This window comes from Rhopalosiphum padi, chromosome 3, assembly GCF_020882245.1.
Source record: "Rhopalosiphum padi isolate XX-2018 chromosome 3, ASM2088224v1, whole genome shotgun sequence".
Taxonomy (NCBI): Eukaryota; Metazoa; Arthropoda; class Insecta; order Hemiptera; family Aphididae; genus Rhopalosiphum; species Rhopalosiphum padi.
In genome coordinates, this window is record NC_083599.1 from 52,476,499 (window position 1) to 52,620,677 (window position 144,179).

The 144,179-nt window shown below is 27.3% G+C and overlaps 8 protein-coding genes and 1 pseudogene across 13 annotated transcripts in view; 2 read left to right on the plus strand and 7 right to left on the minus strand.

Moving 5' to 3' along the window:
* LOC132924596 (probable protein phosphatase CG10417) overlaps positions 1-3,205 on the minus strand; it is a 4,303-nt gene extending 1,098 nt beyond the window's left edge. Inside the window, exons 1-4 of the mRNA XM_060988999.1 lie at positions 2,740-3,205; positions 830-1,088; positions 456-538; positions 1-44 (exon numbers count right to left, since the gene is read on the minus strand). The exon at positions 1-44 is cut by the window's left edge and continues 197 nt beyond it. Of these exons, the coding sequence (XP_060844982.1) occupies positions 1-44; positions 456-538; positions 830-1,088; positions 2,740-3,117 (764 nt within the window). The 5' untranslated portion in view covers positions 3,118-3,205. The remainder of the gene's footprint in view (positions 45-455; positions 539-829; positions 1,089-2,739) is intronic.
* A 10,344-nt stretch (positions 3,206-13,549) lies between these two features.
* Positions 13,550-17,469, minus strand: LOC132925180 (uncharacterized). Its single transcript, XM_060989595.1, has 5 exons — positions 17,321-17,469; positions 16,253-16,422; positions 15,302-15,545; positions 13,674-13,918; positions 13,550-13,611 (listed from the first exon to the last, which is right to left on the minus strand). Exons 1-5 carry the CDS (start codon positions 17,467-17,469, stop codon positions 13,550-13,552), a joined length of 870 nt encoding a protein of 289 aa, XP_060845578.1.
* Positions 17,470-21,834: 4,365 nt separating this feature from the next.
* LOC132927213 (uncharacterized) lies at positions 21,835-28,440 on the minus strand. 2 transcript variants are annotated; one of them, XM_060991700.1, is made up of 4 exons: positions 27,725-28,440; positions 25,141-25,230; positions 24,778-24,951; positions 21,835-23,229 (listed from the first exon to the last, which is right to left on the minus strand). In XM_060991700.1, exons 2-4 carry the CDS (start codon positions 25,190-25,192, stop codon positions 22,985-22,987), a joined length of 471 nt encoding a protein of 156 aa, XP_060847683.1. In that variant the 5' UTR covers positions 25,193-25,230; positions 27,725-28,440; the 3' UTR covers positions 21,835-22,984. The 2 variants fall into 2 exon arrangements, with proteins under 2 accessions (XP_060847683.1, XP_060847684.1); XM_060991701.1 differs by lacking the exon at positions 27,725-28,440 and adding an exon at positions 27,316-27,712.
* Positions 28,441-32,414: 3,974 nt separating this feature from the next.
* LOC132926784 (protein Hook homolog 3) lies at positions 32,415-41,546 on the plus strand. 2 transcript variants are annotated; one of them, XM_060991186.1, is made up of 17 exons: positions 32,415-32,646; positions 32,746-32,823; positions 33,128-33,213; positions 33,843-33,915; positions 34,199-34,301; positions 35,012-35,092; positions 35,156-35,382; positions 35,523-35,676; positions 36,590-36,867; positions 37,109-37,273; positions 37,330-37,469; positions 37,542-37,682; positions 37,830-37,996; positions 38,136-38,341; positions 38,506-38,577; positions 39,100-39,204; positions 40,330-41,546. In XM_060991186.1, the coding sequence occupies exons 2-17, from the start codon at positions 32,764-32,766 to the stop codon at positions 40,363-40,365; spliced, it is 2,094 nt and encodes a 697-aa protein (XP_060847169.1). In that variant the 5' UTR covers positions 32,415-32,646; positions 32,746-32,763; the 3' UTR covers positions 40,366-41,546. The 2 variants fall into 2 exon arrangements, with proteins under 2 accessions (XP_060847169.1, XP_060847168.1); XM_060991185.1 differs by having other exon boundaries at positions 32,416-32,576.
* An 18,161-nt stretch (positions 41,547-59,707) lies between these two features.
* On the minus strand, positions 59,708-63,399 carry LOC132923884 (ferritin heavy chain). Of its 2 annotated transcripts, XM_060987870.1 has the most exons (6): positions 63,238-63,399; positions 62,640-62,769; positions 62,407-62,525; positions 62,106-62,264; positions 61,887-62,033; positions 59,708-60,214 (listed from the first exon to the last, which is right to left on the minus strand). In XM_060987870.1, the coding sequence occupies exons 2-6, from the start codon at positions 62,713-62,715 to the stop codon at positions 60,056-60,058; spliced, it is 660 nt and encodes a 219-aa protein (XP_060843853.1). In that variant the 5' UTR covers positions 62,716-62,769; positions 63,238-63,399; the 3' UTR covers positions 59,708-60,055. The 2 variants fall into 2 exon arrangements, with proteins under 2 accessions (XP_060843853.1, XP_060843852.1); XM_060987869.1 differs by having other exon boundaries at positions 61,887-62,264.
* Positions 63,400-63,767: 368 nt separating this feature from the next.
* Positions 63,768-71,060, plus strand: LOC132923885 (uncharacterized). Its single transcript, XM_060987871.1, has 6 exons — positions 63,768-64,182; positions 68,368-68,480; positions 68,554-68,672; positions 69,371-69,535; positions 70,267-70,392; positions 70,476-71,060. The coding sequence occupies exons 2-6, from the start codon at positions 68,375-68,377 to the stop codon at positions 70,632-70,634; spliced, it is 675 nt and encodes a 224-aa protein (XP_060843854.1). The 5' UTR covers positions 63,768-64,182; positions 68,368-68,374; the 3' UTR covers positions 70,635-71,060.
* Positions 71,061-92,759: 21,699 nt separating this feature from the next.
* Positions 92,760-118,118, minus strand: LOC132927482 (uncharacterized; annotated as a pseudogene).
* Positions 100,336-105,508, minus strand: LOC132924628 (sentrin-specific protease 1-like). 3 transcript variants are annotated; one of them, XM_060989044.1, is made up of 3 exons: positions 104,781-105,508; positions 102,666-102,826; positions 100,337-101,149 (listed from the first exon to the last, which is right to left on the minus strand). In XM_060989044.1, exons 2-3 carry the CDS (start codon positions 102,801-102,803, stop codon positions 100,496-100,498), a joined length of 792 nt encoding a protein of 263 aa, XP_060845027.1. In that variant the 5' UTR covers positions 102,804-102,826; positions 104,781-105,508; the 3' UTR covers positions 100,337-100,495. The 3 variants fall into 3 exon arrangements, with proteins under 3 accessions (XP_060845028.1, XP_060845027.1, XP_060845026.1); XM_060989043.1 differs by having other exon boundaries at positions 102,666-102,932; XM_060989045.1 differs by lacking the exon at positions 102,666-102,826 and having other exon boundaries at positions 100,336-101,149.
* A 22,964-nt stretch (positions 118,119-141,082) lies between the features above and the next one.
* The window catches only part of LOC132926772 (uncharacterized), a 5,260-nt gene continuing 2,163 nt past the window's right edge, over positions 141,083-144,179 (minus strand). The window contains exons 5-6 of the mRNA XM_060991166.1: positions 143,518-143,633; positions 141,083-141,865 (exon numbers count right to left, since the gene is read on the minus strand). Coding sequence (XP_060847149.1) covers positions 141,386-141,865; positions 143,518-143,633 — 596 coding nt within the window. The 3' untranslated portion in view covers positions 141,083-141,385. The remainder of the gene's footprint in view (positions 141,866-143,517; positions 143,634-144,179) is intronic.

A 144,179-nucleotide genomic window follows, 5' to 3' on the forward strand; every position in this document is an offset into this window, starting at 1 on the left:
ACTAATAAAGCCACGACCGCGGTGCTACCACTGTAAAAACCGTACTGTAAAAACAAAAAAATCAATACTGTAAATCAAAAAATACAATTTTAAAGCAAATATTGTAACAAATACATACTTTAATTAAACCTATTGCTATACTATACTAAAATAAAAATTGTTTATTTAATAATTTATCTACAATAGTTAAGCATGTAATTAATTGTATGCAAATATATATTGTATAGTTGAAATAATAATCCCATTAAAGACTAAATTTAGTCTATATAAATAAATGTTTTTCAAAAATAAATAATAGACCATAATTGGTTTGGTTTCAAACAGGTAAATAAACTAAATGAAAATAATTCCTAAACTATAATGTAATATCCTATAATACGTACTACATATAGATATAATCTGATTATACAAAATAAATTGTTAGTAAAATTCACAATTTTATACTAGTCACCTACCATTTTGTTAATGTCTTCTTCATCGACATTATCATCGTCATCATCATCGTCGTCGTCGTCGGTACTGTCATCGTCATTACCGCCTATAATCAAGAAAAAATATTTATAAATGTAAAGATTATTTAATAATCAATATGTATGAATCTATTTGTTAAATAATATGGTTAGGGTTAGGGTTAGAAGACTGAAGAGTAGTTCTAAATGTATATTATGAGTTTTCTGATTTTAATTATTTAAAAAAAGAATAATATGATTGATGTTTGCTGGTTTATTTTTTTTGCCATACTACAAGCAAAACGGAGATAATCGTTGTTTAAATATATTAAATCAATAATCAGCTATATACATTAATTGCATATATTTTGTAAACATACCATTTGCATTCGTTGTATCATATTGCTGTGCTAGAAGTTTCATTCTATTCAAAGCAGTCTTGGAACGCAAATATGCGTCGAAATCCAAATATGCGGTTTTTAGAGCATTTTCGTAATCGCCAACGTTAAAATATTGGTTTTTTATCATGTCGGGCAACTGTTCAACTGCCAACTTGGCTACTTCAGCACCACCGTGTCCGTCAAACACTCCAAAAAGCGACATGTTTTCATCGAAGCCAAGTATACTAAAATGTGCATCCTTAAACGAGAATAATATAATAATAAAGAAAATATTATATTGTCGACATATACAGGTACTCGTAATAATATAATAGGTATTTAATTGTGATGCATTGTTCTTAACAATCGTAATGATTCGCGAAACCATAAATAATAGAGTATATATTTCACTTAAAAATATTTAATAATATTATATAATATATTTACATAATTACTTAAGGAATACACTATCTATATGATATACATTCATTTTATTTTAAATAACGTGTGATAGGTATTTGAGTGTTCTTAATAATAAAATTAAAAATGAATGTGTCAAAGATAGTTATAGAAAATTGTAAATAGTACAAAATGGTTTTAATATAATATCAGTATATCACAATTTTTTGGTTAAATAAAAATACTATACGTAATTACGTAAGACATGTTAAATATTAACAAAAATATGTTAATAAAAGTAATGAATTCGGGAGTCTTAAAATTTTTCAGAAACCCAGTGTTTTTATTTATATTGTTGTATACTAATCAATCATCAAACTAATGTGTGTGGTTTATAAGAAGTAAAGATTAATTATAAAGATAGTACAGTTAAAGTGATCATATTTTCAAATGAAACAAAATATCGAGTGTTGCAAAAACATAAAACAGATGTTAGTACAACAATAATAATTATATATACAGTGAAATTTTTTAATAGCAGAAAACACAAAAAATTAAATTAAGGCCTCTGTTAAATGGTGTCCGCTATTAGGAGGAGCACTTCCCAACGGATATTTACGCTTGCAGGGAATGTGTCTGCTTTTAAAGCGCGCTACTAATTCCGAGAGGTGTCCGCAATGAAATGTTTCACTGTATTCTAAAGACTAGAGTGATGGTGCTTAGAACTCGCAGTGACTATGATATATCTGAACAAGTTGTATTTCGGACTTCCTAATATATTATAGTGTCTCCCTCCATACTCCTTTTCCTATATCGAATTCATTACTATTTGTTACTTTTATTATTTGAAATATTAGGTAGTTTCTGAAATTAATTATTTGCAATTGATAATTATTATAATAATAAACTTTTAGTATAAATCTTTGATTCATTCGTTTTTAAATTAAATTTCTGATTCTGATTGTAATTACTATTTACTAAGTATCCCCGAATAGGCGAATAAACATGCTTAAGTCTTAAATAGTACGTTTTGATGAAATTTTTGCAGATGCATTATGCATAATGCATATCCGCAGGTTAGAAAATACACTCAAAGATAAAAATTGTTAGTACAAATTTTGGTTTTGATTTTGAGTACTCATATCAAAATATATATATTTTCCAACCTGCGAATTTTAACATAATGCACCTATATTTTGCGAGTCCGTATAACATTATATTAAAACTCGGTCAGATGATCCAAGTAACCGGTGTTATAAAATGAGTTAAAAAAAGTCTAGTTTTTCCAATATTTATTATATGTTACTAGTATCATAATATTATAGTAAAATTTCAACGTAATGATGACTAATGAGAAAAATTGGGAAACCGATCCTCCTCATTTCCCCACCAAAAATCACTAATTTTTACTAACATTTAAATAATATATATAATAATAATTAATTAGTAATTAATATATATATATATATATATATATGAACTGTACTAGGTATAATATCATATAATATTACTTCTTGTCGGACACGCCAACCCTGCATGGAACTGACACCACACACCAACGTGTCGTCTTCCATGTCTTCTGAGACTTTTTCGGTAACCGGATTGTCCAAGTAAGTACCCATGACCGTAAAATATGTGGATACAAACAATGTTGTTAAATTGTACAATAATAATAATAACGATAATAACAGTATGTGGGTGTGAGGCGTACGATCCGTACGAACGTTAGTCACCCTGTATCGAATGACAACAACTGAAATCATGACGACGATCGCGATGCGGCCAGCTGAATTTTTATCCGGTAATGAGATGGGCAAGACTGCCAGAGGGGATATTATGGTACAGTCGGTCCAGGTAAGTGCAACGGTCAACATTAGAGGTGTAGGCATATACTATATAGATAATATTTTGAAAACATCGATAATTCACGTATTCGTTGTATCGATATAAAATTACAGGAATATCGAAAATTACGTTTATAAAGGACAAACGATTTTATATTGCTTGTTATAATATCACATACTACGAAACGTTGTGAGAAGTCTTAATCGATTTTTTAAAAACACTAATCTGTTAAATTATCATAATAATATAATATATATATATATTTTATACATTTATACCTACGCCTATTTCGTTGGGTTACGCAATAGGGCCGAGTCGTATATCATTGTTTTTTTTTGCTGGTTTTCGAGAGAATACGGTATTTACATTATGGCCATACCCGTACTGTTCATTATTTATTCTAAGTCCGTTGCCTATAATATATAAACACGGAACACCGACGTCAAAATAGTTTAAAGACATGGAAAAAAACCGGTTCCATTCAAAACTGTGGGAATTCGGGATCGCCAATTGCAGCTGCAGGAGATTAGAACTGGTTATGGTGCGTGTGTATAATATTGTTATTAATTATTATTATGTAATATTGTGTTTTATTATAATCGTGGATAATAAAATATCCGTGTCACATATATGATGCTTATATCTATAAGTATATATGTACACAGACATTCAAACGGATGCTTTCGATGCATCTGAGAATTTATTTTGGATTTGTAGTACTAATAGTATTTAAAAATTTAATAATTTAATACTACTGAATAATATTGAATTTAAAATTAAATACAAATATACATTTAATCAATGTCGATGGTTGGGAATTTATTGATTCTACCGAAATTACCTTATTTGGAAAATAAGGCTTGTGCAGATGCCTCCGGCCACTGTTCATAATATCTACGGCTGTCTAATCTGATAAACGAGTACAAGAATTGTGTTCGTACTGTAGATTAGATTTTTATAAATATATACATTGATTATACTCGTATCCTGTACTCCTGCAGCCCTGCTGTTCTATTTCAATATAAAACCTTTATTTTATTTCATTATTTAACTTAACTTTACGATATTGTATCAATTTTAGTTTATATGATGTTGCCAACAATCCTAAGTTAGTATACAACGAGAAAGGAAATAATGTTTCTATGTTGGGACGCAATTTGTATAGTGCTGATTAATATCGTCTAGATGCAATTCGTGTGATTCCGTTTTGACAGTGGTGAATGTAATATATTTTTTAACCGGACAAATTATAAAATTAGCGCTTTCTTATAACTCAGCCCTATAATTCAGACTTTCGGGGCAATTTCCCCAGTCTCCCCCCCCCTAGATCTGACCCTGCTGCTAGGTGCTGTTCATAATAAGTACCTATATTGGTTTCATTGAGTGTTAATTTTTTTTAAATTAAAAAAATTAATTTTTATTAGAAAATTTAATCCTCCGGATACTAGTCATAAACTCATAATATCCATCCACGGATTTCGCTTAAATTTAAATTATTAAAAAATGTATAGTTTTAATTTAATATAAATTTGGTTAGATAGAAATTATAAAAAAACTCATTGTAACAATTTTAATTAAGAAATTAATACATATTATGTAACACGTAATACAAATTCAGCACTCTGTAAACTAGATATTCTGACCTCATTAGATCATATTGACTAGATAAGAAGTAATATGAAGAAAAGTCCACATTTAAACGAGTGGAACAGTTATCAGAACAAATATACACATACGTTATTATTTTGTTTCACGCGCTAAATATTAATATACAGTGTCATTTTTTTTTATCTTGAATGATGGACCACTCATTATTTCAAAAACCATCAACTTTTTCAGTTACACCTAACTTTATGTAATATAAAGAAATAAAAAAATCAATTTATTTTTTACTCTCTTAAATAGAAATAATTTTTTAAGTTTATTTTTTTATCTTTTTTTTTGTTTATTTAATAAAATTAAGACTCAGTGGAATCGATAGGTACCTACTTTATATGAACAGCATCGGAAAGAATCAATATTCAACGAAATCGATGTATGTGTATTATAAACTGTAGCTGGTAGGATCAATAACCGGCGGAATCAACACATGACCTTGACTGTTAATCAAATAAAAAATGATAAAACTACGAGTATTTAGTATATAATATATTTATGTGAATTCTAAGAAAGTCTGGATTTTTACTGATGGACGTATCTGCACGTGTTTGACGCACACACGTAGATACAAACATGTACTACTCTATTTACTCTGCAGGTGCCCGCCACCTATATTTATAAATAAAATAACATGAAAAGGAAAATGAAGTTCCACAAGTATGTTACATAGTATGTCCGCTAATAAAAATCTACCTCGATTTGGGACATTAAGATTTGATAGATTATTATAGATTAGATAAATTGTTGAGGGATTATTTATGGTATTGTGAGAGACTACGTCACCTTTACCTTGCAATTAAACTACACAATATTTACAGCATATTCCCAAAAACGAGTACGCCACTGATATACGTACCTATGTTTATACACTAAACGACGTTTCACTCTATCATAAAATCTCACGATATTCTATTGTATCATACGAGTATACATTATTTTTACCTCGCAGGCCTTTTACTATGTAGATTTACCTACACCATCATAATGAGGGAAATACTTAAAGTCGGCTATTATATTATTGTTCTTTTAGGTCGGTGAAAAACTCAAAAATGTGTACTGTACCAGAAGCAAAATACTGCACACGCTTATATAATATATTAATAGTGATGTACTATAAGCTATCGATAGATTAGAAACGACTCCAATAACGAAAATTCTGCGGTGCGCATCACTTTCGTTCGCGGCAAAGAGACGGTGTGAGACGGTATAAAGAGCGAGCGAGTAAGTGCACCGCAGCATCGTCTTTACGCACTTATCTCCTTCTCTTCTCGACTGACGTAGTGACGTACGATGAAAGCATACGATACACCTATGCATAATATTATATTATAATTTAACACGACGCTCGTATGATGTTTCAGGTCTACCTTATGTTATTTCTATATTGTGCTTCATTAAAATATGTTCAATCGACTCGGAATTCGGAATGTGACCCTCGTCAGTCGTTCTCGTTAGCATAATAATATTTTACATTTCGTTATCGGTTATATTATCTACGATGATAGTAATAATAATAATATTATGCGTTCGGAGAACACCGAAAAACCGCTCTAGACGTAATTAAAATTCCATGTTGCATCACACAGCCCATTACGATAAATTATAATATAATATATTATATTATTACGTAAACGTCGAACGCTTTCCGTGTAAGCTCCGTTGGTGTGGAATATATTAAGTAGAATATTATTAGGTAAATTATTATACACGTGGCGTAAACAACCGATCCAGTTGGATACGCGTGTGTCACTGCAGCAGCGGCGGGTTCGTTCACCCCGAATTATTAACGAATTATAATAATATTAGGCTTATAGCTTATAGGCGTAGATATTGTAGACTGTAGTAAAAGCATGCATAATATAAGTGTGTATAATTCATACATTATCATAAATTTCAATGCTATTACGTACATGGAGAGGGGCTATGTAAGCTATATATTGATGATTATTTGTTAGACCATCAGTCGGTAAGCGATTCTTTTATAAAAGCTATAATATTATTAAACATTAGTATAATGTCGTAAGAACTAGTATAAAATATCGATTTCGAAATTTCGAAATTACATTAAAAAACCGTTTTTCACACAGATGTCACTTAACATTTCTCTATTTTTTTTTTTTTTTTATTAAAAAGAGGTTTTAAAAAAATATTTAAAATGTGAAACGATTTTTCAAAATAAATTATCAATTTGACTTCTAACCATCAATATTGTATATTATTTGTATAGTCGAGCACTATTGCTACTAAGTAGCCGATACATATCAATAACTCTGAGTCATCGTTGGCCATCCCGCCGGCCGGCGGCCACTACGCCAGTACCACTAAATAATAATATTCATTCATGTACGCGCAACTGCGTAAATTAACTATGTAATGTATTTAGGTACTTACTTAAAAAATATATTTTATCTGTATACATTTGTTTGAATATTTAATTTTATTTCTAAAATTAGTAGCTGTTTCATTGTTTGATAAGTATGCGCTTAGTTATGGGATCTCGAGACATGTATATTTTTATGTGTTTAGGACAAATATAACATTCAGATCGATTTTACGTAAGATCACGCCCCCTGTTATTAATTTTTAATTTTCATAAGGATACCTCTATACCTCTAACCTAGCAGGGATGGGCAACTGAAAGTTATTAGAGGGCCAATTTTTAGAAAATTAAAATTTAGCTGGCCAGAGTAGAGAGAGCAAAAAAAAAGGTCATTCAAAATATGCATTTTAATTCAGCATAGACGTAGCATAGAGTATAGACGAATGACTTTGAAATTGTATTATGTAATTTGAAAATGTAGCGCGGGCCAGATAAAATAGGTTCGCGGGCCGACAGTCGCCCACCCATGCTCTATAGCAACAGATGATTGATATAATTGTGTTAACATGTGTAGGTAGTAATCTTATTGAAAGGTTTTTTTTTAAGCGTAATATACATATTTTACATATTTAAAATTATGCAGATTATGATATATTACTAAGTGTCACTAACAAACACAATGCATGATTTTAAATGGCTAATATGAGATACAAATTTTGATTGGTTATAAAATAATTATAACTTTGACCAACTATTTTGAGCAAATTGTTTTGAACTACTCAGTGATCTATATTTTATTGTTCACTATTAAATAATAGTAATGATTTAGGTAAATTATCCGCATATATGGCGTTTTTCAGGGGGATCAATAACTGGAACTAAATCTACGCGAGCTGTATATGAATCACAATGATCTTGCAGTGTAGTCCGTAGCTAGTACTTTTAAGGAACGTTCACAGTTTTACCTGTATTTCACGAATAGAAAATAACAATACTAATGTTTGTAAATTTTTATAATTCTTTTGCTACCAGACAATATAAATGATAAATGTGTGCGATGTGCTTAATTATATCTGTATTTTATTTACATCACGTCAAGCAGTGAAATTATGGCGAGGAAGGGTCACCATTTTTATCACCCTTAAATTTTGCGGGGTGAGCAAGATATTATTGTGTCCGACCCAGATATGCTAACAAAAGAAATGTTTAAGTTTTCTAAAATAAAGAAAGAATTCAATACTACATATATTTATAAAATAAAAATATATTTTTCCAAAATTCTCGCATTTTCGTATTCACATTCAATTCGCGTTTCTTTTGTTGTATAATATGTTGGTATATTTTCTAACGTAACCGTATTATCTAGGTTACAAAAATCACCTAATAATATTATTTCATGAATTATAATGACATTATTTTTTTTATCAAGTTATAGCACTTTTTTTTAGTGAATTCTCTTACTTAAGTACTTATAATGTTATTTTATTTAAAGATATGTTTACTTATGATTTGTTTCTAAGCCATAAAATGAGTTTTAAGAAGACTAATTTCAAACAAAGAAATTGATTATGGTATCAATTTTGGTAAAAGTATTTGCATATGACTTGTACACAAAAATACAATTGCATGTACTTATAAGGAACGAACAGGTAACTGACGAGTCCATAATATAAAATGTATATTAGGTACTAATATTTAGAAGTGTAGACCATTGCTTTTTGTTCAATAAAAAATGTTGAATGAAAAGTTTCATTTTGTGAATCGGTGTTTCATTATTTTGGGCCTATGTGACCCCCCGGGTTGAGAAACACTGCTAAATAATATTTTTTGAAGCAATTCATCATGAAACTTACTTAAAAATGACATTTATATACATGTTTGAATTATTTTTTTTTTTTAGTTAAATGTTATTAACATTTTAAAATTCAAAATACGTATTCAAAATTTAAAAAAATCAAATTCTGTAATATTTAAATATTTGATTTGAAAAATGGATCAGGTTTTGTTTTATTAAACTTGCAACTGTAGTCTATAAAATATGAAACTATGAAGTATGAAGAATTTAAATAGTTTTAGAAGTTTTATCCTCCAATAACTATTAAAATATTATGAGAGTGGGTACATTTTGCAATACATACCTATAGATATATTTTGGTAGAAACATAGCAGGAATAAAATATTAATAAATAATACATTTTGATATTTATGTATGTTATAATTTTATATTTTTATGTAAGATACAAAAAAAAACCAATTGAAGTCTTCCATTTTTTTAAATACATTTTTCAGACGATTTGTTTCTGGTGGGCTAGGTATTGATTCCGAGCGGACTGTTATATTGTTTTGTCGCGTTTAAAATTTACCGTTGGCGATAGCTGTTGGCTATGGTAATATGTGTACTGCCCAGCCCGGCCTGGGTTTGCGCTTCGTAACCGTATTTATAGGCGCCGTCTCGCCTATCGCGTCGGTAACGCGGTGGCGCCCGACAGCGTTTGAAAAAACCCAACATTACACGGAGACAACTGCCATCAATCTCGGTGCCGACGGGTTAAGCAAGCACCGGCGGCTATCGCTGTCGTGTTCAGAGAATCCCAAGGTCATGCAGGGACGCATTATGATTTATACGGTGTTTGGAAAGAACATCGTTCATATATAATGAACGATATGTGAACATCATTGGTTTTTTTCAAATAGAATGTGAATATTTTTAATGAATTTGATTTGAATTTGATTTTTAAGACGTTCAATTTATTTATCATTTAATAAATATATATATAAAAAATATTAAAATAATAATGTTTTCCCATTATAATTTCTATGATATTTATTTAATTGTAACTCAAATAACATGTCAGCCGTCAGGTATTAAAAATGTAATTCAGATACTTTATAATTTGTATATGCTCTAAAGTTTAAATTGTATTTTTATTTTTAAGTTGAGTCGTATATGTTTATGGGTTTTTTGGTTTTTATATTTACTGTAGGTTAACGATTCATAAAAAAAAAATTTTTAAAATTAAATGAACGACCCAATGAACGCGCGTTCATTTTTTGAAAGAACGTAAACGTAAACGCGTTCGTTTGAAAAAAAACAGGAACGTGAACGTGAACGAATTCGTTTTTTAACGTTATTTTACAACCACATAATATAAAACGAAAAAATTCGAGGAAGGGGTTTGAACCTCCAAAACTCTCCCCCTAGGTACGGCCTTGCTCCGTATAATACTTAAGAGGACGTAGAACCTGCATGTGTTGTCTCCGTCTTACACACGTGCGACATAGCAAATTTCCGTTCACCATTTTCAATATTGCGCTGTTAGTTTTGATATTATAGTACAATTATAATTACAATTTAAAGTTAAGATAATTATCCAGGGCCACACGTAGCCTTTTATTTATATTATTATTTTTAAGCTAGTTATGATCTTTTTGAAACTATACATTTTTAAATGACCATAACTTACTTAAAAATAATAATATCAATAAAAGGCTACGTGGGGCCCTGGATAATTATCTTACTTTTAAATTCTATAATAGGTTAAAAATAAATATTTCATTCAACTTTAAAGCCCTAGATTTTAATTTTGTATTCAAAGCAGAAATGTTGAAAATATCTACAAATAATTAAGTAAATATCAGAATAATAAATAATATACAACTATCTAACTATTTAAATGTGAAATGAAAATCTTTGTACAAGGTAAACCCTGGAGCTCCTTATCAGATCTTCTTGATTTTTTTTTTTTAACGAAAGAGTATATTACGGAGAAGGCTTCTATTGCAATAGAATTTGTCTAAGTTAAAAAAAACCTCTTAATTAAAATAAACGTGTAAATTTTATAAATATACTTATACATATACATATACATATGTAACATATTCTATACTTATATAGATTATTTTTAACGAATGATACGTAATCGGTTAATCGATTAAAAAAATGCAATTCCAGGTGGGACAGTTATGTAAAATTTATAGGTCAGAGATATCATATTATCATCATATCTATACACCAAATCAGAAAACCAAAAATAGTTTTATCCTTACGCCAAATGTTAGCATTGTTAGCATTTATAGGCCCAACCAAACTTAATACGGGTGGATTTTGTACGGGTGACGAAGTGCACGGGGACAGCTAGTATTGTATAAAAACATCAAAGATTTATGTTGAGTTATTTAGTGTTGTGTTTACTGATTTAACATTATAGTAATGTGATATAACTGAATTTATTAAAAGTATTTTATTATTGTCCTTAGTCTCGGTGACGATAATAGTAAACATCAGACAACAGTGGCGGCTCGTGGTAGTTCAGCACAGGAGTACGATGAAAAAATTTAAGAACTATATACTACATCACACAAAAAATTAAAATGATAAAATATTAATACAAAATTAAACACGTCGCGCGTCGTTGCCGTCCGATTTGAGCGACAAAATACACCGCACATCATAAGCTTCTATAGCCGCCGCGCCATCGTGATAATATTATTATCACTCGTGTATTAATATTGTACCTATAGTTTATACGGGAAACCGGTATTTTTATGTGCGATTCAAAGTGTCGCACAAGCTGCAACGTTGCATAGGCCTATCTATATACCCGTATAATAACATCGCGAGTTCATAACGATATTCTAATAAATTATGAAAATAATTTTAATAATAATTAAAAATATTTTTAATTGTTAATTTGTTAATGTATAATATACTATGTACTAAAATGTGTACCTATTTATTTTGTAAATATATTTGTACTATAAATTGTTAATTTCTGTAGGGAGTACGGTCGACACCATCGCACATATGCACGAGCCGCCACTGGTAAACAAATACTGAAGTAGTAACAATTATCAAATATAAATTATTTATTTTAACACATTATCATTTCCATAACGTTGAACTTCAAGCCTATGGCACAAATTTACAGAGAATAATATTATATATTTATATTTAAGCAAAAAAAAGTAAATAGGGAAAAAGAGAAAGGTCGTTTCAGATCGAAAATAGTACTGCACATATTAATAATCATTTGAAGTATCTATTACTGTATTTTACCTATTTCTAAATGTACCACTATCATCAGACATCAATCATCACTAAACTACCGAACACTATTGCATTTTACATATTAGTATATTACATACATGTGTTACAAAATTACAATATATCGTATAGGTTAAATGTATCGTTTATTTATTTATTACACGATTTTGTGAGTTTTCAATTAAGTTTTCTTTCTTACTTATTAAAGGTAAAATTGTTATTACCTACTTTTTTCGAAAGACACCGTTAACATTCCTATCAAATAGTACCGAATGTTCGAATATGTTGTTATTAAATTTGTATTATTTTGAATGAAATGCAATAATCACACGGCGTCTTGGATAGACTATTTAGCTACACCATTATCACGGACGTAGTATTTGGTCAATAATCGTCTAAGCTAAGTGGTTACAAATGTTACAATATATTATTGTGTAAATAATAATAATAATGATAATTGGTTGCATTATCGTATCAATACATAGTTTTAAATTTTTAGAATGTGCAATAGTATAGTATCTATTGCAACGTCACAGCCGAAGATTTTTCAAGTGAAGTACATTTTTAAAACTTGAATCGACACATATATGGTTATTGTTTATCAGTTAGCTAATAAAACAGTACTTAAAGTTAAATTATTCATTTTGAATTAATTTAGTTAGGTATATGTATTTTTAACAAATATTGAAATACCGGCCTAAGTCTTGGAAAAGAGCAAAAGGTTTTCATGGAAAAGTAATTGTAAATAATTATGAATCACCAAGTGGTTCTGTAGAATTAATTTTTGGCCTATAATTATTTTTTTTGTGTCATTTATTTAGTAAAATTATGCATATTTTTATGGATATAATAATTATTTTGGTACCTATATACAATACATAATTATTGATTTATCACGTACAAGAGAAAAATTTAAATAATAATAATTTATTTTAGTATTAGTCACAATCTAGAAGAATTCTATTGAAGGTATATTGTTCAATGAATTTTAATGGATTACCAAATTACTACCAATTCTAAGAACTAATAGGAAATATATTGATGCATGGTATCTACTAATCCTTAGACTTGTTATTGCAAGTCATAATGCATCAAATTTGTAAGAGTATCTAAGTTAATATGAAAGTTGAAATAGGAAATTGATTAAGGTAGACGATTTTTTTTTTTATTTTTCCAAGAAAATATAAAATCTACAAAAATAAAAGTAAATACTAATGCAACATTTCATATGTATGTTTTGTAATATGCACACACTATACAGATGTATTTTTATAAAAGTGCGTATGTCTGTTAAATATGATCATCACTCGCCGTTTCTGACTTTCTGAGTTCATTTTTTCAATATAACTGCGAATTTCGTAATAATAATATAAAAACATATTGATTAACAAAATAAAATTTTTACTTTTGGCTTCATGAATCGAATATCGTCAAAAAAAACATTTTCATTATTTCATTCATCCTTATTATACAGATCATAAAGTCTGCGTTTACGACACAACGACTGTTTTAAGCCTATGTCATAAAAATTTTAATTATTTAATGTATATTCCTTGTATAATTTTTTTAAGAAATACTATTTATCAGCCGATCAGAAACTGAAGACGGGTTGTTCGGTGTCCGTAAAAAGTATCTATCCAGGATCGCACAAAATTGTTCGTCTTGGTCGGCAGTGTTTTCGTCTATCAGGTCAGTGCTATTATTTTGTAAATATAAAGGGTCAATATCTTTTAATGTGTTCGGAATTTTATTATTTAGTTTTTGAATCTGGTCAGTATTGAATGCCATTTGTATCACAGTATACTTGAAATCATCCCAAAACCTAAAATGTATTTTATCAATTATTGATCTATGTAAGTTACACTGATGCAGCCCACCATAGGCACAAATTTGAAGTATTGAGAAGCTTAGCTCCCACCCAAAGAATTCCAACACATACCATTTAAAGAAAATGTAAATAGGAGCATATATTATGTCTAGGTATAATTTGATAAGGAAACTATTATTATTGTTTTAACAATTTACATAAATACTATGGATAAGTATATTATTATTATTATTATTATTATTATGATTGTGAATTTATAGAAAAATGCATTATTTTTAACTTTCTAAAACATAGGTTTTTTTAACATAAAGTATTAGGATTAAGAGATATTATTCATTTTGATTTTTGATTTTTTCATGTAATTTTAGATTCTATACAGTGCAATGAATATTTTTTTTTTTTACAAAGATGCGTATTAAATTTTTTGCCTGTCATCACTTTTGAAAGCAATAAAAATTGAGAATACTAAGATTTTCAACTTCAAAATATTTGTAACAGATTGTAAATTAATTGATTTAGAAGTAAAAAATAAAAAAATCTAAGTACTTTTATTCTTAATAATTAAACCACCTTTTTGAGAAACAACAAATGTCAATAAAAGGTTATCCGAAAATACAATAAAAAACTGTTTTACTCTATTAGTTATATCCGATAAACACAATTCGATAAAAAAAAACTACATTTTAGCCTGGGGGAGGTGCATGTAGAGTTTCTGGACATACGTTTTTTCTCAAATAGGAAGAACAAAAAAAAATTAATTAAAAAGTGGAATTTTTACCAAATGTACATATTAGTATTTTACGTATTTTAAGTATATATTTTGTCTTTTTTTTAACTACATACCTATAGAAAGAAATTTGAACTGTAAATATCAATAAAAAAATTTTCATATTCTTGTTAAACTTTTATATTTTTTAAATTAAGATTTTTTTATTATATTTATAATGCATTTCATGTTAAATGTATCATGATCATTATTATCTATTAGATTTTTAGTGCGTTTTCACTGCTTATAGCCGAGTTTCTGTAAATATAAATACATAATTGCAATAATAATAATATAATGTATTCCGTATCAAACCATCAATTGGGACGGAAATAACATATTATAAATATATTATTAGTATTGTTATAGTTAATATTATTTCATTTGTTTTAAGGGTTAATAAAATACATGTTAGAAATATGTTTGGTTTTTTTAGAACATGCAATTTAAACAAGGAGAGATGTAGGGTTTGATTAAAAAAAATAGCAGTCTCCTTAAATTAAACATTCAATTTTCGACCTTCGAATAATCGACGATCGACCCACCCTTAAATGCACGCACACACACACATGTACAATATATATGTACACGCTATAGCTGTTTATACGAACATATCATGTAATGTGTTCGCAATACAAGCAGCCATTTGTAAAGCAGCCATAGGCTTATTTGAATCGGATGCCGTATCCTTCATGACTTTTGACGTGTATTTCACTTTGTTCTTGGTCGACGTCACGTAAGTCGTAGGTTCTGTACTATTCGGAAGTGGTATCATAAAATCTCCCGCATTTTCTAGCGCAACAATAATGTCCTTGCGCAATTTTTCGAACAACATTACTTTACCCAATTTTTCGACTAGATTTAAAAGCAATTGTTATTAATAATACAAGTATATTATCTATTTTGTTAGGTTTATATCGTTCATTATTAAGTACACTAAAATCCAAAAATAATTTTATCATTCAAAACTGGAAAATCGAGCACCTAGTTTTACTACATCTAGGTACATTGAGGAAAAACGATCTGCAATAATTTTTTTTTTTTTAATTTAATTTAAAAATAATAATAATTTGACTAAAACTTATTATTATAAAGTTATCAACTATATAGAGTGTGGCTGCTTCATTTAAATATAGATGAAGAATGAAAAACACTATTATACTATACCTACTATACCGTGACAACTGTCATTACCTCAATTGGATATAATTACTGATCTGTGATGCAATTTATAGTTTTAAGACAAATTATTTACCACATAACGAACTATAAAAGAGAAGTAATCAACAGGCAACGATTAAATTAATTATGTACAAAATACAAATTGAATGTATAATAATAATAATAATAATAATAATATGTCACGTAATAAGTTTAATTAACATATCTGTATTGCTTAATATTTTAAGTAAAAACTTTATAGATGGGCCTTCATACTTACGCCCTCCGCCAAGAACTATTTACTTATGGCCGTAAAACATAGCTAATACGATAGGTGCCGATATATTATTATATTTTATAATAGTCTATAATATATTAATATTATTTAATATTCATCATACCGATCACTAAAGATATAAAATGGATAATCCAACGCACAATAATGACTCCTTGCTGAACACTAAAACGTGAAAGTTGTATGTTTCTAACGACGCTGGAAAGCGTGTTGGCCAGCCAAAAATGTGTGAAATTCTCTTCAATATCATCAAGTTTTAATGTAGACGAAACTGACCTTTTACGTGATTTTAAACATTATTCAGAGTTGTATACAGAGTGATTCTTTTATCATTATTATTTTGTCAAGTGTTGACTCTTTTTCATTTTTTAGATTCTGAACGATGATGAATGTATTGATTTTACAATGATGTGTGTTTTTTTTTATTATTATTTTTTTTGCGTGTGCTATCACGTTTAAGAGTAGTAATAGTGCTTTGATTTTTGATTTCAGTCCCTTTTTGAAAAGAAAAGTGAATCTAGTTGGTAATTTTTTTTTTTTTTGAGGGGGGGGGGTCAAACGTAAAAATTTCCAGTAGTTTTCAAAATCGTCAGGAAAAATCGTGAAAAAGTAACGGAAAAACGGGAATTTTTACGCATAACCACTTCAAAAAAATCGATTTTTTGATTTTGCTGTTACTCAAAAACGAATCATTGTAAATACTTGAAATTTTCACAACATTTTTATATTAGCGTTATCTATTTACGATTAAATTTTCAAAATACTTAAATTTTTTTAAAGTTTTAATTCATAAAAAAAATAGCCCTATTATTTTATGGCATTTTAAATATAAGTTACCATTTGAAAATCAAAAGTTGATAGTGGTTTCATTATTAAATAAAAGGATGAAACAAATGAAAGTTCTTTATAGTTTGAGAAAAACATAATACAAAATATATTGAAAAAAAATTTAAAAAATCAATACTTGACGAAATGAATGTATAATGACTATAATGTTAAAAGAATCACCCTGTATAGGGATTAGGGATATGTTATTACTTATTATTGTTCTATTTTGTTATGTTATTATATCGTTAAGCATTAAGTTAACCTGCTGTTCACAATACATGTACTACAGTGGTGCCTTATATATATATTATATCAAATGTATAATAATTGCAAGGCAAGTACTCACGTAACGCACTCCTGTGGTTTCATATTTAGTACGTGAAGTTTAAACAAGTTTTCAATTTGTTTAGAAGTGAAAGTTATTTGTTCGTTGAACTTAATAAATGTCTTGCAAAGTACGGAACTTCGATCGATATTAATAATGGATTCAGACATTCTTAATACGATTTAATCATAACGTTTATTCAGACAAATATTACAGATAATATTATTTATTTATTTATTTTGTCACCGTGGTTAATAATTATAGGTACATTTCCGATTTCGTAAAACGAATCTTCTATTACGAGTATATTATAATAATGTGTATTATGTATAAAAGTTAATTATTTTAAATTTTCAACACTCATTTCTTCTCAAAAAATATTAATAGTTTTGGATATATTTTTTTTTTATTGATTTATACCTATACCTACATAAAGTTTACATATAATCTGAGATCACAAAAAAATAAAGCAATTTTTTACTATATTCTATTATTAAAATATTTTTTTAGGTACTTCTTACTTATTTAAATGACAGTTTATAGAATTATATTTTTTAAATCATATACCAAATAAAAATATTTTTCTGAGATTTTCAATGCGTATAAATTAAATTTGAAATGGTTAGTCAACTTATCAGTTTCAAGTTATTATTTAATAAGTGATATACACATAATTATTTTAAATTTATTTATTAATTATATTTCAAGCTTTAATAAAAAAAATTACAATATTTAATTTCAACATTTTCAAGTATGAAAATACAAAAATTATTTTAATTTTATATTTATTGTATTCTGTAGATACTGCTTAGTGCTCTGTATATCTAATATTTAAAGGAGTTCAAGTTTTAATGAAATGTATTCTTAAACGAAAATAAAAATAATATTTAATTCAAAAAATATTAATCCTACAGGGCATATAAATATTTCGACTTTTATCATAACGTTTATTATTATTTATTACACAAAATAACATTTAAAAACATTTAAACTTATTTTCCGTGGTTTTTTCTTTTTAATATTGCTAATTTTAATATAATTTCATAAATTTAAAGAGTACAAATAATTGTACTTAGATAATAAAAATTTTAAAACTATTTTATCTCGGTATATTTTTTTTACCTAATACCTATTATAAATCATTTTTAACAATTTAAAAATATACATATTAAGGCTTAAACTACATAGATTTTAACCGATTATTTTAACAATTTATTTGGTTACAAAATCCGAACCCTACCTAATTGATATACTATACACGTTTTTAATTTGATTTGTATGTATTGAAACTCTCAGAAAAATATTTTGTTTTAAAATATAATATTAAAAATGTATGCTGCTATTAATTAAAATTATGAAATAAAAAATAATTTAAAAAAATAATTTAATACTATTCGGTGAAATTAGTAAGTAGTTACATTTAATTGGGTCATTTTGTAAGTACGTTTACGTGAAATATAATATGAAATTTATTTACTCGATCAATATGGCGTGATCTCGATAATTGTGATCAATTTAAACAATATATGAGTACCTATACCTGATACAATATTATTTATAATGATTACAATCTTTAAAATATCAAATAAAAAAACACACGCGATATAATATTGTGTCACTGTCACATATGATGATTAGTAATCATTGATTACTAAAATATACTAATGTCAACTTTTATACTTAACCTCAATTATTTCCAATTTATAAACCTTAATGAGTCTTATTGTTTGTTGATAATAATTATATTTATTTATAACTTCAATACTAAGTCGTATTGGCATAGTCCATATAAGTTATCAATTGATCATCATTTTATTAATTATTATTATACAGATCTAGTTGTTTTAGGTTCTGAGCGCTCCAATGAATGTATTAATTTTAAAATGATGCAAATCTTTTAAATACAAAGGCATATTTAAAAAAAAAAAATATGCGGTTGAAGTTCAAATTTGGATGAAATTACATATTTTAACAATGAATAACAATGTTAATTATTTTGTTATATCTAATTTAAAAACATAACCTATTTATACCATGGACATATATTAATGATATTTTATGGTATTTACAGTACGATGTTATGAACTTTAAAGTTACAAAGATAGCAGTTTCTCTGCTTAGAATAGTTTTAAAAAAAAAAAAAAAATGATATGTCATTGAATTAAAATTAAGTACACCCATTACTGTGATCCATTCGACACCCGCTATCAGAGCGGTACCCACACGCTCACTTTTTTATATTACATTTTAAACTTTTACTTATTATTTTGGAATTTATTTCAAACTATCGATTTAAATATACAGTAAGTGTAGTGATATTTATAGTTATTAAATTCGAAAATCAAAAAGGTCTACTAGTTTACTACTTAACACTTAGCATCAACTAACCATATTTGTGTGTGTATTAAATAATCTACGGCAAATTTTAAGTAAAACAAATCAAAAAAGTACACTTTTGTACTTTCACAGGAAATGTACAGTGTTAAATTTATATTATCTGTATGGACCTGGGTTAGTTCTCTGATTTATCCATGTGATTTTTTATATAACTGATCATATCATTAAAAATCGAGTTTCTTACAGGTATTTATGTATTTTTAAAACTATTGAAACTTAAATATTAAATAATATTATATTAGGCGTGCCATTTAAAAATTTAAAATATTTTGAATAATAAGCTTCTACACCAGAATAAAAGGTAAAAATTTTATACGTTAATTCCTACAAATGACATGCGTTGGTCCTTAAACAAAAACGATTATATTTATGTAATATGTTATAATTCTTAACTGTCAGGAAAATAATTGTCTACTAAATAATTACAAAATTATATTATTGGTAAATATATTTTATAAGTGTAATTACTTTTTTACATTTTTAAGAACAAATATTAATTTTTAATTTTTTAAGAAAATTGTTATTATACGACTTTGTTTTTTTACAATATAATATACTAATATATATATATGTATAGTTACATTTACACATAAACTTACATAATATATATATATTAAATAATTTTTCCATCGTATATGAACTATAAGATATGTAACTTTTTTACCGTAAATAAACTTACATATATAATTTTTTCCACGACGATGACAGGAACTAACATAAAATTTATTTTTTTTTACCATCTATATACTATAGGTATCGTGTAGGAACACGATATTTATCCAAAAATATATGTATCAGCAATATAAACATTGCGATTATCGATGGTATATCCGTATAGGTATATCAGAAACAAAAACCATATTTATTCAAAACGCATATTATGGTTCATTCGTTCTAGGTACCTGAGGTTTTTTAAAAATCTTAACAAAAATTTAAAATTAATTATCGGTCACGTCACGTATAGCACAATGCCTGACAATCAGGAATTTAATTACGGCAAATACTTTCGTATATGTATGTACCTATTCCATACTTACATATTGCATAATATTTAATAATATATAGGTATATATTGTGTATGAATATGTACGGCGATTCGAGTTATTTTTCGGTATCGTCTATGGCCAGAAATATATCGTGTAGTAGAGATGAGGCTATGCTGTGAGAATCTAAACTATGCGCTGGGCATGCGGCCGCCGCAAATAATAAATAGAAAGGACGTTTCAATTTTCGACAAAGGTGAATTTTATTTTTAGTATCGTTTTCAATAACAAGTTGAAAATGTTGCCCTTTAGTATTTGTTTAACAAATAACTTTTCGTTAAAATGTTTTGAATCTTTGCTGTCCACTGTCCGCAAAAGATATGTCGTATTTAACACCTTGTAATTAATAATGCAATACATGGATAATAAAAAAGGATAGGTAAGGTAGGTACTACAATTCACAATTTTGTTGAATCGTAATTTTCCGCTATAAAAATAACTTTAGTAAAACTTTTGTTTTTAATAAAAAAAACCTATCCAAAACCATTTTTAAATAAAGTTAGTTTTCGTAATTGACGTAGTAATAATAATGATCCGATTTTAAACGTATAGGTATTTTATACACAATACACATGAGACATAACTAATTATTTAATTGTCGCAAAAAAAATAACACAATTAATAAGTTATAATTAATTACCGTGTTCCACAGATTTTTATATGATTATAAATTATGATATGGTTATGATCTACTGTTGATTTTTTGATTATCTACATTTAATATATTTATAGGAAGGGTGGATAGATAAAATTAGCATAGGTACTGCTTTAGTACTTAAAATGTTTTCATACATAGCCACTCGTTAATAAATAATTGTTTAAGCTAAAAATATAGAACATTTATGCTAAAACAAAATTAAAAGTTATACGTAATTGTAATTATTCGTGCTAAAAAAATTCCCTATATAATAAAAATGATTTAAATTACTTTGTGTTAGTACTTAGTTTGTTAGCGAATTCGGTGGTGATTATCTATCAACATAATATATTGCAATTGGTAAAATATTATTTTAAATAAGTAGAAAATAAAACCAATAGATTAAAATTTATTATAGAGAGCTTATTTGGTTGTCAGATATAAGTAAAACTCAAAAGTACACAATTTTAAACAATAACCGCAACTTGGTCATTTTTATTTATTATTTGATCATACATCTCTAAGTAGGTATGTTAATTTGTTCCTACATATAATTATCAAGTTTAGTCATACATACGATATCATACAATATACAGCCATAAATAAGATAGGTAGATACCAATAATTTTTACACATATAAATAGGATTACACTATTAAGTTAGAATAATTTTTTTTCTATATTTTTATCAATATTTAGTTTTTAAACGAATAAAAAATAGCAAAATACAGTAAACAAATAAAATAACTTTAATTTATAAACAACTGTAATATAACATTTCCAAAGAATTCATAGGATAAACTATGAAAGTAAATCAATTAAATAGCAATTAAATACTACGTACATTAATATAATATACACCTACTTTTAATTATGGACACAATATCGTCTACAATACTAATCAACAAATGTAAACTATAATAATTTAAAATCATAATTTTGCTCGATTCAATAACAATTTATCCTTCTAATAACCAGGTAATCAAATGTTTACAATTTAGATCAAAATAATCACAGCGTTGATTTACTTAAACGTCTAACTTATATTAGCATAACCATAGTATTATAATAATCGTATAATGAATTTAGCAAAATAAGGATTGGAATTAAAAATAATAATAATAATAATAATAGAATTATATAGAAGCTTGTATATAATATTATTATTAACCCAAAATAAGTATACCTAACCAGGCCAGCCACCTGTAGGTATCAAATGTTACACAATAGTAAACATAAAAACAAATAATGGCACTTGACACATCATTCGTTTTAGGTCTAAGAAAATACAAGATTAATACTCGATATTTTCAATAATAATAATATTAACTATGGTAGATAAATATAGATGATAGATAATAACGGGAATCGGGAAGAACGGTATTAAGAACACATAGTTGTATTGTAATTTATAATAATTATTTAAAAAAATAAGGTTACGTGATATTATCGTCCCTATTTCGGTTTTAACTTGTATGTATAATATGTAATATAATGTAATAATAATAATAATAATAATATCATAACAATAAAGAATGGATGAATTACTTAACAATTATAAAATATACATTGAAAAGCTAGATATTTGAGTTTTTGTCAAATAGTTATTCTAAGTAATTTGAAAACATTCAATAGTTTTGTTGATATAGTATGATGTTAGTAATAATAGCAACGCAGAAAGCGTAATTTGTAACATAGTATTAGGCTTATTATTTTGTCCTGAATTACACCCGTCGAAATCACAGGTGAGAATACAACCGTTCATGGTATGGTCTTGGTATTTGAATTCACCGCACTGAGAGTCCATAGTTTTCATGGCACATTGTCTGATGACCATAATTTCATGGGTTAACACTGCAATATAATTATGAGTTATTATTTAAAATAACCTAACCAACTGTAACACGACGGCTATAAAAACCGACTGCTGGGACGCATAGACGCCAGAAATTCGATAAATTTTCACATTTCTAAATTAATTTTTATCAATATTAAAATAAAGATAATAAAAATATTGAACATTCATTCAAAGTCATTATTATTAAGAAAAATAACTAACCGAATTACATAAAAAAAAAATTAAGATAATGATACTTCAATCTATATATATATATATAGATGCTTTTATCTATCGCAATGTAAACGTTTAAAGGAAATTAAAAAATAAATAACAACAGTTTGCATAAGAACTGAATAGGAACTAATTATCCATTTATAAAAATAATGATGTATTTAGGTACTTTATTATTCAATGGATGATGTATTATTGATAACTTTCTCTGGGAAAAATTAATAAATCCTGCTTTTATTTAGCGGAAAATAACACTTAATCCACACTTTGGATTTTTATTTAAATAGTAATTACTTATTTTCATAAATAATATATATATATAGAATACAAGTACTTTTATTATAGTTTATTGTAGTAGTAGTAGTATAATATACATATCTCTTTGTTACTTGGAAAGTCGGAAATAATATTGTTTTATATATTTTATTTATAATTACAACAATAATTTAATAATCTTAAAGATGTTCATGTATAGGTAATAATATTAAATGTACAATAATTTTTTAGATTATAATAAAGACTAAAAGACCTAATATGATATTCAAACCTAACTTGTAGTTATAAATTTACAATTGACTATCATAACTTTTTATCATACTTCAAATTGAAAATAAGGCGTTATGCTATTTATAAATAGAAATTGAATATTGAGTGTGTTTACTGTAAAATAATTTCATATTTCTAAACTATGAAAAGTTTTAACCTAACGAATATATAATCAAACAAACAATAGCTAATTTTTAATAAAGCAATTAATTAATTGATTTATATATTCATTTATAAAATTAAAAATAGCTTAACAAATATTTTGGTATAAATTACTGTTTACTTTTTAATTTAAATGATACTATATATATTACTACTTATTTATTTATGTATATACGAAAATATATTAATATATATTTATATAATATATAAATCATAAATGATTGATTTATATTAAAACAAGATAAGTATTAAGTAAGTATATAGAATGGTTCTATGTAACAATTGAAATATAATATATGTTTTGATTTTCATGAAATTATTTTATATTTGATTAAAATATACATATTGTATATATATACAACCAAGTAATCAAAATTTTTGTATATATAAGAAATATAAATGATTTATTACCTATAGAAATACATAAAATTGTTATAATATTTTCAATATTTAATAAATTAATAAGAAATATATTAATATATAGAAAAAACTGCAGTATATATATTTATATTTTATACATAATTTGATCCAATGTAACCTTAAAGACGATATTTGGTTTTGATGTATTAGTTTAAGACTAATACAACAAATATCACCTAATAATAGATTTGTGTTTCACTTACCATTTCTTCCAATGATTTTAGTACAAAAATTTGCTGGAAACATTCCTACATGGCCTCTTTTTGGAACCATGCACTTTTCTATGTACGTGGACATTGCTGGGTTAAACGGGTCTTCACAATTTGCATTACTTCCATTCAAAGACGAACATTTAAAGCAATTTATACACGATGTGCCTAAAACAATAAGAATATATTTATTTATTAAAACTCAATGGACATAATGAGTAACAAATAATAATAATTATACCATTGAAAGTAGTTATTCTATCACAGAAATGTATAAATTAATTTAATGAGAAATCACAATATAATACAATTATTGTACGATACAGTAAATAATATAGACAATATAGTCATATTTACCTTGTAAAATACTCATTAAAACTATTGAGATATCTAACAAGTATATGATCATTCCTTAAAGAATTTGCCTTTGAAGGACAATACCACAATCTGAAAAAAAAAATATTTTATATTAAATACTTATATATTTTTGTTTTTGGTGTATACTGTATATATATATAACACATATATATATTTACTTATTTAAATATAAAACAATTTAACAACTTTAAAAACTTTTATTTAAAATATTTAATGCTATTTACAAAATCAAGTTCCACGTATTAAAATATCTGGAATCATTAAAGTATTGAATAAAAATGTAAATGTTTATTTTACCTATATTGTTTAATGGTTCCGATATGTATAACCATGTTAAATTTTAAAAAGATTAAAACTAAAATTATATTTTACAATAGAATTTACTGTTTGTAAAAAAAAAAATATATTAAATATTTAGTTATCAATTTGATCAATTTTTCATCTATCAAACTATATTTCTAATTTGTATAGAAATGTATTGATAATTAATATTCTCTTTTACCGAACTTAACGAATGTTAATATTTTATTTCATGATAATACAATTATAATAACTAATAAGGTAATTAATAATTAAATACTGTCATCGATACGCTAATAATGATTTATTTGCTACTTGTTAGAAATTGTTTGTTGTTTAACTTCCTTGTACTTAAATGATATTGTAAGTGAAATAGGAAGATAAAAAAAAAAAATAAAAACAAACAAACTATAGGTCATTATTAAATTTTACAATGTTTATTTTAATTTTAATGTATATGGGCGTAAATTATAAAAACTCTAAAAGGATTAATAATTAATGCAAGGGTTATAAATTATAGTATAGTTTGACGTCACCGTGACCATCTCCGATCAATTTAATATCCACGTTTCACTAAACAAATATAATCATAAATTTAAATGAAACAAAGAATATACCTATATGGCTCAGAACTTTTGATTAACTTGGTTGTTTTAAAAAAAAAAAAACAAAATTCAATCTTTTGGGAATAGCATTCCAATATTTTAACTGTAATAAATATTAAACGTTACATTAATATTCTATAGTCTGCTTAACTGTTTTCGAGCGTACTAATTAATTTTTAATGTAGCTATACAATTGGTAGAAATTATACTAAAGTAGTATTTTAAAATACCGAAAACTCAATCAACCATATATACAGATACTAAAATTGTTATATTAATATAAAGCAGCGTATTTAATTTTTTAGATACGTATTATATACACCTGAGAAAATACGTAAATTTTTAATAATAAATACTCAACTCTCGAGTGTTTTATTTGATAATATATTCATAGTTAATAAACAAATTTTATCGAATAACATTATACGAGAAGCTGTCAAAAAAATAAAAATAAATAGGTTTTATTAATTTGTTTTTAAATATTTCGTAATACATATCAAAAATACTACTTATATGTATATCGCATTACCATACTGTATTAAATTAACATAATGTATATCTACATCCTACCTGCAACCTACACACAAACAAAATAGTATTCATATCACATTGATAAAATATATCAACGCCGGAATCTGACAAAAAAATAATAATAATAAATGGATAAATCAATATCGTAATATGTAGAGATGTGAAAAGAATTTGAATAATTTATTTCTATTTAAAATGTAGGTATAGATACCTAATGTCAAAGCAAATAGTTAGTAAGTCCAGTAGGTTTTAATCTAATTGTCAATAACTAATGTTTTATTAAATTTTCAAATTAATGTGAATTTAAAATAAAAATACGATTTTAATTGTTTTACTACAGAAAAAATGAAATTTTTCCATTTATTGGCTCTGTGTATTTTATTTATAGTATTGTTTTGTTTCTCATTACAAGAATAATAAGTCTAAAAACTTAAATACTTTTATAAATAATAAACTAGCTAAAATTCATGATACCGATATAGTATATATTATAATACAATAGATGCTATATCCATATTCATTTCGCACATTTAAGACTTATAGTTATATTTGTTAATGTATACGAGAAAGATATATACACGATTAATATATAGATAAGATAAATAAAACTCGCTATGTGAAAGATTTTTTATTTATTATCAGAATATCTGAATAAGTAAAGACAAAAATTTACTTTACTTTGATCTCTAGTATAATATATATATACATATAATATTACTTGTACTGAAGTAAATTTCGTTGAAGACTGTTAAAGAAATGTTAATCGTTTTCTTTTCGCTATAGCTATTTAAAATTTGTCACGACGTTAATTCACCGGCGATATTATATAAATGAAATAAATCAACTCTCAATGAAAATATACGAGTATAATATTTCCAATCAAAGCATAGTTTCTTAAAATGTTGTACGTAAACGAACGCAATGTGCGGCACATTTGAGTATATTTTAAATTTCTTTACGCGAAATGAAAAACGTGCAATGATACGGCATAATATTATATTATATGTATCGCGAATCCGAATACCCACTGTACACTGATCAAAAATCGCGTGACACGTAACGCGGAGCAAACAGACGTACATTTAAGTCCAACATGATATCATATATAGTGCAGCGCGTATACTCACAGTCGTTTATCGAATCACATAGATAACTGCAGTATATATTCCACACTGCTGCGGCGTACGATTTCGCGTTGTGTAGACGTCCCGCTGCCTGGAAGTCGTGACGATGTTAACCGCGACGTCGGCTTATTCGCGATAGTACACTACGCGATAACATTTTCTCTTCACCAAAACAATTGCCGTGAAACATCGGTGTATGTAAATGATTTGAGTATACATTCTTTAAAATAATAATAAAAATTACTACGCTAACGTAATACTATCTACACACCCAAGAGGGTAGTCGGGTGCCGAACGTAATAATCGAAGGGATGATGACGTAGGCGGCGCCCTAGCAACCGTTGCCAGGGATGGGATACTGGAGCAGTCGTCTCTGTTTACAGTATAAAAAGAAAGAAAAAAATATCCCATTAAACTGTTTACCGAGAACCGCTATATACGCGTACACACGTATATATATATATACATATACATATATGATACGTCATGTCATGTATACGTAACGGTCAGAGCTTTTATTATTTTTAATTATTTATTTACGCGAGCGCACCAGTGTGTGTGTGTGTGCGAATAAAAGAAGAAAAAAAATGCTTTTATTACGACGTGAACGCGTATATAATATGATTCTGTGTATTGGAGAGATTATAGTCTGTGAACCCACATATATATATATATATATCGTATATACGTATTCGGTAGGGCGACGTGCGATCCAACGTGTGTGGCGGCAAACTGAATTATTCAATTATATATATAATATATGTATATAGGAGGGGCCGCAGTGTGAGCTTTCGGATTGATGTTCACAGCTGGTGTTGTGCACAATTTGATTTCTTTAAATAAAAAACTATTTTCGGCACCTACGCATTAAACATATTTTAATCGCGCCCTTCATCTGCAGTGTACGAGTGCGCTGCGTTTCTGCAAATAATATTTTTTAAATTATTCTGTGAATAGAGAATTCTAATAAAATGTTTAGTGAACATGTCAAGTGTTCACTGTCATTCCGTTATGGAATCGATTTGGTCGAAAACGGATGTCACGTGAATATTTCTGTTTTCATGTTTTTTTTTTTTTTTTGTTAGTATTTTTCTGAATTATTAATAAAGTACTGGGAATTTTCAACTTTTGACTAAAGTACCAATTATATTAAAGTAAACCACCCTCGATGCCGAAGATTGAAGCATTTTTATTACTCATATCAATGTCTGGAGACCAAAAGAAAAAATTATAACATCATTATAAAACCGCTCAGAACCTAAAATCTTAATCAAAATGATAGCCATTATTGTAGTTCCAAAAATATACATCGTGAATCATACATAATGTCATAATCATACATCATACATGTATTGTACAACGTACAAGTAAGTTGTGTGTGATAGAAATATACAATATATCTATTACCTATCTATTAGTATTTTACTATTTTGTGATAACATATACACAATGGTTGTAAAAGTAAATTTATTAATTAGATATATTATAATGGTGTGTTTTATTTTTACTCTTGTTTGTCCGGAATATGGTTTAGTAGCAATAAAAATACATCATTTAACTTTGAGGGTGGTTTCTGGTGGAAAATTTGATCGTATTAAACTTTATTAATTAAAAAGTGATCAAAAGTAAAAACTTCCTGGTTGTTTTCAAACTATTGTGAAAAACAACAAAACGATTACGAAAAACGAGTAAAATCAGTATTTGACAAAATCGAAATTTATTTTTGTTATAAATCAAAAAATGAATGGCACTAGAGAATTTACATTTTTTACTCCTAATCGTTGTTTATATGCTATGAATTATTAACATTGAAATCAAATTTAACACATTGCAATTACAATGACCTACTCAATGGTGTACATTCATGTATTATACTCGAATCCTATTACAACACAGTGACTTCTCTACGTTTTAAACGTACATTCAATCAATGAATTATATTAATTCACTTTTCACACAATGTATCTTATTATTTTTCCAGTTAAAGTTAATTTTTATAATAAATTGTTAATTGTTAATCTGATTTATTGGAATTTGAATACAGTGACTTAATTTTTTTCGGACAAAAAAATACCGATTAACCAGCCAATCCAATTTCGTGAATATAGGAATAACGGAATAAAATAGAATAAATTACATTTACGTAAGTATATTAAGTTTCAACTTTCTAATTTTCCTCGTCATTGAGCAGGTCACTGCAGTAATGATGGATGTATTACACAAAATCATTGTATATGAAAAAGATTTTGAGAAGAGACTGTTTTTTAGCATCTTTTTTTAAAGATATTTTATAATTTATTAATTATTGTATTATTAATATTTCTATTTATTCTATTGATAAATACAATATGATATTATATTAAAGCGACTTTAATAATAATTATAGTGAGTTTAATAATTTCACTATATTTTTTCCAAAAACATCCAAAATACTCATAGTATTGTTATTAGGTTACATATTATAGGTTTAATATATACAATAATAGTATTGTATAATTAGATGCTGCTTAATTTTTATCGAATTGTACCTATCAATTTCTATATAAAAAAATGTCTTAAAAACATAAAAAAAATGCACTAATTATGTCAAAAAATGCAAAATAAATTCTTTGATGTATGAATTAATTAACTTTGTGCTTGGAAAACACTTTTTTCAATTTTTTCAGAAAAAAATTCAATTTGCATTTAAATCCGTTCTTTACATAGTTACATATATCTTTTTTGAAGAATTGTGAAAGCAATCTATCAGCATATATTTCTAAGAATATTTTATTATAAATTTTGTTAGTAATAAATAAATACAGTAATACAATAGGTTTAAAAAAGGTTCCTTTGTTAAAAACGAATCATTAGTAACTATTAAAATATTATATCATGCAATATTACAAGCTGTTATTAACTTCTACCTATAATAAGTCAATACAAATGTGTTCGTGATATAAATAGATAAAATTATTATAAATATTTTTAAAAATTCATTGTGTATTGTAAATAATAATTTAAGAAGTAACGAAAAGTATAAAGTTTCAACGAATAATATTTTTTGGATTACAATAAAATAATTAAAACTGTTAAATTTTGTTTAGTATCAAATTTCGTCAAAATTCAACGCACTTGTACAAGAACTATTACATGCGATTTTGTATTATATGTTATAATTTATATGTATATGTTATAATTTTAAAAACTATTAAAAAAATATAAAAATCGCTTGAAAATGTATAATACAAATATAAGAAAAATCATTCAATATAAAAGATGTCAAATGATATTAATGAAATGTTTCATGTTCAGTGTTATTTTAATGGTAAGAAAATAACAAAAATCGTTTAAGATTAAGTCGTCAAAATTAAAACTCATATATACAATAAGCTCATATACAATTTATGGTAACTATTTTTTAATATAATTTATTTAAATTATGAGGAATGTTGTACTTATAACATCTATAAGTTATAAAAGACAATAAATGACGAAGTAATTTTGAACATAAAATATAAAAATGTAAACTACTTCAGACGACGATGTAGTATAGGTAATATAGTATAGTCTATATACTATGTAGTATAAATAGATAGTCTAACTTATATGATATAATAAAAATAAATTTAAGACATTATTATTCAAGAATTATCAAAACAGCACGTTTAGGTGATAAAAAAAGATAAAAAAAGTTTACTTAATTTCAATCAAGATGCTACAAAACTAATTTATATATAAGAATATTATCTTTTTATTCCACCAAAAAAACATTTGTTACAAAATTTGAGGCTTATATAAATCATTAGTCGTTATCCAATCTACAAGAACAATATAAGAGTGCGCTGTCCAGAACTACAATTCTTCGATCATAAGTAGGAATAATATTTAGTTAATATTTTAATAAACATAGATTCCGAGATAATAAATTAATAAAAGGTTTCTCGTAAGTATTTTTTTACTGAAATTTAAATAAGTTTAGTATATATTATATTTAATATTTAATGAACAATCGTTCAAATATTGACTACATAATATAATAACATAATAACGATTTTTCGTCAGTTTTTGTTATTTTTTTTTTTTTATTATTTAACTCTAATTCCCATAAACTTATTCATACTGTTTCTCGGTACGTCGGAATTTAACTTAGAAAAAATGAGTTCAACCAATTGTATTAATAAACGAAAAAAAATATTGTTGGCAATATTAAATGTACCTAATATAAAATATCCTTTGAAACAACACGTTTAAAATTCAAGCAGTTACGCAGTCACGCAAATGTTTTATATATTATTGGTATTCTTTGTCTACAATTACTACTGAAAATCTTAAACATTTCACGCAATGTATTCATTTTTTTAAAAAAAAATTGTTTATTAGCCAAACATTCGTATAAGTTGAACTAATTGTTGGTTAACTAGTAGTACCTAACTTATTACACAAATTAAATAAAAATATTAATTTGATGCTAACTATTAATTAAATTGAGTCTAATATAGTAATATCTACTTATTATGTGTGTAAAAACTACAAATGCGTAATGTATGTTATAATATACAAAATTTTAATATTTTTTGATTTTAATATTAACATCGTAAATAATAAATATCACTGAAGATAATAATTTAACATTATTAAATTTTTTATCACTTGTTGTGATATACACTGATAAGAAATGATTTTGATTTTTGATATAAAATGATTGTGACATTGTGTACCTAATCATGTTTATTATTTTATGGATAAAACATTTGAATAAACCAAAATACAGTAATACTAAATAGTAATTAATTAAGTTATAGAACTCTTTTAACCCTTTTTTGTTATTAATTAGTTTTATGATATTTTGTATCATTAAAAACAATATTTGATGGTATGTGTTACCTACTTTAATTAGATTATTTTTGTTTAATTAAATTTAAATTCTTAGATTTTTTAAAACAGTAAGCATTAATGTAATATATCAAATGTAAACTATTTGTACTTGTTTTTTTATTCAAGATTATAAACTTATTACATTTAAATTGTTCATTTTATATTAGTTATAAATCAATACAACAATGGAATTCCAAACAACAAGAATCGAGAATAAAGATCTTTGCAATGTTCTTCTGAAATGGGTTTGTTTTATTTTACATTATTAATATTATTTTGTCTCTATAGATTACTTACCTAATTAAGTATGTATTCAATTACAAAAAAAGTATATATATTTTAGATAACATAGTTTGAATGCATGAATTCAAAAGCATGAGTTTGATAAGCTACTATTACAACAATATATTATTTTTAAATATTTAAAATTTCTAAACTATTAAAACACAAAATAAATAATACACTATTCGTTACAGATATTTAATTTTTGATAATTATTACTCAGTTTAATGATTTAACATGTGTGTGTTTATATTTTATACATTTTAGTTGCAAACATTACATCTCAAAACTCCACATCGAACTTTATATGATATTACTGATGGTGTAGCACTTGCTGAAGCATTGAATCAAATGTAAGTATTAGCTAAATTAAACCAAAATATTTATAATTAGTAAAATTTAATATATATTTATTAATTAGTAACTATCTACTAATTTATTATAATTGAACTGTAAAAAAATAAAAATGTTTGATACTTACCTATACTTTCAGTGTTGGGTAGTAACGTAACGTGCGTTACTCGTTGCTGTAACGTAGTTACAATTTTAATTAACGTTATGGTAACTTCGTTACTATTATTTTTGGGTAACGGCAAGAGTAACGACGTTAATTATTTAGAAGTAACTTACCAGAAGAACGCGTTACATTATCAATTTAATTATATTTTTGTATTTTAATTTTTTGAGGGGGATATGAGTGCTAAGAACACGTTATGTGAACAATATTTGAAGATACATTATTGTATAAAATAAATATAAAACATGATTGATTTAAAATAGACTTTTTTATGAAACTTTAGTTAGAGTAAACTCTAGTTTGAGTAAAAAAAAAGTAATGTAACGCATTACTTTTGTTCTTAAATAACTAACAAGTAATCTAGTTACCTTTTTTATTTTGTAACTTGTAACGTAACTTAGTTACTTTTAAAAAGTAACTTATCCAACACTGTAAGTTAATGAAGCTGACATATTTTATTTCTAGTGCTCCAGAATGTTTTGACGACAATTGGTTTTCAAAAATAAAAAAAGATGTTGGAAACAATTGGAGACTAAAGGTAATTATTTGTGCTATGAATCTTTAGTAAAAGTAATAGTTTATAGATATTAATACTGGCAATACTGCAACCAAGAGTATTGTTTATATATTCACAAACCTTTTCGGTATTTTAAGAGTTATACTTTCTTATGTTTGCCATATATCTATAAAGTGGTGTAAAGTTATCATTTAACACAATTAAAATTATTTTAAAATATAAAACTACTTTTGTTAAAGTATTAAACTTAAACCTTAATGATTAAAAAAAGAACATCATAAATTATATAATATTTTTATTTCAGGTTAGTAATCTAAAAAAGATTGTTGAAAAAATTCAAGATTTTTATCAAGATTGTGACACACAACATATGGGAAACTTTGTAAAACCTGATGTTATAAAAATAGGTAATTTTCTAAGTTATTATATTTAACTCATAGAGAGTATGAACATTTTTCTAATTAACAACATATATTTATTCTATGAACAATATTAAGGGTTATGTGAAAACATGAAAAAAAAATGAAATGTCTTAATTTAGAGATTGATTAGGTTTATTAGGTCTTTATTAGCCTTTTACGAGTATTTCAATGTTCATTACTTTTTTTAAAATATTAATTTACGTCAAATAAATTTTTTATACACATTTTATGAATTAAATTTATTTATTAAATCTTATTAATATATATATATATATATATAAATATCCTATCATACTAAATTATTTATATCTTTAATTTAAAATATAAAATTAATATAATATCAAGTATTTACCAATATTCATTTTTGAATAATAACAAATTGAGATGATCGACTGTCAAAATTGGTTTTGCTAAAAATTACAGTTTTTAATTATTTTTTTCGATTTCCTCAATAATCAAGAAAAGTACAGGGAATTTTTATGTTTAACCTCCCAGGTGATTCACTTTCCTACCTGTTTCCTACTTACTGATCCAAAATTAGATTATGAAAGAAAGAAATACATCATTGTAAAATCAATACATTCATTGCTGTACTCAGAATTTAAAAGAAAGCTATATATAAAATAAATTTTTTGAAATAAGATGATTTTATTTACCTAAATCTTTATGTTTTTAAATAAAATATTTTTTACTAGGAGACCAAGATGATACAATGGAATTAGCTCGATTATTACAACTTATATTGGGATGTGCTGTTAACTGTCGAAATGCTCAAGGTAAAAAGAAAATAACATAATTTTTTTTAGAAATAATTAATTTAAATGTGTTCATTATAATAGATTACATTACAAATATCAGATCAATGGATGAAAACTCCCAAACTGTAATAATGCAGTCTATACAAGATCTAGAAAGGATACAAGGACATCCTCAAAGTATTATTACTAGCCTTGGAGTTGATACTGATGATCACCAAGAACAAATTCAACAACTTATTGATGAACTTCAATCTGTAACGAAAGCTAGAGATCAAATGACTCAACGCTGTCTTGAACTCGATTCTCAAGTAATAAGAATACATTTTTTTTATGCATAATTAAATATATATTATTTATACATTTTTAAACTTTATTAATACTATAAGTTATAACAATAATAAAATTATGTTAAAAATTTAACTTAATAAAATTATTTAATTCTTTTCAGATAAGTTTGTTACAAGAAGAAAAAACATACATTTTAGATGAAAAAAGACATTTAGAAGAACGACTTTTAGAAAGTGTTGAAGATCCCTTGAAGGGTAGTGGTCAGAGAAGACAGATTGAAGAACTAAAAGAAGAATTGTACAAAGCTGAAACATGTAAGTTTTATTTATTAATTAGTTATAACACATAATGTATAAATATTACAAAACATTTAAATTAAGTATTATTATTTATTATAAAAAAAAAGTCTCAGACTTACAATTTGCAGGCCGGTTCTGATACGTCAAACTTTTCGAACCGACCTGCCAAGCTAATTCATACTTTCATTTTTACACGTCTATTTTGATAACCACTTGTTTAAATATTATTTGAATCGTCTGATGCTATTTTATACTTTCAATTGACATATAACTAAATAAAGTTTTGAAAATATAATACATGCAATATCATCAGTATTCATAAAATTAGCATTGCACTCATATAATATTATCAATAATAATATTATATAATAAACTTTATTTATTTATAGAGTTATTACGTATATAAATAATAATGAAATGCAGAAAAAATTAATTTTTAAAGAAAATACTATTAGAAATTTGTTTTATGAAATAAATTCTTATAATAATGCAGTTTTTAATTATTAGTGTTTGAAATATTTATGATATAAAACAATTAAATAAACTATTTTTATAAATTGAAAAAATTATAAGTAATTTAGTGTTGGTTTTGATGTTCTATTTTTATTATATAATAAATAATCAGATAATTGTGACATTCACTCAATACCTTGAAATATTACTCGGCAATACCAACAACTGGTTAAGCTCAAAAATCCTAGTTATAAATACATCAAACTCATCAGTCGTTGTACTAAAATTAGTAAAATTATTTTTTAATATATAATTATGGGTGAAATAATATAATAAAAAGATTCTTATTCTTCTCTTTTTTCAATCTCATTACATCTTTATCTCTCCCCAACAATGTCAAAATAAATTCAGTTTGCTGTAAAACAACTTTGGAGACCATTGTTATAGAATACTAATAATAGATTATATATTTTAGCTAGAGATGATTATCGAATAAAACTTAAGACACAAGAAAGAGAAATGGCCGATTTAAAAGTTAAATTTGATTTATTACAAGAAACTGCTGGAGAGGCGAGACTTCTTAAAGATGAATTAGATATTCTTCGAGATACAGCTGATAGAGTTGAAAAGTATGAATCAACTATACAGTCCTATAAAAAAAAATTAGAAGAATTAGGTGACTTGAAAAGACAAGTGAAAATATTGGAAACAAAAAATATAGCTTATATTCAACAAAATATGGAATTAGAACAGGTAAAGATTTTTTTACATATTTATGTATATATAATAGACTCAAGTATCTCAAGTAGCTATAGTTTTACTTCTTGGCTGTTGTTTGCTCAAAATTCATGATAGTTCAATTGGTTTTCAATTTCTTATAACTTTAATTTAGGTAACAAGTTAATATTTTATTCACTTTTAAAGTATTATAATAGTTTAATATTTATACTTAAATTAATTTATAAAATAAGTGTGTTAATATTTATGTATTTAGGAAATTAAGAAATCTTCTGTGTGGAAATCACAATTAGAAATATATAAAAAACAAGTTACTGAACTACACCATACATTAAATGATGAGACAAACAAAATTGATAAATTGGAATTTGAATCAAAAAAGTTACTGGAAAACCTGAACACCTTACAGAAAGAAAAAGATGTAATCTATAATAACAATTTTTCTGTTTTAATTTTTATTAATTTTAAATTTTTTAGAGGTTAGTTATTGAGAGGGATTCGTTAAAAGAAGCAAATGAAGAATTAAAATGTTGTCAAACACAAATGAAAAAGACCAGTACGCTTGAACATTCTCAAACAACTGCTAGCGATGATATGGAATCGGCAATGGACCTCAAGTTTGTTAACATGATAAAATAAACATTCTATCAACATTCTATTTTATTTTATTTATTTTCATAAATATACAGACAAAAATTAGTAAGGCTTCAACACGAGAACACAATGCTAAAAATGAATCAAAAAGAACCAGAAGAAGATAAAATATCGGTACTCCAAAGTATTTTGGATAATACAAGACAACAGTATAATGAACTGCGTTTGGATAATAGGTACAATTTTATATTTATTATACAAAAAAAAATTAAAAAATTTGTTTTTCAAGTTTATTAAATCTAAATTAAGTCATTTAATTTAATTACATTTATTTATATTTTCAATAACTTGCTATGTTAATACTAAAAATCATTGAATTTTAGAAAAGCTAATCAAAAGATATTGGAATTAGAATCTGAATTAAAAGAACAAACAGAAAATAACAATGAATGGAATTCAAAAATTAAAGAACTACAAAGTCAACTACAATGTGAAAAAGATACAAGATCATTGGATATTGAAGAAAAAAATACAACAATATCAGATAAAGGTGGGTGAATGAAAGCTGAGTTATTGAATACAGATTACTCATTAGTAAAGTCGACATTATTGTATACAAATTAATGTTTACTTCATTTATCTAAATTCACATATATATATAATATATATAAAAATACATTTTTTTTCAGATCAATTCATAAATATTTTGCAAGTTTCTCTTCATCAGAAAGATATAGAAATACAAGAATGGGAAGAGAAACATAAAAAATTCATAGAAAAAGCTAAATCAGTTGTTAAATCTATGGACTCCAAAAATGTATCATTAACTGATGTTGACATAAGTGTATTAGAAAATAGGTTAATGAAAGCCAATAAAGAAATAAGCGACTTAAAGGTACTGTAACTATTCAATTACTGTAGATGTATGTATATGAAATTCCTGTTTTTAAATTATTTGTTTATTGAATTGTTTTGTTCAATATATTGTATATTGAACAATGTATATTGTTTATATACATTAAACCATTAAACATGTATCATTTCGTATTGATATTTCAGAAAGAACAAGAAAATGACAAAGCATCACAAGAGATTGAAGAAAAATTAATATCCACTGCATTTTACAAATTAGTAAGTTGTATAATATATTATTATGTAACTAGTACACAATGGTGCAATTGTGCTCTGTATTTAATATGTATTTTTTTTCATCTACCATCTTTTAATAAAAACAAAACTTTAGAATTTCAAAAAGTAATAGTAATATCAAGAAAAGCATTTAAATTTTTTTTCCATTTTTTACTATAAAATTTTTTAATATATTCATTTATACAGTGAATTGGTTAATTTAATTACTTATAGAACAATACCTCACGGCTAACCACATAATTTATGTCATATTGTCATGTATCACATCACAGTAAAAATATAGGTTTTTTGTAGATTTTAATATATATTAATTTATTATTTTTTGTGCAAGAATGGGATAGGTACTTATATTTTATTGAATGTCATTATAGTCATGTTAATCTTTCATGAGCTGCCACTAACATAAAAATATTAAACATGTTTTAATATTTCAAAATGATGACTGCTATTTTTTAATTATTAAAATTTACTATTAATTTTGTATGTATTATTTATAATATTTAGGCACAAACTAAGATGCAAGAATCTGTTGACCAGAGAGTAATGAATCAAGGACTGTTACAATCTCAAACATTCCTATCAAAACACAGACAGCAAACAAATAAAACAGTTGAGTTACTTATTGTTTCAGTTATAATTTTGTAAAAACCATAATCCTCAAAAATCAAAAACCATCTCCTTGTATGAACTATTTGATTAAAATATTTTCTATAAATAATAAAATTATACTTTTAATAACAAATAAATACAAAGTACGCCTAGTATAATATCAAGAAATAACCTTGAAACCAAAAAGATTACGTATTATCCGTTAGACTGTTTGAGCCTATGCTCACTCTGTCATTTCGGGCTGTAATAATTTATATAATATTAATGTATAGTAAATTTATTTGCAATGTATAATTCATAAAGCATTTGCTTATATATTTTGTTTGACATAAAATCTAGCTGAATGCTATGAAAATGTATGCCATGCTACTATAATTTAATATATATATATTATTTTTACTTTGTTAATAAATAGGAAGTTTTTGATAGTAGTGAATTACAACTTTTGGGTTTACATATTATAATTTTAGCTTATTTCAATATTTTTAAATACTTATTTTGATGATTTTTTGTACTTAAAGTACCAAACTCTGTTCAAAATAATAATGTCAATGGTAATAATAATAATTACACCTGTAAAAATTAACATATTGTTTTGTTAAATAAATTAATTGGGTGTATACTGTATAGACATGGTTATTGGTTATATACAGTGTGATCCCTTTTAAAGGTAACACTAAATTATTCTGTCCAGTGACATCGGATTAATATGCGGTTTTCGTGATGAGATAGGGAATTTCTAAATACACATTTTTTGATAGTTTTAAAATTTTTAACTTTTTTATTGTGTGCATGCGCAACAGAACTTGCATTTTTTTAAATAACAACACTTACTTTTAACAACAGATTTGGATAGACAGACATTTTTTATGTCAATTTGGTCATTTTTACCATAGCTCTAAAATCAAAAGTAACTTAATGACAACGAGTTAAAGTTTCGATTAAAATTATTGAATTTTTCTACAATCATCCTAGAATTTTATGAATTGTCATGCAATTTAAAATTAAAATTTTATGTTCCTACCCATTCTACTGTCCTTAGAATTAAGTTTTAATTAATAATTATCTAATAGTTAATCTAAAATAATATGTATTTAATGAATTTTTTTTTTACCCATGTTTTAGGTGGTACAAAATCACAGAAAGTTTAAATCTCCATAAAATAGTATTAAGAGAGTTCATTCATCAAATACTCTAAGTATTCAAGAAAAAACAATAAACAATTAACAAACAAACAAGCAAACTGTAAGTAAGTAGTATACATACCAGTTTAAATACCAAATTATCATTTTCATATAAATTGAATGGCTTAAAAAACTATTTCTAATATTTAAATAACTGTGGCAGTGACACATCAGATGCTTGTATGAATTTTTTGTTTATTAACTAGTGGTGAAAATTATTAGAAAACCCACTTAAAATGCACAACATTAAGTAAATTCTACTTTAAATTTAACCCTAATCCCGAGCTTTTGACAATAACATTGATAACTTAAAATAATTTTGATAACTCATTTGTCTCCACTAAACCATTTTAATTTAAAATAGATAATTAATTATTTTTAGACATAAGGAAACCGTTAATACTTCCAAGTAGATCTTGGATACAATACTTCCATTACTCTAGTATCCTATTAAATTTAAAAAGTGCTAGGCCGAAGTATTTTATTCTTAAAACCATTGTTCCTACTCCAACTAATAAGTAACTATGAGAAGGTATAGAAAGTTCAGTCTTCAGAATATATTATATATATACTTTTGTATATTATCTAAATAATTTGTTCAAAAATTTGGTGCTTTTATAAAATTTACAAATTAGTATAATATATATATTAGACAATAATAAATTAGGTAATAATATCTTGTAAATATAAAAATTAAAACTATAGGCTTTGACTAAAAATTTCAAACTATCGACTTAACTTATTATATACCTATGATATTTACTTTTTATATATTTCAACCTTATTGAATTATTTAAGTTTATCATATCTATATAGTAGGATAAATTTCAAAAGCTCAATGTAACACTTTATAGTATTTTAGTATATTAATGTGTACTATAATGTTAAAACCTAAAGGTAAATAATATCAGTTTGAATAGAGATTTTTCAAACAAAAATTAATTTGTATATTCATAATTTCTAAAATATTTTAATCAAATACTAAATATTCATACCTATTGCCCTGTCTCACATTAATGTTCTTTGTAATAGCCTCTGAAAAAGTTATTTCTTGATGTTTAGTAGTAAACATTGTATAAATCAATCTTACGGACTTGCCACTTCAGTAATTGTTTTTTGCCACCTAGTCTTAAGATCTCTCAAGTTACTTTTAATCAATTGTATAAAAAAAAGTGTATATTATCATAAGATATGCAGGTGGTAAAATATTATAATTGTAAGTTTATTTAAACAGTTAAAGAGCTATTTTGAAAAATAGATATAATTTAATACCATTTTTTATATACATTTAATATTTTAATATAATATAAAGTCTTAGGTATTAATGTCTAATAGTTATTAGATATTATAATTAAGTATTTGCCTACCTAATATGCACTTATGTGCAACTTTTATTGTGTACAATAGCGCGTTTAATTTAAACAAGAACTTCAATTACTTTTGTTTAGCACTCATTGTGTTCTCTAAAAAAATTAATATTTTTATAAAAAAATGTATACGACAAAGTTAACATAATTAACTTGATTATTAATAAACCATCGTGTGAAAATCGTATCTCGTGTTTAATTATGATAACGCTGTTTATAATTCAATATTATTGCTCAGAAAAAAAATGTACTTAACAGTAAAATGTAATCATCGTTTAAAAAAATTGTTAACCTTCTTTGAAAGAACTTCTTTTGTTATATATATTTAATAATAGATAAACAATACTTATAGTTAAAATTTATTTTAACAAAGTTATTTATTATTGAGTTTATTAATTGTCCACCACTCATCAGTTATTAATAATTAATATATATATATATTTATAATAATTATGTATTTGTGTGTGTGACATGTGTACACCGTCCATATATCTTAGCTAAAATCAATTGTTATGTTAATCACTGTGTGTCCGTGTCCTTTGTGAAAATGCGAACCATTAAACTTAAGTATTACTTGTAGACAATATTATCATATTATAGAATTAGTTTACCTAAATATTGTTAAAAATAATTATTTTGATGTTTGATACCGACATACCGCAATTATGTATTGAGTCAGGGTAATTTTATTTTTTTAGTTTACCATTTGATCTTTATAGAACGCAATTACACGTTTTATTGTAATTAGAATATTAGATACATACATTTTATTTATAATGTCAATACTAAAATTTATTTTTTTAGTGTAATACATTTTTATATTTGCCATTATTGCCATTTATGTCGAAATAGCTGAAATTGTTAATTCAGTAATATCATATTATATCATTGTAATACATCATAATAATAATTGTACGAAATATAATAATAATAATAATAATATAATGGTATTTAAAAAATTTTGTTTTTGGTGTTTTCGTACACAGTGCGATTTCCTGATCGTTATGAACTACCTACCAATTACGTATTTACCATCTTACTAGCTATAGTTGTAGCTATTGACGTTATTAAAAAACAATTTATTAATTGACTGATTAATAATAAAAAAAATAATGGATGAGCCGATAACTCGTTGTACGCCTTACGCCTGTCACTTTGGTTGGTACGCCGTACACGTTTGTTTGGTCGATCAACATATTTTTATTATTTTGTTTGCTGCGTAGTTATATTATTGTTTAATTGAAAGTATTTTTCCGAGCCGTAGTCTTTGTGTGTAGTATAGTGTATACACTACTATACAGTGTGTATTTGTAAATAATAATGATATGTTCATATTATACCTAATAAATTGATGATTTGTGTTTTATTTATTTTAATTTATCACTATTTATAGTTCTTATTTAGACATGACTACGTGGGAAAATTAAACATCGTGATATTAATTAAACACGATTATACATATTTTTAATATATTTTGTTTGTGAACAAAACATGTTTAATATTTCAATGTAAATATATAATGTATATCAAATATATAGGTGCTATAGTGCATATGAGCATAGTGTTTTATTGGATAGAAATGTGAATGAAATCTTTTCATCAAATTTAAACGCAATTAAACATCTGGCTATTATTCAATATCGTTTGATTTTTAAGCTCAATTCGTTTTCATTTCCTCGTTTAATATGTATATTATAGAAAATTTACTAATAAATATGACAGTTAAATAATTTAAATTAGTTTGTGTCACCATTAGTTGACATAAAGATTGTTTCATAAAATAATAATTTACGAACAGCAGATCATTTTTTTTCTATTTTTTATAGTCTCGATTTATTCGCGATTATCATTGCAGCCAGGATGTTTTTGTTTTATATTATACTAAACAGTAAACGTGAGTGGAAGGCCACAAAAATCAAAATATTGATAGAAATCGTAACATTCAAATCATAGTACAGAATGTTGAGAACTTGAGAATAGCATGATGCAAATATGCAATGACCAATTTATTTATATTTTTTATATAGGTGAACATTTCGTGTATTGTTTTACCTATTTCATGTTTCAGATAGATATCCAAATATAAAATAATATAATCTTTTGGTATAAGTTTGTACCTTAAAAATACGACTTAACATAATTTTATTAATTACCTACTTATATGCTCGCTTTTAATATTAATTATTGGTTAAGTAATACCTAGGTTTAAAATGTACATAGTTAATATTTAAATGTATTACATGGATACCTATTGGCTATTACTATACTTCATATTATCCTTCAATCATATATTTTACGATTTTACAATTTTGAAAGCATTAAACCTATTCATGGTTTGAGATTAAAAAATAAAAATATAGTACTTAATTTGAATCGCATAAAAGAAAATCAAATTCCTATTTTTTATTAGATATTGTTTCTAATTAGAAATTCAACTATAGTTGTAATTAAAATAATGTATTTTTTATTACATAAAAACTGCCTATATTTTTCTATTGAAAACTCTAGATACCTACTAGATATTTTGTTGGTGTGTCTGTGTAAAAATGATTGACGTCTTATATCCGTATATAATACACATATAGGTGATATTTTATACTCTAGAACTTGCCTGTGGTACTATTAAGATAAAAAAAAAAGCTACTACGTTATATAACATTATACGTTATTCATTACATTATTGTTTATAATACCTTCTTATAATCTTATGTATAATGATAACATAAATGGCATACGAGATATTGACAACTTCCTGCAGATTGCCATTTCATATGCAATAAGATATCGATGATAGTGTTACTATACGAATTGTAATGGACTAATGACCAATATACACTATGATAATCAAAATAAATGATAAAATACTTAATATTCTATAACAATCGATAATTTGCATTGAATAAATAGAAAAGTATATATATTTTTTGTGGTTATTTTTGTAGTTGATTTGTAGTTGCATTTTATAATTAAAATATAATAATTATTGTACTACGTATATAATATATAATTTAATAATAATCAGGAAAATTGTATGGTTATGAATTATGATTTATAAATTATCCAAAATTCAAACCAAATGACATTCATTTACTTAGTGTATGGCCTACTGGACCAATCGTTATACACTGTAATTTTATAAGATAAAAATATAATAATTTTATATTCGTAATTTTGTGACCTACCAACCGAAAACCGAGTTAAGTATGTGATCTACGTGTGCTTGGCCTTGCTTGGCCCAACAACTAAACATCAGTTTACAAACAAACGACAGAATATTCATGGTGAGTATTAAAAACCAAAAATACTATGAAAATGCATTAAACATCAGCTGATATTTTACCACATTTGAAGCATGTGATATCGATTTATTTACAGGGAAGATCAATTTTTTTAAATTTATTAAGTGATATACAAAAAATGTATTGCTAATTACAAATTTTTTTTTTAATGAATAATAACTGACTAATTATTTACACTTACAGTAATTTTGTACAAAAATAATTGATTTTTTTTAATAAATAATGTTTTATGTTATATTTGTTTTTACGATTAAATATGATCAATAATTTCTTAAAAAAAATTCTTGGTACCTAATTTATAATAGCGTTATTACGCGGTCCGGTAGATTACATACTAAACGAATAAAGGTACTAATTATTTTAATTATTCCAAGTGAAAGTTTGTCAAGTTTACATGAAAGATATATTGGCACAACTCATTTATCTAAGAATCATTCAGAACATTTTGTAAAGCATGTAAAAGAGGCTAATACACAAACATGTGAACAATCAAAAATTCAAGATTTTAATACCAATGCATGGAATCCATGAAAATTGATTACCATATACCATTTAGCTGAATGTTATAACCACAGACACCACTCAATAAAAATAAAAAAAAAACCAAACTAGACAATCACATATATGAATATTCATAACTTTTTTGGAAGATGAATAAAGTTAATAATGTCTATATTATACATATAGATTGCATATATAATATTGCATAATAAAAATTAAATGCTGTTCGTTGGTAAGCGCATCTGCACTGTAGAACGGCTGTACTGATATGTTTCATTTTTATTTTATGTTCGTATAATAATCCAAAAAAGGTAAGAAAAGTTGAAAATTCATCCAGAAATTGGACAATTCGGAAAAATTGAAAGTTTATTTTTCTATGGAATTTGTATATAAACTCGCGATCATATGCGTGGTTTTGTTGAAATCTGGAATACACGTAGTTTTAATGACAACACTAAAAATACTATATTATGTTTTAATATTTAATCATAAATATTTTTTACACTTGAACACTCTGTATGCAATAATATAATTTCAACCATTCTGTATATTAGTTAACGTATTTTGGCAAAGAATGTTTTAAAGAATCCAAAGAGTCCATTTCGAAATTCGAGACTACCTGACTATATATATTGGATATGAATATTTTTAATAAGCTAATTTAATCTTCTAGAAGAATCGCGTGTTATTAAACATGTAAAATTTACTTCGATGAACTTAGCTCACTCATTTTATCTAATAAACAAATATATAATAAGCAAATTCTGAAAGTTGATAAAAATTAGATAGCCAAGTTCACAGACGTTACAGCTTTCTATCGGCTGACTTCTGAATGTACTCCTTCTAACACTGAATATCTATCGACACTATCGTTAATAGGATACAATGATCACTCCGAAGTAGATATGCACTATGTTTTTTTACTTACTTTTACATTGTGTACACATTTGACATTTCCAATAATTTTTCATAAATTCACAAAACAATCACAAACAAATGTATTGAAATTTGGATAGGACAACGACTATGTTGGGTCAGCTAGTTTAATAATAATGTATAAAATATTTTATTTTTTACATTTGAATAATATTGTTTTAATTATGTGTAAATAATGAATTTTAATTATTTCTCTGTAGGCTATAGGTCACACGTTAAACGAATGCCAATTAAATAATTTATCAGTGCTTTTAGATATATAAAGACATAATCTGTACTAATAGTGACTTTCTAACTCTGATGTTATACTGTATTATAATCATATTTTGTTTTAGGTACTATTTAGTACAAAATTACAAAACAATGATCAGTGATATTTATTTATTATAGATAATAATATGTATAGGTTAGTATCTTAAAATAATTTAATAAGACGATTAAAGGTTTTTTATATATATATATATAATTTGCAAAACTTCTTATCGTGCAGTTGCAGCTTATAATAGGTGCCTACTGCCTACCTATTATAATAGGTATGCAATTATCATCATGTAACAACTTTATTGTCCTTATTCATATCATTCTTAATTTGCACACCATCATTTAATTACCATAATTAATTAGGCATACGACAAAATCATATATTAGCGATATTATTATGGACTGTCCATTTAAAATAACAATATTATTTTAAAAGTACATACTAAAAAAAAACAATATAGTTACCGACGTACCGTAGAACTATGAACAATGTTATCATATACAATTATCAAAATGTATGCATAAAGTCTATGTTTATACATTTATATTTATTCTATATTTATGAGGTTAAAAATCCAAATTATTTTATTTGTTTTACTTTAATAGAATGCGATAGTTCTACCCAAATAGATATTATAAATACATATATAATAAGGTGTAGTTCGAACATTAAACATAGTATTATATTGAATTGTCTATACAATGTAAACTAACGACTTATGTTATAAATTATTATAATTTATCAAAACTACATGAAATAGAACATAGTATAGTTTAAGTTATTGTAATATATTTTTCAATAACTTAAATTACTTGCAAATTAAACGTTAAGCAAAACTTACAGTGTGTCCGGTGTAATTAGTGGTGGGGGGGGGGTGTAGGGCTAACTTCACACACGAATCAATTAATTTAATGCAACTATCGGTTACTAACAAATCTGTTATACGTCGAAAGTTCTAATAGTTCTACTATGGAAACCGAAAATAAGTAATGCTGTATAGTCGACTATATAAGCTTATGTATAAACATTTTTGTTTTAACATTTTTCTTTAAAACAAACGTAATTTTTAATGTTTTATTTAATGGTAGCAAGTACCTAGGAATGCTATTCAATGGGATTCTTTTGGATCGGTTATATATTAAATACTCGGTCGATTATTTTGATCTATTATTAAAGCTAAGCTAACAACATAATATCGGCTCTACTGAACGCTGTTGTAATGTTGTATAGGTAGTAAGACGGAGAGTCAGAGACAACACCTGTTGGTGTAGCAATAGCACCCTCTTGAATCTTGATGATACGTTATTATAATCTACCTATTTGCTGTAACATGATCTGAGTATAGTCAAAACCGCATATCCCCCTTTCAACAAAGCCGAATACACCGCTGCTTTTTATTTTCAGATGTTATTACTCTTAAAAATACGCAGTCATAGGTAAAATATAATTTCTTAAGCGTTTTATGACGGTTTTTTTCGTAGAATGTAGAAGTGTATAGGCATTGATTTTGTTTTTAAATTTTAGTTTTCTAGACATGTTTAAGATATATTTAAACATTTTAACTGTCAATCAAACGTGCGCCCGACGCGAGTTTTAGGCCGCTGACGCCCACTCATTAATATAAAATTAGTATACACTATACGTATACATAATATCTTAATCAGCCACAGCGTATATGGCAGACATTGATTTTACAACATAAAACACAATGTGCAGTATATGTACGGCTATCGGGCCATATATGATGTTATTGAGAAAATAATACATCTGTATTTATAAATGCAAACAGTTAACGTTGCATTACGTTGTTGACATTTGACAGCAGCAGCTGCTCGTGTCTACGTGGAAAATAAATAGTACAATAACAATAGTATGGCATTGTGTTCTGTGCAGTCATGCACTCGTGCCAAAGATTGAGATTTCGCTATTTCAGAGCTGCGCAATGATAGCTATACTTGCTACTTCAGAACTTTATAGATACTTGCATGTTGTTATTATTATGTATAAACACTATAAACAATAATATTATAACTGCGTATATTATACCGACTGAAATCTTAGATTTGCGGTGGAAATAAGTATTTATACATAGGTAGTACTAAAATGTAATAACTACTATAACCAGTAACCAGGGTATTATAGACGTCTAGATTATATTATTACCTACTATACTAAATACTAACACTAATATAATTATATTATTTAAGTAGTATACAGATAAACTGTTTACTGTATAATATTATGATTTATGACGTGTCAATCAATGTTCAGCATTAAAATTGAAATATTGTTATTACTTATTAACAAAATATAATACGTACGTATATGAAACTATATTAACTGTTTATCCACATAATAATAATATATATAATATTATAATACATAAGTAGGTATACGCAATACGCCCTAATCATTGTATTACAGTTAGACCTATGTAATCATCAATCGTACGAGTGAAAATAACGCTTACGTAGTGTACGTTAAACCTATACTATTATATTATTAAAATATTATTTCAAGTTGTAATATCAATATATAATTGTGTAGCGTCGGTGCGTAAATAGTCTCAGTGGCGTAATATAATATTGGGAAAACATTGACAGCCTCAATAATCCATCGCAGAGACGCAGAATATCAAAACATATGATCGCATAATTATATATATATACCTATTATAATTTAGGTGTACTAGAAACACAGTCAATGATGTGAATGTCAATGATAGTAATTATATATCTACTGATTACTTCTACTTATGGATATTACGGTGTACTATGAACAAATTACTGTATAATAAATAGATAATTAAATAAAAATGAACATTTAAAATACAATTAACATGAGATAAGTCTTGTTGTGTTATAAACAGACAAACCAATAGCTATAATTTTATAATTTTTATAATATATTAATATATACTCGTATACATAAAAAAATTGGTATGTATAAATTAATTAATATAACCTTGTTTAGGCGTATAGTTGATGCTCAAAAAAAAAAAAAAATTAATTAGGTAATTAAAAATTAATCAAACTTTTGTATACAACCAAAACGGTAATGTTAAAAATATTTCTTGTTTCAAAATTTATAGAATTGGACAAACGTCTAATCTATCTAAATGATGTCATTTAATAGCTAAGTACCTATAGGTATATAGTCTACAAGCTCATTTATACAAGGTAAGTCACTGGCATATAAAACTTTCTTTTTTGGGGGGAGGGAGACAGACACTTCTATCCTTACTACTCCTTTATGATCAAATCGGTAATTATATAATTATTTATTTTTTTACTTATTTCAACTGAAATTATTATTTAATTATATATACGAGTTAATAAATATTTTTAAATTATCTACAGTCCAATTCATTGTATAGCCAGTAAATAAATATCAAAATTATTTTTGGTTTCTTATTTTAATACTCCATAAAAAATATAAAATAATAAAAATGTAAACTTTATCACGTTTGAATTCACAAATTTACTCTTAATCAACCGACATCAAAAATGTAAAAACAGAATTCGCTACTACGCCACTGCAGGGGTAGGTAAATTTTCCACTAGGTGTTATACCTATTATCTATCCACTGTCGACCATATATTCCTAAAATATATTCACTCGCTTTCTGTCGAAACGTTATGACTATTTGATAGTACCTATATTTGAAGTATCTACTTGATTATTATTATAGAAAAATTAATTAATAAAATATTATAAAATTATGTTCAACATGAATATGCAATATATTACTAAATAATTATAACATTTATAACTAGGTATATAAATTATATTTTTTCTGATTTTATAGATAAACCAAAAAAATAATTTAAATGTTACTATGTTACTAAAAATAATTATTAAATGGATTTCCGGAATGTATTTCAAAAAACATTATCAAGAATCTAATCAATGACCTATCACACATTCACATACACAGAATGTTGTACACATCAGGGGCATAATTTCAGATATTCAATTATTAAAGACGATTAAGAGAAAGGCAATCATTTAAATCAGACCAATTTTCCCTCCACCAAGCCACTTTGAAAGCTTTCAATCCGTGATATAGAAATTTTAAAACTGTACATCTTACTTATAATTTTACAGAATAAAAAAATGTTAAACTCGCTTAACATTTATATTCATATTTCTACTATTTTAATTTTACTTATAGTATTCGACTCAAAATTGTGTAACAAACTAGTTATGTTCAACTATAATACAACTTTTCATTTTCAATCTACATTATAACACAATAACACAATAACAGAATAGATACATTATGGTAGTTGGCAGTTTAATCACAATACAAGAGTACATGTCATACTCAGTATGATCTATACTATAGTATCACACGTCTATTTATTGCTGTGCTGTGTGTTCGGGACACAGAATAATCCGTCTCTGACTATTTATTATATACATAAATATAATATGTTGTCAATTATTGTAGCTATTTAATTTTTTTTTATTGATGTGCATCACGCAGCGACGTCGATAAAGTAAAGTTGGTCAGTGGTAGTTGGCGCAATATTACAATAATAACATTTTATGCGGGCCGATAACACACTTATAAAGATATAGAGCTGCAACTAGCTAGAGTACAGCCGGAATCCATCAAATCGTGTGCTCGGAGGCACGCACTGTGCTCGGTGTATTGCGCGCTTAACGCTCGTCGATGCCTACTCTATCGATACGCGCAGGTCGTGAAATCAAAAATCACATTTCCAAAAATTCCATCGTCCCGATTATTACGAAACGTTATATTATTGTGTTTATGTTTTATAATGCACCTACGCGGTTAGGTCAACATACTGCAGTGTTTGAACTCGTACTTATTATAATGGGTAGTATATTATGCTGTATGTTAATTTCTATATTCATAGTTTCCTAGAAAAGCATTTTACCGGCCGTCGTTTACATAATTGAAATAGGTATATATATGAAATGAATCAAAACCAGTCCAAAATGTTTTCCGAGAACATATCAAATTATTTCACACGCACAAAAAAGAAGCCCAGTCGCAGCATTCTTGAGAAATTATTTATTTATTTTTTTGTATTTGTTTATTAACTATATTATAACTATATTATTATATTTTAATCATCAAACTGTGCTGCAGATACAGGATTTTACTTTAAATACCGATGACAGTAACCTTATATATTACCTATATGCAATATTGTCGTGTTGTATATAGCACATATTATATAATATAATTCGGTCGCGAGTCGTATACAAATAGGAGACGAAATTCAACGTCAAATCGACGACTAGGTAATAACTTTGAACGTCTGTTCGTCGAAAATCAAATTGAATTTACTTAAATTTCACGATAAGGTATACCTACGCACTCAAAGGTAGAGAAATGTACACTAATAATAACAGTATTGAATATAACACGCCAAATCCATAAACATTTCCACCCACACCCCACCAAAAAAATGCAATAAAAACAAAAAAAAGTTGTCTATATGCATTATGCACTCTTTATAATGTCTAATATATGTAAAATTAAATTTCGTGATTATAATGGTAGGTACCTAATACGTCTTGAACTGTTGAATCAAATTTGTATTTCACTATTATACGTATATAGTTATTTGCATTCGGAACACTAGCGCGTTGACATAATTAATGATCATTAGAAAAATCTAAATCATGTACAAAAACAATCATTTTATTAAAATAAAAAATTATTATAGTATGAAAAAAATAATTTTAAGTGAGACTCGACTACTCGAATCCTCTAAATTGCAAGGTACGTCTGTATTATGGGTATCATGCAGTTATATATATACTTCATACAATAAACATATAGGTACTATCATGTTATTTTCTGTCACCATTGCAACTAGCGCACATTCAACTATCGTCGTATGGACCTGGCAACGAATTAGTGAATATCGACAGTTAGGTCTATTATTGTACATTGATCTTCTGACCTTATGACTTATGTATAATGTACTATAGCAGAGTATTAGAGTATATAATCATAATTACATAGAGTACATATAGTAATATAGTATTAAATATATGTGGTTATTACTGGCTAGTAGCTATATATTTTTTTATTTCATTATTATTATAATAATTATGTATTTATTTACGCTAAAACAATTTATACCTACAAACATATAATATGAAATAAAGTAACACTTTTAGTTATTAGTAATAACTAGACTAATACATCATACAGGATATAATTTAGAATAGTAAGTCAAGATTATAATAATTAATAATCATATACATATTTAGATTTAAGTGGCGAAGAATCCTGTGCTTAGGATTATTATAAGACCATATAGTCGAATTAAATTGGACAACAATGATAGAACGGTTTCGTGAGGCATATAAGGGAGCAAGGAGCCCCAACATTAATAACAGAGATCAACGGTATGTATGTTGTGTACCTACCTATGTATTACGATTAAATAAATACAACAATTTATGAATTAAAACAATATATTTTTTAGCTATTTATAAAAATTAAAAAAAGTCCTTGTATTATTGTTTATTCACAATATTATATTAATATGCTCCTGGTTCAGAATGAAATTATTCTACATAGTGTAAAATCAATAAAATCACAGTAATATATTATGGCTGCTGACTACAATGATGTATGTTTTTTATTCGTAAAATATCACAACAAGTAAACATCACTCGAAAAAATGTATCCGAATACATTTTTTGGGGAAAACTTATTTTTGAATATATCTATATATTCACTATAACGAGTCAGAATTCTTTCGAAATCTACAGTTCTCGGTATGCCACACCTAGCTGTGCGTTATAATAATTAATAATAAACAATATATATATATATAATATAGGTACATCCATATTATTTACTATAGGTATAGGTATTATAGGTGTAAATATATATATATATAGGTAGCTATATACGTGGAGTTGCATCTGCAGGCGGTGCATACGAAAACCAGTATTTTTTTGGATATATTTTATAGGCACGAGAGTATGCATAAAATTAAAAAAAAAAATAAAAATAAAAATAATAATACTTAGAAACTTTCGAAATACCGGCTTGGAAGACGCTACACGATGCGTCGATAAGAGTGCCATTGCCGTCCATAGTCTTCGAGGTCTTTCGAGGTCTTTGTCTTTCGTTTTTACATATTACTAGATACCTCAAGTTTATCCTATTATGTATAAAAGGAAAAACTGGTTTCTGTTTAAAAGTAATACTACACTTCCGAGAAACGCACACCACAGCCTAATCCGTGTGCCTAGTCATATACAACTATAATAGGTAGGTCTATCTATTATATATTATACATATTATAATACATGGTTGGGATTAGATGTTATATTAAAATTCCCTGTCAACGAAACGAATGGCTAGTTATAAAAATGATATATATATATATATATATTATATTATAAGTATTCTATTTTTTTTTTTTTTTTTTAAATCTGTTTTGGAAATACTTGTTTTGTAAACGAATTAATGCATTCACATGTTCACATTCTTTCGCAGACAAAAACAGAAAAACCTGCCTACCTAATATTCTATAATAATTTTTTTAAATATTTGCTTCTCAACAAATTATTATATAATATTCAATAAAATGTTTACAAGAATCATTCGACAAATAAATATTAATTATCAAAATCGTAGAGATACTACACATTTTGAAAAAAAACTAGTCGGTCTGTAAGTACATTGTGTGTAATAATTTGTCTGTAATATGTTTCAACTATAAAAATAATAATTAAATAAGAGTATTGAGTTAAATACTTCTAGAGATATAATTTAGTGACGTATACGGCATACTTATATTTTAATATTTTTTCAATTTCAAAATCCAATAAATTTTATATTTATTTAGGATGAATTATGAATAACTAAATTGATAACTAATAACTATAAAATAGTAAGTAAATAATTATTGGTTCTCTTCTGTTGAGTTAAAGTTTGAACTAATTATCAAAATACATAAGACTCGGAATTGGACACAAAAACAATCACCCAACCGCATACAATAGATAAATATTTTAAAAAACGAGATAAAAGTCGTATAATATACATATGGAAAATTACGATTACTTTTCGCAGAATTGTTTTAGAGTAAAAACAACTATTATAAATATGCTTAATTATTTTGGAGATAACCTTTTATCCATTTTTTGTATATTTAAAGTAATTTTTCATAATTTGTATGCATAAAAAACCATTAATTTTACGTTTTTACTATGCAAAATATGTACAATTTAAAAAAAAGGATAATATGACGTTGTCATCGAAATATTCAAATTTTGTAATTAGTAATTTTTCTCTAAAACCATTATAAAAAGAGCTATTTTTATTTTTGTGTGTATGTTTTCACGCTATAAAATTGCTGGTATGACGTGCTCTTAATGAAAAAAAACTCCTGTGATTTACAATAACAAATTTTAAATCAACAATAAACATATTTTCATTGAATGGCGTACATATTATGAAGTATATACTCAGGAAAGCGAAAATTATAGACTTCCGGTACCCGAACCTAACCTGAACCGAAATGCGGGTGGTCAGCTCGTCGAAACAGTTTAAAGTTTCGCAAATTTTACAAACAAATTAGCTAAAATAAAAGGGATCTACCATTTTTAGTCTCCTAATAAAACTTACTTATAGTTCTACTAATTACTATATAGCTTTCAAAGTATAGTGTATTCTCAGTCCCTACAATTTAAGAAATTAGTTCAATATCCAACATAAATAATTCATGTACCTTTTTTGAAACCGATTTATTTGTTCGTTTTAAAAGGTATATTACCTATCAGTGATACGCTATCACATAATTCATACTTTGTAATAATTTTACATTTTTACATCCGTAATACATATGTCTATAAATTTAACATTTAACAGAGCGAATGTAGGTATGTTCCCACACGGACCACACGAGACATTGTAGGTAAAAAACACTAAAATGTAAGTTCCTAAGAAACATAGATGCACATAATATATGTTTCCGACAAACGTTTCTTTGGTCTGGATGATGCAACTATGTACTATGTTTCGACTGTGTGCTCTTATACCATACCTCATTATTGTATTACTTACCGTATTGATGCCCATAAGGCCATAACAGGTGGAAAAACTAAAAATGAACTAACTTAACATGGCTATTAGATACCTATATGTCGTCGCTTTTGATTAAAATCTAAATTTTGACAAAAGCATTTACATATTTCCAATAACAGTTTTACGTATTGTATTCAGTCTTCTACAGAAAAATAATGTTATCAGATAAAACGTTTTAATTTATAACAAGAATAGGCTCAACGTTATCTATTTTTTTTTTTGCGTAGTCTATTCTGCTACGCGTCAAGAGCTTTATAATTGTCATATACAAGTATGGGTTAGTAAATCTGTAAATGTGCGTCATAGATGATAGTACAATAATACATTAATTATCTATCACCTACATAGGTACCAACAGTGTTCGAATTGCATCCCTTTCATTGGCAATTTGAGTTTTAAATTTGAGGGGCCATTATAATTTTCATACATGTGTTCTGTCTGTATGTTCCCTGAAATTTATAAAGATGGAAGACGATATATGCAAACCATTTTGGGGGGCTATGATTGATTTTGAGGGGGCTTAGCCCCCCTCAAATTGCGCTTATGATCCCTTTTAATTAGGTATTTCCTAGGGTGTGCAGTAGCATATACTATGTGCAGTAGCTAATATTAAATGTGCAGTAGCAAATTTAAAAGTGCAGTATTTTTTTGGATTTTTTAAATTTTTATTTGATTAATATTCAATGTTGATTATTAAAAATTATTAATTAGTAGAGCACGGATGTTGTAGTACTAAATAATTAGTAAAATTGATTGCAGTATTACACTAAAAAATACCAAAAATTACACTTAAAAGTTAAAATATTGAAAATTGCATTAAAAAATTACAGCGTTTTGTTATAAATGTTTTAAAATTATATTTATATAAGCACACTGAATACTGAATGTAAAATGTAACAAATTATTTTTATAACCAGGCCTGTTCTAAATTTTGGTCCTAGACACGCCTCTGTGAAGACCAATTAAATTATAACAATATAACGCATAACTGTTAAATAGTCATATTTCAAAAATTATTTTTATGTTGTATTAATTTAAGATAACATAGATGTTACGACGGTTGAGTGTCGACTATATAACTAAAATAGTTGTATATAAATAAGTAAATTCAATAAAATTTCAAAAATTGCAAAAAATTGCACTTAAAACTTTTAGATTTTAGTTCGTACTTACATGACATGCATTTAAAACGTACTTAGCAGTATATTAAAAAAGTAAAAAAATGTTGCAAATGCAATAACAGCCCTGCCCTTATTATTAATAAGTATTAACAATTATGTAACGAAGATTTATAATATGTGGCATGATATGCGTGCACTACTAGGTCTATGTTTATTATTTTGAAATATTTTGGTGTGTGGAATTAGGTGTGCACTGTGCAGTAGCAAAATACCCTAATTTTAGGCACCGGTATTTCCAATAAAACGATAGGTACGTTGTTTCTTACAAAATATTTTTTTAACATGCATAGATTTTGTAATTAGTAATTTTTATTACGCAAAATTGTATTGAATAGCTATACATTAAGAATTAATATGACTGATTGTACAACTTATTATAATATTATGATTTATGTTACTGCAATTATATCTATGAAATGTAATTAAAATGCAGTTTAAAAAAACATAAATTTATATGGATATATTTTATAATTAAATGTATCTTTAATGTTTATTAATTACTGTAACATATGCATTGTTGCATATTTAAATCGCATTAGTATTATTATCGCGCACCCAATGCAGTTGTCGTTATCGGTTAATTACCTACTATAATATTATTTATTTGAATAGTGCATGCATATTGATGGTGCTCGAATTGGATAACCGAAAGAAAAGGCTCTTAAAAATTGAAAAAAAGTTAGCGTCCATTAAAATAATTAAACTCAGCTTAACTTAAGTTGTTGTTGGGTTGGGGACCAGTACTAGTAGGCCAGTAACGACTACTTAAGAGCGATTAAAATAATCGATTTTTGTACAATATAGATAGGTAGTTAATTAAATGATACGACTTTTGAGGACCGAGGAATAGGTAAAGATTAAATAAACTTCATTTAATCTGTATATGAATGCATAGGTAGTCTTAGTAGTGTCTATTGACCATTATTCAGTATGACTATGGTTCAACAGCTAAAATGTGAGGACTTGAGTTCATTGACTTACAATTTAAACACGCAATTATTAGTAGATAGTTATACACAGACATTTCGAAATTAACTATAGGTATTGTACCATTATAATAACATATTTATTAATCTTAATTTGCATAGTTATAGTCTATAGACTATAAGTAACAAATTAGCTTACAATACTACCTACATTACACAATTTTGGACAGTTGTATTTACCTAATTACAAAAATAAGTAATATAAAATAATTGTTATTTGTATTGAAAAATAGTAATGTCGTTTATAAATGTTTACATAATGTCATAATGGATATGATAATTGCAGCTGTATCCATAATTATTATTATCGTTACAGTATTATAAATGATTAGCAATACTTGGTTAAATACCTACTACAGAATTTTTAAATGAGTATCAAACTCATAAAATTCATTAAAACACTTGTATGATAATTGTTTTTTTTTTTTTTTTACCAATATTATTTTGTATTGACAAAGATCAGTTTTTTCCATACGACATAATTCCATTTTTTTTTATATTAAAGAAGTGCCAAACATTATGGTGAATAATATATGAATAGGATTAAAAATTTATGATTCCTTTACGACATTCTTTAATAATTCAAAAATATAGATAATTTATTATCATTTTCTTGATAAATTAATAATTGATACATTATTCAAGTAAACTATTACCTTTTTTTAAAATACCATACATAACAATTATCTGTGTAATATTACATTGTATGTGTTGTCCAAAAATTGTTAATACAATCACCACTAAACCACATATAAAAATGTCAGGTTAAAATCAACACGACTGATGGTCAAATATAATCATAGACATATTAATAGGTGGAGTGCGCATTATGTGTCCTTCATTTCCTGGCAACCTTGTAAGAAAGAGATAGTCAATACCTATGATGGGACCAAAAAATATGCTATCTTTTTCTAAAAATGTTATTAAACTTCTTGTTCTTTCTCTCACATTATTAATGGATCTAGACGGTCTTATGGTATTTTCTTCTAACCATCTTAACCTTCAGGTCTCTTTCTTTATTCTACGTAGGTCTACAAATACAACAGGAAAGAAAAAATTTAAACTCAATTATAATAAATAAGTAGTATATTTTTAAATAAAAATTGAATAATTTCATACATCACAAGTAGTTTAATTGCACAATACACCTATATTGATACTTGATGATGACTATTATTATTTTAAAGAATGATACAAAAAATAAATTTTACAAAATGTAGTTTATAAAAAGATTCCTACAATTTTGGATTTTCATTTAAATGTAATAATAAAATTAAATTGACATTATTATGAGTAATAATAATTTGTTAACAAGTAACACTGTTAAGACTAATATGGAGTATTTTAGGAAATGGTTTTAACACAAATATAAATGAGTGTAAGGATTATAAAGAAAAGATGATGTCTAAGGTATTTTTTTTTATGTGTCACTGTGAACCAGTGCTTGAATAAAGGGAAGATAGAACTCCTCTTCTTTAAAAAAATTTTATGCATACTTTTTTTAATTGTGCCTTATATAATCAATACACAACACTTAAATATTTAGGTAAGCAAAATTTTTTTTTAAACTTGTATCCCTCTTAATTTTTTCTCAATTCAAGCACTGCCGTGAACACATACAAAGTAATAAAGGATAACAATTTGATTTATCATGATTGTTTTTAAGTTCTGGAGTGCAATAATTACTTACAAATAAAGTAATAATATCATATGTTTAATTGGATTAAAATTAAATATTATGGCCAACAATATTAAATAATAATTTAATTTTACACTAATTAAAAAATATTAATAAAAAAAAGTCATGTAATACAATGTAGCTATAAATATATATTTATTTTTAATTTATGTTTGTGAAAAATATAATAAAATTGTATTTTAACATTTACCATGCTCTAATACAATAATTGGTTAAGTTTACGAATAAGTTTATCTATGAGTAATAATCATTTTACATAATTACATTTTTTTTTTTAAAAATGTTTTGGGTAATGTTCATAATTAAAGGTAAAGTTCATTATTTTGTTCATAAAAATGTAAATTAAACTGAAGCTCCAGACAAAAGTTTCTTGTCAAAGAGGAACTCACCGAGAGCTCCATGTGCTTCCAACATCTTACCAAGATTGGATATTTTACCAGCCAAGTCACGTTGACCTTCATATTGTTCAGTTAAGAAATCACCAGTCAACCAATCAACTAACTGAAAATAATCAAATAAAATTCATTTATTTAAATCTGTGAATGGGTAAGAAAAATAGGGGATTGTAGTCACTTGGCATAACAGAATTTGGTTAGTTCAATAGTAACAATTTTACAGAAAATATTTTTTTTTATTAGTAATATTATAATTATTATTATTTCAATGAATAAATCTTTCAGTTTTATTATACCTAGATATTGAATAAGCTAATGTATAGTGTATACTTAATACAAGGAAACTAACACATACCTAATTAATCACATTTATTTTTATAAAATATAAGTAGACAATGAATCAAGACATAAAATTAGTTGATAATGAATATAAGGGATACATATTTTTATTAATGAACAAAGTAAAGAAGAACATGCCAAGTTCCTTATTTTTATACATGATTAATTAGTATATAATCTAATTTAACCGTATTATTGATGTTATATTTACCTAAACTATATATTGTTTAAATATTTATTTTATCTACTTAAATAGTGAGCATTATATTATTTAATAACATAACATAAATTAATAATGACAAATTAAAGCTGCTTTAGAAATAAAGTAAACATATAAAACACATGTAGAAAAGGAAATTAATTTTAAAACTTATACCAAAAACAAACAATGTCAAATAATAGTTGTATAAAATCATTAACTGTCTTGTTAATTATGGTAATACTACATTTGGCGACAAGAACAATCTTAAATAACAAGCTTATAGCATGGCATACCAAGTAAGTTGTAATAATAATAAAAAAAATTGATAATAAAAGAAACATCAATGGCAATGGTATAATTTTAGAAACAAATGAGAAACCTAGGGCTTAGATGCTTAGAATATTAATCTTGATAATAAAATTAGCTAAATATATATATTATAATAATATTTTATTGGACCTGTTCAGTTAGCAATTAACCATAGGATCAGAAAATTGTAAATGTAACATATATTATGAATTGTCTACCACTTGTGTATGCTTTCAACGTTGTACATAATTATGAACAACTCAAACTATATTCTTAAAGATACCTGTCATCTTATCTTAGTAATTTTTCAATAATTTATAGAAAAGATAATGAAGGATAGAGTTTTCATACTTAATGATAATCTAGATAAACTAAAGTTTTGGAATTGTATTATGTATATATTAATCTACAATTAAATAATGTTTGATTTATATTAAGGGAATAGTTCAAAGATAAAATGGTATCTTTGTATTAACAGTACTTAAAAAGTGCATACTATTAGTTGAACTATTTTTAATAAGTCTTAAATTTGATATATTTATTTTTGTGATTAGCATTTCATACCTTCTTTGTTAATATAATACTTAACACATTATTGTATAATAGATAATAAATAATTAATATAGTTGAGAGTTATCATAATGAGTTAATTATTAATAATGATAACATATTAATTAATATTCAAAGTATTATACATACATACATATATATATACATTAAACTATTAGTATTATATAGTTATAACACCATTAAGACTCAAGTGATCTCAGAAACACTCAAATTGATAAAGCCATAGTGACAAATCAACAAAGAATAAATGTTGAAGTATTATTTTGATAAAAATTCTTAATTAAATATCCATTCATTCATTATTTTTTTTTAAATTATAAAAAGTCACGTAACACTGATAAAATTAAATATTACTCACATGATAGTCATTGAAATCTTGTCCCTCACGTCCAGGTTCCTCACATGTGGTGGCAATATCTCTTATCTTACGTGTAACGTGAGCTTCCAATTTTAAAGCATCCTTCAATGCACTTAAGCCATCAGCCCATGTTTCAGACAAAGGTTGCTGTAAATATATATATATAATAAAGCAACTAATAAAAGTTATATAACATAGATTATAGATATATTTACATACAGGGTCACGGATCAATTGACTGATATCTTTTGTCAAACCTCCTCTCATCAACAAATATCCAATAATTTTAATAGCATGGTCACGTTCTTCGCTGGCGCTATCAAAGAATATTTTTGCAAATCCTGGACGATTCACTGTGTCCTTAGAAAAATGTGCTCCCTAAAAATACACAATTTCAGCACATTTATGAAATAGTTTTATTTGCAATTACATAATTTGAGCTCTCTCACTGGATGTACATAATTAATTTTTTAGTGTAAACCAATAGACAATCAAAAATAATAAAATTATTTCTAATCACCATTGCAAAATATGTCATTGCTGCAGTGAGTTCTTCCTGGACTTGCTCTTTCATTTTTTTCGTACACGGGGAAACCATGGTGATCCAATCGTCTGGAATCTGGACCTGGGGCAGTTTACCTGTGAAAGGAAAAAAAAAACGATGTAGATAAGATTGTCACACACGTAAGCTAGCGATCCGCAGCGTTTTAGATTCGTCGCGAATAAACGACAACGACGATATATTATACTTACAGGTCATTTTTCCGTGAGCCTCTTGGCTGGCCACGAACAGAACGGCTGCCACACAGAGCAGCGATAGCTTGAACATGATTCTTGTACGCGGAGAAACGGTGTAGTTGAAAACTTAAAGCGCTGACTGACACTGAAACGAAAAGAGGAAAAACGAATGTAGCGACAATAACAATGATGATAATAATAAATCGTGCGCAACGGTCGGCGGGGGGGGACGGGTGATAGCGGGTCGCAGAATATATTAAGTCGAACGACGGCGGCGGCGGCGGCGGTGACAATGACGGGCAAACGATTATTATAAACCGTATATATACGTATAATATCGCGGTTTAAAATGTGTACGTTATAATAATGTGTGTGTGTGTGTTTTGTGTTCCGAGAAAATAGAAATTACGAGTCGGCTCGGCGGGAGAGAGGGGGCGGGGCGAAGAGATGCGGAAAGGAACAAAAAAATTAATAATAACAATAACAACGACGGCGAAAATCGTACGAAAAACCGATGTGGACGACTAGCTATTGCAACGTATTGCGTACACGCCGCAGTGTGTTAACTGCGTAGGGTGGTGTTTTTATTTTTGGAAAACGATGAAAGCCGTACCTGTTCCACCGGAGGAAAAATTCTTCTGTCGACGGGCACGCGAGCTGCAGCTGCTGTAGACGAACGATATGGAGTCGCGACGGGAGGTTGACACACAATGTAGGTGCACGACGGCGGGGATTAATAACGCCGTAATCGGTCGGCGGCACTCGTTATCAGCGGTCCGGCGGCGCGCTTCGGACGCCGCCGCCGATGCCGATCGCGCGCCCTCCGCCGCCGGTTTGGGGGGGTACGCCGCGGGCGACCTGCAGCAGCTGCTGCGGCCCGTCCTTCCCGCGCCACGGTCACCGCCCCCCCACGACGCAGCCGAACCGCGGCACACGGTCGCACACCGAACACCCCTCCTCGGCGCCGCCGGCCCGCGGCGGTGCCGTCCTACCGACAAAAACACCGAACACCGCGAACCGCCGCCGCCGCCGAGTACTCGTTATCCTTTCCTATTTGTTTTGTTCCCGTCGTCGTCGTCGTTGTCGTCGTTTTTTTTTGTTTGCTCCGTTGAATTAATCAGCTGACCTGCGCAGGACACGATATTCTGCTCTGCGATAATACTACTCGTCCACTGTTAGAACATTATTATACATATATATATATATATATATATAGTGCACTGTCGATATATTATAATATTATTATCGGTCGTTGTATTATTCTCTCCGTAGTGCGTTTTATCTAATATATTTTACGGCGCCGATTATTTTTGTCGTTCTATTGTGCATCGACGGCCGTCCGGCGTACAGCGCTCGCTTTGTATTCGCCCGCCGTTGTTTACCGCGTCCCGTCGTCCCCCCGCGCGCCGTCCCGATTTCTTTCTCGACGTCACCGCTTGAATCGCTTCGAGTGCATTTATTTCGTGTCCGCCGCCGCCGACCAGTCCATTACGTCGCCCGCGCTCACCTGCACGTCTGTTTCCGCGTCCGTCAGCCATCATCGTTACAAGTGCACAGCGTGAGTATGATTTATGATCCTTTTTTTTTCATTTTTTTTGTGTCGAACACCACCGTCGACATTTTTTTTTTAAGTCTATTATACATATGTAATACTGACTATTATTGTTATTATTACGATCTGTGGCTATGTTTTTGTCAATCCTTTGCTACCGTCGTGCGTAGTAGAATACGACTACCCCCGTGTACAAATCACACAGTTCTACGACACCCTAATATCATTGCTATTACCACTTGCCCGGCATCACAATAATAGTTACAGACAAAAGTATTTCGCATCGTAATACGCTCCAATTCCGTGTCACAATAATGCACCTATTATTGGTGTGGCGCAATCGCGTTTTGGTTATTGACGATGAACAGCCACTATTGTAATACAATTATTAATATTATTAATATTTTTATCGTTATTATGACTATATGCGATATACTATAACGTCACGTACGTGTTATTGGTGCCAATGTGTTGTTGACTGTCGGTTTCTTTTGTCTCGTATTTTTATCTTATGTAATTATTAACTGTTAATTAATATAAACAGTCTTTTTAATATATTCATTATTCACACTTTATATAAAGAAAAAACATGATTTTATTTTTCAAAATCGTACAAAGTAGGTACCTGTTAATCTTATTTGTAAGTGAATAGTTGTATAAGATTAAAATACTAGACAAGAAAAACCAATAGACAAAAACATAATAATATGATCTTGTATTGCAACTTCTATTAAATGTAAAACACCTAATATTTTGAATGTCTTAAAACTGAGAAAGGAGATTATAGTGAGTGATAGTAGTGTTGAACATAAAAATATAAATGTCTACATAATTATTAAAATTATGATTGCCAATTATTGACATTTTATTGGTTTTTTAACAACAAGTTAATCATTAATTAATGCTCTAGTGACATGTTAATCAATATCAGTTTACTGTTGTAGGTTTTAGATAGGTAATTTTTTGAATCAAATGTTTTGTTTGATAGATAGTAGAGATAGGTACTACAATTTATTTTTTAATTTAAATTAATCATAATATAATATAATACATACTGAATTGTACATCATTATTTAACTAAAGTATTATTCATTTAAACTGTTTTATGACATTGTATATATTCATATTATATTTACTAAGAATCTACATTTGGGCAGATAGGTATTATTGAGAATATTGAATAATTAAAAAAAGTTTATCAAATGAATGGTACACTTAAAATATTGCATTGTTTGTATCTATATTAATATAGATATATATTAATAATATATCTCAATATTAAAGAATGAAAATCATTTTCATATTTTATAAATTAAATGCTGAATTATAAATACCTTATTAGTTAATAAATAAACAAAATTAAACCACTTTTTTAATACTTATTAGATACCTATTCTGTCATTTTAAGCAAGTGCCATAAAACCAATATATTAGTTTAAGAAAAATGCAGTTTTGTATTTTTCATTTTATTGTACCTTTATAATATTATCTATTAGTGTATTTGATTTAGTATAAAACATATCCATCTTTTTAGTTTTTTTTTTACAAGGACTAATAATGAGTCAACGAATGCAATGGAATAATAATTTAGTAGTAATAAGTATTATTCTTCTATTATATGAATAAAAGTTACTTTTATGTATTACTTAGCAATATAAGCTATTTAACATGTTAGATAATGACACCGTAACTCGGCTAGATATAGAAGTGTTATACGCTGTATCTATAAACATATAGTTTAAGACGTTCATATTTAGTATTTATAATTCTTTTTGATACCTACTGCGTTTTCAAAGAAAAATACCTTATATTTTAATGTAATTTCAGAGGTTTTTACTCTACAAATATTGTGTAAAATAGATAAACCAACCTATAAATCATTTATAAATTGTTTTCAAGTTATGGCACTTTTCCTTAGCAGGACAGTGTATTGTTAAGATATTTTTGTTGACTTAAAAAAGTTTTAAGGAGTTAATAATTTAAAAGTTGGTGCATACTCGTGTTATAAGATATAAGATATTTTGACAATCAGACCTCAAAATGTAATACTTTTTATTTTTATGATGTCTTTTTCATCTTAATCTGAACGATATATTTTGAAATTACTATCTTAGTACAGTTTTGTCATATTATATAAGTAAGAACTAAAACAGTAATTAATGCTGTTGTAGTGCCCTTTACATTTTTATACATAACATGTTTAATATAGATTTTATAGTTTTATGTACATTGTACATTATTAATTTATTTTATTTTTATATCTAAACTAATACATAATAATTAGTTTAAGTAGTGCTCATTCACATATTATAATTTAAATATAATCTTAATGCTGATAATAATAAAATTTAAAAAACTATGAAATGCTAGTATAAGTAGATTTAATGACAATAAGATGTTATGTGTTTAATGATAAACACTCAAGTGGACAATATTATTGTCTAATCATAACTTGCATAATAATAGGTAATATGATTTATGCTTATAGTTATTTATTATCTTTAGGTAGTTTACTTAATCATAAGTATTTGTACGTGCTAATTGTGTAGTGGTTAGGTTTAAATTGCATGCCTTGGTTCAAGTATACTTACATTATGTGTGTAAAGTAAACTGCATACACAGTTTAAATTGAGGCTGTAAAATAAATTACATTTGATTAAAATATAGGCAAAAGTTAGGTTAACAAATTTTTTTATTTAGAAATTTTTTCTTTATTCTACACTTTAAATTTTTAAATCAAAAGAAAGAAACATAATTGTTATTCGCATTATCACTTTAATTTGTTATAATAAATTGGTACATGGTTATATTACTCAGAAGCCATTAATTATAATGACATAATTAAAGAAACATATGTATGCATTTATAATCCTCTATTATTATTATTAAAACAAATATAATAATTGAGGATCTAACTTCGGCATATAGTTGTTAATTTTATGGTCGAGTTTATTTCTATAGCTATTTTTGAATAAATAATGGTCATGTTTTATCATTTGAATACATTTTTTATATGCTTTTTATAAAAATTTACCATAACTAAAAAGAAAACAATTAAATATATATTATTTTGATTTGTCATATTATTCATATTATGTATTATGTTTCTACCTATATAGATATATCTAGTTTTTACTAAACAATTGCAATGGTGGCTACACGATAGTCCTATATACATAGGTCATTTTATTTATGACTTGTTTCAAACAATCGAAACAACACTAACTTATATGAATTTAAATAATATAAATACATATTTATCTAAAATTGTGTTAAAAATAATTATTAAAGGGGTTGAAGCCCATAAAAAAACATGTAAAACGACCAAAATGTCAGAAAAAAGTGTGGAATTTGTATTTGATGGATTTTCATTTAGAAAACAGATTTGAATTTGTTGTATTTATGTCTTCAAATGAAGGAAGTTCATGGTTTTTTTTTTTAATGATTAATTTGAGTAAAATTTCTTTGACTGAACCCTAAAAGACTAGATGACAAATTGAAATCTGTTTTCAAAAATAAAATCCATTAATCCTAAGCTTTGTAATTTTGTCTGGCTTATTGGTCTTTTAGACACTTAAACAAGTTGTGTCAATTTAATATCAAATTAATCTTAGACCTTATTACTCGTACCACCACTCACCAGTGACATTGACACATTGTGTATTTCATATTTATTATATATATTATATTAGGAATAAATATTTACTTGGTATATTATTATTATTCAACTGCAATGATAATTGCAACTGGTGCAAGTACACCTATTAATGAATATTTATGATAGATATTTAGAAAAATAATAATATACTTTTTTCGGACAAATTGTCATACAGCACAGTTTATTTTGATTATTATTGTAATTCAAGAATTTAAATTTTGTAAAAAAATTTGACAACAAATTACTTATAATTTAATTATCATACATTAAATGGCCAAAATGTACATGTAATGTGAAATGCCTAAACACTATTATAATATGTTCTACTACAGCCCCCTTGAGGCATTTTTGAAGTTTTGTAATATTATTAGTTTATTAATTGTTCTATTATTTATTTATTTTTAAAAACATTTTTCTTATATTAAAGACATTTAAATGGGCGCTTTACTATAATAATTAATTAGTTGAGACTAATAAATACTAATATAAGTTATACTATAGTTTAATTAATTTTTTTTTTATATAATTTTCAGTATCAAGATGAGTATTAAATTGTTTGCAATTTGTGTAACCACTGTCCTCTGTGTAGGATATGTTACTGGTGAATATTGTTATAATGATGTCGTTGGTGCATGCAGCCCAGTTGGTTTGTTTCATTGTTTCTCTTATGTAATCTACTGTATTTGTTTTTCATATTTAATGTTGTATGCTTATTATAGGAGGAGAAGTTCAAAACTGTAATTCAAGATATGGAGCTTTCAAAGGTGATGAATTATTGGCAAATGTACAAGGCTATGCAAACACACATATTTTGCGTAGTTTTCAATTTTTGTTAATGGTAAATATTTATTATTGTTTATTTTGTTATTTTATTAATTTTAAATTTAATAATGTTATGGTACTTTCCTGTTATACGAAACTACGGCTATTTTCGCGACTACCTCCCAAGACTACCTCCGTTATAAAATACTACCGCGGTTGTTTTGTGAAACACCACAATCCCGTTTACATTTACGAATTATATATAAAAAAAAAAAATGTAATAATATTAGTGTCGTATAATCATTTTAGATGTTTCTACATCAAAAAACTTTTGTATCATAAATTGTTCTCTATTTTGAATACCGATGTGTTAAAATGGCTGTAACATAAATTTTGAATTGCCCTGTATAAATATATAATAATATAATATTAATATAACAATTGTGAATTGCTACGCTAGAACGCAGTGCGTGGATATCGTACAGCTAATTGTGGTAGTCGCGATAAAGAAGGTAGTCTTGGGTGGTAGTCGCGAAAACCATTTTAGTAGTCTTAAATAACAGGATTATGATGTCAAAAATCATGGTAGTCTCGTATAAATTGGAAAGTACCAATGTTATATTTATCTTCTTAATAAGCAACACAAATAAAACAAATAAGATAGTTATCTTATATTTAATAATATCAGTGGCGCGAGGTGTATTTTGAAGCTTAGTAAACACCAATTTTACTACACCAAAATTACTTACTTTGTTATATGTTTGTTTCTTTTAGTCTTCTCATTTTGGTAACTTTGAAAAGAACCGTGGTGGTTTCGAAAAGCTTTATAAACAATTGTCTGACAATACATGGGAAAAAGCCATTGATCTCGTGAAGTTTATTGGTAAACGAGGAGGTCACATGAACTTCCGTGCACGTAAAGACGAAAAGAACGAAAAAGTAAATTGAAATTTTTTGAATATAAAATTTAACAATTAGTATAGTTAGTGTTTGAAGTATGAAATATTTCACTATATGCTGAAAAATTTCACAAAAACGTGAAACATTGAAATTTTTTCTATAAATATTAATGGTGGTTGTTTATCAACTATTAATTATATGATCTAAAAGTTTTAGGTAAAATCATTGAAATGAGTACCGTGGTTGATATATTTATACTATATTGGGTCTTATTTTCGACTATTTATAGTATTATAGCGAAACTTGGTTTTTTCCTAGGAAATGACTTATTGTCGACGACGTTGACAAACAATGTATCATGTATGATGGTAGTATTATTAAGACAAACATAAGTGTAATATTTGTATTATACTGTTATTGACGGTTAATGCTTTATTATCGTAATCTAAACGTTGTAATCTAGGTATACGTTTATAATTATGTATAACAAGTAAATATACACGGACACACGGTTTATTATTATAAAATTATAACTATTATGATGTAGTGTATAGTAGGTATATATTAGTGTAGGTATACAAACTTAATATTTAGATACTGATTTATCATAAATTATAATATCAATCATTATTAGTCATTAGTTTACCAACGTTTATCCAGTGCTCATATTTCACAATTTTAAATTTCATGAAATTTTCAAACACTAAGTATAGCTATTATTTATAAATATTGAGTTAATGAGTTAATATATATATTCTTTATTCCAATAGCAAATTGATTTTGAAATGTATGAATTGGGAAGTATGGCAAGAGCTTTGGATATGCAAAAAGGTTTGGCCGAAGAAGCACATTTCATTCATGCTGAAGTCACACGTAGAAAGGAACACGATCCCGAGGTAAGGATTATTATTTTTAAATTCATTTAAATAAAATAATTTTTTGAATAAAAATTGAATTTATGTATGTTATTTTATCATAGGTTGCATCATATTTGGAGAATAACTTCGTACATCAACATTCTGATATCATAAGAAAATTATCTGGTCACACTAATGATTTGAAGCAATTGATTGCCAATCAACCCGATCCAAGCTTGTCCCTTTATCTCTTTGATGAATACTTACAGAAATCATTATAAGATAATTACATATAATTTTGTATGCCATTTATTATTCAACAACACTTTATCATTAAACTTTTAATCCCAATATTATTTTGAACAAAAAAAAATTATAATATATAATTTTAGTATTTAAGGAAAGTATTTATAATCTTTATTATTATTTATTATATCATAAACATATGTGAGTTGTCATTTTTTGACAGCTTAATTAATTATTATATGATTGAACACAATTAATTTTTACTATTTTGTTTATTCATGTACAACTCACTTTGTAATATTAAAAATATTAAATACTGCATATATATTGAACTTTTTAGGGTTAAAAAACAACTTTTTTGGAGATGTTATATTTTACAGTTTGTAACTTGTCTAGAATACAAGAATACATTATTTGACATTTTGTTTACTTAAATAAAAAAATATTTTATAACCTTTAAATTATTTTGTAAGTGTACCTAAAAAACATGATTAATATACCTACATTTTTCAGCAATCAAACTTAAAATGTATAAAAACATTAAATTCGGTTCTTGACCAAAATAATTACACGCGTAATGCCTTATTAGTGTATTATTTTTCAACAAATCTCGGGAAAAATGTATCCAAAAAACATTTTATTATATAATTATAATTATTTAAATTATAGTCATTTTAACACGTCGAGTGCCACGTAAATTTAGCGCGCGTAATCGGTCCCACAATGACGTCGTCCTACAGGGCAATGTGGTGGTTATTTCGCTACAAATATACATATAACATATATCTGCTTGTTATTATTATTTAGTGCCTGAATGATTAATATCCAATAATAAAATTTACATATATCTTTACCAGTTATACCTGTAGCCATGAATAATATATATACGAATTAATACGAAATAATATTATGATAGAAGTTCCTTGTATTATTTTCGTTTAATTAAAAGTAAAATAATAACATTTATAGCTATATACAACTGGATATTATAAGAATAATGTTTAGATATAATAACTTAAGCTATACATACGAACAATCACCGCGGCGTTGTCGTCGCTAACGATTATTTTCTGGGAAAAATAAACGAAAATTTAATCCGAATACTGTTTAAAAGTAGATATTTCACTGAATAACCACGTATAAAAACAGAAGAATTGCTTTTATAACCGAGTAAATTATAAGACCATAAAGATGCTTATACAAATTGTCGACCGTGGTACTCAACGTGTTAAAATGTGTATTATTTTGCTCACTAAGTACATTATTAAAAACTAAAATGATCGTAATTAATCATAATTTTATTACCGAATAATCGTAAAAAAACCAACATACAAACAGATAATATTCTAACCATCAAGTTTTATTATGGGTCGATTAACTCTAATTTTTAAACTAACGGAGACAGACGTGATCTGGTGAGCATAAATTTGCCATGTTGTGCACTTTTAAGACATAGTAAGTTTGTGTTTACCAGTTTCAATAGTGTGCTTTTAGTTTTGATATTAGAGTGAATTGACCTTATTAAACTTTTAGGTAAGAACAATATCTGTGTTAGGTTTTTACGATATTTTAATTTGTAAGTGAGTTCTGACTGTTCTGAGTATGAAAAATATTTGAAGCTCATAATTCGCTTAATAATATGTTCTTAAAAGAATATGTTAGCTTTAATACTAGAGTAAATTTACCTATCATCAAATTTAAAGGTAAGAGTATTACCCAGACAATATCATATGCTTTTATTGATATTATCATTTTAAAGTGAGTTATGAACGTTTTAAAGTTGTAATATTTTACATAGCTATAACTCACTTTAAAGCGATAATATCAATAAAAGCATATGAAATTGTCTAGATAATTTTATCTTACCCTCAAATTTGATGATAGGTAAATTTACTCATTAAAGCTAACATCACAATAAAATGTGTTCTGCTGAACGCAAATTTGCTACGATGTACTTTAGTAAGACAGAAACAACACGTGTGGGTATAACGTCCTCTTAAGTATTTATATTAAATTAACGAACACTATATTGGGTTCAGCGCCTCACGCAGAATCAAATTAGGATCGGTAAAAATATGTGTACATCGTGCAGAGAGGTTTTAGCTCCGCTCCCGCGCTGAAACGTACTATGATCGGGAAATACGTTGCCAAACAACAATCACATATGTATTATTTAATTATTTTTGATGTTATACATTTATAACATAGACATCTGTGCTGGCAGTACCATTGAACCACGGTCTTAGAATATGAACTAATTTGAATTGAACTAATAATTAACTATATGATACAATATCATATTCCTAGTTCAACGGCCAGTACACGATCCGAAATAATGGAGAAATGTTTTATTTTTTGTTATCTTCTTCGATAAGCCTACCTTTTGGCACAGAGTTCTATATAGTATTATATAGAAGTCTGTGCCTTTTGGCGACCATCTGAGAAATTAAAATCTAAAATTTTATTTTCCACGCTATCAAAAATTCGTAAAACCTAGACACAGGTCACATGCCCGGCTCCAATAGGTATGTCACACGTCTGGGGCGGCATTTAAAATTAAATATATATATATAATATATATTTTATTATATGTGGTGTATTAAAAAATATTGTTTGTTATAATTTTTATCAAACGACACTTTGAACTTGTAAATAATGTTAATGTCCTTGAGGTTGTGTACCAATAATTAATATCTAGTGTAATTGTAAAATAAATTGTTGAAAATAGTGATGAAATAGACTAAATAGAGACGATAGTACGATAGTCAGTTTACTGTTAAGCAGCATTATGTTTGAGATCTAAAAATAAAAAACCATTGTGTTATGTCAAAGTGACGTAGTGTTCTATGCTAATGTCTAGACAAATATCCTTAGCCGTCTGCTGATAATACCAATTGACGATTATTATATCGATAATATAATTATAAGTTTTATTTATACTGTCTCGTCAATTTTCAGATAGAATATTTCTAAATTAGGTGCTCTCACTGCTTACACTGCTTACAGGTATCTAATTATGATGATAATATATTCTTTTGAATTGTACAATAATACACTTACTTAATTTGTTTCTATTATTTCCTGTGCATAAATGCACCATGACACGGGAGTACGGGACCACCACATTGTCTAGACAGGTACTTATATGATGAGCAATAGGCTAAAGCTTATAATTAAGTATATTATATATTATGTTGCGACGAGGCGGTTTTCAGTTTATTGTGCATACGCAGAGTAAAAAAATCTACAACTGATTCTTAATAGTTAAGCAGACCTATGCATCTATACCTATCATAATATGTATTTATTTTTTCACACAAAATTATTTTATAAAAATAGGTGTATAATAAAGATGGAAAGTACTAAGTAGGTCACTATAATGGATATGTTAAATTTGAATGCAATGACAGGTATACAGGTATTCATTGTATACGAAAAACTATTCTGAACGTAGATGATTTGTCAGTCTAGGATAATTAGTAGGATATATTATATTATTACCTATATTTAAATTGTAATATATCGTTATTTTACTCGATTTCGTAAAAAAATAAATTTCATACGCTCATAATTTTTTTTATATTGACGCTGGAGTTTTTTTTTTACAGTTATTTGAAGAAACAATTATGGAGAACCTTGTGTTGGGTTTTTTAGCCTTAGATATAAATTACAAAATATTATGAATTTTCAACTTCAAAATTCCTTGCAAACTAGCGATTTTGACATATTTTGTAAACATTTGAACTTTTAATGCTTATAAACAAAAATCGTGACCAACGATTTTTGATTTTTTTTTTACTACAATAAGAACAACTTATAATAAACCATGTATTAAATTTTAAAAGTTTTTTGGAAAGTTAAATTTTTTTTATCGGCATTTCAAGAAAAACAATTTAGAAAAATCGAAAATTTCAATGGTCTATAAATAGTTTAAAAAAAATTCTAAATATTTTGAAAATTAAACGTATATAGATAACGCTAATATAAACATTTGGTGAAAATTTCAAGTATTTCTAATGATTCGTTTTTGAGTTTGAGCAAAATCAAAAAATCGGTTTTGTCGTAAAGTACGGTTATGCGTAAAAATTCCCGTTTTTTCGTTACTTTTCAGAGCTTCCAATGTACCAAGTACCAACTAGATTCGATTTACTTTTCAAAGAGAGGCTGAAGTCAAATATCAAAGCACTATAACTACTCCAAAACGTGATGACACACAAAAATAAAAAAAACACATCACTCCTTTCAGAATCTAAAAAATCTCATAAATGTGGAGAAAAAATAAAAGCTATACAATTAACACGATAAAACATTGGACAATATTATGAAGCTGATTGGCTGAACGTATCATTATCATTATATAATTGTATATAAATATTGTGATCATATGTTTTGGATATTTTTTTAATTGATATATGAACAACTTATATTTAAGTATTTTTTTTTACTTATTATTATAAATGGAGCTTAGTTGTGTTACATATAAGTATTATATAATTACACAAAGTTGTTGTTGTTCACAGATGATTAAGTAATTAGGTAATAGCAAAATTAATAAACATCATGTAAGAAAAATATAAAAGAAAAATACAAATAATTACTATGCTGTACATCTACATAATAATATACAGGTAAATCAATAGTGCTAAATCTACAATCTTCTGGTTTGTCGAGCTTGTATTATATTATAGTTATGATTTTTGACTGAGCTATCAGCTATGCATTTTTATCGGTATTTATAGGAAAAAATTGAAAATGTTGAAAATATCTTTAATTAAGTGCTTTAACTAGGTATAGCTCAAAGAATGAGGGTATCTTTAGTAAGTTTAAAAATAAGAGTAAAATATTTGCGTTCTGCTTCTCTATTTTGATAAAATTCATGTACCATGTCTTTTGAACATTTCAAATATTGTATCTATTGATTTGCTTCATTTTTATCTTGAAAATTGACTCCACCAAAGTCGTAAAAATTGGAAAATCATTTGCAACGTTAATTGCATGCGTGTGGGACACAGTCTTACAGATCTACTTGAATCACCAATAAGGCAATAATTAGTGTTAGGTCGACTAAAAAAACATGAGTTTTCTATTTAAATAACGTACATTTTTGTGTTTTTTTTCCAAATGAGATAACTAATTATTTACTGAATAAATTAGAATTTTGAGTAAATGATAAAAATAAAAATTAGAATATTGTGCAGATGATCCTTTTGTAAAAATCACCTAAACCTTGCGATTATAGAATCGAAGTAATTAACGAAACGTGAGAAATTTTCAATGAATAATATTGAAATATTTAATTAAACTAATTCTAAATCAAATATTTTTTTTTACTTACTTTTTATATTATTAAGTATAGATACTTGCATAATAGCCACGTGAAAGTAAATGAGAGTATTTTTTAATACTATATGAAAATCCAATTTCGAATAAATAGTGAAATATGGTAAAATCTGACCTTTAAATAGGTATTTACTTAGGTATACGTTATTACTAGAGTCCGAATTTATATTCTAACGTTTGAAATATGATGTTTATATGCAGCTAAAATTGATGAAATATTCCCAAAAATATTCTTAATATTCTCAAAATATTCTGAAAAATATTGATAATACTAACTAATAAGTAAAAAAAAATGCAATATGATTATTGATCATGATTATGAATTTATAATTTATCATTATTAATGAATAATATATTTGTATCTTATGTTACATTATGCAATACATCAATATATATAAAAAAATATATAGAATTTTTTTAAAGAAATGTACAATAATATATTTTTCCAAATTTTCCGGAGTAAAGTTAGTACGGTGGTCCATGATTATTGTCTTATATATGGTGAATGATATCTCAACATCGACAGATGTTATAGGAGCATTTTTCAGGTCTGCGGACATACTAGGAGATAAATCTTGAGGAAATGTCATGCTGTTGTCCCCGATTAAAACTTTTACAATTTGTATCATTAATTTAAATCCTTTATTTTTTTGCTGAAGTTAATAGTATTTTATTTTTTATTTCAAAAACTTTGATGCCAGGTATACTTTGCATACTTGAAATAATATTTTGTACCATTTCAACTGACTCAGTTAATGGCAAATTTGATTTTTCTAAGTTTTTTATCGTTTGAACAAGAACAAAAAGATGTGATTTTAGAAATATTAAATCATTCTGTACCGATACCTGGGAAAATAAATAAATAAACCAATTTTTTCTCAAGTTATCTGCAGTGTTCATTCACATTATACTGTAGAAACACGCAACGATTGAGTATTCACGACAATTGATGATAATGTGAATTATCAAGGACATAAATAGGTCAACAGATGTAATGCATATAAGAAAAAAAAATTATCAACTACCTACAACTCACGCGAGACTCGCTGACCAGCTGAACTACGTAAAACCATTTTCAATAACTGACCTATAATCAATCGATGTATTTTTACACACATTGTATGACAACTTACTTTAAATATAATATATTTTAAATAATTCAGGGTTTAAATGTATAATTCAGTATAGTATAAAACATATAATCGTGTATGTTTTACACTAAATAAAAATATAATTCATATTAAGCAAAATAATAATTATTATAATTTAAATTAACAATAATTGAATAATATAATACACGTATTATAAATTATAAAAAGAGATAAAAAATTAAACAATATAGTGGACTGTGGTGCTTTTATGTATATTATGACGTATTTATAAATCATTATATAGTGATACTTATAATATTTTTATATTAATATATTATACTCAAAAAATAAAAGCATATTATATTATTTAAGGCTTTTGAAAGTGGGCCGTTTTTTCGTCATTTTTCGTACGTTATGACCAATAAGCGAAAGAAAAAATTACCCAGTAACAAAATTCTTATATTAATTTTGAAAACATATTTGAATGAAATTCTCTTTTCTAGGTTATGTAGGAAATGGATTTAAAATATTATTTTTTTAGTAACTCGAAAGTAAGGTGAACTTTGAAAAAAAATTATGTACATATAATTCATTTGTTACTATAGTAATTTATTAAACAATACAAAAAAATCGAGAATCCATTTCCTACATTACCTAGAAAAGAGAATAAGGAATTCAAATATGTTTTTAAAATTAAAATCGGACTTTTGGTACTCGGTGGATTTTTCTTCCGCTTTTTGGGATTTTCATTCAAATTTAGTGACGTGTGACTGCGCGTATGTACGTTACTGATTTCAAAAAATCTTAGCCGTAGTTCATCTTGAATAATTACATAAAACGTTTGGGGAACTCACCCTCATTAACAACCAGTTACAACAATGAACACACACAGTTACAGTAGGGCTGGAACACGATTGAGCACGATTGACCTTTTTCACAACACGATTGAGGACGGTTACGATAAAACAATAGGAACCCCAAAAAAACTCCAAAAACAACAAGATTGAGCATGAAAATAGGCGCGACGTTGCCACTTGATACCGTAGAATATTATTATTAAAAAATAAAATACATTTTAATAAAAAATAGTTGCAAAGTTTCACTCATACATATAAAAAAAAAGTAAAAATTCAAATTTCTTTCCCTAAATACTTATTTCCGACTTTTAATAAGTATTTAAGTAGATTGTCAGCATTTTTAGATTTAGAATACTCCTAATAAGCCTTTATAGTGAAGATAATTTTTTGGTTTTCGAATACTAAGTCGTAACCGATATTTTCACGTATTTTATTAAAACCACCGTTTATTCCTACAAAGTACCTATACCTATTAATTCATTTATAATATAATATAATATACCTAGTAATTCATTTATAATATAATATAATCGAAACTATAAAAACTATAAAAATATAATATATACATTAAATCATACGATCAATAAAAAAGTGAAAATCTGACTACGTTGTACACAATATTTATATTTTTTATTGTGTTCAATCGGGTCGTCAAAAAGGTCGGCCAAAAACAACCGTGCTCAATCGGGTATCACCGTACAGTAGTTACACAACACAGTGACTCACAAATCACAATGGATATCGAAAATTACCTAAATACGACACCTTGTCAAATGGTTCGCTTTCAACAGCCTTAATATACCACTTACTATAACTACACAATGCTTTGTCGGTCGAACGATTAACGCGCGCACGTTTGCATTGGACCCTGGTGGTTGTAGGACACTTTGTACCGTCACCCGGAAAAAATGAAAACCGCCGACAGTTTGTACTATTTCAGAAAGTCATAAAATTTACATGGCAGGCAGTTTGTACTTTTAGTTTCAGGTAAAAAAAAAACGTTGAGAAATGAAATGTTGGACATAATTTGTCATTACAAAACACAGGTAGTTAACAATGTTAACATACATAAATAATAATAATAATAATCAGGGCTAGGATTTGTATGCAATAAACAATTATAAAATATACATTTTATTTACAAAAAAATTCAAAAATATGCATTTAAATTGTTATAAGATAAATACAAAAATATAGTTACAAAAAAAATATTTATTTATTGAATAAAATACATCAGTGATTGGTTGTTTGTCATAACATAATATAATTGAGAAATTTAATAATTTATAAATAAAATTTATAACTCACATTCAATAGTGGAAATATTTTTAATTTTATATTTGAAAAATTGGAAAATTTATGTTTGACAAAAAAACCAAGTTTTATACTTTAATCAGCAGGGCTAGAATTAAATAAGAAATATACTATAAAACATGAATTTTTCGCAATGATATTAATTTTATCCAAAATATGCAAAAACATGGAAAATAAAAACACCACCCATTTAAATACCGTACAAAACGTCCGCGATCGAATTTTACCAATTTATTATCACCGTACAAAGTGTTCGCGATATGCAACTCAAACAATAGATAGTACAAACCGATTAGTTACGACACACAAATTGGAAATTTAAAATTCTGATTTTTAATATTTGATAAAGAGTAAAGATAAAGATTTAAGAGGACGTCACACCGCCCGTAATTTGATTATAAAAAGTGTTTTGCGCGGGACAATATTTCTCGCACTATATTTGTTGTAGAGCTACCAAATTTTCACAGCACATAAAGAAGAACTTTATCTATGCAACATCATGCTCCAATTTTTTATAGCACTGTCCAATAATTTTTTATAAGGAAATGAAAAAAAAAACAAAAAAATGAAATGTATATCACATACTACAACTACACAATGCGTTGTCGGTCGAACGATAAACACGCGCTCGTCTGCATGGGACCCTGGTAGCTACGAAACAAAAATTGGCATCAGGAAAACGTTGCACGAATATAATAAAAATAAATATAATATAATAAAAAAATTAAAATTAAAATTATAAAATTAAATTAATATTATTATTATTATTAATTATTTTCAACAAAATTTAAAATCGGATGTTTAACAGGGTTCGTAAGTTCTAAAAATGCACTAAAAAGTTCGGAAATATGCATTTATATTTGCTAACATTTTTAAAATATGCACTATTAAATGCAAAAAAATCATAGGCCAATTTTTAATATTTGATAAAGAGTAAAGACTACTTAATAACTACTTAATACGTTCATTATGTGTATGAATACTACTTATTCGACACGTACCTAATTATTTGTGGTACTTATACATTTACTAATGTTGTAACAGACTGAAACAGTTATCTTATATAATGATTATCTACAGACTACAATCTACGTACGAAGTGATTTTCACTATTTTTTTAAATAATTCATGTTACTGTTTATTGATGATAGAATAATTTCAATTGTGTAATGAACAATTTTAAGCTAAATAAATAGAACAAAATATGTATCCTATAAGGCTATAAATAAATGTTTAGTTACCTAAATTGTTATGCAAATTTGTTCATGTAATAAATAAATATGTATATGCAAAAAGGAAACTACATTTTTTGTATTTCTGTTCTTACGTATTATTTAGAAAGAGGTTAGTGACTGGGATTTTCTACGCAGAAACAACCTTCAATATTTAAGATTCTTAAGAAATATTTTAAAGAAGTATATTTTCTGGTATAAAAAATTATAAAACATAAAAACACATATTATTGTAAAATAAAATTAAAATAATTACTATACGATGCAAAAAGTGGTCAAGTTATAATGTAAAATTTAAATCAAGTAAATTTAAAATCATACGAGATTATTAATTGTTAACACATAGTTTATCTAAATCTAATCCTAAAAGTTTAAGCCAATATCTAAAAATAACTGTACATGATGTGTCTAGATCAGTTAAATAAAGTCAATTGATTTCTTTAATCTTTTTTACAGTACTTGGATCACATATTATGAGTTACCTATGATTATTATGGAAGTTTTAATTATTTCGAATATATGCACTTTACAGTGCAGTAGTAAGATGTTTGCGTATATAAATTATAAATTATTAAATCAGACATATGGTTGTAATTAAATAAAAGATATATTTTTAATTTTAATCATGGTTAGAGTTATTTGAAATGTAGAAACATGATTTTTAACTATGCATTATAAAAGAAAAAAATTAGTACCAAACTATTTAACCACGAGTTAAAAATTTAAATCGGTCACGGATACCTATTAGTAATCGTTGTAAATTAAAATTTAAATAACGTTTTTACAACAAAATAGTGGTTAAAATGTAAAATAAACGTGACATTATTTTGAGCAGTGGCGAATTAAGCTATTTGCAGCCTACAAACAGGAAATTTGCAGCCTACAAACAGGAAATTTGCCGCCGTCTCAAATTTTAACATAATATTATAACTATTTTTATTACTGCGGTTGGTCTTTGCTTTTGCTTTATACCCCTCTACGGCGTTCGGCCCGCGCGGACCTTGTCTCGGCACGCGCCGCCGTCTTCGCGTGTGTTTTATATTTTATATTTGTGTTTTATTAGCCCCATTCGACGTCCTGTTCGAGCGATACGACTCATCATCGACACCGACAATCCGTCGTGCATCCATGTGTGTTCACGTACTCGTGAGTCGTGGTCCATTAAATCCGTCACGTATAAATGTGTCAACAGCAGTGTGACTAGTGTGAGGGAATAAAGCGTTACATCGCTCACGCCAGTAGCGTGTCCAGCACAAAATAATTGGGTAGGCTCGTTTTGTTCTGTCGTGTGAATCACAATTTTGGCGTCCCAGATGCAAAAATATGGCGTCTTTTTTCCCCTTAAAAAAAACTTAATCCTAAAAATTTAACTTCTAGCGCGGCGCTTCCAGGGCGATTGCCTCCCTTCGTTCCTCCCTAAATATGTCTCTGAGTGTGTGTGTGTGTGTGTGTTTATAACTATTAGGGAAGATTGGTCATATCACATGGGAAATGGCTATAATAATAATATTCAATAATAAATGTGAATAATAACATTTTTATTTGTGATGACAAAAAGTAAACAGTTAAATAAAAATTGGACAGGCTCGGGCCTAGTCGGCCTGCCCCGTAAACACGCAATTGGCACACGCATACTCTTATAGCTTATATAGTCGCGTGGTCCGAGTGGTCCGACGACAATATTGTATATTTGTATATTATACATTGTTGTCGTCCGATATTCGCCGTGTTCGTGTGTGCCACTCACGACCTAGATGTGATCGTATCACATCGAGTCTTCTCACTCTTCTCAAGCTGCTGTCGCTTTACCAGCGCGGAGGACCAGCACATTCAATCAGCACATTACATTCACAGTAATAGCCCAGCCACATTCAATATACCTAACCTAACAATAAATAATAACGAGTAACGAAATTTTATAGTTATATGAATTAAACATTATAGTTATAATATAGTACTTATATAAATATACTGTTAAAATAACTATATTGTTAAAATAACTATAAAAGTTTAACCATTACAATTTTGTAATTGGAACTAAATTTATAGCTTTCACATATGTAATTATAATTTACAGTTAAATTAACTATCTATTTTTTTCCGTACCTCCCGCAGCCGTAGATCGTCATGTCACCATCGCAGCCGTAGTAATCATTGGTAACGTTTTATTTTGAACCTTTTCTCTGTTGTAAGCTTCCCCCTACACTACGGGCGGAGCATTGCTATAGGTAAACTATTATATTACATAATATTTTGTATATTTCGGGCGCCCATTAATTAATTATTATTATTTATTGTACATGCCAACTTATATTTATAATTTATTATAACTTTGTGTGCATGCCGCTTTAAATTGGTTATATTATTGACTATTGCAGTTATATTGTTATATACCAACCGGTGGGTAACCCTTATAATTCACTATTCCATCACCTCGCAAGTCGCGGCCGACAACCACCGTCCTCAACCTAACCTCGAGCGGTAGCGGCGCAACAATTAGTTTTTATTCGAAGAAAGTTGTATAATACTTTGCTTTGCTCATTAAATTATGTAAATTATTTAAATATTTAGGTATCTAAGTGAAAATAAAAAAGAGGCAGTACGACAGTGTATATATTATTATCTCTGTTCAAACGGCAGCCTTCTTCGGTACTCCAGACTCCCGAATCGGTATCTGCGATAACGCGATCGAGAACTTTCGATCCCCTATGTCTCGTCATACCCTGCTTATACGCGACGGCTCGGCTTTTGCTGGTCCAAATCCAGATCAGTCCAGTTGTTTTTCGGTTGCGTTCTCCGTGTTGGATGCTGACGCGCCGCTGGATCGAGTGTCATCGCCCACGTTTTTTGTGCGATACAGCCGTTTGTACCTTTGCCGTCGGCCTTTCCGGATTTTCGTGTCGGACCGTTGTATAAAACGACAATCTTTGTCGGTTCGATATCCGTAATTGTGCGTAATCCGCCACCGCGTTGCTTATTAGTTATTAGCATAACACGTGGTTTTGTCCTCGGAGCCGAACGGGCACCGGCAATATAATTATTTATATATTTATATGCTATAATTCGTTTGTGTATTAGGTAGTGTGGCAGCGAATACGCCGTATTTATTGTGCGTTTTCGCGAATTCGCCAACGGACGCGCCGTGCAGTGCGCCCTTTCTTAATTATTATAATATATTAAAAACCGTCGGTGCGTGTGCGACACACATATATTGATATCTAAATCGGTCGTACGGGTCATTGCCCGCTGCCGAACAGCTGTACCGTGTGGATGTCCGTTGACCTCGCCATCAACAATTATCAGCTGCGTACGAGTTGCCGCCGCCGCCGATACCGCACCACGGGATAACGGATAAGTGTTAATATTATTATAATTGTCTAATTATTATTATTTTTATTATTATCATTGCTGGTTTAGTAATATTAATTACCTTTTGTAAATGCGTGCCGGTCAAGAGACGTCTTGTCGGTAGCTGTTTATTTTATATACTATATATATCTTTTTATTATAACTGAACAGCTGCACATATATATGGCTATATACTGTGTTATACTATTATTGGTAGATTGTATTGTCACCCTCATTCAGGCACGTATACAGGGGAAGGGGGTTTGGGGTTCAACCCCCCTCCTCCCGAAATATTTTCGAGTAACGAGGTAAAAATTGTTTTATTATGTTGTATTGCTAAATTTTGTAAAATCCCCCCGAAATGTTTTTTTGTATACGTGCCTGCCCTCATCCCCTACCGGTGCGACTTGTAACCAACCGCCATACATTGTAGGAGTTACACGACGCCAACAATCTCCAAGCAGGAATTGCCCATTTGAATAGTGTACATTTTGATGTTTTTTAACCACACCTAACTAATTATCTACTGAGTCAATTAATACCTAATAAATTGTAAAAAAAATTAGAAATATTATACAGATGATCCTTTTGCAAAAATCATCGAAATCATACAGTTGAAAATTAAGTTATTAAATGAAACGTGCAAGGTGCAAACTTTTTAATGAGAAATCATAATGAAACCTGGAATCACGGCGGCTGCATCTCGCGTTGCGGGGCCGGCCGGTTCACCCCTCACTCAATTACGACGCATTTCATTATTGCTATCCCACATTCGGGTATTAATTATATTTGTTTGATTGTTTAATTTCGTTTTCGAATTATCGTCGGTGCGTCGCGCGATTGATGTATATATAAAAAATATATATATAATAATCATAGAAAGGAAAAATTAAAACAAAAACTTAGTGATGTAAAAAATTTGTGATATCACTAACAAAAACACTTCGTCAAACTACGTGTTAAAACGGCTAAGTAAAAAAAAACAGTTCTTTAAGCACTATAAGACTATAAAGATGTGATAATGTCATAAATACGTAGATGCTAAATAAATTGATTTAAAGTATACATATTTTGTTTCAATAATATATTTACTTTGCGAGAATTGAGAAAACTTATACTTTATATGAAAGTATGAAACTGTACACGAAATCACACAAACGCAAAAAAAAAAGGTAGGCAAGTAGGCATTGCTCTGCTGTATAGTAGAGATAAAGAGTAGGTCACTGGATGTGTTAAATTTGAATGCAGTAACAGATATCATTGTACACGAAAAAGATTATGAACGGAGATGATTTGTCAGTCAATGATAATTAGTAGAATATATTATATTATAACTTATAATTAAATTGCAATACATCGTTATTTTACGCGATTTCGTAAAAAATTAAATTTCATACGCTCATTAAATTTTTTCTATATTGAATGGAATTTTTTTTCACAGTTACTTGAAGGAAAACTTATGGATAAACTTGTATTGGGTTTTTTAACCTTAGGAATAAATCACAAACAAATTTAAGAATTTTCAACTTCAAAATTCCTTGCAAATTTTCGCGATGTTGATATATTTCGTAAACATTTGAACTTTAAATGCTTATAAACAAAAATTGTGACTAACGATTTTTGATTTTTTTTTATTAAAATAAATACAATTTATAATAAACCTTGTATTAAATTTTAAAGATTTTCTGGAAAGCCAAATTTTTTTTATATAAATTTGTTTGCAATATTTTTATTTATCACTTTATTAGAACATTGTAAGATACATTCATATCCTGGTAGAAGCTTCTTGGGGTGTTTGTCTCTCGATATACATATAGTAAAAGTAATGTAATATGTATATGAATCTATCTGCAGGATAATGGACAGAGTATTTTAATTAATGATGTTTCCTGCAATCATACAGTAGCATTAATTATTATACGATTGCTAAGTTTTTGCGCTTGCTGTGGCTGGACAACATAACCTAATAAGTATTATCTGATAAAGTACAGCTTTTTACTCACTCCCCTAACCCACAGATATTTTACACGTCTATTATGTTTACGTTTTAATACATGATACATCACACATTTATACTATTGTATTTAAACATCATTTTTATTTATTTTCAATGTGCAATGCAGATGACAAATAAAAATAATATGTATTTTTCCTACCTATCGAGTACCAATAAGGTACTATGAAATTATAAATACTTTCAATCAGACTTAACACTTTTTTTCATTGAAATATTGTACACTAATTTTATTATTTCACACATTTTCAATGCTTTAATGCAAATGCATTTCGTGCATCAAAGTAATGTAAGTTATATTAACAACTAAAATAAATTAAATTCAATGTTTTTTGAAAAATAACTCACCGGTTAGTGATTATAAATATGAGTGCCGTCGAACTTGTTTTTTAGCGTGTTTCGTTGCCTGAAGTACATATTTTCAACGAAATTTAAAATTCTGATTTTTAATATTTGATAAAGGGTTAGGATAAAGATTTAAGAGGACGTCACACCGCCCGTAATTTGATTATAAAAAGGGTTTTGCGCGGGACAACATATCTGGCACTATATTTGTTGTAGAGCTACCAAATTTTCACAGCACATAAAGAAGAAATTTATCTATGCTTCATCGTGCTCTAATTTTTTATAGCACTGTCCAATAATTTTTTATAAGGAAATGAAAAAACAAAAAAATGAAATGTATATCACATACTACAACTACACAATGCGTTGTCGGTCGAACGATAAACGCGCGCTCGTTTGCATGGGACCCTGGTAGCTACAACACAAAAATTGGCATCAGGAAAACGTTGCACGAATATAATAAAAAAATTAAAATTAAAATTATAAAATTAAATTAATATTATTATTATTATTATTAATTATTTTCAACAAAATTTAAAAATCGGATGTTTAACAGGGTTCGTAAGTTCTAAAAATGCAATAAAAAGTTCGGAAATATGCATTTATATTTGCTAACATTTTTAAAATATGCACTATTAAATGCAAAAAAATCATAGGCCAATTTTTAATATTTGATAAAGACTTAACTACTTAATACGTTCATTATGTGTATACGTCTATGAATACTTATTCGACACGTACCTAATTATTTGTGGTACTTAAACATTTACTAATGTTGTAACAGACTGAAACAGTTATCTTATAATGATTATCTACAGACTACAATCTACGTACGAAGTGATTTTCACTATTTTTTTATATAATTCATGTTACTGTTTATTGATGATAGAATAATTTCAATTGTGTAATGAACAATTTTAAGCTAAATAAATAGAACAAAATATGTATCCTATAAGGCTATAAATAAATGTTTAGTTACCTAAATTGTTATGCAAATTTGTTCATGTAATAAATAAATATGTATATGCAAAAAGGAAACTACATTTTTTGTTTAAAGCCAAATTTTTTTATCGGCATTTCTAGAAAAACAATTTAGAAAAATCGAAAATTTCAATCGGTTATAAATAGATTTTTTTTTAACCTACTTTTTATATTATTAAAGATAAATAAATGCATAATAGCCATGTGAAAGTAAATGAGAGTATTTTTTAATTTAAAAATCCAATTTCGAATAAATAGTGAAATATGGTAAAATCTGACCTTAAAATAGGTATTTATAGTTATAACTATAAAATCCGGATTTATATTCTGTTAAAACGTTTGAGATATGATGTTTATCTTTATATGCAGCTAAAATTGATGAAATATTTCCAAAAATATTCTTAGGTTACGACCTGACTTCAAATTTAAATTAGGATTTTATTAGGTTATGTAGGAAATGGATTTAAAATATTTTTTTTAGTAACTCGAAAGTAAGGTGAATTTTGAAAATAAAATTGTATGTACATATGTATATTAATTTGTTACTATAGTCATTTATTAAACAATACAAAAAAATCCAGAATCCATTTCCTACATTACCTAGAAAAGAGAATAAGGAATTCAAATATGTTTTTAAAATTAAAATCGGACTTTTGGTACTCGGTGGATTTTTCTTCCGCTTTTTGGGATTTTCATGTAAAACCTTATTTTCATCGCAAAATTTAGTGACGTGTGACTGCGAGTAATGTACGTTACTGATTTCAAAAAATCTTAGCCGTAGTTCATCTTGAATAATTACATAAAACGTTTGGGGAACTCACCCTCATTAACAATCAGTTACAACATTGAACACACACAGTTACAGTAGTTACACAATACAGTGACTCACAATGGATATCGAAAATTACCTAAATACGACACCTTGACAAATGGTTCGCTTTCAACAGCCTTAATATACCACTTACTATAACTACACAATGCTTTGTCGGTCGAACGATTAACGCGCGCACGTTTGCATTGGACCCTGGTGGTTGTAGGACACTTTGTACCGTCACCCGGAAAAAATGAAAACCGCCGACAGTTTGTACTATTTCAGAAAGTCATAAAATTTACATGGCAGGCAGTTTGTACTTTTAGTTTCAGGTAAAAAAAAAACGTTGAGAAATGAAATGTTGGACATAATTTGTCATTACAAAACACAGGTAGTTAACAATGTTAACATACATAAATAATAATAATAATAATCAGGGCTAGGATTTGTATGCAATAAACAATTATAAAATATACATTTTATTTACAAAAAAATTCAAAAATATACATTTTATTTACAAAAAAATTCAAAAATATGCATTTAAATTGTTATAAGATAAATACAAAAATATAGTTACAAAAAAAATATTTATTTATTGAATAAAATACATCAGTGATTGGTTGTTTGTCATAACATAATATAATTGAGAAATTTAATAATTTATAAATAAAATTACTCACATTCAATAGTGGAAATATTTTTAATTTTATATTTGAAAAATTGGAAAATTTATGTTTGACAAAAAAACCAAGTTTTATACTTTAATCAGCAGGGCTAGAATTAAATAAGAAATAAACTATAAAAAATGAATTTTTCGCAATGATATAAATTTCATCCAAAACATGCGAAAACATGGAAAATAAAAACACCACCATTTAAATACCGTACAAAACTTCCGCGATATACAACTCAAACAATAGATAGTACAAACTGTCCGTTTACCGACCCTGGTAGCTACGACACACAAATTGGAAATTTAAAATTCTGATTTTTCATATTTGATAAAGAGTAAAGATAAAGATTTAAGAGGACGTCACACCACCCGTAATTTGATTATAAAAAGTGTTTTGCGCGGGACAACATTTCTCCCACTATATTTGTTGTAGAGCTACCAAATTTTCAACACATCATTTTTATTTATTTTCAATGTGCAATGCAGATGACAAATAAAAATAATATGTATTTTTCCTACCTATTGAGTACCAAGGTACTATGAAATTATAAATACTTTCAATCAGACTTAACACTTTTTTCCATTGAAATATTGTACACTAATTTTATTATTTCACACATTTTCAATGCTTTAATGCAAATGCATTTCGTGCTTCAAAGTAATGTAAGTTATATTAACAACTAAAATAAATTAAATTCAATGTTTTTTGAAAAATAACCCACCGGTTAGTGATTATAAATATGAGTGCTGTCGGACTTGTTTTTTAGCGTGTTTCGTTGCCTGAAGTACATATTTTCAACGAAATTTAAAATTCTAATTTTTAATATTAGATAAAGAGTAAGGATAAAGATTTAAGAGGACGCCACACCGCCCGTAATTTGATTATAAAAAGGGTTTTGCGCGGGACAACATATCTGGCACTATATTTGTTGTAGAGCTACCAAATTTTCACAGCACATAAAGAAGAACTTTATCTATGCAACATCATGCTCCAATTTTTTATAGCGCTGTCCAATAATTTTATATAAGGAAATGAAAAAAACAAAAAAATGAAATGTATATCACATACTACAACTACACAATGCGTTGTCGGTCGAACGATAAACGCGCGCTCGTCTGCATGGGACCCTGGTAGCTACGACACAAAAATTAGCATCAGGAAAACGTTGCACGAATATAATAAAAAAATTAAAATTAAAATTATAAAATTAAATTATTATTAATATTATTATTATTATTATTATTAATTATTTTCAACAAAATTTAAAAATCGGATGTTTAACAAGGTTCGTAAGTTCTAAAAATGCAATAAAAAGTTCGGAAATATGCATTTATATTTGCTAACATTTTTAAGATATGCACTATTAAATGCAAAAATATCATAGGTGAATTTTTAATATTTGCTAAAGAGTAAAGATAAAGACTTAACTACTTAATACGTTCATCATCACTAGGGTTGTAGGAATGTAATGCCCTATAAAACCCTCGCAAACTTTCGCTATTTTGTAAACATTTGAACTTCTACTGCTTATAAACAAAAATTGTGACTAACGATTTTTGATTTTTTTCCCACAATAAGAAAAACTTATAATAAACCTTGTATTAAATTTTAAAGATTTTTTGGATAGCCAAATTTTTTTTATCAGCATTTCAAGAAAAACAATTTAAAAAAATCGAAAATTTCAATCGGTTATAAATAGCCTAAAAAAAGTCAAAATATTTTGAAAATTTAATTGTAAATAGATAACGCTAGTATAAACATTTGGTGAAATTTTCAAGTATTATAATGATTCATTTTTGGTTTACAGCAAAATAAACATCCCCCCCTCCCGAAGTACCAATTAGATGAATTTTCCTTTTCTAAGAGGGACTTAAGTCAAAAATCAAAGGTTTCTACTCCAAAGCGTGATGACAGACACGAAAAAAAAACCACAAATCATTGTAAAATCAATACATTCATCACTCCGTTCAGAATCTAAAGACATTAGAAGTTCATAATTATTTAAAATATTAGAATAGACAATTTTGAATTCTACTCAAAATAATTTCTCGCCAGGTAAATATATTATTGAAACAAAATAAGTGTACTTTAAATCAATTAACTTAGCATTTATATATGATAACTCTTCTTTATAGTGCTTAAAGAACTGTTGTTTTTTACATGTAGTTTGCGAAGTGTTTTTGTTGTGATATTATGGTCCCTAATTATAGGTAAGCGAATACCTAAAAGTTAAAAAAACTGGGCGGTCGGTATTAGGTCACGTTTTATCTACCGGCTGCTTATAAAATATTTGCTTACCTTTTACTATCTGAGATTGAACCACAAATTAAATCTAAATTTTTAAAGTTTATCTGTAGATTGGACCATAAATTTATAGCAAAAAAATATACAGGTGCTCGTATGTAACGTTTATTAATAATTTTTTTTCTAATACATAAAACTACAATTATTTTTTTAAATAATATTATGATGTGTAGATTTTACAAATTATAAGAATATCAAAATATCTGACGAATTAATTAATTATTTAAGTGAACTTAGCCAGTTTTATAAACCTAAAAATTTATATTGACTGTAAAATATAATATACTTATATTTTTTGTATATTTTATATTTTAATTTGTATGCATTTGGACTAAATTATTAATAACTCTTAACTCGAGCCAAATTAATTTTTGTGTGCAATATTTTTTAATACTAATTATTTACAACTAAATTAAACATTTATAGGTTAATAATTAAGAAGTTGTCAGCGTAGTATTTGTTAACTCTCTCTCTAATCCTCTCGCAAATTAACAAATTTTATGTTCAAAAATTCAGGATAATGATTATAACCACACTAATTTCTCAAATTAGAGTGAAATGATTTCTTCTAAAATTTAAAGGTAAGATTATTATCCAGGGCAGGGTGGTCCAACCTTTTGTAGTTGGCGGGCCAATTTATACTTTCATAAAAACACCGCCAGACAAATTAGGCCTTTATAAATAGGCCGTCAGAAGAAAAATATTATATTATTATACCTATTTATATTTTATTTTATATAATGTACAAATTATTTTTTATTATTATTTAATTATTATTAATTATTAATGTGATGATTGGCATTGTTTTTCAGTAGCCAATTTATAAATTTCATATGAACGCGGGGTGCGCGTGGTGGGTAATCTGATGATGTACAATTCTAAAGACGAATCGTGAATACGGTTTCTTGATTTAGACTTAATTAAATTCATTGTAGAAAATACCGATTCACAAATATATGTACTTCCAAATAATGAAAAAATTTCTAGAAAAAAATTCCGTAATATTGGGAATTTTTCTTGCAAACACAGTATCCAAAACTCTTCTGGGGGGCAAATTTATTTTTGATTGTAGGAAACAGTCAGCTTGTAAATCACATAACTCCATTTGAAAACCAGTAGGTTGTACTACTTGTACTGAGATATCAACAGTCATTGGATTGTTAAGTAATTCAAATTTAGGTTTCAATATTTAAAAATCTTTAAATCGTGAATTAAATTCTGTTATTAGTTCTGTAATAATATTTTTAAATTTAATAAAGCATACCGATTGATTTTCAATTTTTTTAATTTCTTGACATGATGAAAAATATGTAGTATCATTGTTTTCTAATGTGTTTTTAAATATTTCTAATTTTTTCCGAAAACCTTCAGTATTACTAAAAAGCTGACATATATTTTGTCCTCTACCTTGTAGTTTTTTTTGGTGGGGGAGGACAAAAAAAAAGCTATAACACGATTCCGCAAATTTAGTATATATATACACGATTCCGCATAATTTTAATGCGGAATCGTGTATATATATATTAAATTTGCGGAGTTGTGTATGTATATCAATGGCTATTAAAATCAACACCGAAAAAAAAGGCTTCGCGGGCCGTGGGTTGGACCATTCTAGATTGTAGGGCATTAGGGCAACTCATAAGCGTTTCATTATACGATTTTAATTTTAAAACTAGTTATGAGTTTTTAAGATGTTTAAACAATTTACAATTTTAAATAAATGTGTACAATCGTATTTTGCCGAAAATTAGAATTTGAATATGAGGACATGAGGTGACTATACTATCTATACTATAATTGAGTATACTTGGTGGTGACAATAAGTAATCGTAAATGTACTTAATATATGTTATGAAATGTTATTAATATTATCCATCATATTGTATTAATATCTATTCTGATGTTTTCTTATATTTTATAATTCATATTATAAGTCTACCTTTCTACTGTTTAGTATCAACACTAGCACAGAATCATTATTGACGATTAAACAGTCAATTGCGTTTTTATATTTTTATTTTTTTGTTAAAGAGTTTTGTCAAATGTATGGCTTAGTTATACAAGTGGGTACAACCAAGTCTTGGAGCCTCCCTGGGTGCAAAGCATAAATTTAACATAACAAATAATAATAACATTAATAACTAATATATTGGATGAGTAATAAAATACCTATGCATTTATTATTCTTAGATTTTACGTAGTTATTCTTTTTTTTAAGCCCTTTAAGACCATCTCTATTTATGCAAATATTATGACGAAAATATCAGTTAAAAAATAAATTGTAGATCTAATTATTGTTACAGTCATAGGCGAAACTACACACATAGAAATGGGACAGTTGTTTTAACTACATACTATGTTGTCAAGCATTATAATTGAAGTAAACTGCATTTGTAGGTTAAATCAACTGCAATAGAGCGTTAATCTAAATATAATATTTCAACTATTTGAAGGTATTGAAATAACTCGTAAAAATTGTTATTTTGAGAATCCAGGTTATTTAATTTAAGATGTTTTGAGGATTAAAATGACTACAAGTTAATGAGTTATTCTGAATTATTTTTACTCTTAAAATAAACATCGATGCACGTTGTTGTGACTAGCCTAGTTGATATGATAATTGATATTGCACTAATTTAAGTTGTTCTCAATGTTTGTTTTATTTGAATCTAATCGCATAAAAAAGTATGCAATGAAAGATACCTGTTATATTATATTAGGCTTGTTATTTGTTATTTAACTTAATTTGTAACATTAAATTAAATTAAATTTTTTATCTGCATTTATTTTTTAACGATACAATTTAAGGTACCTATTATATATTGAGAGGCAATTCGTATTCGTTTAATTTTGCTTTATTAGCATAGGTGAATATTGGGGGCTTAATCCTTCTCAAAATGTAATCAAGCCACACCGCAAGGTTGAAGAGTTTAAAAATATATGTTTACATGGATCAGACAAACATGTTAAGCCCCCCCAAAATGTGATCAAATATCTGCGTATGTTCATTAGTTAATTACCTACAACAATTTTTTTTATAATATCTTATAATTACATAGGTAAATTGTAGATATGACTTTATTTAGATAACAGTGTTTCCACAACTAATATTAAGATAGGTAGTGGCTCAGTAGGTTAGGCGTTAGGTTAGGAAAACTTAGAAATTTCCCCAATCGAAGTTCAAATCTCTGACAGTTCTTAAAATTTTTTGCAATAGATGGATAAAAGTAATATTAATTTTAACTCCTTAAAATAGTTGAGATAACATTATTGATGTAGTTATACTGATACTTTTTATGAAGTAAATTAGAACTGAAACTGGCGTTGTATTAACTAACATAGATGAATTAAACCAAGTGGTTACTATTAACTACATAGCGTAGTCAAATTAACACTCCTTCATCCTTAGGCGAAATCTAACGCTCGAATGTGCACGGAATTGACTTATTTGGTGGTTAAAACAACTCCACAGTTTTATGTGTGTAGACACTTTTATTAGGGCAGACCAAATGAAAAATATAAAAAAAAATTCTATTGACAATTTTTTATAGCAATTTTGTTTAATGTATATACATATTATATATAATGAATATTTATTTACAATTTAAATATTTAATAATAAAAAATTTTTTTAATAATTAATACATTTATTAAAGATATACACAAATTATAATTTATTTATTTTTTACTATTTAAATTATTATTATTAAAATGTCTATGGTTATATAATGTTAAAAAACATACATATTATATATGAATGTTTTTTAATGAAAGATTATATTTCTGTATAGGTAGTCGTAGTTTTAAAATTATTCAGAATTGTTTTCATTTAAATTTGGTAATTTACACACTTGTCCTGTATCATGTGTCGATTACAAAATAAAAATGACGAAAATATTGAATTTTTCAATGAAATTATATGAACAGAAAAGCGATAAAATTGATAAACTATAACTATCGATAAGAAATAAGAAACTCAAGAAACGATTATGATCGTTTTTTTTTATATCTAAAAAACAAATCACTGACGAAAATAATATTGAACAAAACTAATTATTATCCGAGTTGTCACACGCGGTCTTTTTACAGGTTTGTGACTTTAAAAATACATTTAAATTCAACAAACAATAGATAATTGTTTTAAATAGCATTAAATGAAAGCTTGACTTCTTGGACAATGAAAGTATTAAAGTACACGAAATAATGTAAATTAATAATTACTTACAATGAGTAATTTGAAAAAATTATAAATGCCCAGTCTTTTAAACAGCGATGCGACTAACGGGGGTTAATAATAAATAAATTATTTGGTGATGTATTAATATTTAATGTGTATAATAATAATATGGTATTATATTTTAAATAATAATTAAAATATTTGGCTATTCTCTATCTATAAAAAAAATATTCTAATTAATAATTACCTCTCCATAATTTTGTAATGTTAAACGCAAGAATCTTGTGAACAACCGCTGTTGCCGGTCAATGATAAAAATACGAATTTATAGTAAAATAAATAATATGAAAATATTAAAGTACGCATAATTGACAATTATTTTCTACGGGTATATCACCATTCACCACGCAACATGTCTAAATTAAACAATAACTAATAAAACCGATTATTCGAGTACATAGAATACGACTCCATATTATTTCCATAATTAATGTTAAGAAGATGTCACACTAATGATTTTCTGTGGTAAAAACATGTTTACGCAGTCTGAGTATAACTCGTTTAATTTTGACTTTAGAATAAAAATACCTATTATAAAATTGAAAGATGAGAATATTTCGGTGTGCAAGACGATGCGTTTTTTTAAAAATATTTTTTTTTTTAAGTTACAACTCATTTAGAAATGTTGAAATTGTCATTATTTCTAAACAATATATTGAGCGTTGTATTCGGAATAATTAAAAAAACGCATCGTCTTGCCCACCGAAATATTCTCATCTTTCAATTTTATAATAAGTATTTTTACTCTTAAGTCAAAATTAAACGAGTTATACTCAGACTGCGTAAACATGTTTTTACGGTGTAAAATATAATTTGGTCCCGTCCGGTGCTGCTCCTAGCGGAACCGTGAATAAACAACGTCGTCTGCCACAACACAACTATATTTACATATGCGGGCTCGCAATTATATATTTATTTATACTCTTGCCACGATCTATAGGCTATAGCCACTATACATAATATCGTTATAGATAAAATGTTATTTTTCATTTACGACGTTCTATTCACAAATGTCACTAATGTTAGTGTGAATGACAGAGAACGAATATTATTATTTATATTACATAATTTCGATGACAAAATTGTGCGTCACGCGTCGTCGTTCATTGTCTTCAATTATTTTTTTAAGTTTTTTATTTACTCAAATTTTCTGAACATGGCTAATAAAAAAACCTAAAAAACAGAGGTACCTGCCAAAAAAGGGAGGCCGAAAACTAAAGTATAAAAAATTGTGTAAAAATACTAAGAAGTAAGTTCCAGTTTAAAAATAATAACCAAATAATTTTAAATTTTTTCAATTAAACTAGTATTTTTTATTTATTTTTAGCCACTTTTAATTTTTGAGTTTTTAGTTTTAATTTGATTTTATATGTGTACAATTATTGTAGATTGAAAGTATTGATTTATTTTAATATAGTATGCTCCCAAACCTAGTACTTTAACTTTGGTTACAGTTGTTTCCCGTCCTGAAAGTTCTGCTTCTGCAGAAAGGTAAAAGATTTTTTTTTAATTATAATTATATTTATATGGATGTTAATATGTTATAGTACTTTTGCAATTAAATTTAGGCTTTTAAATTTTGTTTTTTAATATATTTGATATTTTTGGAGTATACGTTTTTCAAATAATTTTTATTTCCTGTTAAATACCTATTAATTTTTACAGTGAAAATGCTAGTGTTTCATTTACGGAGGAAATTTTGTGTGAACAGCAAATTTCAGATATATTTCGTACACCCCCAACTGCATTTTCTACTCCACTTGCTGTAAAATCACCAGATCGTAGAATCGTAGAAATAGAAATGATTTTACTAATTTATCTTGTTGTGAGGTAGATAAAATAGAAGCTTTTGATATTCAAATTAGTAATGACGACGAGTATAATAACATGTAAGTAATTTGATACTAATAACCAGGGTTCGGGCATAATAACACCAAAATAAGTCATAAGTACTAAAAAAGGTAGATACCGCTCTGGTGTACAGTAGGTTAATGTATGGATAAATAAATGTTATTATTATGTTCATATTGTGTAGTATATTGTACAATTTTTTAATTTAAGAAATTATATCAAGTCCACATATTTGTACCTATACTTCTAATAGATACGAGCGGTATAATAATCGTGTAGTAGGTACCTACGAAACATTTAAACGAAAAATTTCACAAAATTTATATGCGAAAAATAAAGTTTTTAATTTTAAATTAATATATTATTAGTCATTTAAAAAAATATCACTTTATTATGTTATATTATAATCCTCATTTGTACCTATATAAATATAGTATATACTATATGATATTATAGTATTATACAAAACGAACAAATGTATACGTTTACATGTATACATATATATTATTTATTATAATGCCTAAATAATTATTTATAATATATACAAATTTTTAGTCAGTATTAGGTCAGGCCATGGCCTGACCCGTAGTTTCGCCTTTGGTTACAGTTTATTACAATTTAATATTTATAATATATATATGCAGTGTACTTTAATATGTTCTATAACAATCAAACTTAGATTTAAAATTGCATTACATAAGCTCTAGTAATACATTGTTCCTGGCTTGATACTTAGAATGCTTAGATACACAAGTAATTATGAAAAGTATTAAAAACCTGGGTCAATGCTTAAAAAAAATATAGAAAGTTAGTAAATTTATTTAATTTTTAAAATAAGTGATTGGTTTTATTTTGTTTATTTATTTTTCCAAACAATGCCATATAAAAAATGTTCAAAAAGTTGGTAAAGTTTTTAGTAAAATATTTTTGACAAATTGAAAATCTTTTTTCAACAATATCATTTAGTCCAAGCATCTATCTACAAAATTATAATATACTAAAATAAAATTCTATCATAGATTGATCAAACCCAATTTGTCAATTCAATCTGGAGTTCGACCGTCGACCATCAGCAAAATTATTCCTAGTTAAAGATCCTCTTGATGAATATGAACAAAGCAAATACTTTTTATTTTTCAAAATCAAATTTAAAACCTGTTTGGAAGTTTGTTATTAACATTACTTCTAAGACATGCATTGAGAAATTAATGATTTTACTTATATCAAATCAATATGAGTAATTTAAGACAAAAATTTCCAAAACTATATTCAAATTATATGTAAAAATATTTGTATGGAGTAGAAATATGTACCTACTTAGAACGTCGATCATTAATCGTGTTAAAGAATTTAACGAATCTTCAAACGTTGTTTGTTTGTTTATCCCGATAATTAAGAAAAATACTGGGAATTTTTTACTTTTGAAATGTTGCTGAAGCTGAAAATCAAACCATTTTTACTGCCTCAAAATGTGTCACTAGACACAAAAAAATAATGATAACATTTATCATTATGATATAAATACATTCTTGCTCTGATCAAAATCTAATTAGATGTTCATATCCAAGTATTAAGTTTTTATAAATATAAATAATAAGTAACTAAATATGTTTCTAAATTGTATGCATATTGCCAAACATATTATTTCAGTTTCATAATAATTTCTTTATTAATTTTAGAGGACATCCTAAAATCATTTTCCGGTCATAATATTTAGTTATAATAAAATAGTGATAGTATTATTATTATTATTATTTTTCGTTTTTAAATTTTATGTTGCGAGAATGTGCGCGTGAAACACATAATATACGTTTTGTTCTCGTCGTATTAATGTTGCATTCAAAGATGTTTTGTTTTATTAATTAAATGAAAGTAATCATGAAAGCTAATTAGTATTTCTTATATACTCATATTATATATCTATGGATATTGGATACTATCACAGCTCGGCTGTCCTGACCTATCCTAGACCCTGGGACTAATACATAAGTAATAAAAGTAATAACTGCATACATAATACAACTCAATACATTAATATATAAACACAAACAGTACATCAGCATAACAATATATCAAAACAGAATATAAACAATACATAATATACCATGTTAATAAGAAAATCTAGTAAAATAAAAATTGAGTACATTGTACATTCTTAATATAATAATAATAACAACATCTAGTAAAATAAAACAAATACACCTGATGTAATAGAAAATACAAACAAAAACAAATCTTATTTTTTTTATAGTTTATTCACTTTAAAATTACTTAAAAAAATTTATGTACTCAATACTGAAAATACCTCAAAGAATTTATTAAAATAGTTAAACAAAATTGGCATTTTTATTTTATTTTTAGTAGGAAAATATTTAAAAAAAAATTGTTGTGAAATCTAATGAATTTTTTTTATCATTTCATTAGAAACAAAATACTGAGATATGGTGTCAGTCATTTTATAATGTATTTATAATTTTTTTGTTAATAAAATATTATTGAATTAAACATAGGATAATGAATATTATGTATTTTTTTACTTTTTTTTTATTGTAGTTTCAAATCTGTGACAGTACAAACCGCGGACGGTGATATTGAACTATAGACCTGATGTTTAATTTATGTTAGTACCTAAATACCTTTACGAATTTTGATTGTGTTCACCTTTGCCATTATTTCTATTTGTAATTAACTTCAATTTCTATTTTCTAGTATTTTTGTTTTTTGAATTATCAAATAAAATATATCAACAATGTTGATCATTTCCCATTGAGTTTAGTTCTTCTATTGTGTAATTTATCATCTCAAATGGTTAACTTTATTTCCATAATTCAATCAGTTACTCTAACCATTTATATATAAACTATAAAGTGATTTAGGGGTACTATAATACTCGTTTATGGTTAAAATATCATAATATCTACAGTTTTTAATATTAGTGATTACCAAATATAAATTCTCCCCTTGGGATCTAATTGATCAACATATTAAAATTAATATAATGCTCGTTTTAATAGTAAAAGCATATTTACCTACTAGTAATTTAAAATGTATGATTTATCAGACATGGTTCCATTGTCTTTACTATGGAGTCAAAAATATGATAAGGTCAAAAACTCATAAACATACAATATGTCAAATGTCAATATCATGTGTCCATAAACGCTAGGTGATTCCAACTAGGTACATTAAAACATAAAATTTTATTTTATAAATTCTCAATGCTGACTCGGAATAGTTTAGTAGCATAATATTATGTTTATTTAACCAAATTAACTAATTATTTAAATATCTATATAATAATAAATTGTTAGAATAATTAACAAATACACTTAACTATATAATAATAAAATATAATAAATTACTAATTGTGAAATTAAAATACTTAATTTTAAAATTTTAAATAAAACTTAAATACTTAAAAAATAAAGTTCCACACTTGACAATATAGATTTTAACAACTACAAAACTTTGAGAAAATACGTATCATATAATTATTGTTAATATATTTCAGTTACTTGTACAAATTTTGTTAAATGATCAATACCAATTTCTTCTTCAAGTTGTTCACAGAATTTTTGTATTTCTTTTTTTGAAAAGTCTAATGGAGCATCTCTTGATAAGTATTCGACAAACATACAAACAAATATTGAGTTATCATAATGATGCTTTTGCTGTGGGCAATCTTTCACATTTATTAATGACCAACCGTTTGGATTAAAAACTTTTTTTTTTCTTTTTTTTTTTTCAAGTATTTCTTGTACCAAGTAATTCATTATTAATTTTAAACATTCCGTACCTTGTTCTCCGGAGCTATCATAATATTTAATAAATTTTTGTGTAAAATCGACATAAACCAAAGACCACACCTTTAGGTCTAAACATTCTTCTTTTATTTCTCCCATACAAATAGGGATAAATAGTTTTCTTTTTGAGAATATATCAACATAATTTGTAATATCCTTAACTCCATCATATCCTTTTTGATATAGATCTAAATAAAATCCTGTTTTGAAAGCATACACAAAATAGCGGATACGTTGTGTGATTAGCTCCATATACAAGTCTATTCCTTTATCAGATACAATAGGACATATATTTTGATAAGTATTATCGAGCTGATCATCACTGGAATCCATACTTCTACTTTCAACCTAGAATAATAAAAAAAATAGTTAATATAAAATATAGCCTTTTTCATAGGTACATCTTTAAACTAAAGACATTATTAATATCTAAATTATTAATTGATACATAATCATTTTTATAACAATTATTTCAAAACAGCCTAAGAATTTGTGAGTTAAGTTACATGAAAGAATGTAGTTAACTAAAACAGTAAAACACAATATAATGAATCTAGACTTTTGATAACATCATAATTTTTAAAAAAAAATCAGGAAATATCTACTACAAAACTACAATACTTTAAAATAAAGACATAATGTAAATCCACTTGTTACTATTCACCAACATATTATGAGGACCAAATATGACTTTAATAGAATATTATTGAAAAATACTCTTCAATCACCATACTTCTATAGTCAATAGTAAATACATATGTTATACACATTGTGAATTTATTTTATTTTTTTTAAAAAAAATGTAATTAGTTTTGATGTAAAAATTAAAAATATAAAAACATTACTACAATAGTTGCATAAATGAGAGCTAATCAAATGTATTGTAGTTATGAATTAACAAAATAAACACCCCTAAGTAATTGTTAAAGATATTATAAGTTTAGAATTATGTTTCCACAATAACAAAAATTATATTTTTATAAATGTAATTAAACTATATAAATTTAAATAATATATTAATTAATAAATAATTAATTTAATAATAATTAAAGTCAAATTGATGAATTGCGATTTTATCATGGTTTAGAACTTAAAAATACATAAATAAAAAAATGCTTTTATACTTATACATTTTTTTTTCTTTGCTCTAATGCAGTTATGAATTTAAAATATAAGTAAGTTATCAAATCAATATTACTTGGATAGATAACAATTATAAGTCATTAAGTAGTTGATGGTACAGTACCCTTATTTATTTCATGGTTCCGCAAAGCTAATTCAAATATATGTAGAAGTTACTCAGAGAGAGTATGCTCTATTTCTGTAGATATAGTCCAGGTCACAAATTATAAAAATATTTATGGTTTGTGGACATTTAAACATAATAAAAATACTAATGTTTAAAATTATTGTACTTTCAAATGTTATTTGATTTTTTGTTTAATATTATTATATTTTTATTTTTTGTTTTATGTTAAGAATAAAAACATCATAAACAAGACTAGTTAAGACTAGTTCAATTACAGAAATATACTAATAAAGTAATAAGTAAATATTAAAAATGTAATTAAAAAAAAAAAAACAATAAAATATTTTGGAAAATATTAACTATTATTAATAAAAGTTAGCCAACTTTTTATCACGTCTAAAAGATCAAAAGATAATGACAAAATTAAAATTTTCATTAGAATGATGATACATTTCATGAGTATAGTTAAAAAAGGACACATTATATTCTTAAATTTTAGGACCTTCTTTATCATTAATTAATTTCAAAGCAAGTTCTTTGTTAACAGGAGACAATGCCTGGGAATATTTTAATTATATCATTATTTTAAGTTAAATTATTATATTATTACTATACTTGAACTTGGTCACGATTAGTTCTTTCAGATTCAATTTTTTCTCTTATCTTTTTCCTACGATATTCTTCATATGCAAATGGTTCTGCGACAGATTTAGCTTTTCTGTACAATTTTATATCCACAAAATATCCGAGCATATATGCTTTTAACAAGTTTGTTCCTAAAAAAATTAACACATTTTTGATATTTTTAAATCATAAATGTTTTCTTCCTCATCACTAGGCCTTAATTCCACCATACCACCAACTCGGAACTTTTTATCACGTCTAAAAGATCAAAAGATAATGACAAAATTAAAATTTTCATTAGAATGATGATACATGACATGAGTATAGTTAAAAAAGGACAAACATTATATTCTTAGTGACATTATTTCTGATTATTTTTTTATAATTTACATACTGTATGTATTATGTTAATTGTTTATTATTAATTTTAATTATGTATTTTTTTAATATTTTTTTGTTATAATGTTATAAAGAACATTTTTAGGCCCAGGGGGATACAATGTTTATGTAAAAATACCTAATGTTATTCTCGTAAATAGTAAAGTAAATTTAATTTTAACTTAATTTTTGTTCTTAAATTAGTTTCTTAACATGAGATTTATGTATTTTTCTAGGTAACAAAGCAAGAAAATACTTGAAAAAATTTGTAAAAAAACAGTAGTTTCAAAAATTAAATATTAAAATGATTGTAAATGTTATATTTTTATATTAATTGTATACAATATTTAAATCAAATAACAAATTATAAAGAACATTTGGCACAAGTTACAACGTCCTTTAAAAACTAAATTAATGTCATATTAATAAGGAAGTATCTCATTAAATAAGAATTGTTAGAACAAATAATTAATCTTCATACCTAGTTCTAATTAACATTATATGTCAATTGTCCATTAATGGGATAAAAATAATCACATAAGCAAAATGTGAATACTAAAATTCAAAAATACAATACAAATACAATAGTTAAGAGTACACTGAAGCACATGCGAGGATCAACTGAAATGCTACAGCATCCCTTGTTCTAAAATATGTTTACTGTTATCGGAATAAATATGCCTTAATAATTACTCTACTTGAATGTGAATTTTTGAGGCAATTTAAAACTCTCTGATAGATACTTGGGTAGATATATTATTTATAAAATAAATATAACAATCATAAAGATTACATTTAAAGTAGTCAGTAAAGAAATAGGTTAATTAGTTTGAGCAGCCTTTTTTTTTTTTATACATATACTCTGAAATTTACTTTATTCATTTATTAACATAATATTTATACTATTATTAATTTCAAGACCCAGTTTTATACACTACTTAATATTGCACCAAAATCAATTTTTATTGAATGTTAAAATAATAAAATGTTTTGTCCCAAAAGTAAGATTTAATAGATGATATAAATTAAAGTGCTTTTAAATATAAACCAGATTTTGGAAACAAACTATATGGTATTTCAAGATACCATAAAATATGAAATTTTTTAAGAATAAAATATTATAAAAACTGTTCTAAGTAGTTTAAATAGTATAGGTACTTACATAAAGTGAGCTTATTAAAAATATAAAGAGAAAAATCAAGAATACAAATTGTATTGGATTATCCCTAACGTGCCATTAAAAATCGTTAGTCACATCTTCACCAATTTTTGTTTTGGAAGATTGTGAGTTATAAAGAACTAGGAGAAAAAGGCTTCCCTAGGCTGCTGTTCCTCTAGTTATTGTACTGGAAGTGAAGATAAAAATGTAACATGAGTATTGTACTTAGGTAGTTGGTATATATTTATATTTTTATTTAATAATATACCTACTATGCCGCAATTGTTTAATTGGATTTATGATATCTAACATAATATCATTTACATTTAAATCATTGAACCGTAGGTAATTAAGTATTCTTCCAGAAATTAAATCCTTAATTTACAACAATTATTTAAATTTATTTATTTTACACTATAAAATATAAGTTACAAACACTTAATTTAATTTAATAAAACAATTACTGCCTACTAACGTTAACGCAACAGCTTATCAAGAAAACATTTGTTTTGTTTTACTTAGACTTCACGTCGTGCAAACAGAATTTTTGCACTCTACTCGATACTCACTAGTTATTGTCTACTGAAGCCTGATTGCAGCAGCCAGCAGAGTGGTGAGCACTTGTCCGGTATTCCGAAAAATGATAATGATCGAATATGTCGAGCCGCGCGATTGGGCGTCCAAAACTGCTACCGAGTCACGCGTCTTTCTCCGCGTCGATTCCGCACAAACACCGCTCCAGCCGCGTTATGACGAACCTGTCCGGACCCCTTGTCGTTTAGAAACGCAATGAAAATTATTTTCAACTACAACGAACAATTACCGAACACGCGTGATTGCAATCGGCAGACTCGATGTGGCGCTGGTGTTACGCGAGAACACGGTTGTCAGTTTATTACACGCAATAAATCAGAACCGAAGAAATCGTACAAGTATAAACATTAAACGGACTTTTATTAATTTATGACGCGAAAATCGAACAGATAAAAACCGGCAACAACTGGCAATTAGCGAGGAATGGTGGCGAATGGAAGCAGTGCTACCTGTGGACGTTCGCCGATAGCGGCTATAACAGCTATAGCTATAGTTACTATAGTAGCTCGTAGTGTTCGACCGCCGCTATTACGTTAACGTTCGTCTACGACGTGTACACTGTACGCGCAGCGCGAATGGACGCCGTTAAGCGCGACTACACAAACACGTTAAAAAACGCTCCTATCGCGGGACGCCACGGAGATGAGTAATGACGATCGATCAGCTGATAGAGTCTTTGTTAACCCGTAATCTGTTATACGAATTTCCAAGGAGGATGTGTACGAGTCCAAGCACAGGCCTTAGCATAATGCCTTTACCCGATAATAATAATAATAATAATAATAGTAATAGTAATAATAATATAATTGTAATTATATTATTTCAATCTGCGTAATATACTAATATGCGTTTGTTTGTTTATCCGATTTACGGGAACGTTTACTGCTGCCGCGTTTTAGGCCACAATCACTGGATTGTAGAGTAGCGGCCAAGCGTATGTGTGGTTGGTGACACTTCCGGCTCACCACCAGGCATAAACAAAGAAAATAATCGATAAAGCAACTCGTCCGGCCCGAACGTCTCTTCCGAACGATTGTGAAAAATCGGAAAGGCCTGATAACATTTCTGAATTTCTGATAAACATGTATAAATGATAGTATTATTATAATTTATAAAAAATTATTGTTTATAGACCTTAATACTATAGTCCAGTGGTCGGCAACCTTTTTGGACTCCCGGGCCACATTCATAAATTAATAAGAGTTCGCGGGCCAGACAAAAATAAAAATATTATATTCCAAATTATTTATCAAAAAAAAAAAAATTTAAAGCGGGCCGTATACAATAGACGCGCGGGCCGCCGGTTGTCGACCACTGCTATAGTCTATACTCGCAGCGGTTCCCAAACTGTGCTCCGTGGAGCCCTTTGTGCTCCGCAATGGCTTACCAAGGGCTCCGTTTGTACTACCATATTTACTACATATTTCTTGGAGGCTCCACGAGATTTAAAAAAAGGCTCCGAGGCTAAGAAATTTTGGCAACCACTGATTTAGGTAATATAGTCTTCAAACACAAACATTTGTTGGCGGGATATTAGAAAACAAATATTTTTTATTAACCGCTCTACCGCCTTTTACCAATTCCACAAGGTAGTATTCACTCACAGAGAGTTAGCAAAAAATTGTTTTGTTTAATCGTATACACTTGAAATTCATGAGCCATTGGTGTGTGAACGTTACCTAAAATATCAGGTTTTAATTTGCCGGCGGCGATAGGAGCCAGGAGGCGGAGTCACCAACCTCACATACGTTCGGTCGCTACCGAAGTCCAAATCACGCCGTGTCGTAGCCCGCAGGCCGCAGGCCTATACTACTTCTTAGGAACTGCATCACACTACAACTACATGTGCACTGCCATTAGTGCACATGAACTATGAAAAAAAACTCAGCCCGTAAAAACTATTATTTTACTAGCCTTAAAATTTGTTCTGGATATAAATTATAAATACACGCTTACTTTGATTTTTTTATAGAATATTTCGCAATCAAATTAGTAACGATGAAAAAAAAAAATTCGAATTTTGCATTTATTGAAAACGTTTAGTAGGTATATTTAATATTAAATTCAATTATAAACAAAATATACATAATTTTTTTAATGTTTTTTTTTTAATTTATAATTTGGGCCTACTACCCACGCCGAGGTACAATTCCAACGTCAACGTCGTCAACCGGAATGGATTCATTTCGTTTTCCCTATGTGGGGGTAATGAGAACTAGTGAGTGTGTTGTTCTATCGTCTATCACCGCGGACCGCGATCACCGTCCCGGCCAATGTAAACACACGTAGCCTCACCGTAGCCACGTAGGCTTGTGCGGCGGGGGGGAGGGGCAGGTACGGCGCCAGAATTTTTTTCAAGGGGGCGGTAAAGTGCAAATACATTTTTTGAAGGGGCAAGGTCAACAATTTTACTTCTTTCAATAATAACAAAAAAAAAGTTAGGTAATGATCTATATATCAGTGAAAACTGTAATACTGCAAAAGAGTATTTCTGCATAAAACATATATTTAATATATATAATAGTAATATTACTAATATTTAAAAATAAAAATACAATTCAACGTAAGAAAAAAATTTAAATAAGCATATTTATGTTTAAGCCACTATTTTTAAACATTTTAAATCGTACCACTTTTATCGATTATAGAGATTGAACAATGAAGATAGTCATCCTATTTATTATTTACGATAATAAAATAATACGTCTATCAAAAATAAATACACTCGTAAACTGTACAGCGCTACAGTGATAGTTGAATCGTCGATTAAAATTATGAAGAAATCAGCTGGTCATTTTCCGGTTGTTCGAAATCACAGAATATTACTTGTGTTCAAAAATTGTTTATATTATAATATTTGAGGAACTAGTTTGGTCTAGTGCTCCACGGTCACACGCCATTTAATAGGAGTTAAAATATGGGGAGGAGAGGGCGCGAGAACTATCCGCCCACCCTAGCTCCACTTGGCACCATCTCTGGGGGAGGGGGGTGGAAATCAACAAGTAGTAAAGAGCTAGTATTACCTATATTTATAACAAAAAAAAACTAAACGCATAAGTATTTTAAAAGCTTATACAGGTTAAATTAATGAAGTACCTACAAAATAAAATTCTTCGGTTTATTTCATATATATGCAATATATATTTATATACATATTTATCACCTCCTGGTTATGATCGTATTCTCGATATATTATTAAAAAGTTGACCGATTAAATTATCAACTATAAATTAGAAAAAATTTACTAATAACTAAAAAGTTAGTTACTAAAATTACCGAGTCTTATATATATTTTTATAATGTTATTTATTATAGTCATTACTCATTAGTACCTATTTTATTAGTTATTTATAATCACAAAAAATATTTGTTGAATTTTAATAACTGTGTGTTTTTTCTAGAGATGTAAGCTCGGTTAATTTACCAATTATTTTTTTATACAGGTAAATATTTTTTTTCCGAAAAAAATAGCATGTTACATCTCAAATTAAACGTCTTAACGAGGTGAATATTCATAACATATCAATAGAATGGAACAGTTAATAATATAAACTTAAAATGTAAAAGTTCAATATGCCTACAACTACTGATAGTGTATTACCATAATATATAATATATATCTACAACTATATGTTATTAATACATTTTTTTTATTATTAAATTATAATTGTAATTATTTATGTAGGTATAACTAGAAAAAAAGACAAATATGTAAAACTTTAAACTAGAATTTATTTTGATTTTTGGTGTTAATGTTATAGGTATCTATAAATCTGATTTAATTAATTTGCAATTTATTTTATAGGTACATTTTTAATATTTATGTACATATAAAATAACTTGAAATATAAATATAAAAGTCAATAATACACTACAAGGTACTTATACAAAGTCATTCATTAAATGTACATAGTACCACGAACGTCTTATTATTCAGTAAATAATAAAAATAAGCATTACAGTAATTATAAGTTCATGAAAGAGGCAGTGAAGAGTTCCTGGGGTTGTCCCTATGGTTATATACAAGAATATTATCAAAATTTACCAAATTTACGTAAATTTTTCTGGGTACATTACCTGCAAAAAAAAAATTACGTAAATTTTACATCTCTAGTTTTTTTCAAAGTTTTATTGTTTGAATTGTGAAGTTAATAAATATATTGAAATTGAACATTAAGAATAGAATTCATTAAAAATAACTAAATAGGTAACTCAAATAACTATGTCGTTATAAATAAAAAAAAAAAAACGAAATAAGTTAGAAGTTACTACAAAAGTAACTATACTAACTTTTTATAGATTAATAATTTAACAATACGCAAGGCAGATGAAAAAGATAAAACTACAACCCCCCTCTTTTATTTCTTTATAATAGAAGGTTGTGTAGTGGGGAGGGTTACTACCCCCCACCCCCACCCCCTAAGTGTTTACATATTATTTTGTCTAATCTATCTACAAACAGTTATTTGAACAAATTAGAGATATTATTTCAATTCTCAAGTACAAGTGAAATTAACTAAAAAAAATTTCATTTCCTGAAAAACCTACTACAGTACAAGCTCAGCTCATCCAACTAAAATATTACAATATTACTATCAATAATTAATTTTAAAGCAAGTTCTTTGTTAACATTTGGCAATTTCTGGAAATATTTTAATTATATCCATGGCCGTCCCGAACAAAATAATAAGGGGGTGAGATGCATTAATGTGCTAACTCAAAAAAAATGTTTTCGCTTCGCTCGACAACTATTTGCTACCTACAAATTACATACATAGTAGTCAGTAAACATATTTTACACAATATTACAAATTCTTAAATATTTTACTATGTTCTCCATTTTACTATCTCTTATATATATATATTTTTATAATATCTTCACAAGTACACTACAATAAAATATTTTCAATAATAAAATGTATAACACTGTTGTATATTTACAAAACTATTATAATTTTCCATTTAGTAACATAATATAATATTGCTTTTATTAAATGGTTGATAAAATAACGTAAATAATGGTTGAATAGAAGAAATACATGATTTTTAATGTTCATTTGTTTATTTCAATAGAGTATCTAGAACTGAATAGAACCATTTTAAATTCTTTTTATAAAATAGATGCATTGTGAATTCAGCTTGAGTTATGGTATTAGAATTAATTCGTTTAGGAGCTAATCTTTTACGATGATGTTATATTTAACAAATATAAAATAATAATTTAAAAATAGGTAACTGGTTTTAATTAAAACTTAACTATTTGAATATAAGTTAAATTTAATTAAAATAATAATTGAACTTACTTAAATAATTTAATTTTTCTATTTGAAAAATCAAAATTCAAATGTTTTAAATTATTTAACAAACTATATTTTAGTACTTAAATTTTATTAAAGTAATTGTGTTGGACAGTTGGTTATGGAAAATTAACTTATATACCTTCATCATTATTATAAATTACAATATATTAATAAATTATTATCCCATCATATTTGTACTTTAATTGTAGTATTTACAAAATTATTTATAAATTGTATAAAAAAAATTATAATTTGCCATGTGCTAACTCAAATACTTAATGTATCAATATGCCAACTGACATATACATATTTTACACTTGGGGAGGGGGGTAAGACACCCCCTAGAACCCTCCTTCGGGACGGCTCTGAATTTATATCCTTGTTTTTAGTTTAATTATTATATTAATAATTTCTATACTTGAACTTGGACACGATCAGTCCTTTCAATTTTTCCTTTGATGTTATTCATAAGAAAATTGTTCTGCAATTTTTTTTTGTACAGTCTAATATCCAGAAAATATCCGTGCATTTTAGCTTTTAATAAGTTTGTTCCTAAATATTAATAGTAATGGTAAATTTATTATTTTCTTGATTTGCTACCTCTACTTATCGTGATATGTTTTTTTGTTGTAAATACATATTGTAGTTATTCTAAGAATGGCGTAATATTGAAAATACTATTACTATATTTTTTTATATATACCTATATATTTAAAATATTATTACTTTTTTTTTATTATACGGAAATATCTATCAAATTGATGTGTATAAAACAGTATTCACATCATATTATCCTAGTAAAATACTCTTTTGCAGTATTGTTATTCATTTAAGTTAGTACCGTAACTAGGATTTATTTTTTTTTTTTTTGGGGGGGGGGCTTAATTGTTGATGGCCAATTATGACAACAAATTAAGTTTACACTCTAGCCCGGATGAAACGGGGGGGGGGCATGGCCCCCAAGCCCAAAATTGTCTTAATCCGGGCTTGTAATTGCACTGTATTTCTGATAATATAATTCATATAATTATATATATTATCAAATTAAGATCAATTAAGTGTGATAAAAGTGGCGTTGCTTTATCACCACAAACGGTAATTAAATTAATTAATAAAATTATTGTCGTCTGACATTTCGGGGGGGGGGGGGGGTGAGGGTTGAGTATGGAAGCCCCCTCCCGGCTACGGCACTGATTTAAGTACCTACACAAGTATACAACATACCTATTCCTTTTGTACAAACGTGGTTTGAAATTAATTTTTGTACGTATCTATATAGTATGTATCTTAAGTGTTTTGAGCCTGGGTGTAACTCTGGGTTACCCCCCAAAAAAAAATAAAATGTATAAACAGCAGGAAATAAAACTGCAGAAGACATGAGCTTAAAGTACGAATAAATGCTAAAATACTTAGTATGTTTGAGTCTCATCGGGTAGTCAGCGCTCTCGGTGGCAGTTTAATAAACATTCATAGCTATCTTTAACTATTATTTAATATTTATTTACCATATAACTTTGTAAGTTTAAAGATATTCAATTTAAATCAATTAAAAACAGGGTAATTGATTTTATTTTTTTTTAATTACCTATCACCCAAATCACATATTACTTCATACTTATTACTAGTGATGTAAAATACTTGAGTAAAAGTAATCAAATACTTTTTGTGTATTAAATACTATTGTTCATTTTTTTTTTCAAAAAATATTATTGTCCACTTCAATAATAATTGTATTCAGTTGAGTGAACATGACAAAAAAAAAAGAATCAATACGACGAATGATAATTTAGAAAATATCATGTTTCTGAAGTGCAGTATACAATAATTATTTAATAAACAAATATAAATTAGCATATACTTGTAATGTTTTAAGCAATTATTAAGAAAAATGACTGATCGGACAAATACAAAAAAAACAAATAGGTCAGAGTCTGAAACACTTCTCTATTATATAACATATACATCTGATAAAAAAATAACTGAAAACATGCTCTTGTAATAAATGAATCAATCAATTACTAAGACAAAATAGGATAGACCATTAATTATAATATTTTTATATATATACATTAGAAAATTGTTTTTAAATACTAAATATTACGAAAACAATTTTTTTCTTGGTGTTAGGTATTGCTATAGTAGACTATATTCTTCATTCAGATATTAATTATAAATAAATTCAAATTATTATTTTCATTACTGAAAAATATTTATAAGCCATTTTTTTGTTATTGAGTAACCACCAAACAAGACATTTACAAAACATATTATGTTCTATCTGCATGTTTATTAGTAATATTTGCAACACATTCTCATGTGTCTTAAAAATAATTTATAAAGAGTCTAGAATTTTGTAAAAGTCAAAATTTATACAAATCAAATAAACGATTAAATAAAATTGTGTGGTATTAATTATATTTGTGTACATAATATTCATATTTAGGTGTATGTCTGTTATCAGATTAGCTGATGACCGCTTGAAGAATGTCACTTATTTTATCACCGGCTGATTTTTCCAACATTTTTTCAACTTCTATTTGTGTATTTTTGTGTATGTCACTAGTCTAACAAAAAAAAAAAAAGACAAAAAAAGTACATAAAAAATTAATATTTAAACAAAATATTATTTAATATATTAAGATTATTATGTTAATCTACTTCATCATTATTTTTTTTTGTACACATAAACATATTAGCATATTAGCATTATATTTAAAAAAATATATAATAATCAGGGGTTCTTAACAGTATAATATACATAATTTATATGTTGTTTGTAATATTAATACTATTTCTTTGTTATTATTATAAGATTTTTTTATATATGTTTACTTTTGTCAAAGGGCTAAGCCCGTAAAATAAATAAAATAATGTATACCTACATAAAGGATAATAGTATGATAAACTTGGTACAACACTAAATAATAAAAAATTGTATGTTTCTTAAGTTCTTAAGTATGTTATATAATATTTTACAAGATGTGATAACCTTTGAGTAATATGAATTATTTTATTTTTATTTATGAAAATTAATTTTAAGTGGGTATAAAATACATAATATAATAATCTATTTGTTTAAAATTAAAAATACCAGTATATTATATAATATTTTCAATTATTAATTATTAGCTGTTGACAATCTGGTAAATTTAGAAGTTTAAAAAATACTTAGATTATTTTATTCATTTATTGTTATAATACATTTTGAATAGTCTGTAACCCTTTTTGGTTTTTGTTTAATGTAATGTATAATGTTTAGACTACAAAAAATACTTTTATACTAAAACATAAATTATTTTGCGGAATTAATATGAGTTAAATTTAAAAATAGTAATACATTTGATAACTTGTTAAATCTCTAGTTTATAGGAAAGCGAACTGATAAATTAAAAAATAATAAATATTTACTTTTAAAATAATTTCAATTTTAGTCATAACATTTTTAAATTACTTTTCCTACACAAATACTTATATTTATATCTTGATAATTGATTATATTACATTTGGTTGTTCACCAATATTTGGCACTTCCAGGTGGATTTTCAACTTACATAATTTTTCTAGCACAGCAATACCTTGAAAATAAAATTACTATTATATTATATTTAATATAATATTGAAATTTTTTAAAATATACATCAAATTTTTAATAATAGTTTTTACCTTCTTTTCTGTTGTTACTATATTTACATTCCCATGCATCTAAAAGCATATTATAATATCTGGAGCTATCAAAGTATTGATGATATTTAAAAGATGAGGGGGTTGGAAATACTTTTTGAAATCTAAAATTATTAAGATCTGAGTAGTATGTTTTTGTCTTTCGTATTAAGTTATAAATATATTAATAAAATACATACGAGCCAATTTGTGTAAGTTCATCTTCATATGCAATAAGATGGCGAATATCATCTGGTAATAAATCGTCTAGTATGCTATCAATATACTAAAAAAATATATAGGTTTATGATTAATTAATATTTATAATAGTAATTAATAATTTAGTACTTCTGCTCTGGATTCAATATTTGTATAATATTCTTGTTTTTCTTTTTCTTTAGCAGATAAATTGAATGCATATAATCTCTTATCATAACATAGTGTTGATTTGACTCCTAACATCTTGAGTAAAGTATTCTAAAGAAAAATTTTAATTCAATAAAAATATTTATTAAAATATATTTATATTAATTTTATAAGCTATCGTAACTTACATGTGTACTACGAGACATTTTATTTGGGATATGATAACCAGCCATATTCATTAGGTCTTTAACCAAAGGTCCTTTTACAGCCAAGTCAAGCGGAGAAGACGAATGCAATGAAGGAGATATATTGACCTAACATTGTACATGTTTTACTATTCAATCTTACAAACGTGTAATTCTTGTTACCTCTAATATCCACGGTTTAAGATATTCATCGAACAAAACATCTATTCCAAACAACTCATAAGCATTATATCTATTATTAAGATTTGAATTGCACATTTGACTCATTGGTGATTCACCACTAATGACAGTTTTTACAACTAGATCTTCTAAGTCTTTCCACAATTTTTTAACATCAATTTTGAGTTCTTTCTCCATGTACGTCCATAATGATCGTAATGTCCTAAGTCATCGTAATTAATTAATAATCACTATATTTAAAAAAATATGAATCCCAAAATTAAATCTAAAATAAATATACTTAATACAATATATTTACCATTTATGACCTTGACATGCATCAGCATCTTCATTTTCAGTGTACTGACTACTAAGTCTATTAATACTGTAGTTGGTCAAATGCATATATCGATCACATATAGTTTCAAGGTCAGATGAATACTTAACTAAAATATTAAAAATAGATAAATGATAGTTTCAATCTCATAACTATAGTTTTTATACCTGAAGCGAATCGTACAAGCCCATTATCATAGAGATATAGACGAAGAGGATTGATTGAAGTGATAAGTATATAAAGTCTTAAATCAAATTTGGTGTCATTAATTAAATATGGATTATCTATGTACCTTTGTACAACTAAAGGCATTTTCTTTGGTATTTGAGCCCATTTTGATATAACACGAATTCCAGATCCTCTAGCTGATGCTGGCTATATAAAAAAAAGGAAAAAATAGAAAAATTGTACATTATTTATCATTATTTTAAGAAACAAATTTAAAAGTAATACAGGCTTAATAATCCATTTATCTTCATCATTTTTCTCCCAAACTTGTCGTAAATTTCTAGCTTCTTGAGGTAATATATACGACGTGGGTATAAAGCCAAAATGTTCTTTACCGTATTTTAACATTAAACGTTGCAAGTTTCTCCACAGCCTATCTTTACGACCAATTTGAAAAGTACCCGGAAAATGGTTAAGTTTTTGCTGTTCCCAAAGTGTTTTAAAGCATAATGATTTCATATGTTTACCCCAAGTTCCAACCCAGTCATTTGATTCTTAAAAATAATAGCATAAAAACATACATTAGTTATTTTTATTGACATTTATGTAATACAAAAATAAAAAGTATAAGTATACTCACGTGATCGAGGTAACATCATTAATTCATTAGGCGGAGGAGCTGCACCACAGAAAGCATCAATGATGGGAGGTGTAACACCACAGTGATTTTGTAAAGAAATGGCATTAGATTGATTAGTGACGATAGAAGGATCAGTTGTAGTATTTTGAACTAAACAATGCTCACTTCTTACGAGTTTAAAACCACTATTTTGAATAGTTCGACGTACAACAATTGGCGTTATAGGACTTAATTTCCATTTTAATAACTTTTGTAATGATAATGGAAAAGATTCACCTGTTAATAGTAATTGAAAAATTAAAGTTAACCAAGTACACTAAATATTTTTACAATATTAATTTGTAGTTTACAATTTTACAAATAAATTTTGGTTAGTTTAGTGAATTGTCTATTTGAACTTCGAGTAGGTGGCTATGAGCTTAATCTTAAATAATTTGAATTTAAGTACCTAAGTATTAAACTAAAAACATTGGTAGGGTACCTTTAACATCGTGTGGAGAAAATCGTATGTATGGTGGCATATTAGAAAATAAACTAGGTCTTAAGGCTGAATGATATTCAAAATTATCTTTTTGTTTTTGAGTGTCTGTAAGTTAATTAAAAATTATTATTAGTATTATAAGTATGTATATAAGTACCTCTATAGTTATATTTCATTTTTTTCCATTTAATTTAATTTATATTTAAAATATATAATACTTGAAAACAAATTATCGAAAGTTAAATTATTTTGATGGCCAGTCATAAATTCTTGTTGTATTTCCTTGTTAAGGTCTATTGGAGATTCTAAGCTTCTTCGAGCATCTATTAAAGAAACAGTATATAAATTAACTAATATAAACTATTAAATAGTATGGTTTCGAGTTTTTGTTAAAATTTACTTTCAGATGTTAAGTCCACGTGTGTTTTTAACGAACTAAAATAAAATAATTCAATTATTTGATTGAAAAATAAAATATTTAGTTTTTTAATTAATTGTATTCTTACTTAACAGGAAACACTGATGTGATGTTTGCGTTATCAGTCCGTTTTATAGTTTTAGGTATTAATTTTGATTTTTGTTTTTCATCACTATTAAGTATTAATTCTGGTTTTATTTTTTCAAGAATCTGTTTGTCTTCTTTAGTAACCATTAAAGATTCTTTTACTTTGGGAGTATCTTTAATATTTTTCATTGATTTAAATGGTTCTTTTGATTCTACAGGCATAAGTGTAGCTGTTCGTACATGGTTGACAAGTGTTTTTTGATTTGGAATGTCCATAAGATCTTTATTCTTAAGATTTGTATTATTCAAATAATTATTTATAGCCGAAGATAAGCTTTCTTTCTTTTGCATTACATTTGTAGACATAAGAGACTTAGAAGGAACCGTTGGTAATATCTAAAGTAGAATTATATAATTTAAAATACAGATAAATAAAAAAAATATTTTACTGAAATACTTACCTTCCGTTGACGATGAACAGGGGGTTGTTTTATAGGCATATCATACTTTTTAATTGATGCATAATTAAGGCGATTAATATTTTTTAACTCTTCTTGATCTTCATGTTTCTCATTAATTAACAGCTGTCTTGAATTATTATGATATTGAGACGTATAATTGCGACTTTTATTCTGTTCTAGTTCATACATAGATTGCATTTTATTATTTTTCTTTTTACCACCTTAAAAATAATGGATATTTTATGATGTAGGTATTGTCTAATTTTTACGAATTTTTAAAAATGTATTCTTCTGCTTATAAATTGTAATTTATTTGTCAGACAATTAACCAATAATATCAATTTTGATTTTAAATAAGAATTTTTAACGAAATAATTAGAAATTATTTAATTAACTACTAACTTAATGAATGAGGATATTTGGATAATGCATTCGAGTGGTTAAAATTGTTCAATGTATGATCAGTATTTAAAACTAGAAAGGGATTGCATTTTAAAAATTTTTCTGAACTGTAATCCATTGATTGATGTAAGTTGTGTTACTATTTGTTAAATAGTCGAGATCTTTTTATTCTATTTATATATGTACATTACATACGGGGCAAAACCATTTTCTATTGCAGTCCCTACGATTGGTAGATCATAATATAAATTTTGATATGATATAATGATTTTTTTAGTAAACTAATTATAAATTACTTTTACTACTTACCAAATGAACGAGGGTATCTGGATAATGGATTTGAATAGTTTAAATTGACTAATGTAGGATCAGTATCCAAAACTAAATATGGTTTTAATTTTAAAAGTTTTTTCGAACTATGATCCATTGTTTGATGCAAGTTGGTACGAACAGTTTGTAAACGATCTATAGGACATCGCTGTTCTTTAATTCCATCTGATGAAATTGTATTATGTTCTTTGTGGATATCAAATGATCGAGATTTTTTTTTTATATCCCTATGAACATTACATACGGGACAAAAACAATTTTCTGGTGCGGATTCGTCATGTTTAGAATTATTGATCATCTCTTTGGTTAATATTAAGTATGATTTATTGATTATCTTTTATTAACTTGTGTATTATTATAAAATAACTGTTAGATTTGTCTGTTAAAATAATAATATAATTAAAAAATTAAAATAAATGGATTCGCCACTGCCTAGAGTGGTCCAAATTACGACACTGATATTTTATTTTATTGGAATAAAATCAATTAATTGAAACAAGTACTTACTTAAAAGAATACGCATAGATATCATAGGCATTTATTGTATATTTACAGTCGATGTAAAAACCTACTTCAGTCTTCAAGATTAAAATAATAAATTTATTTAAACATACTGATCGCGTATAAATTGAATTCTAATTTAATAAACTCGTATAAAATTATAAAAACTTAATATATATATAACGGTAATAAAATAATGAATGAAAACATATGAAAAAACTCACCATGGATACGATTAATGATTATGATAATTGTATAGTAATAATATTTGATAATATTATAAACTCATAACGAAGACGATGACTTCAACGAGTATGGTTGTTGACGGTGGACACAACTTACGACAGCGTGTTTTGTGCCTGCTAAACAGAAAACATTTTAAGTGGCGGCGTGCGGTAGTCGGTAGCGGATCATTTAAGGATGGAGCGAATCGGTATAACAGATTTATATGTACTAAGAATGACGTAACTGAAAATAAATTTCCGAGGGGAGAAGTCCAAATATGTTTTTATATACTATACTTACATTTATATTTATTTTACGTTCAAAGCTTTTTTTAATAATTTCAGGGAGTTCTGGTCGTTTTGGACAACCAGACACGTCCTCGGTTCAATAGTCCTTTACACATCGACATTAAGGGATTCAAAAATTAGTTTCCAATAATTCGATGCTCAACATTTTTCTGTAATCATTCATAAATGATTTAACTAAATAATTCTTAAAGACTAAAACTGTTTAGAAAAAGCGTAAAAATAAATATTTCAATATCTACACTATCATTGATGTCAGTAGATATCTGTTCTAAAAAAAAAACATACAGTATAAAAATCCAACACTTTTATTCGATATTAAATAAATAACTGTATTAATCATATTATATTTTAATTATTAATTAGAGTGATAATTGTATTGTTCTTTTTTTATCAGTCGCAAATCGATCAACTATTTTGCCCACGTAAATTTGTATGTCCCTGTATATTGTATTGGATAAAGCTAAGCCAATTAACCTTTCCTCGCCCATGCATGACCTCATCTGAGTTTTTAATCTAATAAACAAAACAATAAGCAAAATATTAAAAGCGGGAAAGCATAATATGATTATTAGTTGAGAGTTGAGCAGAAAATTTTAGGAAGTAAAATTGCTAAATCATACACAAAAATTAAAAATATGCTGTAACTACATCATAAATTTGGCAAATTAAAAAATTAATTCTATAACAAGCTCTATTATTAAGGAATAATTCTCTAATCTGCAAGTAGAAAAACAACGTTCTGCCGTGGCAGTGCTTATTGGCAAAGCAGCAAGAATATTAAGCAGTCACTTCAATGTAAAATAAATTATTTCAGAACAATCATCCAATGCTTGAAATACATTTCCCGGTAAAAGTTTAGTAAACGTTTTTAAATTCAATATTATGAAGTTATTTGAAACTAGCTGTCCCTATGTGCACTTCGTTGCCCGTACAAAATGCTTCTGTGTAAAGTTTGGTTGCCCAATGCTATAACATTTAGCGCGAGGATAAAAACTATTTTTGGTTTTTCTGATTTAGTATATTATATAGATGATATATCTCTGACATATAAACTTTATTAATTAAAAAATGGTTACTAAGTAACAGTAATGTGATATAAATATTCAACACTATGCATGTTCAGAAGAGTCTCTCCTAATCGGCATACTTTAACCGATCTTGTGTGAGATGTATGTCTAGATAGTTGTGTTTTTTCATTTAGGCATACTGACGTTATTTATTCAGAACAATCAGGTTGCCACGGAAACCCACCGGGCCGCCGTGACGTATTATAAATATATACGATTTACACGTTTATTTTAATTATTAATTTCTTAAATAATAATTAACTTTATCGGACTAAATTTATGCCTATGTGACACTCACAAAGAATGTGACTTTCTATTGGTAAACGAATTTTCAAAATCGGTTAAGTAGATCCAGAGATTACCCCTAACAACGGCGTCATAAAACGATATAAATATATATAATATACTAGCTGTCCCCGTGCACTTCGTCGCCCGTAAAAAGAATAATAGTCCATTTGTACGACTATCATTTGTACCGTTTGGGCAAGTGAAATTATTTTTACCTATGTGAGGTAAAAACCTGCTGACAGATACGGATAATATTATATTGTTAATCACTATTATCGAAAATTTAAATAATTAATTGTTGAACGTAAATTATGAGCATTTTCATACAAAGCCATTAGCCATAATAGATTACTTTAAAATTTACTAATTATATTAAATGTAATTTTATTTATAACTTTTTGACTGTAGATTACTATTTACTTACCTATATAATAATATTATTAATATCTATACCAATATTTTATTTTAAACAGGACTTTTTATTAATTGTTTATATTTTGTATGATTTTGTTAATTAATTGTTGAGTGTAGAACATAAATTTAAACATAATAAAGACGTAATATAATTGAGCTATTCGGTGTCTTACGCCTCAGAACAATTCATGTCTACACGCCGATAAAATACACACACAAAAAAAAGGTCAGGTTGCAAGGTAGCTGGAAATTAGAGAGTAGACCATCAGGCCTCTGCGCCGTGCCGTACCGTATCGCGTTATCGGCCGACTGCTATTGTTATTAATATAGATATACAAATTACACGTAAAAATTTATTTTTACCGATTTCATCCCTTCAAAATCAAAATTTTGAAAAATACTTTCTTAGTGCACGGTAAAATTATAATATTAATCTATCCTCAAAATTTCAATTCGATAACTTAAATAGGTTCGGCTCTACGTTGATTATTATAAAATACACTTTTCTTTATATATAATTACATAAATATGTACTATAATATATAATAACGCCAATAACGGCGTACTGTGGTCTATACTTCTATAGTCTTCTTGCATACTCTGAAAGATAGGTTTTGCCAAGTACATATTGTGGTGATAAATGTTATATTTGTTGTGTATCCGTTTGTCGTACGTTAAATGCGGTTTTGTAAATTTATTTATATCAATTTGCAGAGTCGTAGCTGGGCTTGGCGAGACTGGCCAAAGCTAAGGTCCCATAAAAAAAGAGCGCAAAAGCCAAAATAAAATATGCCTATGTTATTATTAATATTAATAATGTAAATTGTATTAAAATATTTTCAAAGTAGTAATACTACATATTTATTTGTTTATTCATAAAATACGGGGACATTTTTGGCTATTCAAGATAGATTAGGGACCATTCAATAATGCATAATATATAATAATAATAATGCATATAGGTATATATGTATAATACAAATATTACAAAGTGCTTATGACATAAAATATTTATTTAATACGTTATAATATTACGCCAAATGATAATAATTTTGAAAATCGATTTGCATGATTATTATTAAATAAATATATATATATATGTTTAAGTTAAAAATTGGATTCAAAATTCAACTCACCCTCGCCAATATATTCATATTTATAGGTATGTAGATACTTACTCAGTACTTATTCAGTTTTTATTTAGATACTTTATTTAGTATCCTAGCAACCGTTAAAAATAAATAAATAAAAATTTAGTTTTACTGCGTTTTGTTATATACCAAAATATTAATATTATATTATATAAATATATATACATCTCCTATTGGGAGGACGGATAAAAAAAGAAAAAGAAAGTCTAAACCATATTATAATTATGCACAACGAAATTATTAATATTTCAATTATTTATATTACCTACTAATCACTTTATTATATAAAAATTAATCATATTATTATATCATTATCCACTAAACATTTATATTATATAATTATCCACTAAATAAATATATATTATCCATTAACCACATATTTTATTGTATTAATGAAAAATAATGTAACTACTAACCAATATAACTTCGGAACTGGGAGATGAACGAACTCCACGAGTTATCGAATTTGATATTTAATTAAATTCGAGTTCTGAGAAGCTCGAACGCGGCGATTGCGATTGACCACCTACAGTGCGTGGGCAGAGCGTCACCGGACAACATATTAAGATTTATCATCGCATGTGCATCCTGAAATGCGTAATGGCGTGAGATCGTAATGACGCACTTGGAATAGGCCAGAACGGACATGAGTAGTAGGTCGGGAGACACCAACTATATAAGGGGGCCCTGGAGAGGACCTCTGGTAGACGTGATTTTATCAGAGTTAGCGCAAGCATCTTCACGCCAGTCTACATCAGAATCTTGTCAATTGGACTTAGAATAATTTTCAATTAATTAAACACTTAGAAAATATTTTAAATAAAAAACACTTAGAAATATTTTTTCATTTTTCTTCATTCGACACGACCTTTTCGACAACCAGTTGTTGGCCCACTGCAATACTTATTATAAAACTGTAGGTACTGTTATTTTTATTTACTATTCTTTTTATGTAACTTTTTTTCGTATACTGTTAATACATTTAAGATTTTAAAATTTGTATTTAAACATTCTAAACTAATATAATATGAAGTATCAACTTTTATTATACTATAATTAGTAGTTTTATTGATATAAATTACACATATTAATAATTTTATAATACAAAATTGTCAATTTGTGAAATAGTTAGAAAATGTATTTTCTTGCGACCATAACGAGCAGCTTTCTAAAAAAAGTTTTGTTGAAAGGGCCCGTATGAAATTTCAGCTCCGGTGCCAAATAGTTCCTTAATCTGGTCTTGAATATAACTATCACGATATTTCTTGACGTATATAAACTGCGGTAGTTTTATCGTGTTTTAGTGCGTTGCTAGGTAACAAAACAATTAACATGACAGTTTTATATTTAAAAAAAAAACAGACTTCGAATTATATTTTTTTTATTATAAAATAAAAGAATATTATCAGAATATTTGATTTTAAATTAATAAAGTAAAATCAGTTTTAAAATGTTTCACGACTATAATTGTTGATTTATTTTCGGTAATAAGTACGGAGAACCCCAGGTTTTTCGTTATCGTGCCGCCGTCGTCCCAATTTATCAGCTGGTAACGACAGTACCACTCTTACCTACTAAATGAAGGTACATGATTTAAATTTTAAACCATATTATCTAGTTCTTCAGTGGCGCCAGTGCAGAACAACGACGCGATGTCACAAATATGTGCACTTGTGACTTGTGAGACATCTGGTTGAAGGATCCGTTTGTAATAATTTCCTGTGGCCGCGTTCATATATAAAAAAACAAATGGCCGATGCACTATGTCTATGTGTAGAGCTACAGATGTGATGTTTTATCATCGATTATTCTGGTAAGTTACAAGTCCCCTGACACGATAGCATATTAACAAAGTGTACATGGTCACGGCACTACACATGAAATAACCCAATTTCATTGGCCCATTTTGGCCAAAAATGTCCATCACCCAATTTCGCGAAGCTTTGGTAGATCAAATTCTTGTATTGGACCAACCAAAAAATATTCAAATAACAAATCACTCCACCTCTAGAAGCTCAATATCATATTATTACTAGTACAATATTTATAAAATATGGTGTATACAATATACTTAATTCAACTATTATTAAATATTTAACAATGATTTAACAGTAAATAAATATCAATGTTAAATAATAGCGTTTTAATAAATATTTAAAAACCAATCGTTATGGCCAGTTTTATGCGTTATTAGCTTAAAAATAAATTACAGGCAAAATCTATTGATTTATGCTAAGTGGCTAAGTCCAAAATCATATTAAAACTGTATTTGTCAAACTCGACCCACTCAGTTTTTCGTATTTATATACGTATACCACATCAACAATCTTCAACCATATACTATGGGTCAGTGAAAGTCCAAAATCTAATTTTCATATTATCTTCGACTTTTAACTCTTCACGTTTTTAAGCTACTATCTTGACTTTTTTAGTTTTAGTCGGTTAGGTTAGTTATTATACTATTAAGTAATATTTATATTATTCAATATTTTAATGCCTATATTATATTATATGCATTTGTTTAACGTTTGGTTATCCCTTTGTTGGGCGTACTATACAACTATACATATAATATCTGTATATATAAAAATGTCGTGTCACGAATCACGATGTATGTTCGCGATAATCTCCGAAACTACTGGTAATATATAGGATAGTTTTTATCTCAATATTATTTTTTGCATTGCAATTATTGTAATAAAGAAAGTTATAGAATTTTCGAGAAATGTTCAAAGGTATAAAATGCGAAGTTCGGTACGACGTATTCATCAGTTAATATAAAGCGCCACAATCTGACCGAGTCAGTCATTATCGAGTTAATCGGCGCGTCTCGAGTTTCGTTTGTTATTTTTATTTATACAGTTTAATTTGTATTGGTTTAGTGTTTTCGTATTTTACTTTACCTACACACTGACCATAAATACTTTGTATTGTGTTATTGTTGTGCAGTGTTCAGTAATGAATATTCTTTAATTTTTTTTGAATTTAGTATAATGCCGCGGAAATCTAACCTTAACAATCAGTGTAGTAAAAATGCACGACGTATGCGTGCTAATAGAGCTCATGAATCGGAAGAACAAATTGCAGCAAGAAACGCAGCTCAACAAATCAGAACAGCAGAAATTCGCAGACAAGAGTCTCGAGAACAGCGTGATGAACGTCTACGACAAAATATATAAGAGAACAAGATCGGCGCGAGAACGGCACATAGCCACATTTAGAGAATCTCTTCGTGTTAGCGAAAGACGGGTTAACCAGGAATGTTGTACACAAAGTAGTACTTAGATAATTTTTAGTTTTAATAATTTAATTTATTTTTGTATGTTTTTAATGTATATAGTATATTTTGTAAGTAGGTCACTGATTATAAACAATAATTTAATATAAGATGAATAAAATGTAATTGAACTTAATAATAATATGTGCAAGGTGTTTAGTAATAAGTTAACACATTAAACTAAACGTTTAAAATTAAAAAACTTTAATAAAAAGTGAAATTGTGAACATTTCCGATTGACCATCAGAAATTGACTGAACAAAAATTCAAAATTGTATTTTGTTTAGAATATTATTTCAACGATCGACGATGTTTATCGTTTTGTAGTTACGCAATTTTGTGGCCAGATTAAAAAAAAGAAATATTAAGGTTTATTATTAATTGGTCAAGATTTCTTATATATTTTTATTTCAATAAATTAAATTATTGATATCGGCTCAACGGACATTGATGAAATTATAATGTTTGATTAAATTAGCTTAGAACAGGAATAATAAAAAAAAAAAAGAAAATCAAAGTTTTGAATTTGATTGCACATTATCGACATGCAACACAATATATACTGGACTATTAGTAAATATATTATTTTTGAATTAGTATTATGTTATAACGAAATACGTATGAAATCTAGCTAACTGGAGTTGAATGAAGGTACTTACCTCAAAGCCAATTTTTTGTAATAATTCAAGACAATAAATATCACTATTTAATATTTTATACACAAAAATTATTTAGTCCAACTACGCAGCCAACCGATCAAAAAATATTTTTTTTAAATTAGAAAATAAAAAATATAATTTATCCACACTTGTTAATTTAAATGTTAGCATTAAGCATTCGAATTTAACACAAATGGATTTTGTACCGTTAACGAAGTACGCAGGGACAGCTAGCCGACCCGCACGCACTTCGCCGGGCGTCAAGTATTTTATTTCTTGTTGGCTGATACTTTGTACTGCGCGAGTATATATAAATATTCGCAGTTTGCACAAACTTACAAACTTAATCTCTTTATAATATCATATTATAAGTATATAAGTTTAAATTAATGATTAGGGATTACTATCATAACAATATATTATAATACGTTATAATCTTACTATAACGGCCCGATAGCGAAGTTCTACCTATATGGTTATATTGCTAAAATTTTTGCTTTTATAGTATCTACTTCTACAATATTATTTTAACTTTTTAATCTATAATCTATATATTGTTATGAATACATTAGGTACTTTAAGGGTTTAACCGGAGTATAATAAGGTATTTAAATAAATATAAAATATTTAAGAGCAGTAATACATGGACTTTAAAGTATTTATGACGAGGCTGTGTCTTGAACACCGCCTTGCCTTGCTTGTTCACGTAATCTGAATAAGATAACGAATATATACATTGTAATCCAAATCTTTCAACAGCCATTGCAGTAAAATTACTGGTGCACTCCACATTAATCATTTGATATCCTAACTCCAAAGCCAACTCTCTAGAAATTAAAATATTATTAATGTTCAGTTATTGTTCATTAAGTATTACAAATAGTATGTATAATATACGTATACTATTTTTTTAAATAAAGATATTTTAAGCTGAAAATTAAATTTTTTATTTTTATTATTCACTGTGGTCATGTAAATAAGACATACAATTTTTTTTAATAGAGGAGAGAGTGATTTTTATAACACATAAGTAATTTAAATTACGAATTAGAATTAGCAATACCTATATTTATATGAAATTATTGATTATTTTTTTAAATGTCAATAACAATAATGGTTTTTAAAGAGTCCCCTCTGAACCAGTTAAAACGTTTTGAGCACCAAAACAAGATAAAAAATAAATAAATCGTTCTAGATATTTAATTTAGAACTATGTCATTCAAAAACACTTAACATATACCCATTTAGGTATAATATTAAATATTAAATATTTATCGACAAATGTATTACCTGATAACAGTAAGTTAAGCGTCAGAGTTTCTATATTATAACATTATGACCATTATGTTGTTACTTTTTAACACCTCATCGGTCCTCGTGGTACAGATTATATTTTAAAGTTTGTGACAACACAGCCTCTATGTTATTATTACTAAGTAAGCATTCGCGTAAGTTATACTGCTACTGCATAATAACAATATTGACAATGTATTTTACAAAAACAATTATAATCGTATACGAACAAAAGAGTTTTATGCATTTGATGAATACAATAAATGTTTACAGCAACGTAATCTGCCGACGAGATCGGATTCAGTCGCGTTCACTGACGGTTTTTTGAGTGCGTAGAATGATCGAACATAACACCAGCAGATAGTGCTACTGTTATAGTCCAAATCCTTTGATCATAAACGAAGGGTCGGATCCATGACACTCGTTAGCGTTGTTGGATACGAACACTACAAAACTAAAAACCACAATAATAGAATTTAGTGATGGACATTGGCGACTCGTGGTGTTCATTAGTGGGTAGTGTATAATTTTTGCAAGTTTATTAAAAAAAAAAAAAATCAAGTTTTAATTAAAATATTATTAATACGCTCAGTGACGGATTAATCACTAGGCTCGTGAGACGGAAAATTTGTGTTATTTTATTTTTATTCTCAAAATAATGAACCAAAAAAAATAAAAATATTGAACCAATACTATTTTTCACTCCGGGGCGGCTATAGTTACCCATCACTCTTCGATGTTAACACATTTAAACTACAATCCTTGGATAGTATTTCAAAAAGTGGATTGTAAACACTGAGCGTGCCTCACGGCGCGGTGAAGGTTAATCCGCCACTGGCTGAATTAAAATTTAAAACTAAAGTAGTGCAATAATAAATATTATTAAAATTACTCGTATTTTAGTGTTTAAGTTTGATTGGTTTTTGTATTCCATTAAATTATGGAATTTATCGTTTAGACTTTAGAATGCCTATTTATATAATATACATGCCCTCGCATTGCAATATGTTATGAAACAGCAACCAAACACTTATTATTAGAAGCATGACAATAATATAACTGGTTGATTATTGACAATAATGACGATTTACGATACGAATTATTTTCAATCATATTTAGAAGTAATTAAGTAGTGTATGGACTACGGGCATCAACCATGATATTTCCAAATGCTTAATTTGGCAATATTTAATATTATAATAAAAATAAAGTGTAGGTAGCGACATTATTATACCTATATATCAGTAGAAAAAAAAAGACCAAGAAGGATAGACCCACGTAAACACGAAACTGATCTACTGTATACTTTTTAAAGGTCAAAATTAAATAGAAATATGTAAGTGTAACGTGTAAACTTTCTTTGTCAGCAAAATTGGAAGTTCAATAAAGAGTACAATTTGTACAAATTATATGGTTGACTTTTTTTAAATCTTTATGTTCAATGTTCCTTGTTTATATTATAACAATTTATGAACATTAAATTATAATACTACAATTATAATGTATAAACTAAGTTATTAAACATTTCAAAGAGTTTACATATTATATCTATTTTAGCTTTCAGGTATAATTCTGAAGAAGACGTGGGAGAGTGTACAGGTAATAAAAATTGGGAGTTTAGTAAGCATACAAACACCCACGTTTTAATTGTTTAAGGTTTGGACTTTAAACAGTGTTTACACAAACATTGATATTCTCTATGGTTTACAAGAAAATAGATTAGGTATACAATGTATGCATATTAGTCTATTATTAACTTCTTATTTTGTGTTAAATCGACAGAATCAAGTGACATTATACATATTATTACTTATCAACAATTATATTTAATTAAATAATATACCTAAATATAACGTCCACCGACGTGTATATATGCAGTGGCGGCTCGTAGATAAGGGCGATGGGGCGGTCGCCCCCTTCTAAAGTTATTATTTATTACTAATTTTTAAGTTTAATATAAAATTTCAAATTCATATTGTAGTATAATATTATTGTCATAAGCCTACTAGTTTCGGTAGAAGTTTCTTTAGATTATCATGATATTAGCTATAGCCATTACAATAGCAACCACCCATATTGTGTTTCATATATAATAAACAACTAAAATTCAATAAATAAACAATAAAACAACTGCAACTTATATTGATCTTTTAATTTTATATTTTACCGTCCGGTATATCCAGCACCAGACGTTTGGACATAAATAATGAAATAAATAACAAATTCAAAGTAATTAAGTACTAAACATCAGAACAACACCATCGTATTGGGACAATTCGAACACGGATAATTCGTCGCGACCTGTTTAGCGTTTGTCCGTTTCACCGTCAGATAATACTATCGCAGATCGTTTCGCCGCAAAGAATTAACTTCTCTACGAAATATCAATAATACCAATGTCAATATTCAACAATACTAAGATTATGGAATTTTTTCAAACCTTAACACCTGACAATGTGCGTACGTTCGTCCCTAATTATCACACTCTGAGTTGTGAAACATACATTTTGATATGTTCCTCAATTAAAATCAGGTAGGTACATTTTATCACCTTCACACTAGAATCTACTCTGAGGACAAACAATTTTTTTAGAAAGTATAATATGAAAAAAAAAGTCATATAAAGCAATACAATTATGTGACAAGAACTGATATTATTTACTTTTATAATATACAAATTTTTTGCTAACGGCGCTAACGCGTTTAGTTTGAATATGTGTTTACGCTCCTCAAAAGGTTTTCAATCAATTCAGTTCCTTGAATAAGGTATTTAAATTCTTTTGCTAAAAGGTCGAGTTTGAATTTGTATGGATATTCAGCACTCTTTATAAATATATTATTATCTTCTTCTAAAGTGGAGTTACTCTGGCCCAGAACATGCTCGTCCAATTGCGTTTTGTCAATAACATTTGCAATTATATTTATATTATAAACTAGTCTAAATATGTGAAACCCTTTCTAGGTATAAACTTAGATTAAAAGTATTTTTACACGTTTCGGCCTTCGGGCTTGTAGTTTTCGCCCCTCAAGAGGTATTCAATCAATTTAGTTCCTGGAATAAGATATTTAAATTCTTTTGCTAAAAGGTCGAGTTTGAATTTGTATGGATATTCAGCACTCTTTATAAATATATTATTATCTTCTTCTAAAGTGGAGTTACTCTGGCCCAGAACATGCTCGTCCAATTGCGTTTTGTCAATAACATTTGCAATTATATTTATATTATAAACTAGTCTAAATATGTGAAACCCTTTCTAGGTATAAACTTAGATTAAAAGTATTTTTACACGTTTCGGCCTTCGGGCTTGTAGTTTTCGCCCCTCAAGAGGTATTCAATCAATTTAGTTCCTGGAATAAGATATTTAAATTCTTTTGCTAAAAGGTCGAGTTTGAATTTGTATGGATATTCAGCACTCTTTATAAATATATTATTATCTTCTTCTAAAGTGGAGTTACTCTGGCCCAGAACATGCTCGTCCAATTGCGTTTTGTCAATAACATTTGCAATTTTATTTATATTATAAACTAGTCTAAATATGTGAAACCCTTTCTAGGTATAAACTTAGATTAAAAGTATTTTTACACGTTTCGGCCTTCGGGCGTGTAGTTTTCGCCCCTCAAGAGGTATTCAATCAATTCAGTTCCTGGAATAAGATATTTAAATTCTTTTGCTAAAAGGTCGAGTTTGAATTTGTATGGATATTCAGCACTCTTTATAAATATATTATTATCTTCTTCTAAAGTGGAGTTACTCTGGCCCAGAACATGCTCGTCCAATTGCGTTTTGTCAATAACATTTGCAATTATATTTATATTATAAACTAGTCTAAATATGTGAAACCCTTTCTAGGTATAAACTTAGATTAAAAGTATTTTTACACGTTTCGGCCTTCGGGCTTGTAGTTTTCGCCCCTCAAGAGGTATTCAATCAATTTAGTTCCTGGAATAAGATATTTAAATTCTTTTGCTAAAAGGTCGAGTTTGAATTTGTATGGATATTCAGCACTCTTTATAAATATATTATTATCTTCTTCTAAAGTGGAGTTACTCTGGCCCAGAACATGCTCGTCCAATTGCGTTTTGTCAATAACATTTGCAATTATATTTATATTATAAACTAGTCTAAATATGTGAAACCCTTTCTAGGTATAAACTTAGATTAAAAGTATTTTTACACGTTTCGGCCTTCGGGCTTGTAGTTTTCGCCCCTCAAGAGGTATTCAATCAATTTAGTTCCTGGAATAAGATATTTAAATTCTTTTGCTAAAAGGTCGAGTTTGAATTTGTATGGATATTCAGCACTCTTTATAAATATATTATTATCTTCTTCTAAAGTGGAGTTACTCTGGCCCAGAACATGCTCGTCCAATTGCGTTTTGTCAATAACATTTGCAATTTTATTTATATTATAAACTAGTCTAAATATGTGAAACCCTTTCTAGGTATAAACTTAGATTAAAAGTATTTTTACACGTTTCGGCCTTCGGGCGTGTAGTTTTCGCCCCTCAAGAGGTATTCAATCAATTCAGTTCCTGGAATAAGATATTTAAATTCTTTTGCTAAAAGGTCGAGTTTGAATTTGTATGGATATTCAGCACTCTTTATAAATATATTATTATCGTCTTTTAAAGTGGAGTTATTCTGGCGCAGAACTGGCTTGTTCGATTGCATTTCATCTATAACATTAGCAATTTAATTTGTAAACAAATTTTTTCTTGTTCAACAGCTGAGTACCGTTCTATTAAATGAACAATATAATGTACACTAAGGTACTTACTTAGTTAACATATAGCCAGTCTTGTGCTTGTAAATGGTCCTCCACTAGGTAAATGGATACCTACAAATCAGGTATATCAGTAGTTGGTTGGTAAATCATAAGACTGCTGAAGATACTAAAACAAAAAAACAAAAATTCAATAAGGAAGGAGAAACAAGAAAAGAAAAAAGTTTATGGAAAATACTTTAGATTATAATAATAGTAATTAAAATGATTAAAATATGCATTATTATTATATTATTTATTCGATAAATCATTTTATTGTTATTAATAAAGACATTTTATTATAAATTTAAAATTATTCGGTTTTAGTTAAATATTTTATATTTTACTAATTAATAATTACTAATTAGAGACTCTGAAATGATGTGTGTGAAACAAGGAATTTCATGCATTTGTAAATTTTTATGGTTAATATGATAAAATTTATGCGAGTAACAAAATACAATTCACAATATTTATGAATATTGCATTTTAGGGCTTTCCACCCTGATTACCCTGATATTTTTAAAGTACCAGAAATAATGATAATACCTAATCCAATTAAACTGGAAATCAAAGTATTGTAAAATCTAGTATTCATTAGGTTTCCCGATTAGAATATTTTCTTGACGGTTCTCGTTGTATTTGTTGTAATTAAAAATTTCAAACATTCTTTCGGAAGCTCTCCATGTATCACAGGAAAAAAATTAAATTATTAGATCATCAATTAATTTAAGAAGCACCTAGTCTAACCAAAAATTAAAATTATATAATTTACACAAGTGAGTTTTATTTATAATTATTGTTAATGATAAACAATTAAGCAGAGCTAATATTTACCAATTTATCATACCTGACGCCACGAGATATTTAAAAATATAAAGTATATTAAATAATTCAATAAGTATTTAATGAATTTCGAAAATTAATTTGTTATAATAGTTACCTCACTATTAAGGAATTGAATGATAGAAAATATAAAGGTATATGTATATCGTGACAACCAAATTATTGTTAGTTTGTCGATTATTATTTTTAAGTCCGCAATAATGGTTAGTTCAGTAGCGTAGCCAGGGGGGTTTGGGTCTTGACCCTCCTCCCTTCGGCCGTATTTTTATCAAAAATATTATGTTTATAATATAGGAATACAATCATTTGGTCGTGGTAAAATGTATTTTGTTATGCCGTATTAAATACTATAGTATTTATCTATAGTATTTGGTAATATTATCATTGAAATATTAATACCATAAAATGATGATAACATTCATCATTCTCAACTTATTTAAATACTATTGGTCCTGAATATAACAAAAACATACGATACTCTGTTGCTTTCCAGTGCATGATATCCTGTACCCCCCTTATTTTTAATGAAAAATCAGATGGTAAACAAGTATATAAAGACAAAAGTAGGGTTACCAGACGTCCTCTTTTACCCGGAAATGTCCTCTTTTTAAGCTTAATAATAACGTCCTGGGTATTTTTTCAATATTGGAAAATGTCAGGGTTTTTCATGAAATGTGAATTTATTAAATAATCACCTCGATGTATCGATATCAGTATATAACATGTTCAATGTTCACGATCGGGATTATGGTCATAATTAATACATAACAATAATCACATTATTAGAAAAACAGAAAAATATTGATGTTGACAATATATCTAAACCCTATTGTATTTATTAATATTATAATTTATGCTATGATTTTCTTTATTTTCATTATTTTTTTTTTTTATATATTTACAAATATTTGATAAAGACTATACAAATAAAACAGCATATTATGATAAAAAATAAAAATGTTAGTACTTTTTAGTACAAATATTATTACTTATTATACACAGAAATACATTATTTAAATTATATAATATTATTAATATTGATATTAAATAATAATATCTTTACTTGATCACCATTGTATTAAATGTAAAATAATTGGAAAAAAACTTTGTTTATCGGAAAAATATGTCATATATATTAGACTTAAATCGAAAGAAATATATTATATTTAAAAAAGAAATCCAAAATTTCAACCACATAACAGTACAACATAACAGTAAACAACGATACAATGGTATAAAAAAAATATAGACATCAATGAATTCATAAAAGAACTGAGAGCTTTCCATAATGACAATGTACAAGGCTTGATGAATGTTCGGTTGTTACATCCAGTGTCCAGCGACACAGACTCAATGGCTAGCGGTGACGAGTGGGCAATAGTACGGAAATTGTGCAGACGAAAGTAGTATATGCGTTGACCAATAACTCACTAGATGACGATGGCGAGGAGGCAATGGATATGGCAATTGTGCCGGCGAAAGTAGAAGATGCGTTTATCAGTGACGACGACTCTTTGCGACGGCGGTGGAGACTGATTCGCACGGGGTGAGTGATGATTATAGCTAGGAATTCTGAGCGTTTCCGAACAATATGTTTTACCTATAAGTTGCTATACTTATTACTGGTAATGTGGTAACAATGGTAACAATGGTACGCTGCTGGGACATAATATAATATACCGAAACTTTTGGAACGCCACCCAGTGGCGGAACTAGCGGGGTGAAGCCGGCCGGAAATATTATGTGCCGGGTGGTCCGACCATTGGCGTCCCTTGTAAATTTGTATCCGTCACCCTAACATTCGTATTCGGGCGGTTCGGTTTTGTGAACACCGACCAAGCCGGGTTCGTTGTCGTCGGCCGCGGCGGCTCCAGACGACGTACTCGGCATCAGAGCGGACGTTTGCTCCGGCGGACCAGCTAAATCATCGCACACGCTCCTTCGTCATCGGCTTCCGGCTGTTCCGATGACTCGGCTGATGGAACAATAATAATTGGAATGTCCAGCGTTCTGCTCGAGGATTCTGTTGCCATGACCAAAATGTGGGGAATAGAAACGGTCTATATCTGCGCGGGCCTTTCGATTTGTGTAGATCCAAGAACGGGTAAGGTTCCGATTTTGTCGAAATATTAGGCATACTCGCACATTTAATTATGCTAATGGTTTTAATGCGTTGATTTAATATTAGATAAGATTAACAACAATAAACTTAAACGATGCAAAATTATTCGAAATAACAGTATGTTGTTCAGTACAGTTCTGAATCGGTAATGCGACGAAAATGTATTATTGTTTATATTATGTTTAATAAAATAAATACTATAGCTAATCATTTCCTTGACGATGGCAATTTTATTGTGCTTTTGACAAAAAATTGACAGTGTAAAGAAATATGAAAAATAGTATCATAATAAATTAATAACCAATATTATTACTTTGTGTTCATCCTTCATTTTTCTCATAAAAATTGTATTATTTTAATTAATTTATGGTTTTTGAGGTATGTTTTAAGACTATATATTTTTATTATATGTATAGTATATAATATATTACTATATTATTTTCATACTTAGATTTTACTATTTTAGGAGTATTTTACGAGCTTCTTTTTTTCAAATTAAAACTACAAATTAGGCAAATAGTTTTTTTCAAAAATATTTAAAAATAAATAAATAATATATAATAAATTGTCACCATAAAAAAATATACAATTTGAATACAAATTTTACAAATATAAAATCACTGTATAAAATACTTTAGTAATATTTTTATGTTGAGCGAACTACTTAAAAGGTATTTTTTTTATTAATAGGTTTTATTTATTAACGTATACGGTATACTTCAGCTGTTCGGTCATCTTTCTAAGTTTAAAATGTTTAAATATAATTTGTACTAGTTGTTGTACTCGTTCACTTAAGTACTAGATACCGTATATCTATATCAGTACCTTAAACATTTACCTATAAACACATATGGAATAATTAATTTTACTTTCTTGATTTTTAATCAATTAAGTATAGTAATTGAAGTGAAAAAAGTCTGAATTATTAAACTTCAAGAATTTGTTTTAAATAGGAAAATGATAAAAATATAATTCAGTTGTAATGATTAAGTGGATAATTAGGCTAGCTTTAACATAAAATATTAATGAGAGAGATCTGATATTACACCCAAGCGGTATAATGATTTGAATCCATAAAAACATCGGCGTAAACAGTCCCAAAATTTCTATTTTTTTTTTAACTTTTCTCCAAAACTATTATAGCTAAAAAGTTGGTTGATAGCTCATTAAAAAGGGATTATCAAGTAGATAAAAAATAGTTATTTTTTGCTAGATTTTCATTTAGCGTGGTAGATTACCGACACTGGAGAACGGATTTTGTTGGGTCTATTTAGATTCACAATGGCTAGGAGAAGTGCTGTGAAGATTTTTAGAACTTTATCGGATTTTCAGAACTTTCGGAGATCTATCTCACTAAATAAAATAAATTATACATACATATTGCATAAAACAAAAACATTTCTAAAAATTGAAAATCAACAAAGTTTACATGCCAATCTTTGACTTCGCAAGCGTTTTTTTTTACGAAACACTAACGTTTTAAAAATATTTTTTGTATATAATTTCAAGTTATTATACAAAACATAATTCTTCACTGCTTTCCATCGTTATAATTTTTTTTTATGTTTTTACTCTTTCATATGGTAGCATATATAGGTACATTTTTAATTTTTATTCCCAACCAGTATGTAATTTGGAATATTTAATATATCAAAATCAAATTTCGGACAAGTAGTTTATTAGTTATATCTTATATAGCCATAGAGGTAAGTATTTAAAGTATAGATGATTGGGGTAGACGACCAAAATGTTGAGGGGTACTACGCCTCTACCATTTCCTTCTAATCGTATTTTTAAAATACTTATTATTGATTAGTTATTAGTCATAAAATATTATTCCAAAACTCTTTATGGGCGTAGTTCGTTTTGGCCAATTGACCAAAAATATGGTTTGTTTGGGTGAATAAATGCATATACCATTTGGACTAGGATTTATTAAACTCAAAATATCATTTGGGCGAATAAGTATGAAAATAATTATAATATACACACAACAATTAACAAAATCATGTAAAATATACATAATTAATAATGAGTCCTACTACTTTAAAAAAAATGTTGGTATAGACATTAGTAATATTATTATATAGGCAAGTAGTAATCTACAGTCAAAAAATAATAAATAAAATTACATTTAAAATAATTAGTTTATTTTAAAGTAATCTATTGGCTTTGTAAGTTTTTTTTTATAAATTATTAGAAGGCGTCACCGATAACTATATAATTTGAAATTAATTTATTAATTTATTTATTTATTTATTTAATTTTATTTTTTCAATTTAAAATTTACTATCTTAATTTAAATTTAGTTTTAGGATGTTATGAATGTTTCAGTAGATATTCTCAAAGCTGAAATGATAGTCTTTAAAAATTGCTTACCTAAAAATTTCAGTTTTGATGACATTAAAAAAACATACTAAAAGTTACATACATTTGTAATAATTAATTTAGGTACCCTATGGGTATCACTGTGGGACCAGGGCCGGATTTAGAACAAGTGCCGCCCTAGGCCCTTCTAAATATGCCACCCCTACCCCAAGAAAAAAAATGTTGTAATTATTTCTAATAAATTTATTTCATTTTAATGAAATTAGGTCAATAGTCATTATAAACAAAACAAATAATTATAATATAAAAATAATAAATAATATTAAATATTATTTAATATTAATTTACGCAGTTACATAAATGCATAAAATATTTATATGATTTTTATTTTATTTCTTACATAATTTGCCACCCTAGGCCCGGGCCTCACAGGCGTAAATACAGCACTGTGTGCGACTAGGACGATGAGTCAACGACGTGGGCCGATTATCAATAAACCGACGTTGGCGGGATTGGAAAATTGGGTCCCAAATGATCTTATCTCGGTAAATTAGGTCCCGGAAAAAACTAGGTAGTAGATAAATCGAGTCCCGGCTATAAAAACGTAATAGGCAAGTTGAGTCCCGGAAAAAATATAAAAATCAGAATATACGTGGTTTTTGATATTATCATGTGACACGGTACGTTACGGTCGCCGGTACAAAGTACAGGCACCGCAAAGGCCGGTCTTCACCTTATCAACCACCACTACGGGCAAAGTCGGCCCGAAATAGTCAACTCTCCCAACTCGCCGCAAAGGCGTAGGGCGGGCCGGGAAGACAGGGGTCGGCACGGACAAGTACCGGCCGTCTGGTATCGTTCTCTTTTGCTACAACCGTTACATCGACAACACGGTCTGTCTTTGTTTATTTTATTCACTCGGAATAGTAAAGTCGTTGAAACCGCGTCTCTTTTCTCTCAAAATTGTAAGTACCATTTTTCTTTTCTTTAGCTCCGCCCTTTGTTGCAAAACAAAAACTCAACGACCTCATCACACCCACACGCTGTGTACATCGACACTGCGGTCGTTTGTCTTTTTTTTATTATTACCGTCGTTCGTCGTCGTTGTACCGTTATTCGCCGCGCGCGATATCAGTAATTACTGTGTGAATATATACTGTGTACTGCACTTACACCGGTGTTCGTCTTTTATTTTTTTTATTGTGTTCACCAACGCACACCGCGAGTAGACCGGCCCACCGCGGAACACTCAGTTTCCAACTACCGCCGTAGCCGTGTTACATGTTTTAAATAAGTATAATATTATAATATACAGTGGTACGACTAGAAAAAATTTTCATTGGTGGGGGTTACATTATTACAATATATTATATGCATAAGATGATATAGGTTATTTACTAAGCCTCGGATAAATTTCGGTGGAGGGGGGTACAACCAAATATATGGTATACATTTTGTATAAATTATATAAATTAAAAACTATGCAGTTTTCATAGTATCATGTTCGAAATCAGTGGTCTTCGACCGGTGGGTCACGGTCCATTTTTGGATCGTGTAAGCCTTAATATTGGGTTGCGACAAGTCTTCTATTATTTTCATTATATTTTTTCGTGTGAATTCTATAATTCTACTAAAATGTAGTTTTTATTTATTCAGTTATAATAATACTACTACAAAGAATTGAGCAATTTTAGCTTTTTTGTTTTTTCTATAAAGCTTACGTGAGTCGCAAAAATTGTAGGCCTAAAAAGTGGGTCACGAGTCCAAAAAGGTCAAAGACCTGTGTTCTAAATAATAGTGGTATAAATAATTAAAAATTGAGTTCTGGAAAAAAAAAGTTAATACGTATAATTGTCATGTTTTAGGTAACAACTTAAATGATGAATATTTTTAACAAATTAAAATTGGGCTATTATAATATTATTAGTATATTTCGTCATTTATTCTCTAAAGTGTTTTTCTTTACCGAGCGTAATTTCTTTTTTTTTGTATTGTCCGTCGTAATTAATTTAATATGTGTCTCAGACTGTACTTGTTATAGTTCGTCCACAAAACAGAATTATTCTAAAATAAATTGTATAAATAGTAAATACATATTATTAAAGTTTTAAGTTTTTAATATTTTGAACCTAGATGCCACAATGGTAATATATATTTTACAAGTTTCATATATTTATCTAAATAGGAAACGGTTTCGCTAATATTATATTTATTTATGAATTAAAACTCTCATGACTAAATCACTAAAATTAATTATTTATTTAGCCATAAGTGTACTAATTTAAATTGCTTGAATGAAAAAAGATTGTAAGTTCTATTATAATATTATGTATTGATATAATATATTATATATTATAATGAACAATATTAGTAATATTTTCATCTTTAAAAATATTTTAAAATCTCAAAAAATGTTTGTATTTTCTTTTTAATATTGGTAAAAATATTGTATAATATTGTAGTATTACAAAGAATACTTTTAAAAAGTATTCAACTATTCAAGTATTTATTTTAAACAGTTCTTATGTACAAATATTTTAAATTATTTTCCTCTTACCAATTGAACACAATTTTGTTTAGCATTTCTACGTCTTTCATCAATTTTACAGAGTATTTTAGACATGATACATTTGATGCAACTGTAAATTACTCATATATTTTTTTTTGTCGAAGTACCTATTTGAATTGTCAGTAACATACAAATATGTATTATTATATGCACTTCTATTATATTATATTTTGAATATTTCTCTTATTTATCCCGATTAAATTGATATTAGAAAAAATATATACTAAACCGAAATAGTATTTTAAGATTAGCATTTACTTTTTGAGAAGTAGGTATATTTAAATCTTTAAAAAGCATTTTAATACTTTTAAGTTACAAGATGACTGATTAAATGCATACAATTTATAATAAATATTAAAATAGCCATTTCTTCAGGATTATAATATTAAATGGCATAATAATATTATATTTTAACCCATAAACAGGTACCTCGTATATTGTATACTATATACACTAGACTCAGTAGTCAGTGGAGCGTCGATTATCCGTACTAATTGTGACCTAGGGTGAGGGGGTGCGGATATTCAAATAACTATAAAAAATAAAGTTAAAAACTAATTTATTGTGTATATAATAAATTAATAGCGTACCTATGTGATATGATACATTAGAGTGAGCATTAGTAGATAATAAAATAATCTCGCATTTTATAATATGTACACGATAAACCGAACATTACTAATGATAAAACTAAATTAAATTAAACTAAAAATAAATGTATACAAACATTTTGAAGTGTGGACAATCGATGCTCTACAGTATTTATTAAAGTGAATGGTAATAATTACATGCAGGTACCATAATAATTAATAAAAAAAAAAAAAGAAATAGGAAAAGTTTAAAAATTAATATTGAAATATAATGCTGTTCTACGAGTTGTGAATACCATTAACAGATTTAAAACTGTATAATTATTAATTTTGATTCTTGAATAATTACCTTTATTAAATGTTCGTAGATGTGACCAATGCTGTGTATTGCAGTTGTTCTCAACCGGTATGACATGGACCCGGTTTAGGGTGACACGAAATGTCCACCATGGTCGAATTTCCCATAAAATGTATACAAAATCATTATTTTTGACCTTATTTTTTTTTAATCGTTAATTTAAAATTTAAGTACCCATCAAAGTTTAGTGAGGTCAGCTACTCAAATAAAGCGTATAACTACTTATTATTTTTCTGTGTACTGTATTTTCTTTTATGATAACAGAATAATAATTCTAAAATATACAGTGACGATTGTTTTGATGTTAGGGTAACGCGGTGTTCGATTCTAGTGACGACCAACGGTGACACGAATCAAAAAACGTCGCGAGAATCACTGTCGATATTTCGGTATGCTATTGTTTTTTCGGCGATATCGATTACCTACCTTGCCGGCAGTCGTCGCAGTTGTCACAAAAAAAAAAAAAATAAATAAATAAATACATAAAAAAAAACAAGGTAGAAATGTAATAAATACTTTTATTGTTTTTTTTTTATTTTATAATTTTTTTTATCATTTTACTACAGATGACCTCTGTTCATCGCTAATCTAATATGCATCGAATGGCCTACACGTAATACACTAATTGTATTACCAACGCGAGCGTTACAGGCGTACCTACAGGTACGCGGTACGTCGGCGACTAAAGGATTACAACTATATATACTATTTTGTTACTATCGTACGATTATTATAATATGCACTACACTCTGCCGTCGTGTCGGGCGAGTACTAACTATTGTATGCGTACAGCTGCGTCCGCGGCGGCTAGAAATGGCCCAGGTAGTGGGTCATGAGCACGTCGGGAGGTAACTGGAATTCCGGACGATCCGGCGGCGGGTTTCCGGGCGGACGGACGTCGGGGTGCAGGCGGCCGAAGCGACTGCGCATGTTCGCGGCCATTTCGTTGTGCGGCCCGGGATGCGGTACGCTCTGCGTGTTCTGCATGATGAACATGACGTGGCAAAACATGTAGTCGTCGGTCGCTTCGCTGGCCTCGTGTTCGGCGCGGTCCAGCGCCGTTGCCGCGGTCACTCGCTCGGTGCGCACGAGTCTGTACACCGGAATGGGCCGACGTCTGGCGCGCACCGCCTGCTCGCGGCCGAGATGCGGAAAGAAGTACACCAGCGGCGAGCGAATGGTGCGGTACAAGCGCTGGGCCATTGCTCGGATCGGGCCGACTGGTTCACGCGGCAAATGGAGCTCGCCGGGGCAGTAGTATCTGCGACAGACCGGGCAAGTGCCGTGCTGCGACAGAAACGTTATAATATATTGTTACGATATTATACGAGTAAAACGGGCAAATAATCGTTCGTCGAGTGCGCGTTTAGGACGACAATGTCATACGAGTATGATGTGACACCGCGGAATATGTGGGAGTATATACAGTGTGATTCTTTTGTCACTGTACAGTGTACACTCATTATTTCAAAAAGGATTCATGTTTTTGAAAGCATTTTTTTACATAGTTTCAAGTTGTTAAAAAAAAAACAACGTTTTTATTAAAAAATTATAATTTTAAATATTTTTTAAAGTTTTTTACTTTTTTGAATGACAACATAGAGTTTTAATTTCATATTCCAAATCAGAATAATTTTCTGACTATTTTGATACACGCAAATCGAATTTAGAGCGAGTAGTTTATGAGTTATAAGTATTTAAAATTTAGATGCGTGGAGTGGAGTGGTATGGGGTTACCCCGCAAAATGTTTGTCCACTGCTCCATTTGTCTAAACTTTAAATACGTATAACTCATAAACTACTTGCCCTAAATTCGATTTTTATTTATAAAAATACTCGGAACATTATTCTGCTTTGGAATATGAAATTAAAACTCTACGTTGTAATTCTAAAAAGTAAAAAACTTAAAAAAATATAAGGATAAAAACTATTTAAAAATATAATATTTTAATAAAAACGTTGTTTTTTTAACAACTTGATACTATGTAAAAAAATGTTTTCAAAAACATGAATACTTTTTGAAATAATGAGTGTACAATGATAAAAGATTCACCGTGTGTATTATATATATAAATATATATATCGATTATATATACACTTACTATAATGGGCTGCAGTGACGTACGGGAGTGACAGCGAGAGAGAACCGCGGTGTTACCGAATAGCGCGCGTGCGATAATAAGTACCTATACTGTTTACTAACATTTTTACTGACAATCTTATTTTTATTTGATGTACTTGAACTGTTATTCATACTTATAATGTCTGAAACTCAAGTTAGTTTTTAAGAAGAACTTTGAGTTGCTAAATATAATAGGTAGGTACTAAGGTACCTAATAATGATCTTACTGCAGCTTTAACGTATACCAGATACACACATAGATAGGGGCACAATGTACTACACAATTATTATTATTATTTAGAAAAATATATTAATATGTATAGTTTATAAGTACGGAGTGCTTGTACTTAGGTAGTAGATACCAACTGTATTGAAATATTATATTAAAAAATCTACATATGTAGGTATTATGGAACAATGAAATTTATTGAAATATATATAAAGAGGAAACGTTTTTGTAGAGACATGAATAAAAGTGCCTTAATAAGTTTTAGGTATACTTAATATCGCATCTTTATTTATTATATCAATAGCTTAAAATATAGAGCTACAATTAAATTAAAATCATTAGTATTTAAATAAATTTTTATTTTAAAGCGCCAAAAAGACTACTGCAGAAAAATTAATTGGACTCGACAATGTTTTATAATGTGATACCTAAATACTTGTGTACTTTGTAAACTTATAATCTATTGCTTATTCATTATTTTTAATATCGAATACCTATACTATGCACTATTTCGCTAATAAAAATCGTGTATTTTGTTACATTTACAATAAATAGATATCTAATAATTTCTTATAAAAAATGTCATACCAGAATAATCCAATGAGTAATGCATTTCTCATGAAATATATGGCCACAAGTCAATTTCATCGCTTCCTCATAAATACCATAATCGTCCAAGCAAACGGTACATTGGAGTCGCTTATCTAAATTAAAAATATAATCAATAGTGTTAATAAAATAGTGTTTATCCAAAGTTTTTATATACTATTAAATGATGAAAAATTTTTATAAGTTTGGGTAAGCCTAAATGCCTAATTTGAAAACGATTCTTCGGTTTTTGTAAAATAGTATTACTCTTACTCTGCAAATCATCTTATATAATGACGTAACATTATTACAAGATTATTATTTATCAGAAGTTAGTTTTAAATAATTTTATATTAATAAATACTAGATTGTATAGACTTTATAATTTTAAAATTGATATTCAATTTATAAGGTAAGTAATGTAATTAGGTTTAAAGTAATTTAATTATTGTAAATATATCAGTCATTATGTCAAAAATCGAGTCAGTTAACTTCAATATATATATATGTTTAATAAATAACCGATTCGTTTTCATTTTATGATGAAAAAAACCTCACAAGAAAGACGTGAAACACATACTGAAGAGTCCTAATTGAGAAATTATGTATACAATTATTATAACATTAAAATATTTAAATGTTATTTGCCAATTATTTGTCAA

Excerpts from the sequence above, each read along its gene's own strand:
- LOC132925180 (XM_060989595.1), bottom strand. The coding sequence starts at position 17,469 with ATGTCTGAATCCATTATTAATATCGATCGAAGTTCCGTACTTTGCAAG. Across the intron at positions 15,546-16,252 it reads TTTTATATCTTTAGTGATCG|TCGAAAAATTGGGTAAAGTA; the intron begins GTATGATGAATA and ends TTTTAAATCTAG. Across the intron at positions 13,612-13,673 it reads TTCTGATCGGCTGATAAATA|GCTTAAAACAGTCGTTGTGT; the intron begins GTATTTCTTAAA and ends TTTATGACATAG.
- LOC132927213 (XM_060991700.1), bottom strand. The coding sequence starts at position 25,192 with ATGATCATATACTTGTTAGATATCTCAATAGTTTTAATGAGTATTTTA. Across the intron at positions 24,952-25,140 it reads TTTAATGAGTATTTTACAAG|GCACATCGTGTATAAATTGC; the intron begins GTAAATATGACT and ends TTATTGTTTTAG. Across the intron at positions 23,230-24,777 it reads TAAAATCATTGGAAGAAATG|TGTTAACCCATGAAATTATG; the intron begins GTAAGTGAAACA and ends ATTATATTGCAG.
- LOC132926784 (XM_060991186.1), top strand. The coding sequence starts at position 32,764 with ATGGAATTCCAAACAACAAGAATCGAGAATAAAGATCTTTGCAATGTT. Across the intron at positions 37,997-38,135 it reads TACAACAATATCAGATAAAG|ATCAATTCATAAATATTTTG; the intron begins GTGGGTGAATGA and ends ATTTTTTTTCAG. Across the intron at positions 38,578-39,099 it reads CCACTGCATTTTACAAATTA|GCACAAACTAAGATGCAAGA; the intron begins GTAAGTTGTATA and ends TATAATATTTAG.
- LOC132923884 (XM_060987869.1), bottom strand. The coding sequence starts at position 62,715 with ATGTTCAAGCTATCGCTGCTCTGTGTGGCAGCCGTTCTGTTCGTGGCC. Across the intron at positions 62,265-62,406 it reads CAATGACATATTTTGCAATG|GGAGCACATTTTTCTAAGGA; the intron begins GTGATTAGAAAT and ends GTGTATTTTTAG. Across the intron at positions 60,215-61,886 it reads AAGATTTCAATGACTATCAT|TTAGTTGATTGGTTGACTGG; the intron begins GTGAGTAATATT and ends GATTATTTTCAG.
- LOC132923885 (XM_060987871.1), top strand. The coding sequence starts at position 68,375 with ATGAGTATTAAATTGTTTGCAATTTGTGTAACCACTGTCCTCTGTGTA. Across the intron at positions 68,673-69,370 it reads GTTTTCAATTTTTGTTAATG|TCTTCTCATTTTGGTAACTT; the intron begins GTAAATATTTAT and ends TGTTTCTTTTAG. Across the intron at positions 69,536-70,266 it reads AAGACGAAAAGAACGAAAAA|CAAATTGATTTTGAAATGTA; the intron begins GTAAATTGAAAT and ends TTATTCCAATAG.
- LOC132924628 (XM_060989044.1), bottom strand. The coding sequence starts at position 102,803 with ATGCTCGGATATTTTGTGGATATAAAATTGTACAGAAAAGCTAAATCT. Across the intron at positions 101,150-102,665 it reads CTAATCGTGACCAAGTTCAA|GTTGAAAGTAGAAGTATGGA; the intron begins GTATAGTAATAA and ends TTATTATTCTAG.